The 142,007-nt window shown below is 37.7% G+C and overlaps 15 protein-coding genes across 20 annotated transcripts in view; 6 read left to right on the top strand and 9 right to left on the bottom strand.

The window, feature by feature from the left end:
* Positions 1–8,527, top strand: part of LOC108043682 (integral membrane protein GPR155) — a 10,565-nt gene extending 2,038 nt beyond the window's left edge. Inside the window, exons 2-13 of one of the 2 annotated variants that reach the window (XM_017122486.2) lie at positions 3,610–3,899; positions 4,506–4,645; positions 4,708–5,039; positions 5,100–5,265; positions 5,327–5,566; positions 5,625–5,816; positions 5,879–6,032; positions 6,298–6,366; positions 6,447–6,822; positions 6,880–7,254; positions 7,311–7,436; positions 7,764–8,527. In XM_017122486.2, coding sequence (XP_016977975.1) covers positions 3,610–3,899; positions 4,506–4,645; positions 4,708–5,039; positions 5,100–5,265; positions 5,327–5,566; positions 5,625–5,816; positions 5,879–6,032; positions 6,298–6,366; positions 6,447–6,822; positions 6,880–7,254; positions 7,311–7,436; positions 7,764–7,965 — 2,662 coding nt within the window. In that variant the 3' untranslated portion in view covers positions 7,966–8,527. Of the gene's footprint in view, positions 1–3,609; positions 3,900–4,505; positions 4,646–4,707; positions 5,040–5,099; positions 5,266–5,326; positions 5,567–5,624; positions 5,817–5,878; positions 6,033–6,297; positions 6,391–6,446; positions 6,823–6,879; positions 7,255–7,310; positions 7,437–7,763 lie in introns of both variants that reach the window. The other variant, XM_017122485.2, reaches the window with a different exon arrangement.
* Positions 8,528–11,922: 3,395 nt separating this feature from the next.
* LOC108038555 (prostaglandin D2 receptor) lies at positions 11,923–19,079 on the top strand. Its single transcript, XM_044456667.1, has 5 exons — positions 11,923–12,437; positions 15,837–16,053; positions 16,361–16,553; positions 16,615–16,967; positions 18,570–19,079. The coding sequence occupies exons 1-5, from the start codon at positions 12,232–12,234 to the stop codon at positions 18,834–18,836; spliced, it is 1,236 nt and encodes a 411-aa protein (XP_044312602.1). The 5' UTR covers positions 11,923–12,231; the 3' UTR covers positions 18,837–19,079.
* A 420-nt stretch (positions 19,080–19,499) lies between these two features.
* Positions 19,500–26,979, bottom strand: LOC108038554 (zinc finger protein on ecdysone puffs). Of its 2 annotated transcripts, XM_017115379.2 has the most exons (5): positions 26,816–26,979; positions 25,815–25,911; positions 25,031–25,394; positions 22,516–22,745; positions 19,500–21,445 (listed from the first exon to the last, which is right to left on the bottom strand). In XM_017115379.2, the coding sequence occupies exons 2-5, from the start codon at positions 25,820–25,822 to the stop codon at positions 19,906–19,908; spliced, it is 2,142 nt and encodes a 713-aa protein (XP_016970868.1). In that variant the 5' UTR covers positions 25,823–25,911; positions 26,816–26,979; the 3' UTR covers positions 19,500–19,905. The 2 variants fall into 2 exon arrangements, with proteins under 2 accessions (XP_016970868.1, XP_016970869.1); XM_017115380.2 differs by lacking the exon at positions 25,815–25,911.
* A 582-nt stretch (positions 26,980–27,561) lies between these two features.
* LOC108038556 (NEDD4 family-interacting protein 1-like) lies at positions 27,562–34,867 on the bottom strand. Its single transcript, XM_017115382.2, has 2 exons — positions 34,760–34,867; positions 27,562–29,543 (listed from the first exon to the last, which is right to left on the bottom strand). The coding sequence occupies exon 2, from the start codon at positions 29,539–29,541 to the stop codon at positions 28,726–28,728; it is 816 nt and encodes a 271-aa protein (XP_016970871.1). The 5' UTR covers positions 29,542–29,543; positions 34,760–34,867; the 3' UTR covers positions 27,562–28,725.
* LOC108038557 (protein spitz) lies at positions 30,521–34,873 on the bottom strand. The gene is made up of 2 exons (XM_017115383.1): positions 34,760–34,873; positions 30,521–31,565 (listed from the first exon to the last, which is right to left on the bottom strand). Exon 2 carries the CDS (start codon positions 31,470–31,472, stop codon positions 30,834–30,836), a length of 639 nt encoding a protein of 212 aa, XP_016970872.1. The 5' UTR covers positions 31,473–31,565; positions 34,760–34,873; the 3' UTR covers positions 30,521–30,833.
* Positions 34,874–35,280: 407 nt separating this feature from the next.
* LOC108038559 (selenoprotein F) lies at positions 35,281–36,439 on the top strand. The gene is made up of 3 exons (XM_017115384.2): positions 35,281–35,410; positions 35,465–35,583; positions 35,952–36,439. The coding sequence occupies exons 1-3, from the start codon at positions 35,372–35,374 to the stop codon at positions 36,328–36,330; spliced, it is 537 nt and encodes a 178-aa protein (XP_016970873.1). The 5' UTR covers positions 35,281–35,371; the 3' UTR covers positions 36,331–36,439.
* A 4,947-nt stretch (positions 36,440–41,386) lies between these two features.
* On the bottom strand, positions 41,387–51,114 carry LOC108040871 (hormone receptor 4). The gene is made up of 2 exons (XM_017118529.2): positions 49,993–51,114; positions 41,387–46,226 (listed from the first exon to the last, which is right to left on the bottom strand). The coding sequence occupies exon 2, from the start codon at positions 46,196–46,198 to the stop codon at positions 43,799–43,801; it is 2,400 nt and encodes a 799-aa protein (XP_016974018.1). The 5' UTR covers positions 46,199–46,226; positions 49,993–51,114; the 3' UTR covers positions 41,387–43,798.
* Positions 51,115–53,993: 2,879 nt separating this feature from the next.
* LOC108040855 lies at positions 53,994–68,542 on the top strand. Of its 2 annotated transcripts, none has more exons than XM_017118509.1 (4): positions 53,994–54,134; positions 56,817–57,003; positions 61,701–61,870; positions 68,254–68,542. In XM_017118509.1, the coding sequence occupies exons 2-4, from the start codon at positions 56,823–56,825 to the stop codon at positions 68,455–68,457; spliced, it is 555 nt and encodes a 184-aa protein (XP_016973998.1). In that variant the 5' UTR covers positions 53,994–54,134; positions 56,817–56,822; the 3' UTR covers positions 68,458–68,542. The 2 variants fall into 2 exon arrangements, with proteins under 2 accessions (XP_016973998.1, XP_016974006.1); XM_017118517.1 differs by having other exon boundaries at positions 53,994–54,167.
* A 7,848-nt stretch (positions 68,543–76,390) lies between these two features.
* On the top strand, positions 76,391–137,507 carry LOC108046714 (basic-leucine zipper transcription factor A). Its single transcript, XM_044456671.1, has 10 exons — positions 76,391–76,829; positions 100,167–100,261; positions 105,826–105,921; positions 106,023–106,044; positions 115,867–115,946; positions 117,265–117,409; positions 124,527–124,825; positions 125,600–125,752; positions 126,865–127,146; positions 136,317–137,507. The coding sequence occupies exons 3-10, from the start codon at positions 105,829–105,831 to the stop codon at positions 136,725–136,727; spliced, it is 1,485 nt and encodes a 494-aa protein (XP_044312606.1). The 5' UTR covers positions 76,391–76,829; positions 100,167–100,261; positions 105,826–105,828; the 3' UTR covers positions 136,728–137,507.
* On the bottom strand, positions 112,033–112,742 carry LOC108038532. The gene is made up of 3 exons (XM_017115360.1): positions 112,485–112,742; positions 112,258–112,434; positions 112,033–112,206 (listed from the first exon to the last, which is right to left on the bottom strand). Exons 1-3 carry the CDS (start codon positions 112,740–112,742, stop codon positions 112,033–112,035), a joined length of 609 nt encoding a protein of 202 aa, XP_016970849.1.
* LOC108046712 (phospholipid-transporting ATPase ABCA3) lies at positions 118,682–124,007 on the bottom strand. Its single transcript, XM_017126568.2, has 2 exons — positions 118,830–124,007; positions 118,682–118,764 (listed from the first exon to the last, which is right to left on the bottom strand). The coding sequence occupies exons 1-2, from the start codon at positions 123,986–123,988 to the stop codon at positions 118,746–118,748; spliced, it is 5,178 nt and encodes a 1,725-aa protein (XP_016982057.2). The 5' UTR covers positions 123,989–124,007; the 3' UTR covers positions 118,682–118,745.
* LOC108046715 (spermine oxidase) lies at positions 128,953–130,814 on the top strand. Its single transcript, XM_017126572.1, has one exon. It carries the CDS (start codon positions 129,171–129,173, stop codon positions 130,629–130,631), a length of 1,461 nt encoding a protein of 486 aa, XP_016982061.1. The 5' UTR covers positions 128,953–129,170; the 3' UTR covers positions 130,632–130,814.
* LOC108046717 (spermine oxidase) lies at positions 133,810–135,454 on the bottom strand. The gene has a single exon (XM_017126573.1). It carries the CDS (start codon positions 135,432–135,434, stop codon positions 133,992–133,994), a length of 1,443 nt encoding a protein of 480 aa, XP_016982062.1. The 5' UTR covers positions 135,435–135,454; the 3' UTR covers positions 133,810–133,991.
* Positions 137,503–139,575, bottom strand: LOC108046713 (adenosine deaminase 2). Its single transcript, XM_017126569.1, has 2 exons — positions 138,519–139,575; positions 137,503–138,160 (listed from the first exon to the last, which is right to left on the bottom strand). The coding sequence occupies exons 1-2, from the start codon at positions 139,467–139,469 to the stop codon at positions 137,558–137,560; spliced, it is 1,554 nt and encodes a 517-aa protein (XP_016982058.1). The 5' UTR covers positions 139,470–139,575; the 3' UTR covers positions 137,503–137,557.
* A 1,461-nt stretch (positions 139,576–141,036) lies between these two features.
* LOC108046720 (adenosine deaminase 2-A) overlaps positions 141,037–142,007 on the bottom strand; it is a 14,528-nt gene continuing 13,557 nt past the window's right edge. For all 3 annotated transcript variants that reach the window (XM_017126577.2, XM_017126579.2, XM_017126578.2), the window contains exon 4: positions 141,037–142,007. This exon is cut by the window's right edge and continues 20 nt beyond it. In XM_017126577.2, coding sequence (XP_016982066.1) covers positions 141,401–142,007 — 607 coding nt within the window. In that variant the 3' untranslated portion in view covers positions 141,037–141,400.

Here is a 142,007-nt window from a genome sequence, read left to right as displayed (position 1 = left end):
AATCCGAACTTTTTAAACCTTTTGTTCCGACTATTTAATGGGGAATTTCTTTGTTTCCGTTAGCTACATTGTTTCCCAATGTTTACCCACCACTTTAATAGCAATTATAATTCAAAACGATTTTCTAAATTTGAACTAATTCATTCCCGCCGCTCGTGGCACTTTTCCTGGGAAATTGCCGTGAAGCCTCTATTAAATTTGACATACAAAAAATTGCTCAATAACAATAGGGAGCGGCATATGTAAATTGTGTACGTCCCATATCAATCTTTATATATGCATCTGAGCCGAAACTTAATTGCCAGTGGGCAATAATCGAAAGTAAAACGTTTAGAGAGTGCGAGAAAAACGTAAAAAGTGAGTAAGACAATTACAAAAATGACCTTGCAATACAGTGTTTAGCACTAAAGCTGTAAACAATATCAAGCCACTTCACCTGTGGCAATATTTGCACAGCACTATTATGGATTATGTAACCGCAATTACCGATTTGTCTACCGATCACTGCCAATTACTGGCGATATGCATGCCCAGACAAAGACCAACTGGCAGATGCACCTCCTCCAACTGTTCAATCAAACAATTACAGATATCGCCTATACAAACTCGATTACGGGTTCGCTTATACATTACTTAACAGTTCTCTCGCCGCGTTCGTTGGCATCTGACTTTAGAATTTACTAGTAGAATCGGACTCTCAGCTGTGAAAATACCCTATATTCAGTCCATTTCTTGTCTGTTGATAAATGTAATTCCTATCAATTTATTTTCCATTCCATTTATTTATTTAATTTTATTTAAATTCATCATGAAATAGTTTTTAAAAAATAGTCAAATAGTTATAACGTTATCTATCTTCCACCGATTAACAATTTAATTGACAAGTCTTTTCAGCTAGAAAATAAATTTTATATTAATATTTCTTTTTTATCCATAATAAATCGATTGCTAATAGAACTGGTTCAAGTTTAAAAATATTATGTTATTTGAGTTCAATTAAGTCAATATTAATTAGCTCACAATTTTACTTTAACTCTAAATTTTGCAGTAATTAAAAATCAATAAATCTTCCTATCAACCTTTTAATTGGTGCCTTTACAAATATCTCCCGTAAAGTGGTATACAACCTTTTGCACTCTATAATTATAGGGTAACCGAATAATACACATCATTTTCAGTTTTAAATGGTGCTCGTAATGCAATTAATTTTTGTTTTACGACTGTTATCAGATTGAAATTATATTTAATCATTTATTTGATGAATCTCTCTTGTTTGCGTTGACTGTGAGAATTTGATCGACTTGCTATAGAACATTTGCCTGTTGTATAGTGTGGGAATAACCTGATAAGCGCTACCAGTAATTACGGGGGTATAAACAGCACCGTTTGTTATGATTTGAGTTATAGCTGCAGTTCGAGTATAATAGATGCCTTGATCTCATGAATAGTATATGTAAACCGTTCTAATCTAGACACTTTAGACAGCTTTTTCTTGCGATTCTGAGCGAGAGTTACTTTGCAATGTAATTTAATGCACTTATACTTTGTTTGGACACGTAAGGTGAATATTTCCGTGCCGATCCTAACAGTTTCCAATTTGAGGTTTTACTTCTTTTCTTGCTAGAGTGACTAATTTCGGTTTTGTTCCTCTTGACTGACTTTCTAGAACACTTGTTTTGCTCAACGGATAATTGGGTATGGTAAATAAGGAAAAAATGGTTGACGTTATTCTGTTTAAGTTAGCATTTTGTTTTTAAATTTTCTTAAAGCACCTGTTAAAACATGTGTTTTTGAGATCCAAAGACATATTGAAATAAAAGTTTGTAATTACATTATCAAACATAAGTTGAATTACTAATTTTTATAATCATTAGGGTATTCATATGTCTATCTTCTGACTTTTCAGCATTCGAATAGTCACACTTTCTTATCAGACATATCGTGTAACTTCTTCAAGACTACACTCGCACTAAACAAACATAGATATTGTTTAAAAGTGTTTCGAATTCCTGGGAAAAATCATTCTCGCCAACATCTATGAGACACGGGGTTCACAAAACCAGAAGCTAAGCTGTGCCAATATGTGTCTCGCACATCTTCCGGAGATAAGAAATTTACTAGGTACTTCCCAAGTAAAATCCACAACATCTGTATAAATCCAGCGGAATTGCATTTAACCGTACTGAGTCATAAGGAAAGGTCGCTTAACTAGTACGAATAAAGCTGGGGGAAATACTCCCTACTCCGAATTACCAGATTAATTTGTCTCAACGAGTGTGACAGAAATACAAATACTCGCACAAAAATAAAAACGTTTACAAATCTTTGTTAGCCAAGAGACAGACCGAAATAAAACTGGTTTACGAGGGGATCACGTGTGGCTCTGGTGATTGTTTTTATACCCTTGCAGAGGGTATTATAATTTTGGTCAAAAGTGTGCAACGCAGTGAAGGAGACATCTCCGACCCTATAAAGTATATATATTCTTGATCAGGATCACCTCCTGAGTTGATATAGCCATGTCCGTCTGTCCGTCTGTCCGTCTGTCCGTCTGTCTGTTTCTACGCAAACTAGTCTCTCAGTTTTAAAGCTATCGGATTGAAACTTTGCACACACCCTTCTTTCCTTTGCACGCAGTATATAAGTCGGAACGGCCGGGATCGGCCGACTATATCCTATAGCTGCCATATAACTGATTGATCGGAAATGCCATAACTTTCGTGTTTGTAAAGTTAGGAAGTTGGGATTTTCTATGGGTTTTATATTTGGCCAATCAATCCGACCTACCAAATTTCATAAGGATCGGCCGACTATATCCTATAGCTGCCATATAACTGATTGATCGGAAATGCCATAACTTTGGTGTTTGTAAAGTTAGAAAGTTGGGATTTTCTATGGGTTTTATATTTGGCCAATCAATCCGACCTACCAAATTTCATAAGGATCGGCCGACTATATCCTAGAGCTGCCATATAACTGATTGATCGGAAATGCCATAACTTTGGTGTTTGTAAAGTTAGAAAGTTGGGATTTTCTATGGGTTTTATATTTGGCCAATCAATCCGACCCACCAAATTTCATAAGGATCGGCCGACTATATCCTATAGCTGCCATATAACTGATTGATCGGAAATGCCATAACTTTGGTGTTTGTTAAGTTAGGAAGTTGGGATTTTCTATGGATTTTATTTTTGGCCAATCAATCCGACCTATCAAATTTCATAAGGATCGGCCGACTATATCCTATAGCTGCCATATAACTGAACGATTGGAAATGCCATAACTTTGTTGTTGTTAAAGTTAGGAAGTTCGGATTTTTTATGAGTATTAAGAATGCATCATATGAATAATTTTGGAGAATATAATTTACAGAGTATTCTGCAAGGGTATATCAACTTCGGCTCCGCCCGAAGTTAGCTTTCCTTTCTTGTTTATATGCATGTAGTACACTTGAACATATTGATTAAGAGTTTCCGCCTTTCCGGCTGGCTGGGTTATTAGCATTAAAAATAAGCACCTTCTGGTCAGAGGGGGCGTGGCCAGACACGCCTTTACAACCTGATTACTGGTGTAATGTAATGTTCTCCTTTTACTCACTCCCTGTTGCAGTTACATTGCCGGACGCTTCAAGATCATCAGCAATGCGGAAACCAAGGGTCTGGGCACCTTCGTGGGCACCTTCGCCCTGCCATCCCTGATCTTCCTCTCTTTGGTGGAGCTCAACTGGAACGCCGTGAACTGGAGCTTCCTGCTGGCCATGCTCGTCTCAAAGGCGGTGGTCTTCTTCGCCGTGCTGATCATCTCGCTGCTGGTCGCCAGGCCCCTGAATTACGCCCGCGGCGGATTGATGGCCATTTTCTGCACCCAGAGCAATGACTTTGCCATCGGCTATCCCATAGGTGAGTTACAGTCGGTACAAAGAGTCCACATCGGTGAAATCATTTGTAGATTACGAGATAATTGTGGTCCTTTTCAGTACTTCAAACTGTGTAAACACTTTGTTAAGCTTCCCAAATGCAAATTACTATTAAAAAAATAAAAATTAAATCAAATTATTAGCTAGCCCTTAGCGAATACGATTTGTTACGAGTCATTTGTAGAAATTCATGATAATTATAGCGTTTGCATTCTACGCAACGTTTAAAATTTTTAATTTAAAACTCAAAAGTACATCGATTAGACATACAAATACTAAAAAACAATTGCTTTTGAAATAAAAGAAAAATTAATACTTGACACGAACAGGCGATAGGCCGTTTAGTTTTGTAGTTTGTAATATAATTGGCCGAACACGTTCAAATTACCGATAAATAACACATCTTGGTTCCATTTTACTGTATATTAATACATTATATAATTATATATAGTGTGATCTCTTCGTTGATTGATTTTTCGTCATAGGTTTGTTAATTTGGTTTGATTAATTAATTCCTTCAAAATCAGATCTTTATTTTAAACTATATACGTTTTATGGCAATCTATTAAACATATTAATTTCGCTGCAGTTATGGCTCTTTACAAGGATGTGCACCCGGAATATGCTTCGTATCTTTATCTGATGGCTCCCATCTCATTGGCTATACTGAATCCCGTTGGTCTTGTGCTCATGGAGATCTCTAAGATAATCAAGAATAAAGAGGATGTGGTTAGTATTTGAGTGTAAATTCCGTCATCCCGCCCAACATACTCACTTCTAATCCCTTTCAGACCCGTAATCCACCACTCTGCCCAGAAACTTGTCCCGCGGAGCAGATGGCCAAAAGGAATCGTTGTCTGGGTGAACGATCTATACTGGTTTTTAACACCCTTATTGCGCTGTTCTTCAACCCTTTGCTCCTAATGACCTTGCTGGGAGTTGCAGGCGGTTTCCTGTTTCCACATGGCCTGCCTGAAATGGTGTCCAGTACTTTGCGTGTTCTTGGTCAGAGCTTTTCGGCCACAGCCTTGTTCCTACTTGGTCTGAAGATTGTAGGTGGCACAGGGTCTGAACGAAAGAGTACAGGATTCCTGTTGCCTGGTATTCTTATATTGGTTAAAATGTAAGTTTTCCTGCAAACATGTTTTAGTCATCACTTAACATATGTATTCTTTATTCACAGATTGGTGCTACCATTGGTCATTCGGCAAACTGTTAACATTATGCAGTCTGGCCAGAACTTTAACGACACCACCGAACTGAGCACTTTCGGCTTTCTCTACGGCACATTTCCAGCTGCCCCCGGGGCTTTCGTCATTGCGACGCAGTACAACATGGAGGTTGAATTGGTAATTGGATTGAAAGTCCCTCAATTCCGCTTCTCATTGATTATGTATTCCCTTTGTTCAGGTCGCTCGTAGCATGGTTTTCTGCACATTCATCTCAGCGCCGCTGATGTTTATATCAGCGAAAATGATATCGCTGACGAATCTAAAGCCACTTGATTATCTGCATGAGCTGGATGCCTTTTCGTTTGACATCAGTGTGGCCGGTGCGGCTGCCTGTTGTATTGTGCTGGTACTGTTGATCGTGACGAAGCGCTTCAAGCGAATGCCCCAGCGAATCACCTTCTGTCTGGTGCTGTCGCAGGTATGAAATCAATGATGAATATCTCCTGGATTTGTTTTATAACCCGCATACTTTACAGCTTATGTGCTGCATTGGAGTAATCCTCTGGTCTAAGATGGAGCACGTGCACCGTTGGCCCTTGTACCTGCAGTTTTTCCTCTTCAATATTGGCACCTACAGCACTCGTCTGTGGACAGGTTTTTTGGCCATTTCCTTGCTCTTCCTCCAGTGTCGGAGCTTATGTTTTGTGCTAAAACTATGGCCCTATATGGTAACTATTAATGTTAATTATAATAGTAATTCGTGCTTTAACTTTTAATTTCTCTGCTTAAGTTGGTGTTTGCCTGGGGTGTACCGGCCGTTATATCGGGGCTCTTGGTTGCCTTCGACTCGAATGTGATGTCGGGAGAGAAACATAATCCCAGCTTCCAGTACGGCAATGCTCAGGCAGCCATCTCAGTATTCATGCTCGTAATGTGCTTCATAGGTATGCCAGAAATAATTATAAACTACATTTATTAACAAATAATGATGAAATTTCTATATGCATTTGAAGAGTTAATAATGACCTGTTAGACCTTTGATTCAGGTTCGGTTAAATTTATTATACCCTGAATCACAGATAAATTTCTTACAGGTTATACAATGATGCGTGAAAAGTTTTCAATCTGATATAATCTTTGACAAGGATTTTATTAACGTGTTTCATAAAGATTAAGACTTATATCCTATTTTTTCAATTTAATTTTCAGTCACTGTTGGATGCTTAGTCCTGCATCAGCGTTATAAGAAACGCTTCGAAAAGTACATGACCTATTCACGTGAGTTATCCAATCCGGAGTCGGGTAGGTGCCTGAAATCCCAATGAATTGAATAACTTTTAATGTTTACCTTGTTACAGAATCATCTGATCTGCACTCTACAATATCCACCACCAATTTGCTGAGTCAAACGGATCGTTCGTCCATCCGGCAGAGTGTTCGCACGGCATCCTATTCGTCCTCTTCCGACGATGATGAAATGATACCAACGGCTGTGGGTCTGCCGGCAAGCAGGAGGAGTGGTAATGTCAGTGGTAGACCAGGGTCAGCTGGAGGAGGAGGTTGTGGCTCTGGCAGTGGAACTTGCTGCTCGGAAGGAGCGCCAGTAACCACTCCCTCAACAACCAGCACTGTGGTTGTGGACATCGAGGATCTGTTGAATCGCACACGTCAACGCGCCAGTGGTGTTAACAATAAAGATGTGGACAAGATCGAGAGTGCACCTGCTACAGAAGAGTAAGTTTTAAGTGGTACTTTTTGGTAGACTAATAATGAGAATATATGTTTATCCAGAATACGGAATCAAATGTGCAGCAGCTCCTTCAACTGCGGACCGAGTACCTCGCGCCAAAGTTGTCAGACAATTATCGAGCGCTATGAGGATCAAAATAGGCGGGGACTCGAGCCCCTGGAACACCCAAGCGACACTGATGAACACCAAACATTGAAGCACACCGTCCTCTTGATCACCCTGCTGTGCTCCATGTTTGTTGGTCTGGCGGTGTCCATTTGGACCCTGGTGATGGAGGGAATGTCGGGCATATATCTGGAACTAAGTTTCCTCGACGCTTTTCTCAACTTTGGTCAAGGTTTGATTGTGTTGGCCGTGTTCATAACCGACATGGGCGATCTTCTAATGCCGGTTGTAAAACTTTGGCGCAAATTATGGTGAGTTGGAAGTTATTATACATATTTTGTTTATTTAATGTATATTTACTTTAAAGGTATGGAGCCAATGTGGTTAGTCTACCCCACTGGTCAAACGTACGACCCGAAACCAAACATATTTGTGAACAGTTCCGCAATCATCACTTGGAAAATTGCAAAAAGGATATTGCCAAGGACAGAAGGTAGGCAAAATCAAGACTTAAATTGAATATATAGGGAATCTTGTAGAAAGTTGTTTTGTTCAGTTCCCTTTATAAATACTGTTTATTTTTTAAGCCTATTCTAATTTAAACCCTGCCTTAGAATATTAAGCAGCAATAGGAATAGTTTTTTGGATGACAATAATTTTTAATTTCAACCAAACTATGTAAGTACTTTGAGTTAATTTATTTATGAATTATTCAGCAGCTTTACTTTGTCTCTGTATATATTTGTAATACTCATAATTAGACCAGTATAACTAGCTGATTTTGTTATTATTTACTAAAGAACTTACTTAATTTTTACAGGTGGCGCATTCGAGTGTATCGCAAGGTGTTCTACGGCACCGAGTTCGTCAGCTGGCTTATCGAGGTGGGTCTGTCGAAGGACCGCATGGAGGCTGTGCATTACGCTCGGCATCTGGTCGATGGCAGGGTTTTGCGACACATCAACAACGTTTATCACTTCGAGGATAAACTGCTGCTCTATAATTTCTGCAGTCGCATCTAAGGGCAGCTACAACCAAGATGAAGCAACTACGCCAAATTTAGTTTGATTTCCTGTTTAGTTTATCATATCTTTTGTATGTAATTTCGACTGCTGTGATTGTACGCCAAACAAATACGCACATACAATGCAGCCAATTGTGTGTGGGTAATGGTGATGGCGAGTGGGAGGATGAGCTAGTGAATTGTTTATAATGTCCAAGTAATTTACTTGGCACACGAAAGTTTATTTTTTAAATGTTTATTACTAAGTAGTTGACTCAGCTGGCAGTGGCAAAGGGGCTATCAGCTTGAGCTTTAAATAGTGCAATATAGAATACTGAATGTAACAGAAGACGAAAGTTTCCTAAATATTATAAATAACTTTGTACTCTAAAACTAATCCTGTGTCACAACTAAAGAGAAAACTGTGCATAAAACGCTATAAACGAATATATCTTGATATACATAGTATAGTAAACACACATGAATAAATATATATATACATGCATATATACCTCAAGCCGCGAGGCCCAAAGAACAAAACATTTACCATGCATTTGTGTCGCATTCGATTTAAGTCTTAATTTGCATTGTTTTCTTTCAACACAGCCTTTTGATATCTGTTGTTTTGTTGTCTGCCATCCGAATCTTCGGCTTTAGACATTTTCGATCGGCTTTTGGACTTGCACGCGTCGCCCAATCTGCGTTTTGCGTGTTTGAAATATCAATTCCCCTTAATTCCGGACACCGGCAACTCTATTAATTGTTCGCCAGCCATCTTCGATTTAATATTCTGCTGGCGATGCGGAGAGCTATTTTTTGGTATGCGCCTGTCTCCCATAAACATTCCCGGAGAGAAGTCTCGATTCTCCTCCGATCAAGTATCATCAATCCATTGAATGCTGGTTTGTTTGTTATGCTAAATGCAAGTAATTGTAAATTTCGCTGGCACACTGACAGCCAATAATCTTCGATCTTAGCAGTTCAGCGGCCATTTAATATAATATTTAGTATACAGAATTGACTCACTGGTGGTTCAAGTCAAGAAGTACATTCATTCAATTGTGTTTTAATAGTTAGAACCATTATATTCAATATCCAGCAGTTATGTTAACATTTGCTTTAACCTTCAAGAAATGCGGGAGATATCAGGGACAGCCTATCCAATTTATAGGAACCTAATGCAGTTTCAAGGTCTTTCAATTTCATGTCGTTAAATTGCAATTCGGCCATGAGTTCAGTAATGGCACTGAAAGAGTGAGTCATAAACGGAAGTTCACGCGCTAAGGGAGTGCAATTTCCAAGGGACTTACTACTTGAATCGAAAATACTCTTATGATTGTTAGAGTTCTTATTTTGAAATCTTTTCCAGAACTTAAAAGAAACCAAAAAAACAGAAATATTCCCACATTCGTATAGATTTCAGGAATTTGTAATTTCATTTATTTTATTATTACATTTTGCAGGTTAGTATTGTAAATTATTTTCACACAAAAGATAATTTAACGACCATTCTTATAAAAAAATCACAATAAACTTTAAAAGACTAGGCACATAATAATAATATAGAGCAATTAAAATTCTATAATAAATCTTCGTCAGGTTATATGTGCTGTTTATTTTGATGTGTTGTTTACGTTATAAGTACACAAACATATAAGTTTACCAAAGTATGCCAGAGGCTCTTTTACAACCTTAGGTGTACTGAAAGATTAAACACAATTTCCGAGGCTTACAAGAACCCCGTGGTAGACAGTTCGAAGCAAATTTATCAAAACAAAACTGCAAAATACCATTTAATCGGAGTCATGAGACGAGCACCCTGTCATGACCTCATACCTCAGTGTCCAGAATCCTGCCCCATTAATCAGCCGCTTTATGACTGAGGAGCGCTTACTGAATAAGTGCAAATAGTGCGTTATTATTTATTCATTTAATTTTGCAAAAACGCGCAAAAGAGGGTCAGAGGTCAGTCAACCCTTGAGCCACCAAAAAGCAATTTTTATTTGTCCCAGCCATCCAATCCACCCCACGCAGAGGAGGACAAAATATATGGGCCGCTGTCGACGTTGCTTTGGGCATCCAATTTCGAGGCGTACAATTAATAGACACCAAACCAATTCTGGTGACGCTTAACGAGGATATCAAGGGACACCCAATTCTAGGGCAGCATTCACATTTTGTGTTTTGTTGCCTTTCGGGGGAATTAACTAAAAATAGTACAACCGCATGACGTCTGCAGAAGGCAGTGGGATGATACTTGAACCGCAATTTCGCACCACAAGGACGACAGCAGCCTCCCGGAGCCGCAGGCTCGTTAATTTCATCCAGCTGTAGAAGTATCATTTTATTTCCAGCTCCTCATACGCCCCGTTGTCGCCATTACAAAGACCACCCACCCATTTCCTACCATTCAAACAACCCAAAATGGATCATCACATTCCGATTGGCGGCTTCCGCTTTGTATCGCCGAATGCCTAATTTCCCACTTAAAATGCAAGTATGCGAGGCTTTTAATTTAAATATTGACTTTTACAAAAAAAAAATATTTAATGAAATTTTAATCGAATTCTTCTTATAGATTTGTTTCTTAAATTTCTTTGAAGAATTTTCTTTTGCAATTTCTATTGCAACTACTAGTCAAAACCAAAAAAAAATTAAATTTCCAAAATCTTAATTGTTAAGTTTCATTAGAACGCCTGGCAAGCCAACTCTGAAAACTCAATTCATAGTACTCTTACTTAATTGCTCTTTCTTTTATTACTTTAAAACTAACTAATTGTTTAAAACCAGTTTAAGTATCAGACGAAATTTTCAATTTTATTTTATTTGTCCTTGACAAAATTATAAAAGTGTTTATTTTTATATTAAACGATTACAACATATGAATGAAACAAATACAGACAATTTTCACGTTAAAACCACAAAAAATTAAACAAATTACATTTTAAATTTCTATATAGCTAAAGTATCTTGCGATTTTATTTATACGAACTAAGGTTTAATAAACCAATAAACACTTTTATTAGAAAAGCCAACTTCCGGCAAACTGGAACAAACAACTTATATTGACAAGATAAGAATAAAATAAAGACTGCATTAGTCAACTTATTGTGAATGACATTAATTTGCTTAAATATAAACCAAATTTGTGAGTATAGTTAAACGAGTCATAAGAATCTCAGAAAAAAACCTTTTAAATTATGATGTCAATATTAAATATTTTTTATTATTATTTCAACATTCATATCCATTACATTATGGATATATGAGTCATAAGAATCATGAATAAAAACCATTTAAAATTATAATGTAAATATTAAATATTTGCTATCATTATTTCACCATTCATATCCATAATAAAATATGATTTAATATTTTTTTTCAACAAAATGTATATATTTGTTTATGTCAGAGTTGAGACTTGAAGTGTGTATTTCTTCACAGCCAGAATTATTATATAAATATGTTCGTATATCCAAAAATTAAATTCCAAAATAATTTCATATTTTTCCAGTTTTAAAAATAAAAACAATAAAGTAAGAGAAATTAATTTTTTTAAATCACATTAATAATGTAATGATACAACGAATTGATATTGATATTCTATGGGAACGGAAATTTGATAGGGTATAAAACAATAAAATTTGTCGTGCTATTTTGACGTTCGCACACGTCCAAAGGCGCTGGCACGAGCTGTGCATTTTCGATAGGGTAGTTTGCCAGTGGGTGTTTTGGGGGTGGGGTCGGGTGGTGTACTTTGGGGTGTCTATATGCCATATGATGTATCCGATATGACCACCAACAGAGCCAGCCGAAGCGCCAACACGAGCCGCCTACCGATCCAGAGCCGAGGCCGAATGTTTGCCAACTGTTGAGCAAGGAACCAATGCCCCTAAAAAAAAACCCCACTCCGATCCGATCTGCCCAACCTCCCACTTATATAGCTTGGAGCCAAAGGCAGCAGCCGACGAATGCGCCGCTCGGCGCTCTAGTCATTCTAAATCGACGCCTGGCTGACTGCAGACGCGCTCCTCGGATCGAATCGCCATCGTATCGGTTCATTCGGTTTAGTCGGTTTGGTTTAATCAAGTGTCGACCGCTCTAATCATTAATTAAGTGTCTTAAGAAAATAATTCCAATTTGGCTATCGAAACGGGTTTCCATCTACTGCATGTGCCAGTGACTATGTTTTTGCGGTCGGCTCATTTGTGAAAAAGAAAAATCGTTTGCAGTCAGTTAGATTTTCACCTGAATTGAAATCAAGTGTAATTATCACACCGGCAACATGGAATCCACGACACCAGCATTAAGCCTGTTGATGCTGGGAAATGCAACTTCTGCGACCATTCCAAAGGCCCTCTATGCAAATCGGAATCGTTTGATCTTTGGGGCCATTGTCATGGTTTTGGGCGTTTTAGGCAATTCCCTGGCCCTCTTTATTTTGGCGCGCAAAAAGCACAACAAAAACAGCAAATACACGCTCATGTTGCGGTAAGTGCAATTCTCCATTGAGAAACGACTTTAAAATAAATATTTAATATCACATACAGTCATGGAAAAAATAATAGAAACGACAATTTTTTTTCGTATTTTTCAAACTTTTCTTCAGTCAATTTTTTTTTTTTTTAAGTTTAATAATTTTGATTTATAGTCGATTCAATTATGTGTCAAAATATACCAAAACAATAATTTTCAAAAAACGTTATGAACTAAAAAATAATTTTTAAAATTATTAGGCCTGGAAAAAATAATAGAAACGACTGAGTTAATTCTATGAAAAACAGTTTTGTAGCTTCAAAGCCTATTAGTTTAGATGGTAACTTTAATATATAGTTGTGCCACCGCTATTTTTAATGACTTTGGTTCAGCGGTGTCCCATTGAATCCACCAAATTGGCACAAATTGATGGTTCAATGGAGTACCACTCAGAATTTACTTTCTTCCACAAATCTTCCCTAGTTTTGGACTTAAACCCACCAAGCCTCTTCTTTATTATCCCCCAAAGGTGCTCTATAGGATTTAAGTCTGGGACTGCGAAGGCTATTCCATCAAGGGAACTTCGTTGTCTACAAACCATTTCTTGGCCAGCTGTGAAGAATGGTTCGGGTCATTATCCTTCTGAAACTTCCATTCAATTGGCATTTCCTCTTCAGCATAACGTAGCATTATGCTGTCGAGTAAGTCTACGTAGTGAATGGCACACATTTTTTCCTCTATCCAATTATTGTTTTGGTATATTTTGACACATAATTGAATCGACTATCAATCAAAATTATTAAACTTAAAAAAAAAAAAATTGACTGAAGAAAAGTTTGAAAAATACGAAAAAAAATTGTCGTTTCTATTATTTTTTCCATGACTGTATACAAAAATAAAAGTCTGAAAAATATATAACAACATAAATATTTGTAAATTTAATTATTATGCCGTTAGTAAGGCCATTCAAATTTTAAAATTTGCCATAAAAAAAAATGTGTTTGAAATATGCGCTTTTTAAATGTTTTAAATAATAATATAAAGAGGCCTAGAGTAATTAAAATATTTGTAAGAACCTTTATATAAAAATGTAAATGAAATCATAATTTTAATTCAGTGACTTCAATGACTTATTTGTTATCTCGAAAAATTACAGTGAATGTTTTTTAAATAATGAGCATTTCAATATTCAAATATTGCAAATAGGCTTAACACATGGCAATAAACATACATCTAAAATACATTAATGTATTTTCAAAATATTTAATGTGGTAAAAATATCTGCCAAAAATTAAAATGCACAAAATCTTGAAGTCAAAAACCAGTAGAATATTTTCTTTGCGTGTAGCTACTCATTTTATGCACTTAATGTTTGTGACTGTTTGTGGCCAGTTCATGGCTATGTAAGTTTATTCAACCTGCTCTCAACCGCGGCCACTATAGTGTTCGATAATATGCCTATGCGGGCCTGATTTGCATAGTTTGAATTGTTGTGTTTAGCTCGGGCTTTGTTTTTGGTTTCTTGCATATCTTATCAAATTGCGGAATTGGTTCATTGGCCATGTGTTTTGGGAGTGAGATTTAACCATATTCCAGTCTGCTTTTGACAATCTTATCAGCAACGTGGGAATGCACCAATTGCGAATGCATTAAAAGCTTTACGGTGTAAACTGAAGACAGACATTAGAGCTTAAGTAGTAAAGATTTAACATTTTTTTATTACCTCTTTTCAATCTTTTAATACTTAAATTATTAACTAACTAAAAACACAGAATAAACAAACGTCAGTTTCTCATTCATTCAAAACCGTTTTTTACTTAGTGCCTTGTTTCAATAGAAATAAAATAAGTAAAACCCTATTATTAAAAACATTTAAAATTTCCCATTAATGGTTCCCACAACCTATGACTTACTTTCTTAAAATAAGCTATGTTCTGTACAAGTCATTTTTGTCATTATATGATAAAATTAAAAATAGAAATGAACGTAAACATTTGGAAAGAATGTGTACTTACATATATTACGTTAAACCTTATCATGTAAGAAGAGCTTTTTTATGACACACAACAAAATTATCTTAGCTCATATGCCAAAAATTTGTCACAATTTATATTTCATTTATCAGTGTTGGGCCCCTGGCAAATTCAGTGACCTTTATTTCCTGTCCCTTTATTTTGTGCTGAGACGACAGTGCGTATGCGTAATATGCGCAAATTGCTGTCGGCAGCAATTTGAGCCATCGAGGGAGCAAAAATTAAGGCGAATTCCCCTCCAAACATGAGCCCTCCTTTTGGCAGAGCCTTTGATCTGTAATTTGATTGATTGAACGAGCCCGGTGATTGGCACTCGAGGAGTGTCGATAAATCAGAGTAACCCAATGACATCACAGGCACCCTTATTGTTTTTTCGCTTCAGTAAGAGAACCGGAATGGCTATGGAAATATGTATTTCCCCATTGCAAAAATAAACAAACAATGAGTTTGCTATTGCAAGTCAACAACACAATTTTGCAATTTTCATTCCGAATCGAAAATTTAGTCATTTTTAGCCTTTAATGAACTATTTCGGAGCTTTTGCTTTCAGTGAAACTTTTACAATGCACCATAAATTGAATTTTTAATAGTTTTTGTGCTAAAAACAGGTATAAGGTATACATGCAAATAATAAAAATAAATAAAGTCATAGCCATACATAACGATTAGCCGAGCCTTTCGCCCCACCCTTGAGCTCAAGGGAATTGTCATCCCATTTTACATTCTATTTCAAGCAATCGTTTTCATTCATTTCCATTGAGAAGGCCCTACTTCTATATATTTTTTTCTCACCCGGAGACAAATGAGTTTCCTGTGACAACTGCGCTCCAAATAAAAACACAAATCCAATATTTTATGATTCAAACAAAAAGGAAATACTTAATCAAACTCACTATTGACAGCCACGTATTTTACAGAGTGGATACTACGTAATGGGTAGATTAGTTCAGATTATTAATGAATTACAAAAGAACATTTATAAGCATATTTTACGGCATCGAAACTTCCCTTATGGCCAAACCATTTATATTCTTGTATTTATTATTATTTAATACAAAAAAAATTATACAATTATATTTGGCGGTGTTCGCTTAAAAGTGATTAAAGTTCGAGTCACGTCGTGTGCAACCATATGGGGCAGCTTTAAGGTATTGTTTGAAAGTTTCGCCTTATCAAAGTGTCAATTAATTAAAAACACTTCGTTATTATAGTTTATTGTTCCTTTTTATCAAATAATAGATGGTTTGTGTACGCTAGAACTCAATGGTTTGGAGTAAATTAGCGCTAATGGCCTGAATAACTTTTATTATCCCATTTACGAGTCTAGAAATATCATAAAGCTAAGGCATCTTTAATTTATGGGAACGTTCAACAATTTCAGATGCCTTGCCACTAACAATCTAGTAGCTTTGCTGGGAATGCTGACCACAACGCTGCTGAAAATCTACCTTTCGCAGGAGGTCCTGCAGTCCTTCGTTCGACTGGACTGTGTGGGTCATGTGGTGTGGAGGTTCTTTGGCCTGAGTTCCGGGTGCATTGCAGCGGTCATGGCAGCGGAGAGGTGGATGGCCCTGGCAAGACCCTTCATTTATCACAAGGTACTATTTTTACTTTCCAAGTATTATTATAAAAATAGAAAACACATTTTAAAAGCACTACAGAAAGAAATTTCGGTCAGTAATTTTTGTAGAATTTTCGTTTAATGGGACAAAAGTATTCGATGTTATTACATGGATTTTTTGACATATTTTTGACAATTGCACTACAATTAAGTTCAAAAACCTGTTCCTAATACAATTTTTCTACGTAGTAAAGTGCAATTCTTTATTTGAATAAAACAAAGTGAACAGGAAATGCCAAGCCTTACAAATCATTCATCTAATGGTTATAAATCTCGCCCAAAAGCACATCACCTACGAGCTGATTCGCAAGAGCATTAATAGCATACTGATTGTGGCCGTGATCATCACGTTCCTGCCATTTGTTGGGTTTGGCGCCTACATCGATGAATCGGATCCGGATAAGCTAAAGTGCATACGATATCGCGATGCGGAGGGAGTGTGGAACAAGTCGTATGCGGTGCTCTTTATGGTCTTTGGTAATGTCCTACAAGTTGACAGTCATATAGCCAAACTAATTTGGTAATCGATTTAATTTAGGTACCTTGTTATGCATCGTGATAGTGGCGTGCAACCTGTTTGTGGCCCACACGTTGCTCTGTGTGATTGGTAGGAGTCGAACGGCCAAGCGGCACATGCACTACGACCTGGTCAGAGATAAGGCCAGTACGATAAGTATCGATCCGGAGAGTAGCAGTGGCACCACCCTCTACCAGACACAGCTCAGTTCCGGAAGCGGAGGTAGCCATCGCAGTGCCCAGCCCGCGAGGCAGTTCCGGCACAGCGTCAGTGTCACAATGGCGGCCACGGACTCCTCCCCGGTGGAGATCAAGTTCGCCAAGTTGATGGCCTTCCTTAGCATCTCTTTTGTCATCTGCTGGATGCCACAGATGGTAAGTCCTGGGAAAAAATACTCACTTTTCTACTTCCAAATAAGAAATATCTAAACATATCTTAATAAAATTAACTCTGTTTCATTATACCCGTTACTCGTAGAGTAAAAGGGTATATTGTATTCGTGCAAAAGTATGTAACAGGTAGAAGGAAGCGTTTCCGACCCTATAAAGTATATATATTCTTGTTCAGGATCACTAGCCGAGTCGATCTAGCCATGTCCGTCTGTCCGTCTGTCTGTCCGTCTGTCTGTCCGTCCGTATGAACGCTGAGATCTCGGAAACTATAAAAGCTAGAAGATTGGCATTTTGCATGTAGATTTTAGGAGTTCCTACGCAGCGCAAGTTTGTTTCAAAATGGTGCCACGCCCCCTCTGACGCCCACAAGCCACAAGCTGTGGCCACAGTTTTGATGCTATTATGAAAATTTTAATTGATATGTATTTGTTTCGTCAATACCTATCGATTGGGCTAATAAAAGTTTGCCACGCCCACTCTAACGCCCAAAAACCCATTAAACGCTTAAGCCTGGCTAGCGCCTACATTTCCGCCTTTCATGGCGCCATCTAACGGATGACTTTGGAACAGCTGGCAAGGTGCTCAACAGAGTCAACGTTAATTCTCGATAAGGATTTATATTTATAAATCATTTGTCAATACCGAACTATATCCCAAGAACTATGCAAATCAAATCTAGGTAGCCAAATTGGAGGTCTGAGTCAAACAATGGCGTATGTGTGTATGTATGTAAGCATATACATATGTATGTATTGTACATTGTACATTGTTGCCCGGCAACAATAACTCCTTTCAAAGAAAGCTATTCGCTATTACCGTTACTCGTGTTGTGCAAACATTTAGACTTTAATATACATAATACTATTTAATACTTAATCTTATATTAAGTTGTTTAGCTGAGTAACGGGTATCTAATAGTCGAGGCACTCGACTATAGCGTTCTCTCTTGTTTTAGTTTTTATTCAAAATAAATAATAAATTCCTACTTTAAAAAAATAGAACTGCTTACAATTGAACAATTTCAAACTGCTTAACTTTTATTCTTTTAAGATATGTATTTTTATTTTGGGCTATTCTTTTGTTATTATTTTCTTGATTATAACCAATTCCTATTTTCAAAAAATTGAACTGCCCACCATCGAACATTTAAAATCGAGATCACTTTTATTAATTGTTTTCTTATGTTATTATTTTCTTGATTATGATGTAGACTAAAAATTTTCGTATATGTAATATTCAAAAACGTTATTTTTAAATTTTTGTTATATTCATAAAGCTAAAAATGTGTAGTTATATGATCTCAGATTATAAAAATAATATGGCCTCGATTTCCTTTTATGCCAAAGTGTAAAACAGGGACAAGAAAGCATTTCCGGTCCAATTAATTTTACACAATCATGATCAGCTTGAAAGACAAAGAATTTTTCATTTTACGTTGCACCCATATACCAAATTTGATATCAATCGCACATTTTTACGGAATGTGATCATTTTGTATGAATTGAAAGGCGAATGTATAGTGTTGTAGCACTCGAGTATATCATTCTTTTTCCTTTTAAAATTGTTTTCAAATTTCTTTTGAAGATCGCAATCCCGTTGGCCATTGCCCCAGACCGGGTGCCCGCCTCGAATAAATTCTTCATCATCGCCGACGTGCTCACGGCTCTGCACTTTACCTCAGATCCGTACGTCTACGTGCTGAGTCGCTCCAAGTCGATCAACTGGTCGTTGCTGGGCTGCATCAAGCGCTGGAGGAGCGGATGGCGCCCGGGCGGACTCCGTCGATCCCAAAGCGATCAGAGCCGCATGCGCACCACGATGACGGAGGCGAATACTCTGGACTTCAACTGATACCGCTGGATCCTCAACAGGCACCCAAGTACTTAACCCCTGCTCTGCGGGGTCCCACTCATCTATCCGCTCTGCCTCCCTCCAGACAGTCGAACAGTAGCATCCTAGTCTCGTAAGCTGTATATAATATACCCTATTTGTATCACACCATATCAAGGCGTTCCTTATATGCTCAACTCACATAATCTCAGAATCGTTACGCGATTGGTAGCATCAAATATACCGCATCTGTGTGAAAGTGAATCAAAGAGTCTATGGAAATTTATTTGGAGTTTTGGTGTTCGGGATATCAATAATTCAATAGTTAAAACTTTTGATCAAATCACATACTTTAACATAAATAAATATATATCATAGGAACGATTAGCATCTGATTCTACGCAAACTAAATGTTTTAATAGTCAATAGAGGTAAAACAAAACTATCGCAATGGTTGGAACTCTTAAAAAGGTAGGTTTTAATTTTTAGGATAGACAGACTTTTAGCGAAGAGATTAAATCAAATGGTAGGTCACTAGAATCCATTAAGCAGTGGATAGTTCCATTTCCTAGCTGATCTATATACTTAAATCCCGCAACCTCCAGGAAGTTGCTGCTGCATCTCATTGCCCACAGCTTTAAGGCAAATTTCCATTTCCCTCGATCAATACAAACAGGAATCGTATTTGTTTTACAACTACTTTTGTTTCTTTGTTTATTTTAAAATTTTTATGATTACATAAGCTGAATGATTGGTTGGCTGGTATGGTATGCAGGGCTGGGAAGGGGAATTTGGGTATAGTTCATATGGAAATCGATTCAATCAAGTTGTTTGTATTCTCCCTCGTCACAGTATCATCAGTTTTCTCGACAGTTACAATGTTTTCAACTGTTTCAACGTAATGTTGCTCGTCTTCTCGGTTTCCATTCATTCAGTGTATATGCAAATTGGGATGCAAATGTCAAATTGCGGGAAGAGATCGATTTGATCTGTTCTTCATCCTCCTCCTGGGCGTGAATGTATATTTTATTATTCTTGTATAGAGTTAAAGTGTACGTTATGTTAAACTACGAACTCCTCCGACGTCTACTTAGTAGCGGTTGTAGCGGCCGCGGGCGCGTTGGCGCTGCGGCGTGGCCTTCGGTCCGGCGGCGGCCCGAGCGGGCGTTGCCTTCTTGGCCGGGGATGGCGAAGCATCTGGCGTCGATGGGGCGGCAGCGGGCGTGGCAGCAGCGGCTGGCTTGGCGGCGGCCTTCACTGGCGTCTTGGCCACGGGAGCTGGTTCGGCCTTGGCCGGTGCTGGCTCCGGTTCGGGCTCTGGCTCGGCCTCCTGCTCCTCGTCCTGGGCCTCCATCTCCTCCTCGCCATTGTCCTGGCCAGTGCCATCATCCTCGCCCTCACCCTCGATCTCCTCGTCGCCTTCGCCTTCTCCCTCGACCTCGCCTTCGCCCTCGGCATTGTCCTCTACCATCTCCACATCGTCGTCGTCGCCGGTGGCCTCCGAAGGATCGTACAGCTCACCCTCGGCTCCCTCAGCCACTTCCTCAGCGCCGGCATTCTCAGCGACCGGGGTCTCCGTCTCCTCCACCTTGCGCTTCTTGCGCTCGTTCTCCTCCAGAGCGGCGGCAGCACGCTTCTGGGCGATCTTGGTGTCGCTCGACTTCTCGTTGATGAACTTCAGGAAGTTGCGGTGATGGGTGGCCGTGCGCGAGTGAATCTCGGCGGTCACCTCGGTGTCGAAGAACTTGCTGCACACCGAGCACTCGTAGCACTCCAGCTTGGAGATCAGGCCGGGGCCGACAGCCCGCTGCCAGTTGTACTTGGGCAGGCGGGTGTCCACCTCGCTGGGGATCTCGTCACCGTCGGTGAAGTCGAGGATGCAGTCCTCGGGATCCACAGGCAGGGCCACCTCCTCCTCCTCCTGGCTCTCGTTGAGCTCCTCGCCCTCCTTGGTCTCGTCGGCGGCCTCTTCACCCTCCTTAGCCTCATCGCCCTCGGCTTCCTCGCCCTCAGCAGCCTCACCGTCGCCGGCACCCTCCTTCTTGGCCTCGCCATCGGCGGCCTCGCCCTCCTTCTTCACCGGCTTCTTCTTGCGCTTCTGGGGCAGGCGGAGATCACGGGTCTCCTCCTCTTCAGTGCTGATGGGCAAGGTCTGGCGCTTGCGCTCACCCACCTTGGTGTTGCTCTCGGCGGCCTTCTTCAGATGCTCGGCGGACAGAAGATGAGTGTCGTAGTCGATGCGAGTGGCGAACTCCTTGTTGCACTCAATGCACTTGGGATGCAGGAACTTCTTCAGCTGCAAATGGCCCTCCGACTTGCGATGGGTCGAGATGTGGCCATGGAAGTTAAGGTCACACATGGTGCAGTAGTCCAACTGGCGTTGCTTGCTCTTGCCCATGCGCTTCAGGCGGTCGAACTCGATCGACTTGAGCTGCTCGGCAATCTTGGCCTCCTGGCGGATCATGTTGGCCTTGAGGCGATAGCTCTCCTCAATGCCCTCGCGCATCATAAGATGAGTGCGGCCCTTGATGTGGTTCTCGAACGAGTTGGCGTCCCACATGTGCTTCTTGCACAGATGACAGTAGAACATGTCGTTCGGCACACTAGCGTACGGCGACTCCTTGGTGGGGCTATAGAATTCGATCAGAGATCATTTGATATGGGGAAAGGAATAAAGAAAGGAAGAACCATTAGTTGTGAAATATTGAATGCGAAGACGGGGTGGCGTCTGGTCTTGCTCTAAGGAAGAGAATACAATATTAGAGGGGTAGAGAGTGGTTCTCGCTGCAATTTATACTTATGATACGTACAGTACAGATGGCGATAGGTGAGTGAATGTCTTAGCTATGATTTTGATGCGTTATGAATGTAAGTATGAATGCTTTACAAGATAGAAATATGCCATAAATTTTTACTAGTGACAAAGGTAGTCTCGAATTGAAGCCTATTCTTAATTATTAAAGCAATATATTTACGTCCTTTTATGATACTTACAGCATATTTCTTTCTATTATGAAATCTTAATTTTATGGTCAAAGATTCATCCATATAAAACATGAATGGATAAATATTTATGCTTTTCGAAATCAAAAAGGAGAGAACCAATAACTTGTAAAACAATTAACAAATTACAGACTTCAGGAAACTATTAAAAATAATTATGGAAAAGTTATAAGGAAAAAAGATTATTGCTTATTAATTCTCTCCTTTTTAACTTCCAACAATAAGATACAAATGTACACAAAACGCAAAAAATGGTAAGCCCAAACTTACATTTTAAAAACATTTTGATATCTAATTGTTTTAAAATTAAATGAAATTTATGAAAATATTATAGGTTTGCGTAAATGTAGTTTTAATACATTGAACTATAGATTCACATTACCCTACCCAAATAGGCGTGGTCCCACCCACATACACACAGTAACATTAACAGCATCAAAAAAGGCACTATCCCTAATGAACATCTAATTCTAATTAAATATATTTTTTAGAGATGTATGAGGAAACGCAATTAGAGAATTGGAATGCCTATGTACTTAAGTAAAACGTTTTAAATTATATATTTGCGCTGCAGAGTTCGATTCTTATTTTTTTTTAGTGAAAGAAATAGAATCCTTTCGTTTTGGTGGGCAGCAAAAAAATGTATTCTTTTTTGTTGTGGTTTTGGTTTGTTTGGAAAAGTTGTAGTAAGTCTTACCTCTCGATTTTCTTTTCGCCAGGAGTGGGTTCCTTCTTTTTATTTTGGTTGGCATTTTTAGCCAAAAGTTTCTTGGCACGATCAAAAGCATTTTGCTTGCGAATACCGCCGCCGCCCTGCTTTTGCGGGGGCTTGGGTCCACTACCAGTGGCGCCACGATTTTGGAAGCCACCTCCCTGGCCACGACGGTTATTGAGACGATTGCCGGCACCGCCGCCGCGACTGACCATCTATATTGTTTAGTTTATCATTTAGGATTAACAATAACATTTTTGCACAATTCCGAATGCACACATGGGGCATATGTGAATTGATTTTGTTTTGATTTACAAACAGAGGCAGATATTTGTAGAGCATTTTCGAAAGATCAGAGACAATATGGCGGTTCGGCCATTTACAATGTTTTGTGAGGGGCGAAGCGATCAAATTGAACAGATAATTGATAATTGCAGGGGAAAATTCGTTACAGAGATGTATGGCAAACGTTGATATATAGTTAAATATATATAAATATATTGTGACACATGGAGCACATTGTATATTGATTTTGGTCAGATCGACGGGGCGATTGCGGCGGCCAATCAGTCGACGGGGATAGTTGGATATATATTGCATTTATATATATATATTCGTTGGCGTGTGGCGGCGAGTGGCATTTGAAAATGGAAATCGGATTTTGAGTTTCAGAGGCAGGAACGTCGAAGAAGAATTGGCGATGAATTTGCATTAGACATTAGATATTAATAGGTATTACATATTGTGGTTTGGATGTAATTATGTTGCACCATCAAGCAGTACCAGTACCAGATCGGATCAGTTTCGGTTTCAGAGCAGAGCAGATTAGAAGATTGCATTGCGATCAATATCAATCGATCGAGCAATCAGTCAATCAATCAATCAATCGATCAGTGGCGTCGCACGGGAAGCATCATATAGTATATAGTATCGCATCGTTGGTGGAGATTCGCATATTGGCCACATTGAGTGTGCATCGCATGTGTGTGTGTGTGTGTGTTGAGTGTGTGTGCGTTGCATTTTATATTATTCAATTTTTATTTTGATTTTCGAAAATATTGTTTGTTGGCCGTTAATGGAATTTATTTTAGGGTGGGGGTTTGATTTTCGTTAATTGCAATCAAGTATTGCAAATGGGAAGGGGCAGCATCAACGGCAACAACAACACGCAACAGCAACAACGACAACAACAACAACAACAACGACAGCAGCAACAACAACAGCAGCAATTACATATGCCGGAGCAGCAACAACAATATGGAATGCATCATTCGAAATATGCAAGACGATGCGGTTGCGATATTCGATATTTAAGGTGTATTGAAAAGCATCGAATATTTGAGTTTGGCATTTTTGTTTTGGAAGAGAGAATAAAAATAGATAATGGATAAATTAGAAAAGCGTTGTGGCAAATAGAGTCCAGCCAAGAAAAGTTTGGTTGACTTGGCACTGGATTTTCGGATAATATTCGAATTATAATTATGGTAAAAAGGTAATTAAATGCTTAAGTACATCTAGTAAGAAAATTATTGCATATAAATTACTTATGATTCAATCTTGACATATAGAGATCATCATCATACTCTTTTCATCGTTAAGTGGAACAAGTGTTGGCGGTACATGGTTTTATAGGTACATTTCGTTATCAATGCGTGTGTATTATATAAATTTATCGTTTCTTTTTTCAGTATAATAATCGGTTTTTTTTCGTTTGTGCAGTTTCTACAGAACTAAAAAAGTATTGCATTTTAAATGGAATAAATGCGTTTTTTACTGAAAACCTTCGTCTACCACATCCATCCTCCTTTACATCCTTACATCCTTACTACACTGCACAAAGCTCTCATTACTTTTTTTTACAATATTCTTTTGGCTAATTTCGTTATGTTTTCGTTTTTCTGTTGTTGGTTTAGTAAACTAAAAGCTACGATTAGATTCTGGATTTGGATCATTATTGTTTATCTCTTAAAGGAAAAGCATTAGCTACTTTGGCAATATAACAATCTAACTAAAGGGAAAATAAACACAAAATATTAGGCTCTGTTGTGGAGTGCAAGTTAAGAGTGTTTAAAAGAATTCTAATGTATTTTTTAAAACCATTTTTATTTAAATCATCCGGTAAATAATTAGGAAGTATTTGCAAACTTTTATTTTTTTTTAAAAAATGTTCAAACGGAAAGTTGTAGTTAAAGTTCTACAAATATTATCATGGGATACCGCTTTCATATCCCGAATTATTTTCTTAAATACCATATTCAAACAGACATCTTTTTAAAATTATAAATTCATTCAAAGATTACAAATTTAGATTAGGATTCTATACATTTTTTATTAAAAGGAACCTTCATTGCTTTCTATTGCATCTCCACCACAGAAATCCGATTCGCAATACAGACGAATACCCAATAACAATAATAATAATTATAACATAGGATATAGAACAATTCATTTCGGTTGGCATTGTCAACTAGTTGGGGAAAAATTGAACTTTTGTACATACCGGGCCGCCGCGTTGATTGCGATTTCCCATGCCGCCGCCGCCGCGGGGCAAATCCAGGAGCGATGGTGGGTTCTGGTTCCTGAACAGGTTGTTCAGCAGATTGCTGGCCAGGTTGATGGCCTGGGCGTTCATCTGACCGCCGCCCTGACGCATGTTGTTGCCAAATTGTCCACCGCCGGGATTCTGGGACTCCCAGGGAGACATATTCATACCGCCCATGCGGTTGGCGTTCATGGGTCCGCCATAGTTGTTGTTGCCGCCTCCGAAATTGCGATTACGGTTCTGGTTACCACGGAATGCCATGTTGCCGTTGACCTTTTGGTTATTTGATAAACGATTCTGTGGATTTCCGTTGACCTTTACGCTGCAAATAGAAATTATGAATAGTTTAGCAAATCTGTAAATACGCTTTCGATGTTTAATTATATTTGGAACGATCCATTAATAAAATTATACTTTTCCCGACCCTACAATTTTAGATGAAGATTAAGATTTTTTTTAAATTTCTTGTTTTTTGTTTTATAATTTATAATTTCATAGTTTGTGTTAACAAACCCAAATGTTTTGTATAAGATACAAAACTTGGTAATGAATTATCTTTAAAACTTTTTTTACACAGTATTTCGAAATAGAATATGAAATTTGAATTACAGTAAAAATACATTACATTTATTAATAATGCATAATTTAATAATTTGATTCTTTGGGAAAATATATTTTTATAAATGGAGAACAGGAGATACATAAATAACAAGCAATTTTTTGGGGTGGATGTGCAGCATACCTGACCATAATTTTGATGGGTTTTTGGTTTTGTGGGAGAGTTTATGGGATGTGTTATGTAGGATTTGTATTTAAGCGAGCAATTAACTTAAAACAAGCTGAAAAAAAACGACACAAACAAAGAAACAAAACAAATGTTAAAATGCAAGCGGGGATGTATTATTTTTTTTGGTTAGTAAGCTCCTGATCGTCTTTTTCAACGGGTAGTTATTGAACCCCATAAAAACCCGTAATTCAACCCAGCGTGCGTATACACACAACACCACTGCACATACACACAAGGAAAGAAAAGGAAAATGGAAGAGAAATGAGAACAATTTTGGCGCTACAGACAGCAGTTTACATTAATAACTATTAAAACTGGTTTTGCGACACTAACACATCAATGCCTTTTGCTTCTGGGCTATAATACGAGGTAAAAAACCCTAAAATATATTTTCACGTAGCGCGGAAAAAAGATGGCGGCCCTAGACAGTGCGTGTGTATATGTAATTGATTGAGTCAGAAAGCCGGCCGGCCATGTGGGTGCAAAAGAGAGAGGGATAGCGGAAAAAGATAAATATAAAGGAAAACCATTTCCCAACGATAAATAAACATGTTTTCGCACTACCAAATTATACTAATGATTTAGTTTAGCCCCGAAAAATATGTAAATAAACATGTTTTCGCACTACCAAATTATACTAATGATTTAGTTTAGCCCCGAAAAATATGTACAGCCCTAACGAATATTACACCCTCCTAATCAAAGCCCATCACGATAACAAGCAATCAAGGCCTCGTAAATAAGCAATTACCCCATTATCTGATTACTTTATGCACAAATACACGAACAAGCCCGCAAAAAATCAATAATTACTATTTTCAGATGCCCAGGGAACGCGAGAAAAAAAAAAGTTTGCCAACAGATACACACACAATAAATTTTCGTAGCCCCCCACCAATACACAGGCACAAAGCACAAAGGAAGTACGGAAATAGTAAATTAATAGGGAAACTTACGTGTTGCAACGGAGATTAGTCAGTTACCGGATTATTGCACTATAGTTTGGATCACTTTAGCAAGTCTTGCTGCCTTAAAATATCCGTCTGCGGGAAAATACCTCAGTACCTCACAACTCCACACAGATGCGAGCGACGAAAAAAAATCGAATGACGTAGAGGTAGAGATGGAAGGCCGTCGATGCCGATGTCGGTGTCTTCGATGTTTTCAAAATATCGGTGATATCGATGTTTGACCGATTTGTAATGTACTCGCATGTGCGGAATACTTCTGTGCTATCTGAGGAGTGTGTCTCCACTACATGCGGAGCAAGTGGCCGCTAACTGTCAAGAGCTAACTGCTACATAACTGAATGCCGCGATATTTGAATTAAAGAGCAAAACCTCAAAGAAATTTAGTAGGTTGGTTCTAGTAAAGTTAAGATAATATGAGCAAAAGTAATGCGTCCACTCTTTATTGTGGTTAAAACGAAGAATTGGTTTAAACAAACCTAAGCATGTTAAATGTTGAATTGTTTTAAGCTGCAGTTACTTCCTAAGACTCGAAAAACTTAAAAAAAAATCTATACATTAGTTTTTCAAAAGTAAACATATAAATACATCCAAAAGTTAGTATTTTTTTAAAAAGCTTTAAAAAACACTAAACTGTTTTTATAAGGATAGACTTTCTTCCATTTTTTCCCCAATAAACGCTCAAGTTTTTATTTATAAATGAACCCTGTTATTAAAATTATAAACAAATCGCGTTGTTTGAATGACATCATTCGATTTTATTGAATTTGCATAAAACTGGCGCAGATCTTTTGACTCCGCGCCCTCTGCAATGCATATGCATCGTTTGATTTACATACAAAGGGATTAAACATATTAATTGTAAACGTTATAATAGGCAATAATCATATGTACTAGCAATAGTTGTTTTGTGTGTGTTTGCATTCGTATTACTGCTGGCTTTTGTGTAGTTAATTAATTAAGTACCACAGCGTAAAGTAGGCTCAACAAAATAATATGGGTGGCATATTTCCTCTTTGACCTTTCATATTCAACTTTTCTTTTCCTTTTTTTTTTGGTTTGCTTTGTGTCTTTGTTTCAAGTGCATGGGCGCCACTAAATGGCCTAAAGGGATTTGGTAGAGGTGTGGAGGGGATCCATTAAGGGGTGATATATATATCCATACACATTTCACATACATTTACAATTATAATCGATTGGAGGTGCAGGCGAAGAAGCATCCGCCTCTCACCTTTCAACACACATAGTTAACGTCATTATGCTACAGTTGCCGGTTTCGTGGACTAAGTTGCGCTTTTTAACACAGTAACTAGAGAAAACACTGACCTACAATTCAGGGTGCTTACGAAATCGCTAGAGGTTTTAAAAAAAAGCCTAAAGCTGGTTGTTAACGTTGCAGCGGCTTTTCTTTACAATTGCCATGCTATACATCTAAATGGTTTTGATATAGATATGGACAATCCGGCCGCTGCACCGTTTACAACCAGGATTGGGTGTCTAAAATTATACAATACATTATTTGTTTCTCCGAAAAACATAAACTTTTCTAGAAACCTAATACAGTTTTGGGCTTGCCAGTAATCCAATTAATGTCTCTGAATTGAAAGCATAACTATTTAAAACAAAAATGGTTCAAAAAAGTGTAAGTTTGTACATTCTCATTACTCCAATTTAAATCGAAATAAAACTGGACTAATACATTTAGTGGCATACTTTCAAGCTTCTTTATATTGTCTCTAGAGATTTCGAGAACTCTCTGAAATAAGTTCGCATTGATTTTGTTTGGATTTTGTATGCCGGTTCTGGGGAATTGGGGGTGTTGGGATCGGGTAAGATTCGAGCTTCCTAGCCACCCACAACGTATTTACATGGCAGCCACTCAAAGCCACCCGACGCACCTAGTAGAAAAATAGCAGCCTTTCCTGGGCGGAGGCGGAGAGCAGGCGCCACGATCGCTTGATGCTCACGTACTGGATCAAAGCGCGTATGCTGATTAGGAAGCCGAAGGCGCAGATAAGCCACCAAAGCCAGGAGTTCTCGTGCGAGGCCAGGTCCGTCGAGTGCTTCACGATCAGCGTCCATTTGGCCAGCGACAGACCGAATCCGGACAGTGCTCCATATCGGGCGGCGATTGTGTGACAGAAACAGGTCAGCATCAGGAAGCCGATCCAGTTGAATAGAAACGCCACAATGAAGGCCGTAATGAACATTATGTCTGTGCCGAGCAAGTTGTCCGTGGTCGACAGACTGTTTTCCGGATCGCTGGCATCGATGGCGATGAACGTGAGTGCCGGCTGAGCGGATCGCACGGCAGCGGCACCGTCGCGCAGTGGATTTGGCGGCAGCAACGGATTTGGTGGCGGCGGAAGCTGCTGCGAGGAGGGAAGGGTCAAAAAGGCGGGCGGCAGTTCTCCGTTCAGCGACTTTTCCATCTGCACCTCCTCGTAAGTGGGCAGCTTCCCGTGTATCTCCAGCGGCAGTTGTGCAGTCATCAAATCCGCCTGGCCCGGCAGTTGCACCTGCATCTGGATCGGGATCTGCATCTGCATCTGACCGGGATCGGGTGTGGCTAGGGCCAGCGTTGGCATCTGGGCCGGCAGTGCCACCTGCTGGCCATGGCCCACGTTCGCCTCGTACGGCGGCGGGGCACTGAAGTCAGCCTTCGGCGGTCCCAATTGATCGTCCCCGGGCGATGGCTGGTTGTTGTGCGGCATGACTGGAAATTGAGAAACAAAAACACGGCAATTAATTAGTTTATGGTGCGCTTAAAAGGGTTCAAAATTACTAAGTTCTATTTTTGACAGCTAAATGTGAACTCTAAAGAAAAACATGATTAAAAGATTTAAGCGCCGAAATTTGTACAATTTTTATACCCGTTACTCGTAGAGTAAAGTATATATATTCTTGATCAGGGTCACTAGCCGAGTCGATATAGCCATGTCCGTCTGTCCGTCTGTCTGTCCGTATGAACGCTGAGATCTCGGAAACTATAAAAGCTAGAAGATTGGCATTTTGCATGCAGATTCTAGGAGTTCCTACGCAGCGCAAGTTTGTTTCAAAAAGGTGCCACGCCCCCTATAAAGCCCACAATCGCTTATATACGATTTAAAAAATTTAAATATTTCGGAAAAGTAAAAATGCAGTTTTATTGTGTTTATCAATACCTATCGAAATGGAGAAGAAATTTTTCAAATCGGACCATTTGTTAAAAAGTTATGCGTGATTAAAGTTTCTATCTCCATCTCCCTCGCACTCCCTTTACCTGAGTAACGGGTATCTGATAGTCGGGGCACCCGACTATAGCGTTCTCTCTTGTTTTTTATTTAACTTATTTATTTTTTATTTGATCATATAAGTTATATTGATTTCCCATTTTGTTCACCTTAATCATGTTATTTAGTGTTTTTAGGCAGCTATCCAGATCAGCTTGCTTTTCATGCAACTCTGAAATTTGTATTAAAAATAGGTAATAATAAAAGAAATTCATGCTGAATTTTTGTACGAATTCATACCAAATAAATTGTAAAGGAATTTGACATTACCGAAAAACATGCAATCTAAATTGCTCGACCTTTTTCGCAACTGAAAAACTGAATAGATTTCCAATAAAAATTAATTTTAATGTTGAATTCAGTCATATTGAATTTGAATTTGAATTTCTTAAACATTTTTATAACCAAATAGAAAGTAAGCTTGTTTTTAGTTCTCGCTTTTATTAACGTTAATAGTTTACGCGTCGTTTAATAAAGTTAGGTGTATAATAAATAAATGGGTGGCTAACTGCCGAAATTGCATTGCATTATCTCTAGTTTTCTTTTTTCTCTCTCTGAGCAAACAGTTTTCGTTCGTTAATACTTGTCTAAACGTCAGTTGGAACTTATAGCTAAGGCATTCGTCATATCAAGGCAATAGTTAAAATAATAGTTTCGTTAAGCAGTTAAAAATTTAAGATGTTAGACATTCAAAAAAACCAATTTGCGGCTCGGCTTATTAGTTAGCGTGGGTTTTAGTTGCAGTGCCTGGGGCGGTTGGAGGCCGCTGCTTGTAGGTGGGCCTCCTCCAGGGATAGGATGCGGCAGGGGCCAAAAGGACGCCTCACTGGGCGCAGGGGTCGCAAGCCATCAACCTCGTCCATTCCCTCGTTCTGGCAACCACCATCCGTGGTGGTCGTCGTGTTGCTGTCGTGTAGCTTCTGCTTCTGCAGCTTCTCGTGTCGCAGGTACAAGATCACACAGCACATGGCCATAAAGAGAAGGGCCAGCGTGGCTCCGCTCACAATGCTGGCCTTTTCCAGCATCACCCGATTCCTGGTGGGCAGATAGGAGCCATCTAGTTCCTTGAACTCGCACCTGGGGCCCATAAAACCCATGGCACACTCGCAATTGTACAGATGTTCGTTGTGGATCACCACCGTGAAGCAGGTGCCATCGTTCAGGCAATACCACGCATCGAACGACGGTGGACAGACGAAGGTCGGAAAGGTGACATTTGGCCTGGGCGTCGTGGATATCTCTACATTATCCGGCGGCAGGATCGGAGCAGCTGTTGGCCGCGGCTTGGCGATGGCACGCGAGGAGCAGGCGGCGGTTAGCGGCATACAAGCGCCGATTAAAGCGATGGCAAGCGGCAGATCCTGGACTCGCATCTTGATCTTAACTCATGGCAGCTTTACTTGGGAATGTGGCAGTGCAGTGTGTGTTGTGTAAATGTGGAATTCTTGGCTTTGGCTGGCAGGCGGCTGCAAAACAAAAACGAAGTGCAATTAAAATCAACTCAAAAATGTAAACTCGTGTTCGGGTTTGTGTGGGTTAATTTGCCTGCCTAGCACCGCCAGCCGCCTTCTTCTCACAATTACAACCTATGCTTCTTGACCTAAGTGAGAACGAGAAACGAGAATCAGAAAATCGAATTTCATAAATTTTTAACAAAAAATGTCATGGTTTATTTACCTGGCTGAATTCACGAGCGGAGCCCAAGCGGCTGTTGTATTTGCACAGTTTGCATAAATTATCGAGTTTTTTTTCTGGTTACACTCTCACTTAACATATCGTTCACTTTAGACACTTTAATAAATAAAAACTTTTCATGACACATATGTATTTAAATTTAGAAAAATTATTTACTTAACATTAAGGTGATAACAAGAAAAATGTTTGCTTTATTTAGGTATCTACGAGTTTTCAAATGGCTTTGTAGATCTTGAAGAATATAATATAGATTTATTTTGCTTTGGAATCAAATCTTTCCTTTTGTTTAGCCAAATAGGTTTTATCGGTAACCAATCCCCTATTCCATAATTTGAAATCACGACTCTGATTACGTTCCTTTTATATCAAAAATGATGTTCAGTCGTTCTGGTGAAACAAACGTTTATGAACCTAAAAGGCTGCCATTTGATTTGAGTGGGTTTGCAAATAAACAAATTAGTTTCCGACTTTTTGGTGATTCAGCTTAGGTTATCAGCAAGTCTATATTATTACTACATAAAAAAAAAACGCTATACTTATCGGAAATTAAAAAATATTTCAATTTTAGTATTAGTTTTCGTGAACAGATCAATATATTTTTTTATAAATAAAAAAAAATAAGTATAACAATTAACAAAACATTATAATAATTAACTTATCAACTTCTTGTAAACTGTGCTAATCAATCAAACGAAGTGAAACAAAATAAGTTAGTCGATGTTAACTATGCTAACGATACGATACTGTCTAACTTTATATTATGAAAATCAAATCAACGGAATACATATAACCATTTTTTATAAAAGTTTTGTATTTTTGGTCGTTTAACTAACTAATAATAGTTTTCGCATTACTCGTAAATAAAATAATTGCAGTTACTTTATCATGTACCTAAAGATGACGAATATTTTAAGAAATATGAAACAGGATGTAGTGATCATACATACTAAAATATGTTATGAATTGTAAAAGGTCAATCCTGATGGTTTAGTAACTATTAAAATAATAAATATTATGTTACAAAAGAATAAATTAGAGCTTTCCAATCATTGAACTAACTTTATTACCGATATACATATATATGGTTGCTTGTGCTTTTGTCAGTAGTGTTAGGACTTCAAACCACAGCGGAGTCCTTCAACTGATTCGCTATATAACATCTTTCGGTATTCAAAACCTTTTCCTTACAACACATATACACCCTGCGTCTAAAAATAAAAACAACACTGCGTACGAGTGAAAGTTGACGAGTGAAATATCAGAAGAAGAGTGAGAGTGCGAATGAGACAGTCCGACAGACGCAAAACACAAATGCAATTATCTTGACCTTTCGGTCAATTGAAATGGAAACTCAGCTGAACAGGCACAAAAAATAGTTCAAGCCAATCAAGAGTGAGTGGGCCTAAGTTAAGGCTACTTTCTGCGAGTGTATGTGTTATTTTTCTTTTAGTTTTTAGTAGTGTGTGTGGGTGCGCCGGACGTAAGCTTGAATAATGAGCTAATAGACGCCAACAAGCTAAATGAGCACCTGAGGACTTATCAAACAAAAGAGTACACTGCAATAAATTTTTGATAACCTTATAATACAAACCATATGTATATCAAAATTTTTATTTGCCATCCACAAGATATTATAACAAAAAACATTGGAGAATTCATTGTGTAGCTGTGGGATTTAAAATTGGGCTTTAGATCATTAGTGCCGAAAAATCAAGAGCACCAAAAACAAAAAAATCGCTGTTGATAAGGTGACGAATGCTTTCCACAAGTGCGGAGCACATATGGATGGTAACTGGTAATTACAGTTACCTGCGGATGAGTCAGATGTGCGGGCATTTGAAATATTGCAAAATTGCTCAGCACCGAGAGATATTGTATATATATATATATATATATATTGTATATTGTACCCTTATTTTATTTTATATTTTATTATTTGAAACTAAAGAATAAATCAAAGGATTTAAATATAAATTTACAGACCACAAATGTATACTGAGTATTATTTACATATCATCTAAATAGATAAATACTCAGTTTTATCCAATATTTGATTAGCAAAACTGCCAGCGATACCTTAGTTTAATTGTAGAAATACAAAATTCAACTTAGCTAAGTTGAACTGTATCTTAGCGTGTGTGTAAAAATAAAAAGTAGAGGGAGTAGGCAGATGTTGAGAGGGAGAAAGCAACAGGGCCGTGACAAAAGGCGTTGAAAATTAGCGAATTGCTGTGGAAAAGTAACAACGCAGTTTGGGCCAGGTTTTGGATTGGATTTCAGCCGGAGTTTGTTTGTTGATAAGAAATTTGAGCGCGTGGACAGCTGCCAAGCAGCAGGTGTGCAAGAGGGAGGGAGAGCACTGAAATAGTGTAAGAAGTAAACCTGTTAAACGGGACCGGGAGCACAAAAGAGAGACTGAAGATGCAAGCGGAAGGAGAAGAAGATGGAAGCTGTCTGAATGGAAGGTCTCTCAAGGGGCAATTTCCTGGATTGAATGAAAACACAAACACTTACAAAGGCATTGGTATTGCAATGGAATAGAGAAAGAATATGAGGGGCGAAGAGAGAGGAGCGCAGAATAAATGCGAGAACGAGTTTCCAAGCAAGCTTGTTGTTATTGTACAAGGGCAAATGAATTAATTTACTTGTGTAAATATGAATTAAATAAACAAGTACACCGACACACGGCCAAACTTATCAGAGTGTGCACTTTTTTTAGCACCTGAGTGGCGAAATCCCCGCAGAATAAAGATTATTAATTTGCTAAACAAAACATAAACACATGTACACACACACACGCACGGAGGCGGAGAGAAAGAGAGGGGGAAAGCCTTGGCTCTCCTGGAGCGCTCCTTTGACCGTTATTTGTTTCCCTATCTTCGCTTCGAATTTTCTATTTCTGTGCTCGATTTTAATTCGATTTGATTCTATTTGGCTTTTTCTGTGCCATGTTCTATTTATTCACCTTGTTTTCTTCTATGCGTTGGTCGATGGCGATTGCGTTCGCTTTTCTTTTCTCTTTTGCGCAGCGCTCTCTCACGTTTCCGTTTTATTGATTTGTTCGAATTTTTGTTGTTGCCAAACACGCACACAGCTAATACTGTTGGTTTTTTGGCTGCACAGCGACAGTCGACGGGTTCTTTTCGAGTGCTTCACTGTATGCAATTAAACTAATTTAAAACTGGGCTCACTTCGCGAGTGAAGCGAAAAAAACAAATGCACCACCAGGAATAAATTATCGATTTCTGAGCTAGTGGTGGCCGGCTGCTGCCTAATGTGTATCGATAGTAGGAATGGAAGCGTGAGGAATTCGCAAAAGCACGAAAAAAGATGGTCGAAAAGAAAATGCTAACTGTGCATGTTTTTTAAACAAATTGCTCTATTTTATAATTGTTGTCAATATTAGTTGAAAAAATGTCATACATTTTGAATCGTATTAAGGCAACCAAATCGAAACGATAGCAATCGATAAGGCGCATGCACATATCTCCAACCCCTATCTCCCACCACTAAGGCTTGAAAATTTTGTAAACAACGACGTGGACGTAGTAAATTTAATTAGAATTTAGCCGTAAAGATGCTGCGATTTGTGGTGATTCTTCTGTTGGCATTAAGCGTGAGTTAAAGACCTACCTAAAACATGTGTTATATTTATATTTTATCATTTTAGTGTCAGCAAATCCTTGCTGAATTAACAGCCGCCGACTGCCGGGAGTTGGGCTTCATTAAAGCCCAGTTAATGTGTTCCAGTTGCGACAAACTAGATGATTATGGCCTGGATACCATCAAGTAATTTTAATAATATACATCCTTTGCTCGGGAAAACTTAACTTAAATATTCAGGAATGACCTTCTAACCGAATCATAATGCTCAATTTTTTCTATAGCACACTTGGATACCAAATATTCTTTATCTAAAACATTGTACAAAATCCACTCTCTTCCTTTTTAATGTTATATTAATATATTTATTGACAAATTTTCAAGTCCGACAATTATCATTAAGTTCTACAAGCTTGAGGGACCATAGTTTTTACGTTTTAAAGACACTGGTATTTCTAACCAGTTCCAAATACGATTATAATTATTGTATATCAAGCTTTGGCTTCCAAAGTTTACGCTCTTTACTTATTTAAAATATTTTGTTTATACTCTAGACCCCATTGCAAGCAATGCTGCACTTTGGACCAACAGCCTGCGGCCCAGAGAACTTATGCCAAGGCCATTCTAGAGGTGTGCACATGCAAATTTCGGGCCTACCCACAGATTCAGGCCTTCATTCAGAGCGGCCGGCCCGCCAAGTTCCCTAACCTGCAGATCAAATACGTCAGGGGCTTGGATCCCGTCGTCAAGCTCCTGGATGCCGGTGGTAAAGTTCAGGAGACGCTGTCCATCACAAAGTGGAACACGGATACCGTGGAGGAATTCTTCGAGACGCATCTGGCCAAAGAAGGTGCTGGCAAGAGTTCTTACAGCGTGGTAGAGGATGTCGACGGAGACGACGAGGAGGATTATCTCCGCACCAATCGGATCTGAGATTATCATTCCCCAAGCAATAGATTAATAAATTCTGTAGAAATTCCCTAACTCGAACCTCATCTCCCACATAAAAAATTCGAGTTAATGAATGTTGAGGATAAACGAATTGAAGTCTTTTATTTGTTTGATTATTTACATTAATGAATGATAGAAATTTAATTTAAGTTTTCGGATAGATTGTAACCTTTGGTATTTCTTTTTGAAACTTATATTGAGTAAACTTTGAAAACTTTTAATAAGACATTATTTTAAGTACTAAAGAATTAAGAATTTTTAGTTTAAATTGTAATATGTGAAAACAGGGGGTATCGCATAAATACCTAAAAAAAATTATTTCTTAATAGGAATATTCTCTATTTAAAAAAAAACATTGATTTAGTATGAAAGGGTTTTCGGAATATTTACATTATAAATTGAGTTTGAAATATGAACGTTTTTGAGGAATGTAAACAGTTTGACTCTAGAATGTGTTAATTGGAATCTTGTATTTTACAGGTTCGTCTATTCCGGCAGTTTTAAAGGCACTGGCGAGTAGCGAGAATGAACATATGTTTTTAAGCTTTTTTCCGCGCCACTGGGAAAGCTGTCAAAACAGTTTGAAAGCCAGTTTCGGTTACTACCGCAATGCGACGCTTTGCTGTGGGAGTTCTTGATTCATAAATTTAAATTAAATCAATTTACTTGTTATCTTGTTATCGATGGGAAAGGAAAGTTCCCGGCTGAGGCAACAATGTCTGGTCATTGTGGATGGAATTCCAATCGCAATCGCGAAGACTTCGTGGAGGTTCTTCCCCCGGCAACAACCCAAACACCACCCCTTTGGGGCCGTCAGCAGTGACGTAGTGGGCTCACATGGGGTCCTCAAGTCGATCAATATTTGATCAGCCTGTTGGAGTAATTGTAGTAACTGAAACAGCAAATATGTAGCTTATTTATGCCCACCAAAATCGTAGCTGATGTCTATTTCCGATGTGTGACGCAGCCTTGACATCGCTCTCGTTCCACTCTCTTAGCCTTTTCTTTATCCGGATATTGCGCATGAGCAAACATTAAGATCAGTTTTCTGTTTTTATTAGTTTTTCATTTCAAATCTTTTTAATATTTGTTTCTTCATAGGTTAAGAGAAGAGTCAGTTAAGTATTTTTAACGTTGCACTTATTATTATTTTTGGAAAATATTTACAATAGAAGCGATCATTAATCTTAGTTATAGAAGTTTAAAATTTAATTAAAACTTTGGTGTTTGTTATTTCTACCAAAAACTATTGTAAGGCATTAGATAATAAACAAAAGTTTAAGCACAAGCCTTTAAGACCAAATTAAAAAGTATATTTTGCATAACAAAATGTAAAATAGAAATATTATATAGGCATATTAAATATTTTATCACATCGTTTTGGTTCTATCTAATTATTTAAAAATAAATCAAGCTATATTTGTGCCGTTTACTTGCAGAAAGAAATGCTATTCTCATATAATTTATAATCAAGTTTTAAAAATATGATTTTGCTGCAACTGATTACAGCATTGAAAAATGCAGGAAAGCGAGAGGCAGAGAGAAAATAGCAAATGAATTTGTTTATAAAACTCTTTGCACTATCGCCTGTTTACGTTTCATTACAATGCATATTTATATTAGTATTTCTTATTTGCTGTCCTTGCTGTTTACTGGTGTAATCAAAGTCGGCTTTCGACAGTGGTATAAACGCACCTATTTTTTCCAATTATATTAATTTGGGTCATATTTCGGGGGCTATAGACCACTGTGATGAAGCCTTTATCGACATTGCCCTTCAAGGCAATGCAACCAACCATACATGTGCCAATCCAACCCAATCCAATCCAATCTCTAACGTCAATGCTGGGACCCTCTGATGCGTATGGATTATTTTTAGCCGCTGCTATCACACGCAGACCCCATCGTACAGATATATGTATGTATGTACAATATAAATATATATACATAAATACAGGGACAATGTAATAAATGTACGCACATGAGACACGTGCTCCGCCCCATTAGACTAAGAAACAAATAAGCTATTATATTCTAATGATAAAGGGATTATTTATCAGGGGTAATCAAATACTGATATTAAAAAAATTTTAAAATATGCAGTGAAGGAAATGGAAATCTTATCATAACTTTAGTTAATGTGAAATAATTCTCCCAAAAAGAGACTGTTTCAAAACGAATTAATTTGCATAGTGTTATCAATCAATGGCGAAGCGCTGTAATCAATACTAATTATTTGCTATTATGATTACTCCTGCGCACGCACACACACCAAGGTATGCAATACAATTGGAATCCGAGAATCTCTTGCGTTCTTATCAATTGTGTGCCATATAAGCAACTGGGGTGCATTCAACTGGCCTGTGTTGCAAAAACTACGATATATACGTACATAGTTTATACAGATGCCAGCAGAAAACTAGAAAAAGTGTACTTGTAAAACAACAGTCTAATTTTAAAAATTTTATAAATAGCTGAATCTTGAAAACAAAAAACTCTTAAACAACTTTTGCAGAAGTCCAAACTGATTTCAATTAGCCCCTCATACATATACGAATTTCAAGAATGAATTTAAAAAATGTAATTATGCAGTAGTGGTGTTAATACTTAGACTTTCTAATCTTACAGGAAATGTGATTGATTTTAATATAATAGCAAGAAAAGATTTAGTTTATAATATTACATATTAGTAAATAAAATTGATGAAAATAACAGTTTCTTGAATTTAACGTAAAGTCGGCAGGTTTGACTATTTGCCGAGAAATCGGACCTATAAATGTTCAATGGGTCTGATAAGTTTATAGATTCCAAAATATAGTGTTTGTTTTTGATTTGTTCTGTACTTTTTATTACTACTCTAATGGCTATTTAAATACTATCTGTTTGACCGCCACTGTAGGTAGGAATGTCCGTCGAATAGAGCCAGCTGGCTGTAGCAATACATTAGCAATATCGCAATAGCAGTGGCAATGTCCCCAATGGCCCCCCGAGGAGTGGAGAGATTGAAGCATGGGCGGATGCCGTGTGCCTGAGCTGAAGTCCCAAGCTAAAGCTGAATAATGTCGGCCGATTCTGGGTATGGATTGGGGACTGGAATCTGTTGTTGTTGCTCTCTTGCGAATGCGAATGCTGATAACATTTGCGCCTTTCAAGTGGCTTGGGGGTGATAACGATAATGACGTTATCGTCACAGCGTCATCAATTCCATCTAACTCACACTCGCAGATTTAATTTCATGCCATTTTAACACTTAATTAAGGTCTAACATGAACACACAAATAAAAATAAACAACTGGCTATCTCGCCTTAACGTTTTCCGTTCGATTTTCGCGCTTTTAGTTAGTACAGTCGTACCCCCGAAAGATGTTTGGGGCCGCTCATCTTCTGGTAACATTATAATTAAACATACGAGTGTGAAAAGTAAACATAAACAGCAATAAAATCCAGCCGAAAACATTTCAATTAAAATACATTGATTTTAGCTATAACATTGATTCTGGGCAAAGAGGCTTGACTGTATTGGCGGTTTGTTTTTGGTTTACTACATGTGGGGCTTGCCCTTTACCGTTATGCCGCTGAAATCAGCTCTCCCACAAGTTCTGTCTTTGTAATCTTTCTCTTTTCGATCTACACTCTTTCTAAACAGAGAAAAATATACTATTTTAAAAATTATATTGAGATATTTTCTTTTTTTTCTTTCTATTTAATAAAGTAAAGTAAACTTACCGTGTTTATCTAATTTTACAAATTCACAGGAAACAGAATTTAATTTATATAATATATATATTAACAAAAACCCTAATAATAGTGAAGTCAACAAAATTTTATGATCGACTTACGATTTTTTATGACAAATGCTTTTATATAGAAAATGTAATTTCTGCTTGGACTTCCGATTCTGAAAGTGCTTAACCGAACTAGCTAAAAAGCATTTTGGTTTATCTGGCCTAGTTTACGTTTGGATTTTGCAGCAACTTAATGCTTTTGATTTTTTCTAAAAAAAAGATAGTACAATTTAACATGCTGTCAATAATAATCTTAAAAAAAGTATTAGTACATGTTAACAGGCTTATTTATTTTGTAATGACCACTTTAATTTCAAAAATTGCATACAATTTTTCATATCAAAATTTAAAGTTATGGTAAATGTAGTAAATTGAATAATGATATAGAGATTAAATTCAAAGTTTTTAAATTAATGTAACACACTCACCAATAGATATCCAGTGAAAAATAAAATACGATATTTCTTTCTGTGTGCCTTATTAGTTTCTAGCTTTGGCTCTCTTTCTTGTTTATAAGTTTCTGGCTGTAAAGATCGAAAACTTGATTTTTGAATTACGAGCAGCTTGCTTTATTTTCCTGCTTGTTTTATTTATTAAACCAAGCTGACGTCTTACGCATTTGTGAATTCTTTATTTGTTGTTTGCTTCTCGGCTCTCGCGATCCGTCGCTCTCTATTGCGGCACATGTGCAAATATGTACCAAGTTGTCTGGAAAAGTAGTATAATTCGAAAGAGGAGTATTTAAGCCCTTGTGCTTCCTCCAGTTATTCAATATTCCGCATTGAACTTTGACTACTAAATTTAGCACACACAAAACACAAACTGCGTCGCGCTTATTAACAAAGACACAAACTACTTACTCACACATATGTACCTTTGAGAGAGCGGGTGTGCAATTAATAAATGTGCTTGATTACTATTTTCTTATAAATTTACATAATTTTACGTGCTATTATTTGAACACCTAGAAATTCAGTCAATCACGTAAATGGAATTTTGGATCTACAGGTGGTTGGTCAGCTCAATGCACAGAAAAAATAAAGAAAAGGAATTTTGCACAATTTTTTTTTATATCTTGAAATTATTAAACTTTAAAATAAAATAAAAACTTAAAAATAGCTATTTTATAATACGGATGGATAAATAAGAAATACCAGATGTGGGTTTAAGATGAAAATTCTACATTATATAACCAAAATTATTTTAATTTTCCTTGTAGCCCTTCGATATTTCAAAACAAAACTCAATTATTCTTTTCTGGACTTTAAAATCAAAATTAAGATTTATTTGAAACAAATAACTGTGTTATTACATTGAATATAATCTTATGGCTTATTCTCCTCGATTTTGCGGTTTTTGTTGCTGTTCTTGATGTACCGTTATTTTTATAAATGTAATTATATATTACATACACAATTACTTAGTACATATCGTATATTAATAATAGTATAATTTATAATTAGCATTTCTCTCTCACTTATCTAGTATTATTATATTTCTTCAAGATTTTATTTTTATTTACGTGTATATTTTAACACAAAACAGCAAAGACAAATGTTATCATTCTATATATATATATATGTATACATATATATTTGCGCGTTTCCCACATAAATTACATTTTTAAATTACATTTATATATGTATTTTTCTTTTTTCTTCGCTTTTTTTTGTGTCGCTTGTAAAGTTTTTCGCGTTTCCTCGTCTCATTTAAATTTAGTTTATACCTAGAGTTTTACATCGATAATTAGAAAAAGAAAATATTTTTGTTGGGACTTTATTATGAAAAACATGTTACTAATAATAACCATTCTTTTGTATATTTATCTATATGTTTAAGAAGTTCTGGTACTCGAATGAAATAACAATTTTTTTCTTTGCACTTTGAAGCTGTTTAGTTTTGTTTATTTTTTTGTCTCCCATTTTTAAGTTTTTGTTACATTTATTAAGTATTTTAGACTCAATGAATTATGTGTGTGTTTTAAAGGGGTTTTATTATTTATAAACAGTATATATTATGCAGGGTTTAGAATCGCCCTATCCTAGCTATTCCATTCTCCTTATTGTTGGTTGCAGGCTATAAAGCTTTCTTTGATTTGATTCTTTAATATTTTTTTACTTTCGTAATAAAAATGACTTGAAAAAACAACGAATTTATTTTGGTTTGGGTATTATGGTAGTAGTCGTAGTTCAATGCTCGATAATTTAAAGTTTGGAAAACGTTTTATGGAAAAACCTATCTACTATTTTGTTAAAGACTTGTAAAAATTCCTTTAAGTTTTCTTTAGTTGTTTTGAGTTCGCTTTTGATTCTTGTTGGTTTCCTAAAATTTGTCGGAGCAGGACACTGGAACAGGATTCCTATTGTGACCTACACTTGTGCCTGGACTATCAACTATATATCAGTAGATATATTCAGATATATATATGCGTATGTCTGTATTGTTATATACTCCTTTAGTTTGTGATACTGCGTTTATGAAGAAGGATCTCGAATATACATCTATCTATCGTTTTGTATTCGAAAAGGGTTCGCGGGGGGAGGGGGGACTCTGAAGACTTTACAGCACTGAGGGGATCGGTTTCGATATCGACATCTTAAAATCTAATAATTGCTTCGACGGCACATTGGGATTATAATATAGGTAGGGCTTTACAGATGCACACATATGCGTATTTAGCTAGCTATTTTTCTGGATCAAACAAACGAACGGAAACGGGATAGATGTTATATCCAAAAGGATAGTTTTGAGGAAATATTTAGCTTAGCGGGGCTCTTCTAAATCCGTCCTCTTCCCATCATTTTCGTATAGAGAATATAATTTGGTCGTTGGTCTAAGACACTTTTTGGTTTCAATCCTTTTCGCTTTCTTCCCTTTAGGTTTTGTATTATATACAGAAATTAGAGCTTAAGTGTGTAAATTGTATAGTGACTTATGTGCGTAATTAAGTAAAATCTGAGACTCGCTGTAAAATATGTTTCGCTTTTTCAGGGGTGCTAGGGATTTTTGAGGAAAGAGGGTGTAAAAAGACACTCAAGTACACTTAGGGGTTAACGATTCAATAATTTTTTTTTTTACTTTTTTTGTAAGAGCTAGCTACGAAAGCACGGACGATAACGAGATAACAATATTGAGGCCTTTTGAAAAAACTTTTAGTTTCATCATGAATTTGCGGAAGTGAATTTATATCAATTTTATAAACTTTACGATCGCCCTCGACAGCATTTCCGAATTTTATTTACTTCACATTAAGATTGTGAATCATGGCATTTAATCAGGAAAATCTAAGTGGAAGTGTTTAAAAAACTTAATTCACTTCCTCATATTTGTGTTGAAAATGAAAGTCTCAACCGTTGTGATAACGACAAAATCGCGGAAAGTCTTGCAGTCTAGAAGAAGAAGTTGCGCACCTCCTCGTCCAGGTCACTGGAGTCCACCAGGTCATCCATCACGCCAGACACCAGAAGCTCCACCACTTCTAGTTCCTTTTTGTCTTTGTCGCTGATTATGGCTGCCTCTTCAACTGTTTCTACTGCTGCTGCTGCTGCGGCAGCCTCCATTGTGGCCACCTGGTCATCCGCCAACGCCTCCGATTCCAGCAGCGTCTGGTAGTCCTCCTCCAGCAGCACTCCGCTCTCGATGGCCGCAACAGCCTCCTCATAGTATCAGTTGAGGTCGCGCCGAAAACTATCCTCGATGTTGGCATCGGCGATCATAATGGAATTCTGGTCGGACAGCATCTGCAACCCGGCCACGTCCATCTGACCCAGATCCAGGTCGAGCGTGTCGAAAATCTCCCTGGAGAAATCCGCATTGGAGGAGTAATCACTGAAAATGATCGAGGGTATATTCGTTGTTGTCGGCGTGTGACTTTGCGAGGATCCCTGAAGGTGCTGTTGCTGGTGGTGATGTTGTTGCTGCTGCTGGTGGTGGTTCATCACCACATTGGAGTTGGAGCAGGCATTGTGACTCACTGGCGAGCTGCTCGAAAGCGGGGAATTCCCATGGTGAGGCGAGTGCAACGGCGAATGATGCGGCGAGTGGTGCAGAGATAGCGATAATTGCTGCTGTTGATGGTGTTGCTGCTGATGATGCTGTTGCTGCTGCTGCTGTTGATGTTGATGGTGGTGTTGCTGCTGTGGCGAAGTCTGTGCCGACATGGGTATCGGCAGTGGTGAACTGGGACAGCCCAAGGGCGACGGAACAGGAGAAGCAGTTATGCCCAAAGGATCCTGTGTTGAACCACCTCCACTACTGCTATTGTTGTTCCCCGCTCCATTTAGATTTGTGCTGCCATTGTGCGTGGATCCCACACCATTGCTCAACCCGTTGTTGTTCAGGTTGCTCACTCCTCGCCGCATATGGTTGTTGTTCCCACTCGCCTCCGGACTGCCGCTCAGCTCACTAAAGTCCAACATCTCCTGCTTATTGTATCCGTTTGTTAAGCCTCCTCCATTGCTACCTCCGCCCGAACCACCTCCTCCGCCTCCACTCAATTCGTCAAAGTCCAAGGCCACAAAGTTATTGGCGAAACCCTGCTGCTCCGGTGAGGAATTGCTGTCGCCCAGCGAGAAGATCTCAAACTGATTGTGAAACGAGGTATTCAGACTGTTGTAGGAGTTATCAAACTGTTGCTGTTGCTGGTGCGCCTGCTGTTGCTGCTGCTGCTGTTGTTGTTGCTGCTGCTGGACCTGTTGCTGCTGTCGTATCGGACTGGCCGGAGCACTCGAGTGCAGATCCGTGGCCGAAACACTGCTTAAAAGGCCGGGAGAAGAGCGTGGACTAGGCGGATTCGGTGGCTGGCGGTAGTCGGTGGCATTGTGGGGTCCCAGCGTTGGCAGCGGGTTAAACGTGGAGACGGTTGCCTGCGTGGTGGCCAGATTGGTGAAGGACAGGTGCGGTGAGCTGCTGGGTTGTTGCTGCTGCTGTTGCTGCTGTTGCTGCTGTTGTTGCGTGTTGCCGGTGGGCGAGTGCTGCTGCTGCTGATAGGGTGAACCGGGACCTGCTCCACCTCCTCCACCCGCCGGACTAAACGGACTGGGCGACTGATCCCGATCCCGTCTGTGATTGTGCGGTGACATGACGGGCGACAGAGTTTGCTGCAACTGTTGTTGCTGGGATTGCTGTTGCTGCTGGGGTGTGTAGTTCTGCAGGGCCGTGAGATCGGGCAGGGAGCCGGTGTTGGCAAAGTTGGCCTGCTCCTGAAGCGGCCGGAACACGGGGTTCGCGAATTTGGCGTTGTTGTATGGCGTGGTCTGTTGTTGCTGCTGCTGCTGGTGTTGCTGCTGATGCAGCTGCTGCATTTGAAGTTGCTGGTGCATCTGGTGCTGCTGTTGCATCTGTTGGTGCTGCTGCTGAAGCTGCTGCAGTTGCAGCTGAGGGGGCTGCAGACCCGGCGACTTCCTACGCTGCGCCTGCGGACTCATGGTCCTGTTTATCCCATGGTGCGGCGAGTGAGATCTTGGCTGGCCTGGCTGTTGTTGCTGCTGCTGCTGATGTTGCTGCGGCTGGTAGTTGGGGTGCATCATATTTACGTTGGTATCAAAGCCCGCTCCTAACGCGGTCTGGTGGAGCGCGGAATCGGAACTGGAGCGTCGCCACAAACTGTCCGCCGTGGGTGGACCAAGTAGATGCGGATTTAGTTGGCCATTGTCAAGGGTTTGTTGCGTGCCGCCGCTACTGCCGTAGGGCGAGCGATCCTGCTTGCGCTCCGATGGTCTCCGCATCGGTCCCACGCCCACGCTGCGTCCACGCGATTCACGATACGTCGTCGGGGAACCACCTCCGCCTCCGCCAGCCAAGCCATCTGGCGAGGCTCCACCGCCGCTGGCTCCACTGCCGGAACCACTGCCGCCACCGCCTCCTGTCCCATTACCAGATCCTGGAGAGGATTGGCTCACCTCATGCCCGCCGCCCAGGCACTCCAGTATCTTCTGATTGGCCGGCGGATCGTCCCTCTTCGTGGCATACACCTCCTTCATGATTCGCTCAAACTCCGCCGTTCCCTCCGCCTGCTTTTGCTTCTGCAGCGCGATCTTTTCGCTGAACTTTCGCGGATTGGCCATTGTGGAGGTTTAGTCTGGATAAAGGAATCTGTTTGAAAAAAGGTAATAATTATATATTTAATAACTTGACTGGAAAGATCTAAAGGCATAGGTTTTGCGTTCGTTTTGCTTTTGAAAAGGAAAATATTTGAGATTGATAAATCCATGTCTAGAGTATCTTATTTAATTAGCATGTGATTTGTTTTGAATTTCCATTATAAGTTGTTATGTAGGAATGCAGTTGTTAGTTGGGTGATCACAAGTTAGTTTCTAGAAATTAAAGTGAATATTATTTACTTATTATTTAGATGAGATAAAAAAAACTTGAGAAACAGCTAATATAATTATTTTACTTGTTCTGTTACAAAAAAAAAACCATTATACAAATAGTTATGATTTGAAATGAATGAAATCCCTAGATGACCATAACTGTTTTTTTTACTTTGTTTTTTTTTTTAATCAATCTGTTGCATTTTGTTTATGTTTAATTTCTTGAAAGCACAAATAAATTCTGCTCATTTGATTGGTTGAATTGAAAGATATTTATTTATTTATTTACGATGCAATGAATTATATACGCACTACCAATAGGTATGGGCCATGTGAGGTCAACAAACAATGTGAAAATGTTTAAATTATTTGACATAAAATAAAAATATTTACCGAACAATTATGATTTATTAAAAAGAGAAGTAAAACATTTAAATCGCCACATCTTTATCTGGCTCTATTCTGCAATCGTGAAAAGGTGGAGCTTTCAATCTGTTTCCATAAGCTAGCTCATCCATCTCAAGGAATTTCCGCTCCCTGAGCGCACACCTTTATCCCCCTTTTATCTGCCGGCGAAGGGCATGGAAATGTTTTACCAGCGGGGCGGCATCCACCCGTAAAACCCCCTCCCCATTCTGGTTTTATCAATTTGTCAGTAGAGCGAGCGGCTTGCTGATAAGCCAGATACAGATACAAAACAGTCGACATTTTGTCCGAGTCCCAGTCAGAATTCGCATTCGCATACGCTTTCGGATTCCGATGCCGATTCGGGTTCGGATTCAGGTCCACGCCATGCGTAGTAATGTTTGCCCGGTTGTCCCGGTCTTGGTTTGTCCCTCTCTCTTCACTCAATTTCAATGCCATTGCATAACGAGTGTCATATGTACGAACATGTGTACATATGCGATTTATATCTGCCGAGTGTTCAAAAAGGGCGGGAAAAAGCGACGAGCAGGGCAAACAACAAGTTTTTGTAGTTCTTTGAAAGCGACTGTTTGGTTTGGGTATAGTCTTGGAAGGGGGGGTTTTATCGGGGGGCGGCTTTTCGTCGCCACCTGCAGCTGCATTATGCAAATGTCGCGAATTGCGTAGCAAACGAAATAATCTTTTTTTTTTCTTTGCATTAATTTATTCCGGTTCCGCGGCAGTGCAAAGTTGAAGCATTCTGCTCGTTGCTTTGATTCGATGTTTTTTTCGGTCACACATGAAGGGCATTTTAAAAACAACTTTTAGCCACGTTTTCCCAAAAAAAAAAATAAAATCGAACCTCAGATTATGCTCCCAATATGTGTAGCTTCCTTAAGACAAAAACTATAAACCAGTTCCACAGCTTTTGACAACTTTTAGATGAGTTTCGATCGATGATGATGATCATACTCGTCTGATGCGTTGACAAAAGCCTGAAGTGGTGAACAATAACCGCTCAAAAAAAAATATAAGCAAGCCAAAATCAAAAGTTGCTCTTTATCTTTCGCGAGACATGAAAATATGGGTTCTCGGATGGGTTCAGTTCTTATCAAATTGGTAAACTCTGTATCTACTCATGGGTAGCGGAAAAAATATAAGTTCCCGAACGTGATTGTACAAAATGAAAAATGTAAATATTGGTGAGACTCTATCAAATCAATTAAAAGTTTATGTACCTTTGCAGCTTTTATATATATTAACTAACTCGAAAGAATAAATAATAAATTTGTATGTTATGTAATATCATAAGACAGATTATAAAACGTGAAAACAAAAACCAAATGCGATTTAAAGGATTTCCTAAGAAGAAACATAAAAGAAATATAAATTAATAACCTTGTTTTTAAAATTATTTCAAGAAATTTATTACCCAATTTTACTATGATAAAATGCAAATATTACTCATTTTTTATATTGCTGGTTATATTTTAAACATTTCTATGCATTTTTTTGTATGTATGACGCTGTGTCTATTTACGATAGAAATTACTCATTTAGATATTTATACTGCAACGGAAGTTTATAAAAATATATATTAAAGCAATGACGAATTTGAACTCTGCGAGTTTTTAAAGCTGGGAAATTCATTCTCTTTATACCATATTTTCCCCAAGAAATTCCTAACCGCTGAACGAACCTCTCAAGTTCCCGAACACTTAAAAAACCCAACCCTTAATTCAGGCTCATTAATTTCAACCATTAGCTAATTTAACCTTATCGATTTCTTGTTCAGGTGACAAAAAGAGCAGCTCAATTAAATCGATTGATGTTATTTCTTTTGAGGGAAGCATAATTTTCTCCAACCTTGATTTCTGTTTAATTCTAACTTATCATTTTGATTTATTTGCTTGTGAAATTCTTGGAATTGCCGTAAGACTTAAGATGCTTGGTATTAAATATTACTAGAGAGTTGTTGCTAGATTTTGTGAACGTGTTAATTCTAGCTAAATGTTGACTCATTTTAGCTATGTACATATGTTAAACATCGCTTAGTGATATATTCAGAAAATGTTAGTACCAATTTTAATGATTGTTGTTTACTAAATAGTTAGGGTAACTCTACATAGTTTTGCTTATTAATACCCGAAGGAGGTTTTTCATTCATATTCAAATGAGATTTACTTTAATACTATCTTTATTTTTCTTTAGAACCCTATACTATGACTAATCCCAGTAGATATCGGAAGTGTAAGGCCCATTATGGATAAAACGCGATGCAGGAGCAAAGAGATTTTGAATGCGGCTCACACTTTTGGCCGAGGCGGCAATTGTGGCCATAAAAAGGCCGAGCACGCCTCTAAACAAACAAAGGTAGGAATTACTTTTTGGGAGGGAGTGGGGTTTTTTTTGGAGGGTAGGTATTTAAGGGGAGGGGTTTTGTTGGGCAAAAGCGGAAATATTCCCACGAATCGATAATGACATTCAATAATTATTTAATAAACTGCGACCGATAAAAATGCTTTATTGAGCAAACTCTCCACGGAAACAAACAAATGGATTTCAAATCAAAATGACATTTACATTTTTAATTATGTCGATATGTGATTAGATGTTAGACAGATTGTCTTCCTCGAGAAACAAAAAATAAGAGTTCAAATCCTACAGGTGAATAAATGTCTATATTGTAAATTACATTTCATTTCAATTGGTTCACTGATATAATATTAACATGTCTTCCTAACAATTAAAACGGGATTTTTTTTATATTAAAAAATATAAATGTTGTTGGCTTTTTGGTAAGAGGTGCAAAATGAAACCAAAAATCAAACATTTTTCTTTCTCTGTATGTGTGAATGGCCCATTTTATTTCCCTCTCTCTCCCTATTTATCCATTTCTCTCTCTTTTCCTATTTCTCACATTTGTCTCCTGGGAATCGCTTATCAGCCGATTTTTTTTTACAGCCACGCGCGTTCCCTGGAATTTTTGAATAATTTCCGATGTTTGTTTATTTATCGCGCGGCGCAACCGCAACAGTTGAAAGAAAATAAAAGGGAAAAAGGGGGGAAAACATTTGCAGAAAAGTGTGCAAAGCGAATAGGCGGCAAAAACAAAACGAACGGGCAGAGGCGTTACTTACATTCTCTCTCTTTCACCGCCAACTCCAATTGGATCTCTTGCTTTCTCTGTCGCTCTTGTGCTATGCAAATTGGATTCTTGCTTGATTAAAATCTCATAAGAAGAATTTAATTTTTGGCGCTTTTTTTGTTGTTATTGTTATGGGCTTTTGCCTTTTTGTTTTGCGTCGTCTGATAAAACCAGATTTGATTTTGAGTTGTTTGCGAGCCGAGAGTTGTTAAATCCGAAAATCGGTTTGTTGAGGGATTATTTAAACAACTGATTGTTTTTTTTTTTTGCCTTTTTCGCCTCGCTCTTACACACACACACAGCCGCACGCGCACGCACACTTGGACAGGTTTATTGTTTTAACGCAAAACTGCGACGTTGTTTTTTTTTGTATTTTGCGCTCTCAGCTGGTTGGCACTTTTTTTTGCGCTATTTTTTTTTGGTTACCGCATGAAAAGTGAAAAACTTTTGTTGCGCCTTTGACCTCTTTTCACATAGACACACGCACACACACAGAGGCGGACGAGTGTGCCTCCAATTGGGAGTCCAATTGGGATTACAGCACGCAGCAACGGCGGCGGCGGCCGATTCTATATTGCATTTCCTTGATTTCAATATATTCTTTGCTCCGATTTTTTGGCTTTTGTTTTTCGCACACTAATGGGAAATCTCACCAACACGCAAGAACGCACAGCGACACCGATACACCGACACACACAGGCACGCGGGGCGGTAGATTTTTGCGGGCAACGGGACTTTTACCGTTGTGCACACTCACTTCGCAGCAATCTCGTATTTTTATTTTCGTTTATTTTGTGTTTTTTATGCCCCTATTTTGCTCTGCTGCACTCTCTCACTCGCATAGAGAACAACTTATTATTGCTGCTGCTGCTGCCTAGCTTCTTCTTCTTCGCTCATCTTCGTCGCTGTGATGATGGCTCTTCACTTTTTTCGTTTTGTTCCGAGCTTTTTCCGCTTTTCGGCGCACGCCGTTTTAATCAACCGTTTGTCGTGCACTCGTTCTGCAATTGCGCGTCGCGTTTTTCACCGTTTTTTGCACGTTTGTTTTGTTATTTTTCCACTTTTTCTCAAATCTGCTGCTGAGAACATTGCACAGCAGTGTGACCAGGTCGAATGTGGACTTTCCCACCAAGTATTCGCCCGCCAGGGTTGCCAACTAGAATGCGGGGTGTATCGATAGGTTGGGTAAAGGAAGTACAATGCCGATAGTTTTGCAACGGAAATATATTTATAAAAATTTTCTATAAGTTATAAAGGCTGTTTAATAAACAACAATAAATATTAGATTATATTGCATTAAATAACTTTTATAAAACCGACTTAATTGTAATAACTGAATGGTTTGTTGAATTTTCTGCAACATGGATTTTAATAATTGCTCTACAATTTTATGTCCAGACCTAATTATTTGATTTGCTTAATTAATATTTTCTTAAGTGTAAGACTATTTGATTAGTTGTAACCAAATAAATAAGTATATAAACAACATGTCCATATTTATGTATATATTTTATACTTTGGATTTTATTGAGCACCAAAACATTTCCGAAGCTTTTAAAAAACAAGAGTTAGAATCGAAGTTGTTATTTGTTTTTCCAAGGGTTTAATTCGTTTTTGATTGTCAAACCCGTTTCCAAAATATAAGCGCTTAAATTCAAATTCAAAATTGTACCGAGTTTGGGGTTCATATATTTTTTCTCGATATTTTTCCAATAGGCTCCGTGAATTATCGGTTTTTGTCTTTGCTTTTGGCCTCTGATTGGGATGGTGTTCCAACTAACGGTCCCCTGCTCAGGATGGTGACTCCGTTAAGAAATTTGGTGTATTTATTTTGAAAACCAATAAAACATTTCCCTATTCTAAAAAACTTATTTGTGAAATGACCCGAAAATTCGGAAATTAAGAAATTTTAAAGCAGCTTATTAGGAAATCAAATCAAAAGTCTCTTTATAATCGGCTTACAATTTGGTAAAGGTATTAACTTTAGGTGTCCAATAGTGGGTCACATTTTACAATTCTTAGGAAACTTAAAAATAACATGAAAATGGATCAAAAAATTGATCAACGTTAAAATTAAAACTTTGCAAAAGCAAACTTTGGGAAGCCGAAGTTTATGCAACTGTTACTGACATTTAAAAATACCGTATTTCAATTTCAATGACTAAAAACAACCAGGGTAATGGATTTTCCGGTACATTTTCGAAACTATAATGCCCGCAAGGATTAAAATACAATGTTTAATTTGCAACCTTATACACGTATATGGAATGTATTCAAGGATTTTTTTAATTTGAAATAAAATGTAGCATTTCTAGTCTTTTCTTGTTGAAAGGATTAATTAATTAAGTGTTTACTTTGCCATATTTAATATACGAAAATTGAGAGACAGTCAACTGAAATTCTATGCCATATTATATGCACATCAGAAGCTAAAATAAATCATCAAAACCAATTTGGATTACCCGCTTTACCATTTAAATTGCATCAACTAACACATTCAAACGACCTTCGTGTACGTGTGCGCCTGTCTGTGTGTGTGAGTGTGTAAACGTCTGTTTCCCTTTCCGTTAACATTTTGTGTCTGGTTTCCGGCATTTTGTGTGCGCCATTTAAAATTGTTTTCCACGATACGAATCTGCCTAACGCTTTCTCTTTTTCCCGAATAAGGAAAATTTTCGTTTTTCGCAGACACTTGAAGCAGGAATTGGAAGCAAATTGGCGGCCTCGGGGTTACGAAGACATTTAGGGGCCGACAAGGAAATAGGGAAATAAGAGGGCCAAGAAGAAGGCCAAGCAGTTGGAAAAAAACTAGGTAAATTGTGTGCAAGCGATAGAAATCTCTCCTTTTTTCTCCGATTGCCATTCACAATATTTGCCCCTTTCTTTTCTGTTTCCTCGTTCCTCAGACTTCTCTATTACCACACTTTCTTCGCTCCTTTTCCTGCATTTATTCCCATTTCTTTCATAAATATTTGCGCCCTTTGTGTGCTTAATTCATTCATCAAACTGTCAAATGAATGTCAAAACTAATAGAGCCCCTTTCCCATCACCTCAGTGGCATATTTCCACCATGGAAAAGGGCCATGAAAGGCAGTCGAAAAGGTGCTCAATTATTGAAATGAATTAGTGGGCGCAAGTGGGTGGGCTTAAGCGTTTTTTTCCTTTACTCTGTTTCTGCCTTTTGTAAAAATATTTTTCCACAGTAAGTTGCATGACAATCAATGGTCGGAAAGCTGTCTAAATAAATTTTAGGAACTTAATTATAATTAATTTTATTAGGGACTTATACAGGTTACTCGGTCCGAAACAAACACTTTTTCAACATGTTCTTATAAAAACTTAAATTTTAATATTTTTTAAGAACAACTTGAGGCAGTGTTAATGTAACTTAAAATTTATTTAATAAACCCAAACTAATTTTTGTATTCATTTTGATTTGAAAAAATTTCGCTTAAAACTTTTTAACCGATTTTGAAAAATTAAAGTTTTTGAAGGAATTGATCCGATTCAAAATGAAGTGCTATTTTTACAACACAATATAAATAATAAAGTTTTTTTTTCCATTTGTCTTCACTTACCCGCCAATTAAAAATGGTGAAAATTTGAAATCGAGGATGGGGGCCATAATATAGTTCAATTATTTCAGAATCAAATTACGCGCTACCAATTTGTTGATGGTGATTTCATTTGAACATGGTCTATTACCAATTTTGGGCCATGCCCATTTATCAGTTTTATTTTTGCTTTCTGAGCAATCGCTATCTCGCCGATTGGAGCTGTTTAATTAGACAAACAGCTCTCCACATTTAACGCATATTAATTTCCAACTACGCAACCTCGTCGTTTCACTTTCCTGACCTTTGAACTCTGCGGTGAAGTCGAAATTATCAGCGTTTTGCTGGCTTGTTATCGTCTGATACCATTTCATCGCCCCCGCATTGAGGTACTTGTCATTATATGGCAATATTCGAGCATTGATTTCTCACATTTCAATCAGTGTTCTTCTTTTTTTGTCTTCAATTTTTTGTTCGACTACCTTCTACGTTTTGAATTTTGTGCGGTTCAGTCGAGCGTTTACATTTTTCGGCAGCAGTAACAATTAAAAGCAACGACCAATTGGAACGGCGTTTAACGGTACATATATATACCAGATCCTGAGCCGAAAGTGTAATAAAAAGATAGCCAGCTGTGAAATTAAATTTTATTTCAAACGTTCACTAAAACAAATAAAGCCGGCAAACAAATACTAATGGACGAAATTGGAAACAGGAAAATCTGCAACTGACAACGGAGTCAAATAAAATGGGTTTTTTGTGCAATGGCAATTTAATTGCTTAAAATATTTACCTTTCAATTTAAATGAGCAAAAATTTATTGTTCTTATTTGTATTTTTTGGCTTTAAATTATGCAAGGTTCACTTTTTTGTGGATTTATATTTATTTACCTTGTTTTTTTATAGTGTCCTGATAGACAAGCTGTTCACATATTAATTTAAGTTTTTCACTGAATTGCGACTTACTAAACCATTGTCAAGTGATTTATTTAGGAAAAAACTGCAATTTAAAAAATACCTTAATATTCTCACTTTTTAAATTTCATTTTTACTAGCAATATTCAGTAATTGCAGTTAATTCTTATAAAAACTCTAGATTGTGCTGGTCAAGATCAAAGTTCATCTCTTTGAATTATTTATTGAAATATAACCATAAGTGAGTACTTTAAGAAAAAAAAAAGATAAGAACGTTTAAAAAATATGTAAACTGTTATTTATTATTTAAGTATTAAATGGAAAATGCAAATTTTCTGTGATATTTAAAATTCGTAAATTAATTTCAAGATATTGCGTTAAGCTCTGTTCCTTTAGAACCATGTCCACCCATTCGAGCTCATTATCTCGTCCTGTTTCCTAATGCTCCTGTTTTCCTCTCGAAAGTTGTTCTTCTTCCCTTTCTTTTCTTTTCTGTTTGTTTTTGCAAGCCACAAAGACAAAATAGCAGTTGCAGATAGACAATCGAGTGTGGGTTCAAACATAGCAAGTGAACGAGTAAAACGAGCAAGGTTTTCCTTTTGCAATGTGTTTCTTGTTTTGTGTGTGCATTTACGCTAGTTTTCCCTGCCACACATCCTTTTCACAGTCGTTCCTTTTCATTCAGTCCTTTCCCCCCTCATTAAATGGCGCGTTAAACGAGAAAAGAGCAAAAGTGAATGGTGGTAATGCACTCTTTAAGCAGCTTAATTGTTGCCAAATACTTGAATGGTTTACTGCACTTACAGGAAAAAAGCATGGTATAAATTCCAGAATTAAATTCCACATTTAAGAACGCTTTGCGTTTTATAACAGATAAATTACAAATATTCAAACTAGTTTTTAATTAATGTGATCATGGGTTGGTGATTCCAATTTTGTATACTAATTATAATTTTGTAAAAGGCATATATCATATATTTTCTTATTGGTATACATGTTTATTTTTTTTAAATACAAAAAAAATCCTCAAAACTTTCTGTGAATATTTATAGTCCGTAGTTTAAAGTGTGTATTGAAAGTGGTCTTTATTCATATATATTTAATTTATTCTTGTCACTTGTTTTTCTCAATAAAAACCAATTCTATGAAGTTTGCTTCTATATGCTTCTATTTAACTCTTGATCCAAAAACTTGAGGCATCTTGAAGCTTGTGCGGTTCATAAATCTTTAGCCGCCGCCATTCAAATTGCTCAATTGATGGCGCCCAACAATGGCTGTCGATGCGATGCCGCTTCTGAAGCCCCAGGCCAAAGGATTTTCCCCATTTTTCCATTGTGCTTGACTGTCTGTTTAGCGGGGGAAATGGAGCGGGATTCGTAGGCGAAGAGTTGGGCCCGCTGGAGCGTTAATAAGCCCGGCAATAACAGGACGAGGAGCACCCATGGCATGCAATCTATGCTGGTTGTCAGTATCGTCTCAGAAAAATTGCCAAGTGAGGGTCAGAGATACCAGATTGGAGTGACGTTACCAGTTTGTTATTTAAAATATGGTATAAACCTTAAGTCGGGCAGCTTGAATTATATATATATTATATAAAATATTTCTTTAATTGAAGGCAGTGGTTTTAATTCTAAAAGCAACAAAAAAATTAAAATATGAATACAAATCATAGTACCAACTAAAATTGAGTCAACGAATATACAATTTGTATATTCATAAAAATTAAATAACAATCTGAAATAATTTATAATTTACACTTTTTTATATGTGAACAATATATATAGATGTTATACTCGTATATCATAAATATTTATTCAGAAAAAGGTGGTATATTTGGAAAATTTATAAATCTTTAGGTTTAATGACGCATACTAAAAAGAGATAATAAAATAGATATTGTAAAACATTAATCAAGTGGAATCAATTAATATTTGCACCTGATAATTTATTAAGCCAATAAATAAATAATTATAAAACCATTATAACCTAATGAATAAGCAAAAAATGTTTCCGAAAAAAATTTAATTTATTATTTGACCATAACTTTTTGTTTTAATAACATAAATACTAGAGTAACCAGAGAGCATTAAAAGCTCTCCCAGAAAATCTCTCCTTCTGCTTGTCTTTCAAATAAATTGACAGAATAAAGGCCAGCCGACGGCCAAGTCATGGAAACCGTTGCCCCCCTCGATCCTTTTGTTTTGTAGTTTATGCGCCAGACAATTGCATTTTACTCTGGCCGAGATCGTGCCCCTTCACACAATGGCCTCTCCAAGAAGCCCCTTCATTGTATTAATAACTTGATGCCTTCTGAATTGAAAGCAAATTTTCTAATCCTTCGTTGCAGCGCAGGATGGCGGAAATCAGGAAGAGTTCTCAGCCGCGGCTGCAATTGTGTATATTCTTGGGCCTGCTGGGAACGGTGTTTGCTTCATTACCAGGAGAACTAAGAGGAGCAGCAGGAGGTGAATCAAGGATGAATGTTCTAGGACTAACGCCGGGCCAGAGAGTCCTGGCTGCAGTGCCCGCATCAGGTAAGCGTCGTTAGTCATCAGTGTTGCCAACTTGAATACTTCTTCCACGAATATTGTTTAGTAGTAAGATCTATTACAGATTTGGCTAAGTCTCTTATCAATGTAGCTTATAACAGATTAAAATTAAAGAATATAAGCTCTAAAAAAGAAAAATTAAATACCAGTAGACAAATCTATTGATATTTGAATGTATTATGTAAAAAAGGGAAAGGAATATCGATTAGAAAACTAATTTTAATTTTCTAAGTCCGAGTTTTTTTCTAATTTAAGCCGCCTATAAAATAAAAATGTCTTTACAAATTTTCCTTCATTAAATTATTTTTTTCTTATTATTCATTTCTTTTATTATTTATTTTTTTAGTTGAAACACGAGCTTAAAAATGTTTTTTGTACATCACTTTGAACTGCAATGCATTTCTTCGAGATATTTTTCATTTTGCCTTACTTAAAGTTTTGGCAACACTGTCTGCTGTCTGTGACTCTATTCCTCTCTTGTTTTTCCAATTAGCTTTGTTTATCACGCATACGCACTGTGGTCTCCGCTGGAGTGCCAGGTGGAGTGGGAATTCAAGGGTGGCGCGGAGTATGCCGAGTGGGAATGTCAACGCATTCTTAATTGGTATTTCGTTTTCCACCTTCACTTAGTTGCGCCAGTTCGCAATCTGCGCTTTTTCCCATTCCAATTCCTATTCCGTCGAGAACCCGAAAATAACTCAAGTGTCACTGGCTCTAAGCTCACCATGGCGCTTCAAGAAGCTGAGAACTAAGCGAAGGGGAGCTAAAAAGGGGCAACAGGGGGCTAAGGAGGCGTCGGGGGTGACATAACAGTCAAGAGCAGCTGCAGCGAAACGTAGGCACTCAACCGAGCATGAATGCCACTGAAATGTGCACCCTGGCTAAGTAGGAAATTTAACATTTATGTAAAATCAATCTTTTCAAGATACGTTAAGAAATCCAAGTACCTTTTTTTATCAGATGGCTTGACAATTCTTTCATTAATTCCTTCTAAAGTGGCATAGCACATGTCATACATCTGCGCCCATAAATTTATTTTCTACGTTTTAATTGTGATGAAAACAGAAATTAATTCAATGTAAAAATACTAAATAGTTTAAGATTATCCATGATTACATTTTCTGATATTATTGCTTCCAATAAAAATGACTAAATAATTTTTTTCGGCAAGTCGAAGTTTAACTATACGTACTGTTATAGCCAAAACTAAATAGTAAAGTTGACTATCGTTTCCATTCTATAGCTGTCATATAATTTAGGGTTCTAATTTTTGTAAAATTAAGAAATTATTACCGTATATGTTATGAACAACTAAAGTTATGTTGATTTACTTATTTCTACTATTCTTTAAGTCTAGACTATTATTACCTTTGTTGCATTTTCCTTTGTCACTTTTAACCAGTTACTACTGTCCTGATATCACTTGCTGAGCGTTTTGTGTGACACTATTATCCCACTTCTTCTTCAACATTTTGTCGTCATTCTTCTATTTTCCCTTGTTTTTTCCGCTGCTGCTAGTCGACAATCGCTATATCCGCTTGTTGCTTGTTCCAGTTCCCTTTAGACCTCCCATATCCCCTATTCCTTGGCCGCATCCTCTTTAACTTGCCACACAACCCATTCTGCCCCCAGCGAATCCTTACCGCCGGCAACGTTTCCGTTGCAGCGAGCGTTGCAAGCGGAATTTGATGTCGCTGGTGTCATTTGTCACGCGTTGTCGCTGCCGTCGTTTGTTTGTTTACCGATGCGATGCTCTTTGTTGTAGCTGCTGTTGTTGCACGCCTTGTGTTGTCAACACTACTATATGGGAATACACTAAAAAAAATATTTTAAAATTATTCATTAATTCGTTTATTTTTCAAGCTAAAACAGCTCTTGTCATTGGCAATTTCAATTGTCCTTAACGAAATTAGATGGCGTAGTTAAAATGTTCTGAAACTTACTTAAATTTAATTTAATTAGTTTGTGCCTAAATTGGGACTTACTTAGTATTGCATGGTCACACTGTACCTATATTATGGAAGACCTCATAACTAAATGATTTAAAAAAGTAGACGAACAATTTAATAAAAAATTTAATTTATATCGCATAAATTAAACAAAATAATGTTCGCCTTTTTTTGCAAAGAATTAAGAAGCAATCAATTTTCAATTATAACTTAACGATAAAAAATCTATAAAATAGTTTCTTTAAATTTGGAATCATTTTGTTCAAATCTTATATATTAATAAGTTAATTTGTTTATAAATATGTTTGCATCGTTAATAGTAGTATTCACTGATTTTAAACTGATGTTATGTTTCTTTTGTTTTATGACTGTGTACTTTTTTGTTTTTTTTACTTCCTGAGCGTGTGTGTGTGTGGGGCAAGTTTATTCTTGGCATCATTAAGCGCCGACGACAACACTTAACACATATTGTTGCCATCCAATGGCCGTGCTCCTCCTTGACACCGTCTGCTCGACCTCTTCCTTTTTCCGCTGCCACTCCACACAATTGAGGATAAGTAGTGCCAAATGCCGGGGAAGCCATTAAAATGCAAATTTCTAGTGGTCACGTGATGATGCTGCATTTCAACTTGGCCCACATAAACACACAGCGAAAACAAACAGGCCGCGAACAACCGAGAACAACCAACTGACATTAACTCAACAGCAGCCACTGCATCATCGGCGACTTTCGCTTTTATAAAAAAAGAACGTTGCCCTCACTTTGTTTTGGCCTTTCCTCTTTCGTTTTCCCATTTTGGCGCTTTCCATTTGGCCATCTGACATTTTGGGTCAGTCGTCGCATTTGTTTTCCGTCCGCTGTTGTGTTTTTTTCCTCTGCTTTTCGGCCAACTTTCAACTTTAAAATGTGTGATTTATTGCCAAGATGCAGAGGCGAACTTTTTTTGCGGTGCGTTTAACATGGCGTATGATTAACGTCATGCGTAACGCGAAATTCTGGGGGAAACGGCAGCAGCACTTAGCGACAGCTCAAAGCTGCAGAAAAAACGCAAACGAAACGAAAAGTTCTTCGCCAAAGCGATTCTGAACTGCAGTTGGAAATTAGTTTCAAGTGACAAGCGCATAATTTGTACACAAGTTAATTAAATAAGTTTGCAATCTCAAAGCGAACGGAGGTAGAAGACGATTTCAAATTAAACATCAATAGAAAAAAGGCGATAAAACTTTATGAAGGAGCGAATCTCTTGGAATAATTGCTGGTTTTTACGGACTAAAGTTTATTAATCTATAGTTGTTTGAAAGTTTCGTGAGATTTATTTTCACCTTGATTTTTGTTTATTATAATTATTTAATAACAATACCATTGGAAATATGTTATCAACATTTTAGCACATTCTCATCCCTGAATGAAGAGTCTAACTTTAAAATTAGAAAATATTTACTCATTACTTATTCTTCAAAACCCTGAGAGCATAAAAAAATAAACTTGATGCTTAAATCAAATAAAAATTAAACATTACAAGGCACTTACTAAGATAAACCATAAATCTAACTCCTTTACCTTCTTAAATTATTTCTAAAGCTGCATTATTTGTATTAACCCATTGAAACGGAAATTAGAGAGTCATTCGAAGCTGAATGGGATTACCTTAATAAAAAAGGACCCTTTTCAAGAGCTTTTAGGAATCATCGTCGGCCTTTTTTCCGCAGTTCCCAAGTGATTGCCAAACAATTTGATTTTGTTCGTTTGGCTTGATGATTGGACAAATGTTCAGTTGATTGCCAGCTGCCATCGACATAAAGCCGCTCGATTCCCAGAAATTGTCTAATGACTGCAATTCGAGACGCTTATCAAAGATTCATGTGCGCATTTGCCAATCACCTGCAGAGCGGATCGCATTTCCCCGGCCACTTTTCCCCATTTCCTTTGTCCCACTCTGGTTTTCTGAGGGATTGCACTTAACTGACAGTAAGTAGCTAGTTGAACTCAAACAAAATACTTAGCGCAGAGTCTGAGAACAAAACAGTGCTCGAGGAGGCTTCACTAATCGAGTACTTTTGGGGTTTCGGGTGGAGGCTGGGCGCTTTGGAGTTTTTTAAAATTAAATTTCTTGTTTAGCCAGACACTTGAAAAAACAGCAGCTTTAGCACTGAGAAAATAGATTAACAAAGGTTATCCCTAAAAATGTTTAAAAAATCTCAGCAGATAGCCATCGATTTTAAATAAGTTTTTTCTATCTAACCTATAATGTACCTGTTCATTATCTTTTGTAGCATTCTAAAATTCAAAAATATCAAATAATTAATTTTATTGATTTGGTAAAAACTAGGTATGATATAAACTGAAATAATCTGAATCTGTATCTATTAAAATAAAAAATAAGCCACGTATATTTTTAAGCAAACTTTTAGATAGTTAAATATTTACTAATTTCCAGAAAGGTAAAAAAAATGCAAATCTATTTTAAATGAAATGTATTATTGTTAATTCTATAAAAAGCATAGTAAAAACAAAATATCACAAATATCTGCGAAAGATTTTGTTCTTTAGTCAATATTAAATGATTTTAAAATGTGTACTCTCACTGGATTACATATTCAATAACTTTTATATTTTTCTTTGGTTTGATTTACAGTTTCAAATATTCCTTTGCTTTTAAATTAGAGAATTTTTAAATTCAATTAGTTCGTTTTTTTTGGTACCATTTCAAAGCATTTTTTTTTGGATTACAGGACGCACGAATTTTTTGCTGTACCAATTAGCCTTGGCCATAAATTCAGCCGCCGGCTTGGAACCGCCGACGTTGCAGGAAGTGGAAGTGGTCGATGTGGTGGAGAACCAGGAGCAGTTCCTGCTGAACCCGGATCCCAACTGGCTGGCCGCCATGGCCAATGAGTTTCAGGTGAGCAGCCTCTTAGCCTGGGCCCCGAAATCGGTAAGCCAGATAACTCCTGCCAACATAAATCACGCTGTTGTTGCTGCTTAACTTTTTCGATGGTGTACTTTTTTTTTAACTTTGCCCCGGATATCTGTCAGAGCCTGTCTTGCATTTTGGCGGAATGGGGTTTTTTTTTTGGAGTAGCATCTTCAGAAACGTGACCGCATGGTGGTCACGCTCCACTGCCTCCGGATTTCATTTACAGCCAGCAGGCACGCCACGTCGCTTCCCTGGATTGAAAACAATCAGGCAGCAGCTAGCGATTTATCAGTGCCTTCAACTGCCATCGAACCGAAGGGCAATAACCGATTAAGCCCCGAACCAAGTTTATCATTCAGCTTAGGATTACACCCACTCCACATAATTACTGGAGATTAAACATCTTCACGGGCATACAAATTTCCATTTTGTAAATGATTTTAAGTTCACAGTATCCAAGTTAAGGTGGAAGGAAATGTTAGTCGTCAGGGTTAATGGTTAATAAAACGAATCTAATAAAATTAAAATGCAGATAATCCCAAAATCTAAGAATATAAAATTTTGATATTTTAATTTAATAAGAAATTATGATTTGTATTATAAAATAATATATATTATTGTTATTGATATATATTATTTGTTGAAAGCAAATCTTTTGACAAAATAAACCATATAAAAAGTTATTAAAATATTTTTAATTTTAATTTACCATATTTTATATACCTTATTCAGTAAAAAAGCTTAAAATTAATCTTCTTTACTTTGTAATAGACGCATACTGCGGTCATAAAAATAGATTTTAAGACTGTGGGAACCATTTCCAATTTAGAGCCTTTAAAATTACTTCTCTTGTGATTTTTCGAAAATATTCCGTTCCTAAAATGATTTTCTATTGGACTCCTTTGCAACAGCTTGATTAAAAATTCATATTTTCCCCTAATAATCACATCATCAACTTCCCAGAAATTGCCTCAAAGCAAAACCAATTTCACTGGCAGAGATTGCAGTTGAGGCCGAAAAAAAGCCAGGATTATGGCATGCATCGAAAGTTTCTTATTAGCACTTGCATAAAGAGATGGTATCTCTTGCAAAGGATGGCCACAATCTATACCCTGTTTAGCTATGGTATATGAACTCCCCAACATGTTTTTTTGAGGGTTGGTCCTAAATTTAAATAGCTTCCTTTTCGCCCTCAAGGAACTTGGACTTGGGAGTCGATTTTGGTTACCCAATCTCCGAATTTTTCCTTATTGCATTTTGCAATGTTGCTGCTGCTGTGGCTTCTGTTGTGGCTGGCTGGTTCGCTTTGAGACATCTGCTTTCAATTTTGCAGATTGTCTCGCACAAATAAATGCAAATTTTATGCAAAACAAACGACACTGATAGTGGTAGATATATGGTGTGGTGAAAGAGAGTAGGAGAATCTGTTTTTGGTTTTTTAGTAGTTGTTACTGATAAGAGCCTCTGGCTTTGTATAATATTAAAACATTTCATATTGTTAAGGAAAAACCTTGTGTTGGCGCCTCAGTTTCAGTTTCTTATGTTTATTTAACTTTACAAGTTATGTTGCTCTGTATTTACTTCTTTTTCCTTAAGGAACTTACTTGCTTTAACTTTGATGGTGCTAAATAAATTGTACTAAAATTGTATTGTCAAGCATTGTTTTTCATCTATTTAGGTATTTGTTTCAAAATCGTTTAACTGTCAGTAAAATACCTATAATTTGCTTCTGATCTATCTTTATGGCCCTTAAAATTTGAAAATAATTAATATATTATTATTTTTTTGCAAAGTTTAAATATTTAATGTTTATTTAATTTTAAATATATTGATTGGTAATGATGCATTATAACTTTATACTGTGCTGGATCAATAATTTCATATACATATTCCTTTTCATGTTTTCATAAAAGATTGAATACCTAAATGCGATTCCTGTAATTCCTTCATCTGTTTTGTAATTGGAATTTAGGAATACCAGATTTTTTTAATTCTGGCCAAACCAGGATTCACTTGTATACTTTTGTGGAGCTAAGACCGCTGTTCATTAGGCTGTTGGAAGGCCATCCAATACAACTGCAACCACCGTCGTCTGCTTTCTCTTGAAGATGAGAAAAAAAACTGGAAAATGTCCACTGGGGATTACTTTGCCTAATTCAACTGCAAATGAAAATTGTTTGTTCTGTAAATTCAATCTCTTGGTGTCTTGTTGACGTTGTCATTAAGCCGCTGTCTGGCTCAGCTGTTCGTCGGAGGCCCTGGGCTTTCACTTGGCACCTCCCCGACCTCCAAAACCCCTCCAAAACCCCTCCAACCTATCCTTACCATTGCCATTGAGTTCATCAAAGCGTAATCTGCACAAAATGGCGTCACTTCCTTAGCCGTGGCGCTCTAAGGAAAAAACAACAAGGAAATGGCCGGGAACTTTAAGGCTAACTATGCTGGGGACTCTCTAAGCATCCGAGGAACCCCCAAACCCTCAAAATCCTCTAACTCCCCCCTGCTCATCTAATGGAGTCATAATTCTTCAGCTCGTTAGCAATACATGCAACGTAAATATGCTTGCGCCGAAAAGTATGCCAGGCATTTCTTTTCGTCCTTTCTACGCTTTTAAGGGGCCATACCCTGCAGACATCCTGATGGGTTGTACTAGGATTGTGCAATCGGCATGAGATAGCCAGGGGGTCACAGTTTGGAAATCAATTGATTTTAGGAAAGGAAGGATTAAGCGTGTATACTGATGGAGAAATAACATCATTATTAATACCTGCGAACTCACAATTTCCTTAAAATATTGTTTGTTTTATGATTTTCATTTATAGTTTCATTTTTGAATTGTATATGAAGAATTTAATTGAATGATTATTATTTTTTATATTTTTGATAGTAGAGTAAGTAGGTAATAGTTTAATGTTTGCTTTTGAATAGTTCGTTATCATATATATACCTGATTAAGTATTATAATTTTTAGTTAATATGAAAGTCTAGACTGAAGGTTAAATACCTACTGTCATTATATTTTTTCCGACTAATCACAGCATTTTTCTCGTTCTTTATATAAATAAATATACAAAATTTTAAGCCAAAGGCTTGGGTTTATTTTAAGGGTTCTTTATTTTTCATAAGAAAAACTATAATATACATTTATTTTCCTTATTCTATTAAAAAATTATACTTTTTGTTTATTTTTTTATATTAAGCATTTTTTAATCCTCTAGAATGCGTATCGCATATTTATTTATTCTTAAAGGGTATCCTCTTGCTTGAAATTCGTACAAGCTACCTCCATCAATTTGTTTTCCATATTCCTTTAGGGGACTTCCCTTTGGCTTCTGTATCTGCAGCGGTGTGTGTGCCTGTGTGTCCTTCCTGGTGTGTGTGTTTGTCGGCGTTAAACCTTTTCGCCTTTCGGGAAGCCGTGGGCGGTGGGCGAACAGAGCCGCCTTGGCAGTGCCCGCTCAGCCTGACAAGTTGCTTAATTGAAAAGTGTTTTGTTTGGCATGCCTAAGGCAATGCCTTACTTCTGCACGGACAAAAAATAACTGTCTAATATATATACATCTTTTATGATTGATTAATCATTGAATTTTTGGAAAAAATAATAAAACAAGGATTAAAAGTATTTAAATTAAATTAAATTATACCTTTAATCTTAAATTAAATCCTAATAAAATAGCAAACTATTTTTCAGAACCGAATTTCGACGATTAACTCTGAAGCTTTTGGGCTTCCTTGGTGATTAAAATCACAAAATACTCAAATAACATATTTATTGCTTTTAATTAATTTTAGTGCATTGCAAACTACTTAAAAAGTTTCATTACGGTTACATTATTTTTTCACCAGCAACTTATGTTCTTTCGTAGCTTTTAGAGTAAGCCCTTTAACACATTGTCTTTCAGATGGTTTTAAAGAAAGTTTTCTAGATCGTTTCCTTCTCATCTTGAATAAAGGAAGGGTATTTTTTCAAGTGTTTGCTAGCTTTTAGGACCTTTGCCCCATCTGCTGATTTGGCAACTTTTACGTTCAATAATTTGCTGCTTATTTATGCGATGGCTTTAAAGCCGGCCAAAAAAGCAACAAAGGACTTCCGCTTTTTTCTCCCCAAGATCCTTCATGGCTTCTGTGATTACGCATGGGGTGGAGAAAAACTGGCGCATATTTATCACTTTTCCTACATTTTATTGCTTCCTTTTTCGGATGTCGCCTCCCTCTTCGTCATAAATAATTATGTTATTTTAGGTTCTCTTTTTTTTTTTTTGGTCTCCTCGCGTTGAGTAGAGATAAATTGTGGCAATAATTATCGCACATTTTTCACAAGACATTTTTCAACGACTCTCAGCGCGAATTCGGTGACAGTTTTCGTAATTAAGTCGACATGGTGACTTAATGACGCTGCCACGCCCCTCGCATGATAACTCGGCACTTATGTTTATGGGTTTTATGTATTTTTAATTAACTTTGATGTTGATTCGGCAAATGCTTACTGGGCCTTGCAGCCAGCCAAATTAACCTAATCAAAAGCAACGCTTAACTTTGTCTGGAGCACCCCGAAGGACTCTCTGTTTTTAGTCTGTGTTTCTGGCCAGTTCGGTGTCTTTTGTGTCTCAAGTGTTTGTCTGTCTAATTGGTAAATTTAATTAGCCAGCCACCGGTCACCTGTGTTTGTGTTTGTCTCTCTCCGCTGCAGTGTGAAATTCCATTTTCTCTTCAAATTTAATAAGCACGCTACCAGATTTCGGCTAGCTGGATACAATTTATAGACTGCTTCTCCTGCGCCAACTTCGCCTTTCGGCCCTTCCTCCGCAAACGGAACTTTAGTTTACCTTTCGCTTTAACTCTGACGTTAACGGAAATGCAACACTCTCGGCCGTGCCAGTCAACTGAGCCACTCGAAGGGGTTAGCTAGTAAAGTTTATGTTTTCAATGTAAAGTTTTTAATTGGGAATTACAAAAGTAAGTAGCCGTGCTTAAAATTAATTTAATCTTTATAAATTAACAAATCTTTTGTGTAATATATGCATACTAATATTAAACATATTGAAAAGGTATTTGTTTATTACAAATTGGGATAACAGAAATATATCAGTCTCACAAACTATATATGAGCAAAATATCTTTAAATACAATTTTGATATAATTAATAGCAAATATTAAACATTAAAAATGTTCCAAAAAAATATCATATTAGACAATTATATAGAAATACTTTGAAAATACTAAATGTAAATTTTTTTATGTAATAATAATGTTTTCCTTTTGGAGAAAAATTTAATTAGATTAAATATATAAACACTAACATTTCTAACGGCCCTCTCTCACCATAAAATATATAGCATGGCTAAACTGCTTTGGCGCTGTTTACTGCAGTTTTCAATTAAGTTGCCAATGTCCCTCTGCCGGCAATTTCCCTGTTCCTCAAACTGCAACTCACCCAGGTTGCTGCTTCCCTTTTTAATTAGTTGACAAACTTGCACATTTTTATCGCCGCTTGTTTGTTGTACCTTTGCTAACTCGTCCCTGTTTGCAGCTCCCCCTTTCGGCCGTCACCCTCTTATTAATTTCATTTTGCACTTGTAATTGCCAGTATATATCGCATCGCATCGCTCATACGCAGCGTTGCACCGGAAATTAATTTCCGTGCGCTTTCGCAGGAAGAGAAAGAACAAGAAAAAACGAATGTCGGGCAGATTCCTTAACAATGTCATGACCAGCAGGGTCATAACGTTTGAGATAGGATAACTATACAGGAAAAAATTATCAATAATTCGAATCGATTTGGTATTTTAAGAGTGATTGGAGGTCTTTTTAATTCGCAACACATATTTTATATATTCAAATGAAGTACTAATTTTAGAAAAGAATCTTTTTCGGCCTAAATCATTTTATATTTTATATTAATCTGAATTAATTAATTCATAATAAGTGTATATGCAATTTACCAATTAGATCAGTGTTGAGAGCTAAAAAAAGAGTATAAATAAGCGAAACAAATATTTTTAACATAATTTTTAATTGATTTTCTTTCTCAAATCAAGTAATAATAATAAGTCAATGAATTATAACTTATTATTCATTAAACATATACGTATCCATCTTACATTTTTTACAAATAATAAAAACTTTGTTAAGCTGTTTTTGGAAAAAAACGATTTTTACTAATTTTAATAAAGTGTTGTCTGTTGCTAATAAAAAAATTGCTATTGCTATTTTTAATTAGACGATAGTGATTATTAGATAATTGTTTTTGAAAAATCAATAGATACGTAGTTTTTCCGTGTACTTGTTTATGGCATTATCCAATTTTTCCACTACTTGCACTCGTGAACGGAAATCTCTAATAATAATCTCGACGTTTTTGATTGCAGAGTGTGCCGGTGTATGAGACTTTTCCGGCTGATTTGCAGAACTGGCTGATGGATGGCTATGGAATCAGTGCCACGGATGTCTACCATAGCTGGAGCAGATCCCAATTTGGCGGAAGGAGCAGTCCCCGCATCCAACTGGTCTGCACCGCCGATGGACAGTGCTACGAGGTCAACAAAATCGTCACCGCCTGCTGTCCATTTTGAGCACCCAATAAATGCATTGAAAACAATCGAAAGGAAATCATAAATTTGCCGCACACACACAGGACACAATCGAATCGGTTGGCAGAGAGTTCCGGCATTGTCCGCAATGCGACCATTAAATACCGACGCTCCTGTGGCCAACCACGTGGTCAATGGTCGATGGTAGGTGGACGGTGCATCTGTTGGCCAGATTGGGGGAATGGGGACCGTAATCGAAAACGGAAGCTGCCAACTGCATTGACTTCTTTTTGTAGGGGCGAGTAGTTCAGTTAACTAACAGGGATTTTCCGACATGCGAGAGGGTTCATTATTCAGGATTAACAATATCTGATATCCGTGGGTAGCCGAAAATAAATATATTAGTTGATAACTTGATAAGCTAGAAATGCATAAAAATTAAATCTTTAATAATATTTCCTCTCTTATCTTATAAAGAAAAAATTTTTTTCTTAAACAGTAGTCTTTAAATAAAACATCTTTAATTAAAAAGACTGATTCATAAATATAACTTTGAAGTAATTAATATTTCACAATATTTGAAGATTGAAAAGTATCAACTATTAACTAATGTAAATTAAAAACGTTACGTTACTATTCACAGTCGAAGTAAGTAAAAAGGTTTAGTTTAGGTTTATTAATTTAATATTTCTTATATTTAACAACTAAGACCTTAAGTCATTTATTTAATTCTCGAAACACTTTTATATAAATTTTTACAAAAATTTTCATCAAATCTTATATTTACTAGATGTTTTCGAAGGTTTTAAAAGAATTACGTATAAAATCATTCTAACCGTTTAAAATTTTTTGTAATTTAAATCTCTAAAAACGGACATAGGGAAATAATGGATTTTATCTTAACACGCATTTGAGCATCACTAAATTTTTAAAGGCCAGGGTATTTATAAGTTGACTATAGCCCAAACCGAACCACTCCCTTGGGCATTTGAGCTCTTTATGCGTGTCTGCAATCAGCGACAACGAATGTTTCCATGCACAGAACGCGTGCCAAAACAAAAGGAAGTGAAAAACGCAACAACAAAAGCCGGAAAAGCGGCGACAACAAGAACAACGAGGGCTGCATCAGGAGGGAAAATCAACATGCAACAGCGAAAACGAGCAGCAGCAACAAATGTCAGTTATTTTCTTGTTGCTTTTTCCTTTGCCACCCTTTTTTTCTACTTTACTTTTTTGCATTTGCAATGCAAGAGTTCTTTTTCGCAATTGTTTCGCTGGTAAACAATGTGATTTTCAGCGTGAAATTTCATTCAATCGGCACGGGTTCAGGCTATGATGGCTATGACCCCCTGTTAGCCACACCACACTTACCAACTCATTGGATGGCCTTTGGTGGGCAATTTGTGTGTGCGAACCAGTGTGTGGAGCGAAAAAATATGTCGAGGGGTGTTTTGTTTTAATATATTCTTTAGTATTGCATTTTTTAGCGAGAGAAATGTTTTTTTACATTGTCCGAGGATTTGCTGCCTTTTTGGTGAAAATTGCTTTTAATTGATCAAATTGTTTAAATATACGGCATTCATTTATGCATGTATTTGCTTTTTAGAGTTTTTCTCGTTTCGGTTGGATGTTTTGTCTTGTTTATATTTTCAATTAAAAATGTATTATTCTTGTTTAGTTGTTTATGCCACTGACATCAAAACACAAAAATAAACCTTGTTTATTGCAGCATAAGCATTTGACATTTTTATTAATTTTATATTGACAATAACTGTTGATTTAATTTTGTTTACATTGTTCCAATTTAATTTCATAATATTGGCTCTTTAATATCTATATTGATTTACTTTTTAAACGCTTTATGACAAACAAAAGGTATAAGCTTAAACCATTTATTAAAATAATACAAAATAACACTAATTGTAATTTCAGTTTTATAATCACTTACAATTTTATTTATTTTTATATATACCACTTGTTTATTTTAAGTTGTCCATCATTGCCATGTGCTTGATGCATACAATTTCCCAATAAAAGCACAAACAAAATATAAAAATCCATACTGCGGGTTTAAAAATAAAAAAATGAAATTTGTGAACTTAAATTTCGATATAGCAAAAATCGAATGCATAAAAAATCGATCAACTTCCCAATAACAGCAGTGATTATAAAGAAGTTATTAATTGATGCACAAGAGAAAATAATGAATGATAAACTAATGAATGAATGATAAACTAAGAAGATAAACTGATATGCTTTATAAAATTAACGATGTTAATTTTTTTTAAATATGCATTTAAATTTGGTTGTTAATATAAATGTTGCAATAAATAACAAGATCAATAAATCAAACATGGTATTTAATAACTTTGTGTGCTACAAAAGCCAATATTATTACACATTATTAGTATTTCACTTATTGAAAAAAAGAATTGTAAAATATTTTGTTAAAAAGCTCATTCTTTATGGCCAGTGCATGCAGCTCTTTTAATTATAGGTCATACGAATAAAAATACCAACTCAGATGCTTTCGCGGCTCTTTATTTTAACCCTGTTGCAATTTAATTAAAGACCCCACACCGATTCCAATAAAATATATAAATAAGTGAACAGGCAGACATTGCCGAAAATATTCGCAAGCATAAATGCCAGCGATTTTCTGGCATTCATTCGCAGCCCTCCCATCCCGAATTTCTCTGGTTTTAAAACTTAGCAACGGGCGCCAGCAGGAAAATGTTGGCTTAAAAGCGATTTTAGTCCTCGCATCCCGTACCACCATTATGGCAATCTGTCTGAGTGCCCCTACCACCTCATGTAGCTGCTCCCACACATAGCTGCTCTATGCATATAGGTAATGCATGTAAACGATATTGCTTCACTCAACTGTCGGAGGGCATTAAATAATATTTTACGCTGGAGAGGCTGAGGGCGTCATCATCATGGCCTGTGACATTTCTGACTGCAGCCTGCCAGGGAATCCCAAAAAAGCCCCACCATGGCAACTTCACTGAATGGCAGACCGATAGACAAGCAGACATAGATGTCATGTGCAGAATTATGCAACACGAGCGGTATTTAATTTTTTAAGCAAACTAAAATTCCCTGCCAGCTTTTGGCAACCTCTACATTGAGCATTAAGCATGTGCATAAATAGTTGCATACTTTGTGGCGCGTTGGCTGCTACGTTTGATTACATCTGTAAGCCTGTAGCTTTGAGGTCTCTTGGGAAAGCAGGGTCTCAAATGAGTTTTTTACAACATATTTTTGTTTTTATAGTCTTGGCATTGACACAGTTTTTGCTCACAGGTTTTTAAGAAATAAGGGTTTGAATTGAGTTCATCACTTTATTTTTTTTGTGCAATATGCACGCTTTTAGAGGGTAAAAATAATGTTCATGACATAGGTATATTTTCAATGCTTTTATTTGCGGGAATTAATCGTACCTAAAAACTATGGTACCAGCGTTAAAAGAAAACTAAATCATGTCTTGCTTTAAGTAATTTTTAATAGCAATTTCTAAGATTTTTACAACCATTTTTATAAAATAAATAAAAATAACATATGGAGCACGCTTGTTTTTTCATTCCCATTAGATTTGGTTAATATTCTCTACATTCATTTGAGAATAGAGTAACTTATACATTTCCATTTGTCTTTACAATTATCTGTAACTTGATAGCTGACTAAATTTATAAGAAATGGATTGGGAAAGCACTTAGAAATGGAATTTGAGAAGTTTGCATGAACTTTTTTGACCAAGTCCCTTTCTGTTTTGGGCAAACAAAAGCCCCGGAGTCCTGGCAATGTCCCTTTGGGTGAATTTTACCTGCTGACGACACGAACGTGTCCAAAATGCGGGCTTCAATAATTTCAGGTGAGTTTATTATGTAGATAAACAAAATGGGCGCCATCCGATTTTTGCTGACTCAGCGTTAAGTTTTGCCCTCACACACATGGATATTGCCTAGAGCCTTTGGGTCATGGTCAACAATTGCCGGCAATCATCTAGGCAGTTACCTTATTACAACAACAATGATAGGAAATGGAGTGGCAGGGGCAACTTGGCCAGAACAGGAGTTATCTGACTGTAAATACATAATCTGCTGGCTGGCCCAAAGAGAACCCGTCGACGCTGCAGCTTTCTTGTTCCCAAAAGATTTTAGTCGGCTTGTGCACCTTGAATACGGATTTACTTTTATTGCCACAGCTTCCTGTTGCCCACTTTTGGGCACTGAGAAAAACATCTTGAAATTATAAAATCATTAGCTATTGTAAAATAATCTTTAACTCTACCGAAATTTCATAAGATTTAATTGTATTATTAACTTTAATTTTTAAAAGCTAATGACCTTAATTAATTTCATGTAGAATGCTATTATTGGCCAATGACCAATGCATATTGTTTTATTCGATAATGGCATATAATATACATATGTAGATCGAACATGTTGATGATATAATCAAAACTAAGTATTTATAATAATTGTTTCTTACTTATTGTTATGTTAGAATATTTATAGTCATATATAATCTATATTCATATATAATCTTGCATATATATATATTTTGATTATTTTTTATCAAGTCTAAAATAAATAACTTGCTCCTGAATTTTGATCAGTGTCTTTTCAGTCTTCCTTATTTTTTGTTGTGGGTTCCGCTTTTAGGGTTAAGCAGGTGCTTTATAAACCAAGCATCCAGGTGGGCGGCCTCTAACGGTAAATAAGGACAAATACCACGTAATGGGCAACCTGTGCGTGGCTGAAGCCCCATCGAGAAAAACTAGAGGGACAGAATCCCTTTACTCCCGTTTTGGGAAGCTGAAGGTGAAAGACGTTGGGAGGCTGTAAAATTTTCACCTTTAAATGTGTCCCCCAAGCGCAATCAAAACATCCTTGTCCATCACATTTATTTGGTTTTCCAGGCGAAGATGGGAGCATGTCGCGTTGATATTGTTTCCATATTCATAATTACTTAAGCGGCACAGCGATGTCATGTCTGCCGACATCTTTAGTGGGTCGTGAAATATTTATTAAGTGCCCGGAGTGGAGTGGAGTTGTGAAATACTTTTACCATAAATCTGATGCTATTGCGTTGCCTTAGATTTCGAATTCCGAACAAAGTTATTATGGCTTATTAAAGTCTAAAGTTTTTGATAGTTTCGGCTATGTGAAAGCTTGTATTAAGAGGCGCTTAGCTTGTGTGTTGAACTTTATAAATTAAATGAAGCTTTAAAGTTTTTAATAACACAAATGTAATTAGTTTGCTTTTTCAGTTTTAGAGCGTTTAAAGTTTAAATCTGTATGGATCGTCAATCTGCAGCAATATGTGGGTAATAACTATTTATTAATTGTAAGCTTTATATAAGGATGTGAGTTTATATAAAATAATATGACTGAAAAAATAAAATATTTACAGCAATATTAATTGAGATATGTAGCTTTTTGGAGTGTTATCAAAACATTTTTCATAATTAAAAAAATTATAATACCCTCTGCAAGGGTATAAAGAAACTGTGAATTAAAATATTTATTTTTAGGCTTTAAAATATTTTAGTCCCCATAAATTCAGGGAGGACCCAATACAACTAATCAAATACCAACTGTTATTCACCACAAAGTAAATATGAGTTACCTAACATAATCTAAGCCAGCACAACGGCACCGACAACTAAGGCCACCAAAATCACATAATTCATACATATCACACATGAAAGACAAACAGAAAACATGGAGAAACTAGAGGGAAAATCACGGCCGACATATTGAAATTCATAACTACATACAGAAACCAATTACAATATCAATTTAAAAGGGATTAAAATGGCCCGACCCGAGGCTTAAGCGGCTCCTGGCTCCACTCCTGTCGGCCATGGTCCGAATGCGGCACACTTTGCGGCGTATTTAAGATTTGTTCCCTTGTGAAATTTGTGAAATTGCAAATTGTATTTGCCTGAGCCGTGGAGAACCCAAGCCATGGGCCCAAAACTTTTAAATGAAATTCTGAGCTAGCAGATTTTCATAATAAATAACGGGTCTTACACGAGCATAATCAGGCATAATGCCATTGTGTAATGTCAAATATATTGTATTGACTCAAGCCGGGTCGAAATCCTCAACAAGTGGCAATCTCTCTGCCAACTCTGTGTGTATTTTTGCATAATTTATCTTGTTTGCTTGTTAAATCAAAAATGTTGTACACAAAAGACCGCAATTTATGCGCCAGTAGTATTGACGGCATCGGACCGGGCAAAGATGCAATTTGGCTAAGTAAAGAAGCAGATAGAGTGCATTCTGATGGTGTGCAAACAGACTGAAAACGTTAACTGCAGAAGAGGCTAAGCTGCTTGAATACATTAAATTTAAACGCTCGACTAAGCGATTTAATTTAGAAAGTGGCAAAAAATTGGGCCAATCTTTCATCGTCCAAGGATCGCTTCCTGCTCGTCCTTGTCTTCATTCATTCATCGATTCGGCCATCCATCATGTCCATCAATGCCTGGGTCTTAGCCATTGGACAGATAAATCAGTTAAGCATCGTCATGTCAAGTTAACAGGCGATTACAAGGGCTTTACCTGACCAGATACGTGGCTAAAGACCATTGCAAAAGGTCAGACGGGTTTAATGGGAAGTTTCAGTAAAGCCCAATCACTGAAACATCTCCTGTTTTGCTCTTCATTACTTTATTTAATATTTATCAATTAAGAAAGATTGATATATTTTTAAAAAATTAGAAATTATATCTCACACTAATACAAATATATATTAGTAAATTAAGTGACATTAGAATTACTTTAAAATCAAACCATTTGATCAAAATTAAATGTATTTATGTAATTATAAAAATATTAAACTTACTTACTTGATTAACTTGCTTTTTGGAATAGAACCTATATTCAGTATTTTTTCTAAATATCTTGTGTTTATTCATTATCTTCTTATAAAATTTAAATTTTTTACTAAAAGTTCATTTAATAAATAGAAATTATTTAAATAACCCATAACTTAGCTTTAAATTAAATTATTAAAATAGACGTGTATTTAGTAGCTAAATTCGATTGAATACTCTTATTCAAATTTCTAATTAAATATAAATATCCAATGATTTTAATACCATAAGTTTTCCTAGCCACTTGATAGTAGTCAAATAATGATTAATTTTCTCATTTAACTACTTATGTACCCTTGTGAAAAAAGTCCATAAAGATAGCCCAATTAACTTAACCAGATTTCGGTAACCAGAAGCGAGACCAATGCATCAAATTAACTAGCGATTACAAAAGTCTTTCGACGCGTATACAATCGACATGTGTATGTATGTACTCGGATATAAGATAACCAATCGAGTGTAGGCGACGCAACAAGCAAATGACAATTGAAAGGATAACAAGAAGGACAAGCAGGACAGAGGCCCGCAGACCTCAGCATGTTGATAAAAGAAATTAAACACACTACGTAGAAAAAGAGAGGAAAGACAGAAATAAAGGAAAGTTAAGCCCGCAAGACAATTGACAATGGGTGGGCTTTTGTGGGGCTGGAAATGGTTAAGAAGGGGGTCTTTTCGGCTGGGGATCTGCGGCATTTGTCTCGACTGTCTTGTTGACATGACGTTGCGCGAATTGTGCGCCAGGATTGTTGTGCGTTTTTGTACACTGTGTTTTTGGCTTGCCTGTCGTCTGCCTACAAAGTGAGCAACACGCGCCGATGATTATGTTGCCACTGACAACGACAACAGCAACACCAGCAACAGCAACACCAACAGCAGCAACAGCGACGCGAGCAACATCAGCAACAGCAACAGACTTCTCCGAAAACGAAGTCATTTTCGGACTTCGGTTGGCGGCAAATGTTTTGTGACACGAAGCTTTTCATTGACTAAAAGCGACGCATGCGCTGTTTGTGATAAACCAACTTAGACTCCGATTTCATTTCAGTCCTCCGTCCTCAGATTCAGTTCGTTTTTGTCACTCGTGCGTGCTAGATGGGCACACGCGGCGTATGAGTAATATTACTTGGTCTCCCAAGACTGTTTTATTGAATTTTGGCGCAAGAAGGTAAAAAAGCCGGCTAAAGTGTCCCTCGTGGGTGTGTGTACGTGTGTTACCGGAAATACTTTGAGCAATCGAAAGGCACAAAAAAAAAGAAACTGAAACAAAAGCCTAAGCAAATTAACTTGGCCCATTCGTTATATTGCCAGTATTGTTCTAGTGGTTATTATGTTTGGTTTTTGCCCAGCCCCCCTGCCAGCGCAAAAGTAGGTTAATTGACGTGTGTTGTGGGCGTATCTACAAGGAAAATAATAAAAATATACAAGTACAAAAAACAAATACAAGAGCGGCAGGCAAAGTGGTCAATTGCCACAGCCAGAGGCCTCTGAACCCTCTCGACAAAATAAGAGTGTGCGATAATTTAAGGTATGTAAAATATTATATTTTCCCTTGCATATTTTATAGTATGCAAATATTTTTTATGTTTAATTAATCCGAAAAATGTTAGTTTAATGCAGTTTGGCCATCAGTGCTAATGGTCTTCAAAAAAAACTTTTCAATTTAATGCTTATTGCATTGGCTCGAAATAAATTTCCATAATTTTCCTATGAAAGAGGTTGAATGCATTAGCAAATATCTATTGTTTTTAGTTGAATGAATTTTATGCTGATAATTTGTTTTGCTGTTGGTCGATTTTAATTAGTTTCTGATATGGGCGAGCAAAATGCAAAATGTGAATCAATGAACTGCCAGATAATTGCATCGATTAATAGGTTAGATGGTTTTAAAAACGGAGTGAAGAGTGACTTTGGAAATGATTTTAAAAGTAGATGAATTTCTCTTTAAAAACAACCTAGTTAAAACAATGAATTTGCTATTATAAGTGAATAGACTTTACATAATTATATATATAACAAGATATATATTAATTTAGCAAACCAAATTTACAAAGTTAAAATATTATGAAAGCTTATTCCAATTACTGTTATGAATATATTTTTTAGCTAAGTTTATTTTTAATTCGCCAAGTTTGTAATTGTTAATCTAATATAAATACAATTATAAAATTATTTCTTAACTATTATTATGCGTTATTTAACATATTTAACTTTATATCAATGCAGAAAGACTTTCTAATTACCCTTTTACACAAAATAAAATGTTCATATATTGTCGCAATGACACTGCAGCAAACATCATAAAAAAAGAATAACAGTATACAACGGGGAATTCCATTGCATAACCAGAAATAAAACATATGCAAATTAAACTTCAAACAAATGTTGACGCACAGAGTTTTGGGCCATCAAAACAAATTCAAAAAAAGGATAAAAACAGTGGAAAAAATTAAAATAAACAAAGTGAACAACGTGGGGCGGTGCTTCATGGGTCGGTTGCGTTTCGGTGCCTTAAAGGCAACTTTGTTGCACAAATTTATTAATTTTTTTTCACCAAGTGTGTGTGGGTTGTGTGTCAAATTTAAAAGCATTCTTGCCAGTTGCCTTTGGACGGGCGATGTCCTGGCAGCTGCCTCTTTGTTTTATTATTTTACGGAAGCTGCGAACCAACATTTATAAAAAGGTTTTCCTTGCTCGTCCTTCTACGTGAGCTACACACACACATAGCCACACACACCAACCCACAGACGCACATTGCTCTGCATTACCGTTATTTTATGACGGAAGTACATTTAAGCAGATTTTTTTCCACAGGACTCCCGCTCCCTTCAACCGAACTGGAAAAAAGGGCTGCCAAAAAAAAAAAATGGCAGACCGAGGAAATTTAAATATTTTCTTTTACGTTGTGCTTTTCATTTGTCTGCGCCGCTAAAATTTATGACCAACAAAATTGGAATATACCCCAAAACAACAGCAGCAACAATAAAGCCAAAAGTTCACTTCGATTGCCATAAAAAATAAAAGAAATTCTTAGTGGGTTTTACTACCGACTCTTTTTAGGAAATCATGTTATTCCACATAAGTAAGTTCAGAAATGTAACTAAAAAACGTATTTCATGAAATACTAGAGAGTTAAATATTTTAAGGTTTTTGCATAGATTAGCTTGCAATAATTCAGAAACGGTCTATCCATTTTTCGAGCTGGTTCATATTTATTTGCTTTAACAAATTAAAACTTAGACAAAAAGTTTTAAAATTTTGTAATATGTAAAGAAAAGTTAATTTAAATTTGATCGATTATTTCACACGATAAAGAGAGGCTTGCTAATATATTTTATTGTAATAGCTACGGTAAGCTTAAATGACGCGTTGTATATTAAAGCGATATATTGTTATATTTCGCCACCCAAATCAAACATATATCAGATCCTTTTTAAATTTTTTCCCACATCCCAACCACATATTTCATTAATTGAAATTTAATACAATTACCAGGCGAATGTGTGGAAAGCCAAGTAAAAGTCGGCAGCCAAAACACACATAAATTCAAGCCCTACACACATTCACTGCTGTGAGGGCGAGAAAGATTCCTTGCCAAGTAAGTGACTCAATAAATAAATTTACTTGCCAACTTTTTGCCTTGTTGTTGTGGCCTGGGGGGACTGATTGTTGCTTTCTCAAGGTAGATTTGTGTCGGCAAGCTCTCTCCGTCGAAAGATCTGAGAAATACTTGCCCCGTAATAAACAACACTTGATCGAGGGCGGGGGCATTAAGTTAAGCGTGCTTTACTGGGGCAAAAGGAATAAATTCCAAGAATTTAACTAGATAAATGAGAATAAGCTGAGACATTTTTTAAGACCTCTTAGAGGAATATCCTAATTTTTTCTGGAATATGTGGGCTATATCAGCAGACCCCATGAGCTGTTAATTCTGAAAGTCCGTATATTTAACTAACTTAAACTTAGATTAAGAAACTTTAATTGCTCTAAATCACATTCAAGTTTTATTGAACTGCAGTGAATCATATTTAAGTTTACAAAAACGAAAACTTACGAAAATGAATTTCATGATGACCACTAATGCAAATTCAAAATGTATCATAGTTTCAAATGTTTCGATTTAAAATTCTTTTTTAGAGTATTCTTATTTCATCTACCAAAAGTGAGCTTCAATTTAATTCCCAGACCTCTCACTTATTTTTCATGAGCAACTTTTACCATTGAATTATACCAAGCTATGCATTATGATCTAATCTAAGCGAGGGTCGTAAAACAGAATCCTCAAGAATACGAACTTAAATTTGCACAGCATTAGCACAGACTGAGGGGGACAAACAAAACAAAAAAAAAGAAGCGTAGCTTGAGCATTTATTAAGTAAGTGAGCTATTCAAAATCAAAGCAGCGGAAAAATCCGCGTCGCCGAGGGGCGATGGTGTGGCTGAATGTGTCGCCCGATTGTCAGGCGAATGTCAAGCTCAAGCTGCAGGCTACTTTCAGCTTGTCTCACGTCTCGTTTCAGCCCTTTTTTCGCCTTTCCCGGCTTTCCCGCATTTGCCACAGATTTTCCCAGCACCAGGCACTTTCACCTGCACCTGCAACATCGTGCAGACATTTATGGCACCAGATGCCGCCGGCAGCAGGCAAATGCCTTGCCATTCTTGAGTGGCATTGCGATGGCATTTCCATAGCATTTCCGTGGTACGTTTGCCGTGGCGTTGAAAGCGCATTAGCTTTGTCATTTATCGTTGCATTACTATCCGCCATCTTTGTTGCCAATTCTAAGGAACGGAGAACAACGAGGGCTTAAAGCGCACACAGTCAGAGTTCAAAGTCTAGAAGTTTTAACTTAAAGCTAACTTTGGCTTGATTTGATTTGCCAGTAGCTCTTTGTCTGAGTTGCATTTTACTTTGAAACGGATAGATATATACACGTTTTTTGGTGTACGATGAGTTTTATGAAAAATGCTGTATAAAAATATTCAAAAGCTCAATTTTATATTGGCCATTTTTAAAAAGGTTATTTTAAAACTATATTTTTATAAATTTCCTCATTAGATATTTATTTTCCCTATAGATCTTAAAGTCTTAAACGCCTTTCTGATTTTTATATACAAATTTAAAGCAAATGTTTGGCTTAAATAGTTTTTGTAATTGGCTTAGTTATATATATTTTAATGATTTTTCTAGTATTCATTTTTAGTACATTGTAATGTATTTATTTTTTTGGAGTTTTGTATGTAATCTTGATTTTAGGAACATTTTAATTTTCTTTAACAATATTATTCAGTTTCCTTCATTGGTTTACCGATACGCCCCTGTTCATAATATACACGTTTGCCCATATTTTCAATATGCATTCGAGGGCGTTCCTTTGTGTCGTTGCTGTTGATGATGTGTGCTGGCATATTTTGCTTATCAAAGTGCCACTGACAGACAGGCGACCGAACAGAATGTTGGTTTTCGTCTCCGCAAAATGTCAAGGTTCCACACGCTTCGTTAGCTGCATTTTCATTATTTATTAAGGCAATTGGCCTGTAGCCTAGCCCAGCTTTAATTAAAGGCTTGAATTCTCAATTTTCAGGCATTCTAATATATTTTATATGGACAAAAGCCATTCCCTTCGGCATTTCACCTGTCGCCCCTTTGTGAATAAAAAGTGTGAACAATTTTATTGTGTGGAAAATTTGTTTGCTTACATGAGACACGGTGGGTGGATAGAAAAAAAAAGCTCGTGCATAATTTAAAAATGCCCGCATCACTCATACGCAGCGTTGCACGCTCCTTGTGGCCAGGATATTCCGTGCCAGGCGGCCAAGGTAACAAAGGAAAGGTCGCATTTTTGTCGTAGTCGGAGTTTGTCTGCCCCTTTGTTAGCTCTTGGTTTTCCATTTTTAGTTAGTCTTTGTTTGCATTCAACTTTTTACTCTTTTTCGTACGCCTGCTTAGCTCTTCATATTGGTGTGGGAATTTATAGAAATGTAGCAATTTCGGGTTTTCACAAAGTTTTTGATATGACTATGAATCGTTTTAACGTGATGGAGTGGGTGATTGGCTTAGGTGCGACTTGGAAAATATTAAAGTCAACTATAGATTTGTTTTATGATCTATTTGCTATGAATTATTTTTTCGAAGCCACTTTTATTTAAGAGCACACACCATAGTTTGGCCAACTAATCCTGCTGAAAAATCTTAAATCCTCTTTTTGGACAAGTTCCAAATCCTTTTCAATTGCCAACGAATCCCCGAGTACTGCCTGACAATTAAAACGCCCCGAAAAAGGGGCAATATGAGTGGTGAATGCAGCTAACCATGAAAGCGCGTTAAAAAAGCATTGCATGCACATGACCGTTTTGTAGCCCCCAAAACCCCGCTGCCTCATCAAATATGCATGTAAAACACCGCACAGCAGGCAGCATGGAGCGAGAGCAGGAGCAGGAGCAGGAGCAGCTCAACAATTTCGCCTGCGGACAAGGTCCGGTAAAAAATCGAGAAAAAATATAAATCTTAAATGCCTTGACATGTGTTCACCGAAAAAAGCTGAAGCTTATAAAAAAATCAAGAGGCAAAGGTAAACAGAAACTTTAAATACTCTTGCAGATAATAGGGCAGCTTAGCTTGACAAAACCAAAATCAGTTATGAGTTTTAAGATGCTTATAATTTTTCCGTTCTAAGGGTTTTATAAAGCTGTTAAAAAGGAAAACCCATCCTGCATGATAACTTCATGCACCAAAAGTTATTAAACAAAAAACCTAACAAGTTATTCGTTGCATTTTACTATAATAATTGACAAATTCTGCAATTTTTTATTTTAAGAATATTTGTCTTAAATATGTTAATTAAACGTTTTTCATAAATGTATTTATAATATCCTATTATTCTAGTTATCTGGGTATACATACATAACATCTGAAATAATAAATATGTCTACATGATATGTTCAAAATTTATGATTATTCAGCGCTTAATATTCTTAAAGCTAATAGTTCCACAAAGTTAATTTTTTTATTAGATTTTATTACTTACATTTATATTTAGTTATTGAGGGAGAAAAAGTGGAATACTTCAAACTGGAATTTGTACACCTATTGAAAAGTTAAAAAATAGTAAAATAAAAGCAAAGAGCTCCTTTTCGCTTTGTGAATTCTGTGAAAATCCCGACTCAACTTGTGGGAAAGGGGGTGGATTGGCGGTCGTTGAAGTTTTCCGCCTTTTGTATTTCGATGTGTTGCTTAGCAGCAAATTACTTGCCATGTCAATTGATGTTGATGACGCGTTGACAAATTTCCTATGAACGAATAGTTTTCGTGCTGCTTTCCTTTTTCCCCCATCGCAGCAGGTAGCATTTTATTTAATAAACCGTTTTTCGTGCTGCAAGTATGGGCGTACATATTTATATTTATGTGTTTATTTGGGGGCATGTGTATAATATGTAGATTTCGAAGGCAAAAAACCGAAGCGGTAAATCAAAATACATGCATTGCGTATGAGTGTTGAGGCAAAAGGAGGAAGGCGGAGTTGCCTATGATTTATAAGCCATTTCCCATGTTGCATGAAATTGTGTGTGCTGCAAGTTGTTTTCGGAAGGAATCAGTGATGGGTTCAGGATTAAGTTGGATAAAAATAAGATTATTTTGGATTTGTCTACAAAGACTTTATACTTAACAAATTTCTTTTTATTTTAAATCATAATCATTTTATTTTTTTTTTTACTTAAAATGTTAGATGACAAAATCTTACTAATCTAAGGAAGTATTTTGTATTAGTTGCAGTGACCGCACTATTGTTTGGATTAAAACAAAATTTGTTAGGTTAATAAATAAATAATACCAAATGTTTTTAAGTCAGGATACTATTTTTTTGCGTTTTGCGAAAGGTTTATGTGTTATGATATTTAAAAAAGCTTGAGTTTTTTATTTCACTGAGAGCAAATGTACCTTATGTTTATTAGTTATATTAAAAATTACTTACGTTTGTATGAAAATAGTTAAAATCTTAAATATATCATTTAAATTAAATTTTTGATTAATTAATTAGACACTCGTTTCTTTATGAACATAAAGAACCTACTTGCCGAAATGTTAAATCGTGGTCATCTCTAGCGTTAGCTTTAGTTGAATTGGCAAATTCCTAGACTTTTGCAGACACACACACACACTTACACTTATACTCGCTCGTCAAGCCACCAACACATTTGCATCAAGGCAGCCAAGGCAAAAATGCTTAGATATTTTTTATGCGCAAAATAAATTGAACTTGAGGCGAAGTAGATGGATGGGAGGAATTCGGGTCGGGACTTGGGCAAAGGCAATGGCAAAGGCAAATCATTTGGAGTAGACGGAAAGCGACGAAGCGCATAAATTGTTGGCACACACAGGGATACACCATCGGCCATACTTATAGAGGGAACGAAGTTTGAAAGAGGCGTCCAAAGTGCTTGAGTTGTGTTTCTGCTTGGAGGGATTATACCTGCCGCCGGAAAATCGGGGGAAGAACCCACATCCCTCAGCGAAGCAGACGCCGAAAGCTCATCTCTAGAGATTGCTGCCTTAAAATTATGATTTATACCTACATTATAATTTTCTTTCTCTTTCGCTGGCTCGTGCCCCCCTCTCTTTTCCTCGTTTTCCTGTAGTTACTTGAACTGAATTTCAGATTTAAGTTGGAATTTCGTGCTTTGTCGAGGCCCCCAAGGCAGTATTTTCTCCGTTTAATCGTCGTTGCTATTTCTCTATATACGAGTCCCGTTTGTGTGCTTGATATCGCCATAATGTGACGCAAAGTGGAACCAGAGGTGTTTCCTGTCCCACGGAGCACATCCATTCTGCTCGGCTGTCATGCGAAAAGGTTCGATCCGTAAACACGAACATGGCAAATCGATAAAAACACCTCAAACTTTATTGCGGCCGCCTGGAAAATATGTGTAATCAATTTTTTTTATTGCAAAACGAAACAGTGCATTTTTTTTAGGGTAACTATTTCGGCACTCAAAACTGTTTTTTGTCGAGTGAAAGTTTTAACTTTTTGTCGCAGCCAAATGTCGATATGATGATGATGGTGATTGCGATGATGTTAAGAGGATGTCAATGGATTTTGCGTTGCTGAGTGTAGTTCACAAGAATTTGTGGGTATTACTTGGACATAAAATCCAACGTTCTTTAACGATGATGATAGCGAACAGGTAACGATGGCTACACAGTAAGAAACGGTAAGGAATCATAGTCAACTGGTTATTTATTAAAATGGCCTAATAGCTAAAAAAGGGTTTAAATTAAGTAAAAACTATTATATATATTTTGTGGTATGCTGAAGTGATATGATGGTCCAAAGGGTTTAGGGTCCGAAATCCAGAAGATAGAAATACATCTTCAATAAACAAAATTTAGCTTTATCCTGGGACTTGTATAAAAATCTATACTTTTTAAAGGCGAGCATTTTTAGTTATTGCTTGCTGTATCTAACATTTCAATATTTTACTTTTACCAGGATTTAAATATTATTTTTAAACTTAAGTAATATCTAAGCAATCGAAATATAAAGAAAAAAATCAATGATTTGTTTGTGTGTAGATAAGATGCTAGCCGATATGGGTCAATCAGTTAGTGTACCTTAAAGCAGGATGACAGGCTGCATTATTGACCAGCTAAGCTGGGGTAATGGAATAGGAAATTTGCCATCAATTGCGTCAGCTTAAAGACACCTACCTGATTTTCCCTCCGGGTGGTGACCAACTAAATCGATTTGCGCACTTATTGCGAAACTGGGTAACTGCACGCTGATGCAAGTTTAATATGACAACTGCAATATTCCGTAATCTCTTTGGCCAAGAACTTTAAGGCCAAACAACGCTCTCTGTGTGTGCGGAACCACTTTCATTTTGTTTGTAATGTGTCCAATAATAGTGGCATTACGCTCATTTAACATGCACGAACACAGCCAAACGCAGATGGCCAACACACAAACACGCACACAAACATGTGTGCAGACGATAGGCGATGGCCGATGTGCGTGGGCACACATACATAAAAATGTCCTTAACCCACTAATACTAGTGGGGGGTAATATTAGCATAATGTCCGTGAGCCTCTTTCGCTGGATTTGTGTGTGCGTGTGTGTGTGTGTGTGCGGCGGATAACAAACCCAAAACCGCTTTGGTCCCACAGATGCCAACAACTTCGGCACTGTTACCATAAACAGACAAGCCACATCAACCGTAAATTCCTTTGTATACTCTTTGCTGCTGAGCCTATAGGACTAATTGGGGAAAATGGTTGTGGGGTGGATAAAACTACTAAGAGTTAAAGAAATCCGAAGTGATTGGTCAGTACTACACTATGAAATCAAGGATTTTATTTTGAAAACAATACAAAAATGTGTTTAATTTAATGAGCGATGATAGAAATATCTATCATATTTCTAGAGATCTCCGCTAGTGATTTTAAATCATTATGTGTCCGTGCCTTTATTTTTACCATTAAGGTAAGAAAAATGGTTATAGTTTTTAAAATAAAATAGTCACACCAAACAATCAGCTAAGTAAATTATTTGTTTTCCTGTGTGGAATACATGTTTTTAAGAAAACATTCTAATTTTAAGGGCATTTCTGCAAACTGTGTTTCCTGTTTGCTATTCAGTTGCTTGATGATGAATTCGCCACCACGCTTTGGCCATATTCTGTCCATTATGCTGAATGAAACTCTCTCTTTGACATTTTTTGTCTCATTAGTGCGTTAACTGGAGGACTTCTTGCTTTCTACCATTTCGCATGTAGACATATGCACTTTGAGTCCTTTTTTATGCCCACCCATGTGACGTGAAATTGCGAAACAAGTTTGCTGCATCCGTTTCCGTTCGCCATTTGTTCCATACCGCTGCCCACCATTTCGTCCTTTCTCTATCAATGTTATTGCCAAATTTGGTGATGTTGTGGTTATGTGTGTGTGGGAAGGATATAGCATTCCGGCCTGGTCGGTCAAAGATTAAACACATAATGGGCGCGTGCTTCGGCGATTCTATGGCCGCGTTTTTAATAACATTTTATGCTGGGATGAAGCTCCAACTGAGGCTATGCTTTGCAATAAATGAGCCGTTAAACGCTTTAAGTTGGCCCGGCCCACAAGCGCACACATATGTGTGGGTGTGTATGTGCTAGCCATTTTATTGCCGCTTTATTGTGGGCCAGTGGCGGGGTTTTCGGCCAAGTTAAGCGTCATAAACGGGTTAATGACTTGGAAGTTGCTTTTAATACGAACAAAAAATGTTCACCATTGTCGTTCCGGCCACTCAAGTGTTCTCCTCGGTTCTTGAGCCTCTGGAAGCGTCTTTATTGCTGATCCGGGCCTCACATGCAGCGTTCTTTATTGGCGACCTTGCCCCTTTTGGCCATGGCTTTTATCAATTTAATGTCGCTTGTTTGTTTTGGCTCAGGCCGCAATATGATTATTTTTTTATGGCCAATTTTTAATTTGTTTACACACATTTCGGGGGCGGCAGAAGTTCAACCGCTTTCTTTTATCGCCGCTTGTCAGTGCTCGCATTTATTAAACCTTTATCCAAGTTTTTTTTTTTTTTTTAAATTGACAACCAGTTGCCTATTTTTTTCTCCCCTACCACTCGCTTCTCAATTGTTAAACATTTCCGGTTTCCGTTGCCCACAAATGGGCCCTCATTATACCCTTGCAGAGGGTATTATAATTTTGGTCAAAAGTGTGCAACGCAGTGAAGGAGGCATCTCCGACCCTATAAAGTATATATATTCTTGATCAGGATCACCTCCTGAGTTGATATAGCCATGTCCGTCTGTCCGTCTGTCCGTCTGTCCGTCTGTCCGTCTGTCCGTCTGTCCGTCTGTCTGTTTCTACGCAAACTAGTCTCTCAGTTTTAAAGCTATCGAGTTGAAACTTTGCACACACCCTTCTTTCCTTTGCACGCAGTATATAAGTCGGAACGGCCGGGATCGGCCGACTATATCCTATAGCTGCCATATAACTGAACGATCGGAAATGCCATAACTCTGCTGTTTGTAAAGTTAGGAAGCTGGGATTTTCGGAAATGCAATAACTTTGGTGTTTGTAAAGTTAGGAAGTTTGGATTTTCTATGGGTTTTATATTTGGCCAATCAATCCGACCTACCAAATTTCATAAGGATCGGCCGACTATATCTTATAGCTGCCATATAACTGATTGATCGGAAATGCCATAACTTTGGTGTTTGTAAAGTTAGGAAGTTGGGATTTTCTATGGGTTTTATTTTTGCCCAATCAATTCGACATATTAAATTTCATAAGGATCGGCCGACTATATCCTATAGCTGCCATATAACTGATTGATCGGAAATGAAATAACTTTGGTGTTTTTAAAGTTAGGAAGGTGGGATTTTTTATGAGTATTAAAAATGCATCATATGAATAATTTTGGAGAATATAATTTGCAGAATATTCTGCAAGGGTATTTCAACTTCGGCTCCGCCCGAAGTTAGCTTTCCTTTCTTGTTTTTATTTAACACTATGTATTGTTGGCCTGTATGTTGTTGGCTGTGGTGGGCGGGCATAAATATTTTATGAAGCCGGTTTTGATTTATGCCTGCATGTGGCGGGCGTTTAGGTGCTAATAGTTGTGTGTTATTTGGGTAATGTTTCAGCTATACCCGCTCATTTCGAATGTAAACAACTTTTCTGGCTGTGGTCTGTAATTAAAAATAAATAAACTTAATAGTTGGGGAAAAACAACAGTAACTGCTATTTAATTGCTACCCATAGAAAGTGCAGATTGCGTACATTTTGGGTAAATTATATGGATATTGTGAAAGTTAATTTCACTATAATTTGATTTTAATTTCAGTTTCAACAATTTGCTAAAACAACTGTGAAATCAATTTACTAGGTCAATCAATCATTTAACAAATAAAACCGAATTATTGAAATAAAACAGACTTGTAAATTAGATACATTTTTATTAGAAAATTTCTAATAGAAATATACATTTTAGTGTTGCCAAGTTCTTAGTTTGAAAGCTCCAAGATTTAACAGCTAGCCATTGCTTAGTTACTTGTTTTAGTCTTTAAGTAAGTATATGTGCTTTAGACCTACTTAATTATAAAGCCCACAGCTCATCAAGCAGGTTATGTACCATTGCAGGTCATTAAAAGATACCAACCAATTCAAACCATATTTGAGTACCGCTTTCGGCGGGGAAACGCGACAACGGTAAAAGACAAATTCATTTGACGTCTGTTTCCATTCCCTTTTTATGACTCCCTTTTTATTTGGCTTTCTTTCCGTGTCTCACGTGCACTTCATTTTGTAATTACCTCGGCCCGAAATGCGGCAACGTTCTAAAAATTTGTCGACTTAATGACAAAATGTTTGAAATTGCCCCTTATAAAAGACATCAGTGAATAAATTTACACATGCACATCCACACCGACACACACACACACACATACACATTTGAACAGGACTTCCGGTTGCCATTTGCATTGGTGGATGGAAAGTCACGTCTCACCATTTTGGCTCGGTCTTTTTCTTTGCTTTCCCTTTGCGCGCCTAAAAGTATGCACAAGTTAATTTGATTTCGCTGTAAGTCAGACAGACAAAACTAAATTCGTTGGGAACCAGACCCAGACCCACGACGCCTTTGCCAACTCGGGCGAAAAATCAAAATTTCCGCACATTGCCTATTTTTCAAAGCAACACTCAGACGGTACGAGTGTGGAGGCAAATTTATTTGGAGTTTCGCACACGTATGGGTCCTGGTTGTCTCTGTGCCAGAGTGTTGTCCCGAGTCGTTCCTCCTCCGTCGCCTTATAACCTGCGAATATCACATTCACGTTGGAATATTTGTATCAGCATGTGTGTTCATATTACACAGAGAACGAACCTATATAAAGTGATTTGAAAGTTTTTTTTTCTTATTTGTAAAGTAAAAATGAAACAAAATTTAGTTTACATTTAGCTTCCCATTTATAATTAAATATATACAAATGGACTCCAACATTTTTTGTTATGTTCCCAAAATTGAATCGTTGGTTTCGATACTAAGTCTAACGTAATAATTTGTTCTGGGGTTCTTTTTACAGAACGTGTTTAAAAACTTATTCCAGTATAATTTTTAAAATTTTTGCCAGCCTAAAATAATGTTTTACAAATATTTTGTTTGACGACTTCAATCTTTTGAAAACAGATCTAGTAAAATGGAATAGTATTCGATTTAATTTTTAGTCCGAATTCTTTGAACGCAATCTTATTAATTTTGAGTGCAATCATAATATTTTGCAAAACAGACCAACCAAATGGAAGTTTTATCAATACTTTCTTAATATTTTTTTGAAGTGTACAGGCTTCTGTCACGTGCTGCATGCCACTGGCATCATTCAATGTTGTCAAAAATGTATACCAAGCAGCCGACGAAATAAAAAAATAAAATCTGATGAGGAAAAACCAGATCGAGGGACGAACTGGGCCTGAACATCTAAAGAAATGAATAAAAATAAGGCATAAAAGCATGCAAATAAAATTAACAAAAACGAAATACGAGCAGCATTTCCTGCAGCCGCCAATCTTTTCCCTCCGTTCATTTCATTTTATTCGTTATTTTTTCGTTCGACAAGTTGTTCAAACTTTCGCAGAGGTGTTCTGGAAATCTCTTTGAGCACAAGTTAACGAAACATATCGAAAATGAAAGTTTTTCGTATTGTGTTCACACTAAGCGTGAAGTGAAGAAAAGTTTTTAGAAATGAGGGTAATAACTTTAGCTGAAGATATTTGTTTTAAATGATATACAGAGAAAATCGATTACAAAATCCTCATAAGAGAATTGCCATTCTGAATCACCAATGTATTTTTTTTTGTTTGTTTCACTCTAACTGAGACTTTGTGAAAATATTTTTCTTTGAAATTGAAATTAAAGTGAAATCGAGTTTAAGAACGGGTTTGAACATGTGTGTACGATTGCTTCAATATGTGGCTGCCTTGATGTGGCAATTGCTGGAATATTTTCCGTCACTGCCGCCACTTTTTCTCCCCCCTTCATTTGTTCCTTTTAATTTTCATTTGGCACCTGCATCCGCTGGCACGAATATTCACGTATTTTCTTTGTTAGCATTCAAGATAAAAATCGGTTGAATTTTTTATGCAGGCGGCGCTCCATAAAAATCAATTTGGTACAGAGTTAAATTTTATTTATGTATTTATCTGCTTATTTTCTAAGTTTCGTTGAAAATAAATTTAAGGAAAGGAATTGAATTATGTCATAAATGCGCGCAGACAGGAAGGCGCTTTCAGGGTCCTCCCCGACTGACAATAATCCCATTTAGCTCCATCAAATGGTTATTCATTTATTATTTTGGTAATGCAATTTACCGAACCAGCCGGGCTCTGAATTATGAGCCGCAAATGGCGTTCAGACCGCGGATCCTGAAACGCCGAGCTCCAAAGAGCAAACGTGACAAGAAGGGCAGTTGTTGGGTCACTCAATGAAATGTCTGCGGTTTTTGGATTCGATTTGGTTTCGTTTTGGTTTGCTTTCGGTTACAGCTTTGACAGCAATCATATTGATCAGAGCGAGAGGAGGCTGGGGGAAAAAGCTATTGAGGTTGCAATCAGTTACGTCGGGCTTACATGTCGCATGCGTTACAAACACATAATTATTAATTATTAAAAATTACATACGTGCTTTTTAAAAGCAAAACTTAAAAGTAAAATTTACAATTTAATACAAATATGTCAAAATGGGCTTTAAATAAAATATATAATAAAATATACATACATATATTAGATAAATATACAATATACAGGCAGTGTTCTAATTAAAGAATGTGCTAAGTACTTAAGTAAATAATAAAGTTACAATTTTGATTTTTAAATATAAATAATTCAGCGCTGTTTTTATTTCATGAAATTATTTTTTTTGCTTCACAAAAGTTTATGAGCACATTATTAAATGAAATATTTATAAATGGCTTTGTTTGCATTCAATTTAATCTTTATCTTAAAATATTATCTTTTAAATTTCAACTATATCCCAAAAGGGTATTTTTTCATATTTGTAAGCTGTTTTCTTGTCTGTTAGCCCTTTTCCAATCCATCTCATTAGCATAAATATTTAAGAGCTTGGCAGCCCTTGTAGTCGACCACTAATACCTTGACCGAAATGTAAGTAACTGAACAAAAATTAAATCGTGCATAAAAATAACTAAACGCAACCAACTCGAACCGTTTACACTCGGAGAAAACCGCAAAAAAACAAGTTTCGGTCAGCCGCAAATCCCCATAAAGGACCCCTCAACTTCATAACCCTGACCAGAGACCAGAGATGGACTGTGTCTAGCGGCTGGGAAAACTGTCATTTCGGGACTCGAGTTCTCAATGGGCCGTGCAGGGAAATGGGATGATGGAAGGGCCGGGCAAGGACTTTCACCTATCTGCCAGGCTTTTCCCTCTGGTTAAATGATGTGTGCATTAATCCTTTCAACATGCTTTTCACATTTTTCTTTCTTGTTGCTCTTTTCGGCCGCTCGTGAGCTGTGAGCTTCATCACTCAGGACCTCGGCACCTGTGACAAATGTTCCGGGCAGGTGGGCCAAATGGAAAGGGTATGGGTTTATGGGGTGTGGGGTAACAAAGGCAGTCACAAAAACTACTTGTACAAGGTCATATATTTTCGTGTCGCTTTGTTGCTTTGCATGCTAATGAAAAATTAAAATTTCCACTACAAAAACTGTGATTCATTAGGCTGGAGCAGGCAGGGCCAGGTCGGCAGTCAGGCATTGCCAGTGAATAATAAATAGGCCCGCTGGCTAATTAAGTGAGGAGGGACTGCCTCCTCCATTTAGCCTCCCTCCCACTTCCCCCACTCCACTTGCATTATACTTTTGTAATTTACATAGCACACGTGTCCCAGAGTGTGTGTGTTTCGGGGGATGTGTGTGTGTGTGTGTGTCCTGTGAGAACATTGCCTCATTGCAGGGCCCATTCAACTGAAATTGAAATCGATACACGAAGGAAAATAAGAAATGATGATGTTGAAAACATATATATTATTCAATAGGCAGGAAAAGAGGCTTACTCTTAAAATACCATTAAAATGCCATCGAATTAAATTATAAAGGGTACTTACAAAAGAAGAAATTAAGAGGAATTAGATAGAAGTTAGGAAGCTAAGAATAATAATAATAATAATATTTCTTTAAGGTTGAGATGTTGTTGAGATTTTGAAGTTTTTCGGGTTTTTGTAATATTCGATAGGCAGACTTCCCTGACTACCTTTAATAACATAATAACAACTCAATTTAAATTATTACAAAGGGGAATTTGGACATTTTAAATGAACCTTGTGTAAAGTAAACAGTTTTTTGCACTCTGTATGAATAGCAGCAGTAAGAGGGTGGGGCAGGGGAAACTTATCCTGTGAATTAACCATGACCAGCGGCTGGGTGCCAGATGTTTCATAGTTACTGCTACGTGGCGTCAGCTGCTGGTAAGTTATGAATTATAAATTGTAATTCAACTTAATTAAATTCACACATTCGCCCATGAAAATGCAGATATTTTGCTGCATAGCCGGTGCTTAATTTATGTTAGTGCATTATTCCCTACGAAATCAGAACCGCAGAATTGCAGTTAATTTGCCAGGCAACTTTATTTGCTTCGGCCATCATTTGCTTTCCATTTTGGCCGGAACAGCATAACGCAAAACAGCATCAATTAGCCATAAATTTTCGTTAGCCAACAGGCAAAGTACTTCCATAAATAAAGGGCCCGGAGGTGGAAATGGTGGATGAAAAGCCATCGCTCAGGCCGGGGCGGCAAACCGAAAATAATATCAGACACCCGACAATCCCAAAACTGAATAACAATGCTTATTAAGGATAACAGAGGGGTGTTTTTGGGAGGCCAAAGAGGGTCCCACCATTCACAATTACAATGGTTTTTGCTAGTTTCCAACCCAACTGCCCTACATCGGCGGCTGAGACGCATAAAAATCGCAGCTGTCAGTTCAAAAAGCCAAAAACTTCAGCAACAGCATCAATTTTCCACACGCCAGCGAATTTTTCGCCACCAATCCGGCAAAAACATACTTGCACACAGGCACAAACAATTGCGGAAGACATGTGAACGCAATTTTCACGTGCAAACTTTGCTCTTCCAAAAGGCAACAAACAAACGAAGCAAATAAACCATGTGAAATGTGTTTGTGGCAATTGATTTATACGAAGTAAGGATACACTCTCCTGGGAGAAAAATAGGCGATAGTTGTGTGTAGGAAATAGGTGATTCGCTTATAAATTGATTGATGGGATATACTTCGAATCTGAGAAGTATTCACTTAAAATGATTCATATAATTAATGTCTGGACTAAAATCCTTTAATTGTGGGGGCCTCTGAACATCTTTATAATTAAAAACCAAAATTGTTTTTATATATTTTGTTGTCTAATAAGATCTAAAGTCTGGAATTGTGCTCGTAACTTAATTTACAAATATTTTCGGTATATGAATATTTTACGGTTTGTAAATATACATTGGAAGTCGATTTTCTTTATATATTTATGTGAAAGTTATTTTTTGTCTTCATAACTAATCAAAATATTTGATCACTAGAAATAAATAAAAAGAGATAATACCTAAAAAATGCTATTAGTTAATTTTGTATTATTTAATATTAAACAGCTTGAAAGTAATATATCGCAGTTTTGTAAATTAATTTCATTGTTAATTAAATATATTTATTAGAAAAGCTAGTTTTCCAAATGTTCTAACATTATGTTAGAAATTCCGGAGACTACATTGTCCCGAATAAATCCCAATAAGGAGTCTGTGTGTTTGAATGACAAACTTATGGGACTCCCCCACAGACTTAATTGCAGGGCATCCATAAAACAAGTGTAGCGCTGCGGCGTGGCATAAGTTGGCGCAAATAAAGTAAAGTAAGCTGCACAATTTTATTTCGTGCGTTGCGGAAAGCTCAGTTGGGGGCTGTCAGCAGGGGGATTGGGGGGTGGGAGGGGTCTGAAGGGCCAACTGGGCGAAGGATGATGGAACTGGGAGTCGGGTGCTGCCAGCTAATCTCAACAAACAAAGCGTGAAACTAACAATTCTGCAAATACAGACAAAACCGCACACCCGCGCACAAAGAGCGAGACAGAAGGTCGGGGGCGGTGACACGCCCACTGTGGGGGCGTGGGAGTGGGTGGTTGGGTAAAAGTTTGTCTTGCTCATTCGCGGGCCAAGATGAAACTTTATTTCAGCTTGGCAGAGAGCTACAGCCATCGAATTTATTTTCATGTCAGAGAAGAAAAGTACTCCTCCCACTTCCTTTTAAGCTAGTCGCATTTAGGATTGGCGTTAAATTGGCAAAAGGCGATGGCTAAGCAAATAATGAACTTGCTAATTTGGCTTGGCGGCGTGGCTAGCTAGGCGCCTGCAACAACGCGGCGTATGAGTGATGTTCGTGCATAAATTACGCATACGCTGCGTTGCACATCTTAAGCGCATTAAAGCCTCTTGAACGCGCTGCCCAAGTGGCCGCATAATAAGGCTAGAAATCTAAAGGGCGAAAGGACGTGGCGAGCAACAAGCGGCTGAGGCTCCAAGAGGCTAAGCTCTAATTTTCTCACGTACTTGTAAATTTTGCGGAAAACCGCAACAAATTCACTTATAAAAGTAATCTAGAAAGCGCGTACACAACCGGAAGCACGAAAAGGCGCGGGAAGCACGGCAAAAATCCGAGTCAAAAGGGAGGCAAGCTGAAACCTAAAAACGAAGCGGAAAAAAAGGAAACAAAACAGCGCACAAAACTCGTCGTCGTGTAAAGAATTGCGTTTGTCGCGACACGGTGAAAACTTTTGCTTTTGCAGGATGGTAGGGGCAATGGCACTCAGGACGAAGGACCAAGCTTAAAGCGACCCCCACTTTATCACAGATTTAAAACGAAATGAATGTAAGCACATTAAATGGCTTGGACTTGGGACTCCTATTAAAGGTTCATAGTCAAGGACTAGGAACGATTTTACCCGCGGCGTGGCTTGTTTGTCTTCCAGGGCGAATAAAAAAGTTTCAAATGCAAAGTTAGCTTGCGGAGAAAACAAGAAAGGATTTAATTGGAGAGCGATTTGTAGGGCGGTTAAGAACAAGACAAGTTGCTCTTATCATTTTGCTTAATTCGGAACCCTCGGGGAAAAGAGATTGAGTTAAGCTTTATGAAATTGCTTGAATCCAGAAGTTCTGAATATTTAGTTTCCATAATTATCAAAGATAGATTTAATTTAGAGAATAATTAATTTTGTAAATAGCAAAGCTCATTAGTAAATGAGTAATAATGAGGTTAATAATAATTTCGAAACAAAAAGAAACCAAAACCAATTTTAGTTATGGCATTCTGAAAAAGTTTAAAGATAAATAATAATAATTAAAATGTAAAAAAACTTTGAAATGGAAATGGAAACTATCCGAATTTTAGAACACCTTAAGATATCTAAAATATTAGTTAGCCTATGCCAATCAAATCTAGTTTGTTATAAAGTCCAACAGATATTTATGCTTCATTAATTAAATGAAAAGATTTAAATAAGCAGTAGTAAAAGTTATCTTACGTACTGTGTTCCAAAGACCAACAGTAATTAAAAAAAACTAACTTAATTAATTAATTGATTTGCCTAAGTAATCTGAAATAAAATGGGCTTATATAGAAAAATTCACTTTGAATTATTCTCAAATCAGATGGAATTCCAGCTTATTTCTGTTCAGAAGTTTCTGCGTTTAGAAAAGTTTTAGCCGCTTATCTAGGCTATTAGCTGAAAAGCTTTTTGAAGTCACACAATTCCAATTGTTGTGGCCTCTTTTTGTGGATTATTTAGTAGGTATGTTTTCTTTGTTAATTTCTTTGGTATCTTCGCACAGGCTGAGAGCCACACGAAATCTTCAACAAATGAATATTAAATAACCTGATAAAGTTGTTCCAAATTATTGCCCCCGGCACGAAACATCTGCCCAACCACGAAAATTTTCCCCAACCCCAAAGGCTATGTCTGCAATTAGAAAAACAACTTTTTCTGCTGTTCAACATTCGTTACAAGCGCTGAAAGTCTGAAAGTCGGTCGCAACAAATCCAATTTCCAGCTGCAAAGAAAAAAGTTAAATTATCAGAAGAAGAAAATAAATTGTAGCTTGGCGAAAAGTTGGGTCTTCTCCAAGGACAATGCCGGGATAGGCCAACCCATCCTATAGTTCGGTTTATTTCAGTACGAACCCCGCAGCTATGTGTCACAATTTTCCGGGACGGGTCCTTCATCGTTAATATCAGCTGATGGCGGAAAACCGGAAAACTTTTGGCTATGCTTTTAATAAACTTTTACTTGGCATTTGCCATTTGGCATTTATGCAAATTGCCATCACACAAATATTGAGTGGAATGGCCCCGACCAATAACAACAAATTTCAATTATGCCATCAAATCTATTTAGGTGTATAAATATTTGGGAGTTTCCTGCCGCAGCCCCACTCTTCATGCTGTAATTGTGGCGTGTAATTTACAGATTTTCTTGTTAAGATTGTGGCCAAAGTTTGCCTCCACTTCATCGACATTGTCCGTAGTTTTTTGGCCCTCGAGCAGGCCTTAATTGGCATGCCAGCCTGAAGAGTCAATATGCGGTATGTATAGAACACAAGTTGCACATAAATTTCCCGTTGAATATTTTACAACTCATTGTTGGGGTGTTTGCATTGTGGCTGCGTTAAAATTTGCCTGATTTGATTTCGTTTCAATTATACTCGAGCCGAAAATAAGCCCTTCCCCTCAAGAGACTTTTTGAAGTTCATTAACAAAATGAAGAAGGACTCGACCGAAGGGCAAAATAAATGTTGCCTACTTACCGGATGGCCAAATTAATCAATTATGCGTGTGTGTGGGCTTTGGTATGTATTTGTACTTAGGTCCCATTTGGTTAATTAATAAAAATGTTAACAATGAATGCGCTCTCGTCAATATTGTTTGCTAAGAATACAGAAATAAATAATTAAGTATGACTTACCTTAAATATTTAAAGAAATTTATCGACTATAATAAAATAGCAACAAGATGATAATTATTTTAAAAGCATTTTAATCCTGACGATGTTTTTACTTCTACCGATGTTGTCTTCCGTATAGCTTACTGTTGTATTATTGACACACAATCCAAGTTGATTAACTAAATATCTGTCCGAATTTCTCATGTTACCATAAGTACCATATCTCGTCTGCACACTCAGAATCGCTTTTTCCACTCAAAGAAATCAATCATAGCAACACTTGGTCCATTCACCACCACTGCCCTCTATTTGGCCGGATATGTTCTCTGGTCGTCCTGAAGTGCCTGGGTCATTTACTTTATTGATTACAACTTTCTCTTGTTTTCCGCAAGAAATACAAAAAAAAGCAACAGCAATTTGAGTTAAGCGTGGTAGTCTCCGTAGGTATATCCACAATAACTGGCAGGATTTTTCCCATAGATGACCGCAGAGGTGGAGAGCAAATGTATTCCCCACTCACACAAAAAAAGTTGCCACAAAAGTAGTATTGATTAAAGCTGCTTCATTTCAGGAAAATCGACCTGTCTTGGCTTTGTTTTTTTGTATGCTGTAATCGGATGAAATTGCATAAATACATTTTCAATTCGCTTGCAATCACTACAAATAAATAAAGCGTAAACCGAGCACCGAGGGGAGCATAAAACTGTCATAATTTATGAAGTTTATCATTTGGTTCCTGGCTTGTCTTTTTTATTTGTCGGGGCACCCAAAACGCATTTGTGTCAATTTAAATTTATGTAAACATAAAATGGCCAACCAAAAATAAAAAAATATAAACATCCCGTGTGAGAGATGTTGTCCTTTTTACTGGGATATCACATTTTTCATTCGCTTTCGGTGCTCTTTTTTGGAAATGCGGGGTATTTTGTCGGATTGATGTGGTTGGTATTTGATAAATAAATTATATTCGAATTTTATTCTCTACTTAATCACTGTGAAATGTAACGTATGTTGAGATATTTTGTACACTCTGTGCGAAACTTTATCTTAATGGTTCAATGTAATAGTTTATTTCTAAAATATTTAAAAAATTAAAAAAATGCAAAAATCGTATAAAAATTATTTTCTACATATTTAAATTGTGGCTTAAATTAAATAGTCAGCTTAAAAAATTAAACTTGGGATGTTAATATAAATCTTAAAAAGAGTACCCAAAAACCTTAAGCCCAAAAAGTGAAAAAATCTGCCTTCTTGGTTATCCTTCGAAGCTGCTCCTTCTTTTTTCCTCTTTATGATTTAATGCGCGCGGCACGCCGTGACGTTCACTTAGGCATGGACAACACAATAAAACTCCACAACAGCCAGAGGAATATCAATATGGGACGGGACTGGAGGGGCAGAAGTGGTGGGGCCGAAGGACAGGCCAGCAGGATACGCTTTCCTCTGCCGCCTGCGCACTTTTGACATTTCATTATCCTGTTAAGTATTCAAAAGTCAAGCAAGCAGGCACAGACACAGACACAGAAACAAGGACGAGGACCTGGTCTTGGCCATGGCCAGGACCCTGCCCTTCCAGAGGGGAATGTCCTGCTGCGTTACCAGCTTATCATTTATGCCAAACGCGTACTTTTTGGCTTTTAGTCGCAGCTCGCTCCTTGGCTCCCTTCTTCGCCATTTGTTTTGTCTGCCCGTAATGCCATGCGGAATTGCCTTTGTGTCCTTGCCGTTTATGACATTGTATTCGAATCTCCGTCTGTATGGCTGTGTATAAATTACATTACATAACAAGCAATATAACAAACGATAACAAACACCTTGCCACACACACATACGCACGTAGAGCAACAAGGAAACGGCAATGAGCAAATATGAAAAAAGGTGGCAGGAAGAAAAAAACAATTTAATAAAAATGTTTCAACGACTTCGATTCGGTAGAATCTGCTTTATGGCCTGGCATTTGTTTATGCCAAATGTTAATGATAGCTCGATATCTCATTTCCTTGTGTGGCTAACATAAACTGAATCGAATTGTGCTTGTCTCTGGTGAATTTAATTTTCTCACGTTACCCAATCGAATTTTATAATTTCTTGATTGATAATGAATGGATTTAACTGGTAATAGTTGATTATTGAAATTTGCATTTAAGAATTCATACAATTTAATTATTATCAGACTTGACATATTCAAGTCTTTCTTAATTTAATTTTGCCCAAGAAACAATTTGTTTATTTCATTTCATTTTATTTTACTTTGGTGTATTTAATATGACGAAGCCACACACAGAAATATTTGATTGTCTATTGATTGACCAAGCCGACAAAACCGACAATTAAATGAACGACAAAAAGTCATTTTAAAACCTTACAAAACCGATCAATAAGTTGTTTATGCACTAGTAGCCTTAAACCTTAATGTTTTAAGAATGTCTCGCCCGATTGCATTTTATTTACTTTTAATAGTTTTAAACCGAATTTAAAATGTTTCATTGTGAGTGAGTATATGTCAAAAACGCTGGTTTGAAACTCTTGCCAAGCAAATACAAATAATCTAATTGTGTGATATATATTAAAGAGGATATTTTTTAAAAGCTTCTTCTTATTTGTGATTAATATCTTCTTTTGGGTTACTGTATGGCTACGTTTTCAAAACTTTAATTGTTTGTCAATTAAAATAGACAATCGATTTAACCGCAAAAAGTTAATTAAATTCTTTGCTGAAACTCCAACAGGATAGTGCTCCCGGTCCACTTACTGACACACCCTCTAATCCTTGATGAACCCAGTAGATCTCTATCCGAGCATCTCAATAAAGCAATCAGTGTGTACCAACTCGCAGTATAAATTTCATTTTCCCTTGCAGGTCACCCGAGGAGGAGAAGGAGGTGGATCCTTGGAGCGGGAGGAGCAGCCAATGCAACCTGCACAGACATCATTAGACGTGAATAGCAACCACACGTGAGTAACTCGGGGCCTTTGCGCCCGCAGACAAACACAGACTATATCGACACTATATATCTCGGACATGTGTCGGCCATCAACTTATGCAATCAACGATTTGGCTTTGACCGGGCAAACTGACTGCCGGCCGTTGGGTGCTATGTAAACGGAGCAAAGGCGATGGGCCCAAGGAGCAGGACGAGAGGCCAGGACGAATGTTTATTTAAGCATAAAGCCACGTACGACCTAACACACACACATGCCCATTCGTACACTAAGAAAACATTTATTAAAATAAATACTAGTGATTTTACTTGAAATCAGATATTTTTTAATGAACTATAATTCTAGGATGTATATTTTAAATTTTATAACTGAGATACCCAAATATGCTTGGTGATTTTTTGCGATTTTTAAACAGTTGAGTTATTTTGAGAGGTTACACATATTCTTTCCCTATTCGATTTTTAAAAGATATATCTTTAAAATAATTATTAAAAAATTAGTAGAATAGCGTTTTTTTTATAAATTAAAAGCGTTTAGGTAATTGAACAAAAACTGATTAATTAAATATTTACAATTTTATAATTGTACATATATTCTTTCCCTACTAGATTTTTAAAGGATATATATTTAAAATAATTAACATAAAATTAGTAGAATAACGTTTTTTTTTTAATTAAAAGAGTAAAAGTAATTGAACAAAAACTAATTAATTAAATATTTACAATTTTATAATTGTACATAAACTGATTAACTTACAATTTAATAAAATTTAACTGATCCTATTTTATCAATAATACAAATTTTTTATCAGAATCAAGTAATATATATTGAAGGCAATAATCGAGCATGTATTCTGTGATTTGTGTTATGTGTACTCCTACTCTCCTTTAGTGTGTGTGTGTTGGGAGCTATGTACTTAGGCACAGCTGTACTTGCAGTCCTTGCCTGGTAATTACATACAGACTACGGGAAGGACTCCGCCCACTTCGTCTCCCTTCAAGCCATTCCCCCTTCTCCTAGGGCGGCTGGATAAATATTTGGTTTAACCTTTTTCCTTTTGTGTGGCTTTGTATTTGCCTTTGGTTTTATGGCAGCAGCGCCTGTGTCACTATTTCATTTCGATTTGAGCCAAGTTTGCCGCAGTCCTTAGCCAGATTTGTATCCTTAATTTATTTGTTTGCGATTTTCTGATATTTTGTAATTGAGTTTTTCCTCTTTTTATGCTGATGAGGGTTTAGGCGCACGGCCATAAAGGATGTCAAAAAATAGGGAAGCCAAAGCAAACTGTTGATATTCATTGGACATGACACGTTCACAGGCAGGATATTTATATTAGGACGTGAATGTGAAAGAAAATATGTCCCCTGGGATGCTGGGGGGAAGTACTCAGAGTCCTTAGTAGTCTTAATTTATCGCTATGAATGAATCACTTTGCGACAGACTTTGTTTCTTGGAAGGACACGTACCTCTGGCGACAGGATCTACTTTTGACTTAATTTGATTTCACCCGAATGAATTTCAATTAGCTGCAAATGAAATTTACGCTACGTTAAGTGATTCGCAGAAAGATAAAAGGGTTTTCCGTCCAACTAGCTGAAACGGATGAAGAATTAAATTGCAGGAAAATTTCCTTTTCTTCTTTGGTCTCAGATTGATTATGATTTGTATCTCAGAACTTTTCCCCACCCACAATTCATGTTCCTGCCGTAAAGCCTTTGTTAAGCACCAACACTTAACCGTGTCAAGCTCGGATTTATAGCTCCATGAGCACTTCACATCCTTCAGATACCTTCTCCGCAATCTCCGCAACCACCAGATTGTTACTCAGCACTCTCCTCGTTGTTAGTTTTCCCATTTCGGAAGGGAGTTGATTGATTTCTGTTCTAGTCGGGTCAAAGAGCAGTCTGAGCCTGCACTCCCCTACATCCGACCCAATACTTCCAGTCTGACGGTATATTGACGCGCAGTCATAAATAAAAACACTCAGATATTCATGCCAATGATTCCTTCTATTTTTGGTTTGGGCTATACTCGTCCCCCGACTGTTGTTGTTCATTGAGAAGAGCCTGCGGCAAAAACACTCCTACCACTCCTAGACTCCAGCTACATTCATCTACACAGGGAACAATAAGATACAAGAAAATAAAATAATAACAATATACAAAATCGTGATAAAATTATGTTTTGGTAAATGACTTTTGTTTTTTAAAATATGGGTTCATTGATTTAAATGCAGATTTAGAAAGCAAATCAAAGTATAATTTAATTAGGTACAGGTCGACAAAAAAATCAAAAATCTAAAAATATTTATATCTTAAAATGTGAGACGTAAATTTACATCCTTATACCAATTGATTACAAGTAAATAATGAATTTAAATTCGTTTTTTGGAATTCAATGTTAGAAAATAAAGTTTTTTATTATTATTCATTAAGTGTTGTTATTCATGTAATGTCTATTTATCTAATATTTGTTCTTTATTTACTTTGTACTTCTTTATTTATGTATTATTATTAAATACATTTTTTTTTGTGTACTCATGTTGCATGTTGGCGTTGCCTGGTTTTGATCCATTTGCAGCTTGAGGTTAGAGATTGGGGGTCTGACTCCTTGAATGCTGAGCGTTTTGTTGATGATTTGCGTGTTGTTGAATAATTGATGGAATGACAATCTTTCGATGTGTCAGCATTGTTGTCACGCGTTGTTATCATCCCGAAAAGCGGCATCAACATGATTGCGATGATTGTGTTCATCATCATTATGACGCGAATGCCAGTGTTGTCACCGCTGACAGCAGTCGTTGGCATCGTGTGTGTTCTGAATAATAAGATGCTAACGTTGCAATACACCCGCCAACACACCCAGATACCACGGCTTATGAATGATGAGCAGTCAAACAATCGGCTTTGCCCTCCAGCCATCGGGATTTATACTGATTTTCATGGGAGTGAGACATAAAAATGCGGCATCAGTTGCTAATGCCTGGCTCATTATGCTCAACTTCAAAAATTAAACAAGATTAATTTGTTGGCTCGTTTAAAATGGCTTAACAATATCATTAATTTCATTGGCCCGTCCAAACCAAAGTAAACATATTCCGGCGGACAAACGTGGCTTAAATCCGCTTTAAAGCGTCGAATTATGAGATGGTCGGGCGTATCATTAATCAATTTACGGGTAAATGGCCATTTAAAGAGGTCATCAAATCCTGTCAGCGAAGCCCCAATTTGAGTTCAGATTTTTGCAACTCGTATTTTTTGTGGGTCAAACTTTTTGCTGCATAATTTTTTTGGGCCCTCCAGGGCTAGTTCCGTCTTTTTGTTATCTATTCATTAAATTTAATGATATAGCTCCCCAGTGTTGTCCCATCCGGTTCTGTTTTGAAGTCATCAGGACGCTGTGGCAAACATTTTTAAACGGACCTGCTCATTTCCGAAGTGACACACACATTTTCGCCCCGGATCGCCTCGAGCTGAATGGGTTGCTCTTGGGGTTGGCCCAGCTCCTCCTTCCTTTCATCATAATTATAAACACAAAACAGACGGCAGGATGGATGGATGGCTGGATGGCTGGGTAAATGGATGGGTTTTTCACTTGCTTTGCTCCTTTTTCCTTGCACTTTTCCATTCAAGGCGAGCAACATGTGGCAATATGGTTGGCCCACATTCGCCTCGCAATTAACAGATCAGAGAGATGTAGTCTCGGAGCTGTACATTAAAGGGTTCTTCTAGGACCTGTGATTCCGGGCCTCCTTTGTTAACTGTTCTCATGCGCCTCGTTGGCATTTATTATTGTTGACTGTTCTGGCCCGGTCCACAGTCTCCATGTCCATGTCCATTTCCATTTCCATTCCATTCGCATTTACATTTCCCCCGTCATCGTTCATTGTAATTGTGATAATTACGAGAAGGATAGCTCCTTGGGAGCGGCACCTTAATGAAGCAGCATTCAATGCAGTCCATTGATGCAGTCCTTCTGCATCCGAATGGGCATTTCACACAAGTTGAGTATGAGTGATGGCCACTCATCCGTCACCAGGCCGATGTCCTCGTTCTGTTTATCCACTTAGCAGCTCACGAGGTCCGTGTCGTTAATTGAAATCTTTCGCATTAAACCACCCGCCATTCGTACCGCCTCTTTGCTTTTCCACTTTGTAGCCAGCCTGCCGCTCATTGTTTTTGTTATTAAAGTTTAATTAAATACCTTTTTGAAAATGCTCACGCATGAGTGGAAAATATTTTTTAATGAGCTTTTTGCGCCTTTTGTGCGCAAAATGAAATACACGCCGCTGCGACGTTGGCAACATGGCGTATGCGTGTTCTTAGCGCGTAAATTGATTGCAAACAAAAAGGCGCACACAGACACACACACACACATCATGCGAAATAATTACCACTCCCAGACGTAAAAGATCCACCATAAATATATCGGCTTTCATATTTTTCATTTATCGCGAAAGTGTGAAAATGCGGGTGATTTTGGGGCGGCTTAAACCCTTGGGAACAAGAGGAAATTATTAAATGTGCTCATCCGCATCAATTGCAGTTTCCTATGAAAAATTTTAACTTCCGTTATAAATACGCTTCTGAATCAAAATCAATTAGCAAGATTATTGAGCTGAATATTGATCAAACAATTTACTGCAATTATTTGCCTTTAGGAGAAAAGCTCTCAGGGGAAAACAATTAGTCTTTACAATTCAATTCATTTTGTTCTCTATGAAATTTGATACTCTCAATCAGAAATGATAGGTTATTGTTTCACTATAACAGCTTTTTGACAAGCATATTTTCTTGACTGTGAAATAAATACCTAAATTAAAGATATCCATTAGCATTGCAACTAAATAACTAATTTGAAATGCTTTAAAGCTCAGTGTTACCTATTAACATTTAATGTTTTATTTCATTTTCATATTATCTTATTTTTTCTCTACAATTTTCCTTTAAATTTAAAACACAAATTGTACAAACTTCTGCTTAATTATGCATAGCTTATATAAAATCTTTTCGCACATTTCTGCCTTTGGCAAGGTTATCCTTTGTTACTCAGCTGTATTTCTTTCCGACATTTTGGTTTATTTTACTGTGAATCCACTTTAAAAAGTAAATAAAAACCAACAAGATATAAACAGTAACCTTGTCCTAAAACCGGATGTATAGAAACCAATGAAAATGATAACTATCGCAGAACTTTTGTAAGAACCTGTTCATTGAGCTTTTAATCCTAGTAACCAGATTAATTACGCCTAGCAGAGGTGCAAAAAAGGCTAACATAAAAACTTCGTCTTCTGTGAATAAAAAATAAATTTGGTGAAAATGTTAAAGGTTGGTGCAGGTGTGAAAAACTTTGGAAAATGTAAAAAGAGGCTAAGGAAAAGCAAACTGAAATGCAAAACAAAAACTTGGGGAGAGGGCGTGAACAGCCGTAACCATGGCCGTAGTCGTAACCATTAGCCGTAACCAAAAACCGAGCCAGACATTGAATTGACCTTAATAAAGTCGACTGCGACTGCTTCGAACTTTTTACCTTACTTTTCTTTCCACCGCCAAATAATCCCATTTCTTCGCTTACAGAAAATGCTGATACTGCTGCCGCTGCTTGGTATTTTTGGTAATGGTCTCGTTGCTGAAGTCGAGGCGAATCTGAGTCTGGGCTTTAAGGCCATCAAAGTGAGTTTTTGAACAAAAACGAAGCAGCCATGAAAATCTTTATGAATACCATTAATGCTCTCTCCTTAATTATGCAATCCCATCCGCCGTCCCTGGATCAGTTGCCAAGGCATCCCAATCCGGGTAAGTTCCTTAGGATTTCCCTTGATTTCAATTGAATTGCACAAAGTCGATGCGTATTTGCAATCGTTTTGGGGAAAAGCAGACTTACGAATTTCATTTGCTGTGTGCTTCATTAATCAAAGGCATGTCCTGTCATCATCATCACCATTAAGTGGGGCCCTCAAAAATGATTTTCTTAATTCATAGCTTAAACCAAAAAAAAGCTAGGAAAACACATTTATTTTTATTTACCTTGCCAAGCTATCAATTTGAATCTGGGTTTTCTTGTTGGACTTTGGTAAATAAATATTCATGCCGCAGTTTTGTGGTAAGGAAAGACAGAAAGTTATCAAATTTCTTTTGGAATTGGGTTAAACCAATGCAAATTGTGGTTGCGGTGAAATTAGTTATAGTGATTGATATTTTAAAATAGATTAAGAAATAAGCTAAACCGAAATACAGTAAAACTATTAAATTAAGAAATGACTATTATTATAACTTAAAAAGTTGTTCTAATCCTTAAAATGTGTTTAGAATAACAAAAAATTAGGAACATATTTTTAGTTTATAAGATTTTGAAGTCAAAAACATTTTTATAAAAATGCTTTAAAACTAAAAATAGACTAATAAAGTTAAATAAATTAAGAAAAATATCTGAATTAATATTGAATTGTATTTTTGGTCGGCAAAAGTAAAATTTACAAACAGTCTTTAAAATCAGTTTTTACTGCATTTCACTTTTTAAAGCAAACGGCGTTAGACGAGAAAATGTAATCTTTTTACCTTAATACATGTCAATTTTTTGTATTGCCTAAGACTTCGCCTAAATTACACCAATTTTAGAGCTTATTTTTCAGTAAAAAGAATAAAGGGAATACCAAAAAGCCTGACACAATCGCAGAACGAAAAAAATTTCATTAAAACTTGCAGACAGGGAATGTTTTCTTTTTTGTTTCACTGCCTTCGTCGTTTTGGGGAAAGTTGTGAACCAGTTTCCTAACATTTATTGTGCACCTATATCCAACAGATCCCGGATTAGTAGATCCCATCTCCTGGGAAACACTCACACGCACACGGGCTCAAACGCCTAACTAACGAGTAAAGTGATTTTAATGGTTTTATGTTCGATTCGTTTTCTTCATTTTCCATTTTCCCCCACTTTTTCGTGGGCATGTGTATGTGTTCAATTCGCTTCGACATGTGCCATTTTCCATGCTCTTTCTCTGTTTTCTATGCTTTCCATGCAGTCCCCCACATGATGTCGTAGAAAGCTGTTCAAAATTAAACAGCAGCAGTCCGAACTGTGCCAGAAACTTTTCGATTCGAGGGCGTTACAACAAATCCAACCCATATCGTGCTGCCAGAATAGCTGCATATACACTTGTATATATAATATTGGCCCTTATTCCCCGTACTCCGTGCGAGTCAAAAGTTTTGAGTCAAATGCCAATACAGTTTGTGTATGGGCAGGACCAAAATAAAAGTTAGCTGGCCACGCTGAGCTGAGTTCCTGGCATGGCACGTAGTCCACCGACTGGTTCTGCCCCGGGCTCATATCAATGCCCCAGCACGATTGTTTGCCACTCACACAGGCAAAAAATTATAAATTCTCTAAATCCTTATCAACATCTCTAAATAATCGTATCAAAATATTTATACTTATATTAGGCTGCTCCTGAAAATGGGGTATTTAAATATTGATTTGTTATTAAAATCATTGAGAAATTAATTGTTTGCAAAACTGTATATATTTAGATAAAGCTCTAACCGTGTTAGAAAATGTAAGTTCCCTTTAATTCTTTATTTAAAAAATTAATACATTTGAGTTCTTTAGAGATAAAAAGTTTTCTTATTTTCGACTTTTCATTGAAATTGTTATTTAAATATTAGAAACTGTCCCTTGATGTTGCAAATAAATTTCAAATACATACAATTTATTCAAAGTTGATAAATAAAAATATATTTAAATTAATGTAATATATTAAAAATTTCTTTTGCTGGGCTTATGCCTATGATTATGATTATCACATACGAGCTAAAAGTATTCATAACAAGAAAGGAAAGCTAACTTCGGGCGGAGCCGAAGTTGATATACCCTTGCAGAATACTCTGTAAATTATATTCTCCAAAATTATTCATATGATGCATTCTTAATACTCATAAAAAATCCCAACTTCCTAACTTTAAAAACACCAAAGTTATGACATTTCCAATCGTTCAGTTATATATCAGCTATAGGATATAATCGGCCGATCCTTATGAAATTTGGTAGGTCGGATTGGCTGGCCAAATATACCACCCATAGAAAATGCCGACTTCCTAACTTTACAAACACCAAAGTTATGGCATTTCCGATCAATCAGTTATATGGCAGCTATAGGATATAGTCGGCCGATCCTTATGAAATTCGGCATGTCGGATTGATTAGCCAAATATAAAACCCATAGAAAATCCCAACATTCTAACTTTACAAACACCAAAGTTATGGCATTTCCGATCAATCAGTTATATGGAAGCTATAGGATATAGTCGGCCGATCCTTATGAAATTCGGCATGTCGGATTGATTAGCCAAATACAAAACCCATAGAAAATCCCAACTTCCTAACTTTACAAACACCAAAGTTATGGCATTTCCGATCGTTCAGTTATATGGCAGCTATAGGATATAGTCGGCCGATCCCGGCCGTTCCGACTTATATACTGCGTGCAAAGGAAAGAAGGGTGTGTGCAAAGCTTCAATTCGATATCTTTAAAACTGAGAGACTAGTTCGCGTAGAAACAGACAGACGGACAGACAGACGGACAGACAGACGGACAGACGGACAGACGGACAGACGGACATGGCTATATCAACTCAGGAGGTGATCCTGATCAAGAATATATATACTTTATAGGGTCGGAGATGTCTCCTTCACTGCGTTGCACACTTTTGACCAAAATTATAATACCCTCTGCAAGGGTATAAAAACATTAGGTGATTACATTACTCATTTACAAATTTCTTTGGCTTAATGCCAAAGTTACTATATTGATGGAATTTGTTCTCTGTGCATACCCCAATCGCTCAAGCCGAGGGCACATTGTCCAGGCAGCGTGGAACAAGTTTATTTAAACTGTAGAACTTGCTCTACTCTACGCTCTTCGCCGCTCTTCACTAAAAGCCGAAAGTTATCGGAACACCAAAAACGGCTGAGACGCCGTGAACTTGGCCAAACATTTTTGCAAATACGTGAAGCAACGAAGAGTTTTCACAAAACACGCCAGGAACAAGAAAGTTCACTCCGAATGAGCTGCGAAGATTAGTCAGAACATATCATTTGCAGACGACGCCATAGAAGGGCCAAGTCATATAAAGGAAAAGTTTTTCAAAGTTAACTTGCAGGGGGAAGCCACTTTTCAAAAGTTCCCTGCAATCATAAAAATTGAGATTTATGTCTGCTTCCTTTGAGTGTATTGCACTTTCAGTATTATTATTCATTCAGTTGGTAATTTAAATTTTGATTCGAAAACTTCGTCACTTACATTGAGACTAAAAAAAAAGTATTTTATATCTAACGATTTAATTTAAAAATGCTTTCCTAAACTTTTACTTCAAATGGTGTAAAATTGTTAAGAAGAAATTAAATTTATTGAATTATTTTATTTAGTTGGAGAAATAATAATCACTGATTTTGGCTAAGAGTCATTAAAACAAGAGTCTAATAGAAATTTTTAAGTTTTTTAATAATCTTTTAAAATTTAGAACTTTAACTTACTTATTTTTATACACTTGCAGAGGGTATTATAATTTCAGTCAAAAGTTTGCAACGCAGTGAAGGAGACATTTCCGACCCTATAAGGTATATATATTCTTGATCAGCATCACCAGGAGAGTCGATCAAGCCATGTCCGTCTGTCCGTCCGTCTGTCCGTCCGTCTGTCCGTCCGTCTGTCCGTCCGTCTGTCCGTCCGTCTGTCCGTCTGTCCGTCCGTTTCTACGCAAACTAGTCCCTCAGTTTTAAAGCTATCTGCTTGAAACTTTCCCAAAAGTTGTCTTTCTATTGCAGGTAGTATATAAGTCGGAACGAGCCGGATCGGGCGACTATATCATATAGCTGCCATATAACTGAACGATCGGAAAAGCCATAACGTTGGTGTTTTTAAAGTTAGGAAGTTGGGATTTTCTATGTGTTTTATTTTTGGCCAATTAATCCGACCTACCGAATTTCATAAGGATCGGACGACTATATCCTATAGCCGCCATATAACTGATTGGTCGGAAATGCCATAACGTTGGTGTTTGTAAAGTTAGGAAGTTGGGATTTTCTATGGGTTTCATTTTTGGCAAATCAATCCGACCTACCAAATTTCATAAGGATCGGCCGACTATATCCTATAGCTGCCATATAACTGAACGATTGGAAATGCCATAACTTTGGTGTTTTTAAAGTTAGGAAGTTGGGACTTTTTATGAGTATTAAGAATACATCATATGAATAATTTTGAAGAATATAATTTACAGAATATTCTGCAAGGGTATGTCAACTTCGGCTCCGTCCGAAGTTAGCTTTCCTTTCTTGTTTATTTTCTCTTTGAGACTTGAATTTAATTTTCTCTGTAGGAGCCCAAATTTCTTGTTAGCTAATAGTGTTTTGGCCAAGCTCTTTTGAGCTCGTTGAACTTGTTAATACTTGTACGTATAGTACCTTGAAATTCCAGCAATCCTTGCCAAGTGTGTTCAAACATGTCCTAGGGCCATTGGCAATCTGTAGTGCAGATTTAAGTTTGTGAAGTAGAATTGGGCACAGTTTTTACGCCTCAATCACATGATGTCCCATGCAAACACTCGAGAAGCAAAAATTGCGCATACGCAGCATGGGCTGCAGCTCGAACCGTTTTTTTTTGCTCAACTTTGTGGTCTTTTCCGAAGCCTTTTCTATGATCCGCTGCGGGGCCAACGGCGGAGGGCACTCAAAACTTGTCGCACACGCTCAAGTGTTGTAAATCTTTGCACAAAATGAAACTTTATTTGGTCATGGTCATCAACGACTTAAGTAAATCTAAAACTCTAAGTAAAACAAACACTACATAGAGCCAAAGGAGGTCCGAGTCCAAAGCCAGAGCCTCACTGAGGCCACATAAAACAAATAAACTGCGCACACGTGACCCCAAACAGGGCGTATGTCGGGGGGCGGGGCTGGTGATGATGACCCCAACAAAGGGACACGGGGTCACAAAAAATGTGCCACACCAACAGAAAGGGTAGACAACGAACCACAGTTCATTTCGAAAGGCAAGACATCGAGTTGGGGCGACAAATGTATGTCCTATTCACAGAAAAAATTAGGTATTATTAGATAATTATTCACAGAAATTCAAAATTTGTATTTTAAAGTCACAAGAGAATATACTTAAGAATATTTTTCAAATGCTGTTTTGGGAGTTAAAAAACGCCAAATTTGTATGCATACTTTAACAATTTATTATATGATTAGATAAAATCTGTGATAAAAGAGCCTCTTAATTAAAGCAATATTTGCTTAAATTGAAAGAAGAAATAATATAAACAACTTGATTTTAATATTTATCATTCATCAAAATTTAAATTTTCGACCCATTTTAATGTTTGTTGTTTTTTAAGTTTTTGATGACTTATAGAAAGATGACCCAGATGTTCAGAATTACTGCGGTCCGGCTAAAGTCAGTTTCCGTTTTTAGCGCTTAAAATCAGGTATAGGGAATATAAGAAAAAACTTTATTTTTAGTAGGTTAATACAAATTGGAAAACTGTACTTGCCATAGTAACGACCGGAAAACTAATTGAGAGCCTAATTTAATTGACACGACTTTGTTGTTTTCGGATAAAAGTTCCGAATGTTCAAAAATAAATATCATATAATTACAAATTTCATTACTGGTAGATATTTGTGTAGCAAATGGCATAAAGTTCATAAAATGTACTATAAAAGCAATGCACATTTAGATCATTAAGTTATTTTTAATAGATAACCAATGTGTATGTAAAATATTATTTAACTTTAACAAATTCACCCATTATCTCAGTACAAATTCCATTTGGTCGTTTGACATTATTCTCATCAACCGCCACCAGGGTAAGTATCATACGATTTCGTCCAGAAGGCATCGTCATGCCAGTGCCAGCATATGCCTTCATGATATATGGCTCCAAGTAATATACCGTCTGGAAAACATACATTAATAATAGAGAAAATGTATTAAAAAAGATGCTTACTCCTTTGTTGTTAAAACATTTTGTGAGAGCATCTTCATTATTGATAATATATTTTGCAAAACTAGTGTACCAAAATTGTTTCGGGTCGTAAAATATTTTGCAGAAATCGCGGACTTTAAGATTAAGAATAGTCGGCTGCCAAGTTCCACGGTCCAAATGTAAAATGTTAAGTGAGCCCTAAAAGTGGGTAACATTAATAGATAATTTGAACTGTAATTTAAAATTACCTCAATGCGATCCGTTGGCTCTACATCCCACCAAGTAGTTAAATTTCCCGTTATGTGAAGGCCATCTGGATGCATCTCAAAGTGCATAAGCGACAAATCGAACAATTTATCCACATCTAAAAATCCTGGTGGCTTATCTTGACACTTACTAAACACATCTTCATCCTCAAAAACATATTCGTAGTTAATTTCAAACGAAGGGTTCACAATTTTCAGCAGGATTAATGCCTGCCATAGCAAGAAATATATGAGATCCATTTCACAAATTTTTCCCGAATGAGAGCTTAAGTTTTTTGATGGCCCTTTTATATATTTTTGTATATAATAAACATTTCCTGTGTAGATTGATTATCGTAATTGTGTAACGTATGAGATCTTAATCAATTTAAATGATGTTAAAGGTAGCAAAGATTGTCGTGTTAATTAAATAAACGTGTTAATGTACATTGGTCATATAATCAATACGCTTTTTGGATGACTATTCAAAATAAATGATTTTTAAACCACGCAAATCTTTAAAAACATTTTGATTAATTTATTTTTATTAAAATAGTCTTTCAACTTTCCACCAATTTGCATTATCCGCGCTGTCTACATTACATCACGGTTAAAATGTAATACCTTCTGATGATCGAGGTTTTTTTGAAGAAGGGTCACAGTACTTCCTGTACGTTCATATCGCCAAAGTCGGAAGCTGCTACTCACCCTCACGTTGCAAGTTCAAAAACGTCACAGTCTGGGGTGCAAGGTTTTTGAACCCACCCAAGTGTGTGTGTGGGTGCCCAATGCACTATGGGGTTTTTGACCTGTTTTTGTGGCATTAATTAATAACTCGGTCAGTTTTGGAGATGTCGACATGAAACTTTACCAATCGTCATTATTTGTCCCTAGGCACATATAGTGTGAAAATCGTTTGGATCAGGAAACAATATCCTATAGCTCCCATAGGAACGATCGGTTAAAACTAAAAAAAAATTAATGAAATTTAAAGAGCTGAAATTTGTTGGTCCATGCCTATAAAAGATGATGATAATAAGTGCAACAAAAGCAAAAAGAAAAAAATTCGTCAAACTCAAAACTCATCGGCAGCCACGGATACATATCGACTAACAATTCGCCAGTTTGTCGGCAAAATGATTCGAATTTGTCCAAATTAACGGGCAACTGACAGGACAAACATTTAAAAATGATCCTCATATTATAAATAATTTGTTCATCAAACATTGTATAGCCTTTTCTTGCTCAAGCCGGCCCTTTCCGCTATTCCAAACAGCAACCAAGTCGGCGTTGGAGAAAGTGAGGTTATCTAAGAAAAATTCAAATTGCACCAATAGTGCGGAAAAGTGCACAATAAGACTAACATATTTTTGCTCAGAATTGACAAGGCTACAACATACACTTGGACGCATTGAAAACTAATGCAAACTTCTATTTTAAAACTCTTCCCAAAGTTGAAATTTGTTCCTCAAAATTCAGCTTAAGGTGCATTTATAAAGTGACAAAATATTAGTATAAACACGCATAATTTAAACAATTAATACATTTAACATATAGTACAAGCCTGTGAGATCAGTTTACATTTGTTTTTTTCTTTTCAAATGGTGTTTTACACGAATAAATTAATTTCAAAGAACGCCTTGAAAAAATTGCAAACTTAGCGCTGGTACTTTCGCATGCAACAGCTGACTTTACAGCTGTTATGCTAACATATGCTGTTAAGTATTAACATTTTGAGTATGAGGCATAACAGTTTGATGTTCTGTTAATGCATTCCCATTTTTTTTTTTTTAATTAGAGCACTTTTAAAAAATGACTAAATGCCACATAAAGTGGTCAAAAACCCCATAGTGCAATGTAGACGACTTCTTGTGAGAGCGGAAAAAAAACACATTAAGAAGATTGCACTTTGGAAAATGACACGATATCGCAGGAGTGATGGGCGCGGTGCACGTAGATACTTCCGGCATTGTCCGTTGCTCGCTGGGAACTTTTCAATAATAAACCTAAATTGCTAATGTCATAAAGATGCGACAACGTGCCCATATTCATTACAATCAGCTCGCAATGCCAATTTTCGCATTAACCATTGATGCCAAATGAATGATGGTGGGCGGGGCACACGTCTCGTCCTTCCGTAAAAGTCACGTAGTCAGTGAAATCAATTCAAAGTGGAAAAGTACAGGGCACGTACCCGATCCCCTTGAACACAAAACACAAGTGGGTGGGCTCCTGTTTCGGTCGGTGCCCCACGACCTGTGTCTATCCGCCAAATTCAGCTCCACATTGCGATTGCAAGTGTCCCGCCACAAGCCCAAGTAATTGTGATTGGCGGCTACACATACGAGTTTTTGGCCAGGCCAAAACAAGAGCCAGCACACAAGCAGACAGCCAAAGGACACAGAAAAATATATTTCTGAAGTCCTTCAAATAATTGTATTTTAATCATTTTTAAAAAGCATCGAAACATAGTTAAAGAAATGCTTGGAAATAATAATACTCAGAAAACATACCCTATTTAGGTTAATTAAAATGAAAGCTTAGAGTATCAAAATAAATCCTAAGTAGGTATAAATATTTAATTATCTAACGGACAAATTTAAGCCAACGCAAAATTTATGGCACAAAATAATTTTACAAATAACAATTATTGTTTTATGTGGCTTAATAATAAATAGGCAACTAAATATTTTAAATGATAAGTATCCTGATATTAACAATTTTGTAAATAATTAGGTATTCTAATTAAAATTTTTATTCTAAGAATATCTATTTACAAAATATAAACTGAAAAATTTGATCTCAGCTAAATATTAATTAATTTATTTTTCAATATAATTTTATCTTGATCTAAAATATATTTTTTCTCTCTGTTTAACAAAGAACGAGGCAAAAACAAACTTTTGCGGGCTAATGGCATGCCATAAAGCAGCGGCATTTGTCAATATCAATTTTGATGAGACACGGAGGCAAACGATGGCCTGGCAGCAGGTCTATTGTTTGCGCTGTAAATATGCGATTCCAGCGAAATTTATAACAAACAGCACTGACATTAATTGGGTTCCCATTCATTGGAATTGCACATACGACATGTATTACGCATTTGATGATATAAATTAGCAGTGAAATGAAGGCAAAGACAAATTAAATGTATAATAAACCAGTCAAACCACTGATTCCCTACGATACGTTTGAAGTTCGTATCGCCCTTAAAGAGTTTATGTGCAATTCAATTCGAATTCCTTTGCTTTGGAAAATTTTACTATTCTTATGCTCATATACCTCGTCTATTTTCTATTTCCCGAACTATTTTTGTGGTGACAACAACGGAAACCAACGCAACATCTGGATTGGGATATGGTCTTGACTTTGGATTCGCCTGCAGCCAATTGCAGCGTTGGCAACACAACATTCGCACATGGAGTCACATTTAAATTGGATTGTAAAACTCAATGCGTTTGCGAGGTGAGTCGCGGGTCCCAGGTCCCAGTTCGCAGCCTTTGGCCAAATGCTTTGGGCCATCCGCACAAGAGTTGGCCACAAACCACAGACATTCCGAGATATATATAAACACAGATACAGAAATTGGGACACAGAAAGCATTTCGGGCCAAAAGCCAACTGCAGTTTTGTTAACCGATTCTCGTTGCCTCGCTGTTGTTTAACCTGTGCTTTTCTGGCTTTTAGTTTCAGCCTTCCTTGTGTCCTTGTAAATTTTTGGTGGAATTAGCGCCAACTTCTGCACCATTTAGATGTGAACTGCTTTTGCTGGGTAGCGATTTTAATTAAATTTTAAATATAAAGTGTGAAATGCTCGGAGCTAAAATTGCAGAGTAGTTTTTAATAGCGGTTGTAATGGAGGGAAATTCTGTTTCGTTAATGAGTTGAAAACAGTAATTAACGGACATTCTTTAATCTAAAAGTTGCTCAGAAATAGTTTTTGATTGTAGTAAAAACTAAAAATAATCTAACAAAAGTTTACATATTGCTTATCATACTTTAACTATTATAAACCATATATAAATACGGGATTAGTTTTCATATTGTCTTGATTATGCTTTATGTAGTTTTAACATTGAGTTCATAATATTTTCTTTCCTAACTTTTTGGCCAAGATTTTTTACACTTTAACTAATTTGCTTAGGTAGAAATATTTTGAAAAGAAATTTACATAAACTTTGTGTACTAGGTAAAGTTGAATATTTAAGAGGCTTTTTAGTTTTTCTGAATCCAGGCAAAAGAGACTACGATTAAAGTTCACTCATAAGCAAAGTCCAAACAAAAGAAAAACTAAATCCTTGACATTGCTTTATGACCAGACTCCACCTATATAATCGCTCCTAGTTTTTCCATGTCTGGTTTGGTTTTTGCACCTTATTTCCAGCTGCGCTGGTAGTTTATCATGTGGCATAATACAAGCACAAGCACTCGGAATTTATGCAATGCAATTTCGTGACGATGGCAAAGACAGGGAATGGGAGAAAAAGTATCATCGGGCTCTGACCGCTTAGAGGCGAAAAGTGGATTACAAACAAAGCAGTGAGGGTCCGCACGAAATGTTAATTTTCCCATATACAAGGGCACACATAAAGACACGAACGCCAAGCAAAAAAGTTCGTGGCCAAGTCGAGGACCCTGCCAAGTTTTTGGCCATTCTCGTGCGATTGGGCCAATATTTTCATTACATTATGACTTTATTTTCGGCTGCCCGGCCAAAGCTAAATAAACAACCCAACACCAGCGACAACGGGCCACATTTAATGTATTTTAATGTGGCATTGCAGAATGGCCGCCACGCCTGCTCGACGCTCTGCCCCAACGAGCAGCTCCCGGCGCCGGAGGACACGATTTCCTGCCGATCGCCGCGCCTCGTCGAAGTTCCCGGCCACTGTTGCAAGATGTGGCTCTGTGAGAATCCAACAGCTGATGGTAAGTTGTTCATTTGCACTTGGAGAAAAATATGTATTCCACTCATCCAAAAGTTTAACCATTTGTCCAAGTTATTTGATTGAAAAAAATTATAAAATCCAAGATCTCTAGAATTTTTAGATGCCTGATAATGAAGCTTTTCAGACGATAATTAAATGCAATATATTTTCCATAAATTACCGATTACCCATTGTCATGTTAAGGTTCTAGTTTGTAAACTGGCAAAGATAGTTAACATAAATTTTACTTATTTGAGAACACAAAAATTATTTTCTTAATGTGATGATTATTTTTGTCATTTTTGCCTTTCCGAACAACATTTTTTTTTCAGTAAAATTATCATTGGGAAATCGAAGAGTCAAAAGTTAAAAAAAAAACTCATCAATCCTTTTTAATTTTCACATCATTATCCTTTAAAAATATAATTGAAAATATTGTTGCTTTTTGTTTGAACTTTCTAGAAGAAATTTATACAAGATTAGTAAAAAAATTTAATTTTAAAGCACCCAAAATATTTCATAAGCGTCCTCATGCCTATTTCTACAAACCTAGAACAGATCTAAATGTTTTTGATTTATAAAAGATAATTGAATGAAGTTCACAGGAGAGTAATTCGAAAACTGACCAAATGGATGACCAATTTAGATGATATTTCTCCCAGCGCAGTCCCATTTCCACTGCCATGGCCTTGTTATTGTTTTATAAGTGTGTTTATGGCTGTGGCCATCCCATTGTGTTCACATCCTGCCCCTCCCCCCGCCCACTGGTCTGAGTTAATGGCGCTCAGGGGCGTGTCGTGCTGTGTCCGATGCGCAACTTAATGCTTTTTAAGCGCCCCGAAAACCCACATCCTACCCCGAAAACCGTGTAGTGAGTGCAGCGCATATTTATGAAGATGAATTATTCCATCACGAGACTGGAGGCCACGAGCAGGAGCAAATGCTGGAGCAGCATCGTAATTACTTACACAAGGATTAAGTGTTAATTAAACGCGCAGAATGCAATAAATAAACAAGATATTAAGCGTTCCTGCCAGCAGCTACAGGGTATAGCCTTTGGCGACTTAAATGGAAAGCCGAGCAGTTGCGATATTAAACGAGGGGCTCACGGGTTCCGAGGAGTTGAACACATTTCCAATTCTGGCCAGCAATTAGTGCAAAGGGAGTCCAATACGAAAGGTCATCGAAAATCAATAATTAAATTCCGTAGTTATTCCGTTTTAATAATCAACAAAGTTGTATGTATCGTAAAACATTTAATAGGTAACAAATTAATGTATTGAAAATAACATAATTATTATACAGCTATAAAAAGTAAGAAACACAAAACCATTTAACTAGCAACACCAACATTTTCTGAAAAAGTATAAAAAATGACTTTTAAAAGATTAATACTTCTCTATAAAAAGTTCAGCACATACCTTTTAGTAATCACTAAAGAACCTTCCCGCTGTGCAGCAAAGTCTAAGAATATTTCCTCCAACCGTGTTTGCATAATTAAATAATCTTCAATATTCAATTTGTTCATGTTACTTTCAAGAAGCTGAAAAATTTTAGCCAAATTTGTTGTTTGTGGCATATAGTATGTTATTAGTCCATTGTATTCCTCCTTGAATTCAGCACCAGGAACTTCTCTCAATATAAATCTATTTACCTTTAAAACTCGATCTGGTAGTGCATTTTCCAGGCCTAACAAAGAATTTTTTTTCTCATTTGTTGGATGAACTTCTGCAAAATAATTATTTTGGCTTGAGGAAGAAGAATTTTCCACTACTCTCTGAAAATGTTTCTTTTTATGCTTGACTTTTATTTTGAGTATGAGACCCTTTGAGTACTGGATTTTTAAGCCTTGAACTGATCCTATGCATTTAAATAGGCCATCCACCATTATGGCTAATCGGGTGCACAATGCCTCGCATTCGTCCATACTGTGTGAGGTCAGCACGATTGACTTTCCGGCAATTCGAATGGCACCTATTACCTGCCAAAGTTGTCGTCTCGCCGCAGGATCCATGCCACTGGTGGGCTCGTCTAGATATAAAACCGAAGGATTTCCGAGTACCGCTATGGCTGTGCTTAGCTTTCGCTTATTACCACCACTATAATGTTTCGTTCGCTTATCCAAGTGCTTTTCAAATCCAAAAGATGTTGCCAGCGTCCAACTTATTGTCCTAATGTGACGACGTTGCACTCCTTTTAATAAACAATAAATTTGTAATGTCTGCCGACCAGTCAAATCATCGAACAATGCATCAAACTGTGGACAATACCCAATTTTTCCATAAATCTTATGAGTGGATATGTTTTCGCCATCCAAGTATGCTTCTCCGGAGGTGATCTTGTGATCTCCAGTCAGCATCTTAAAGGTTGAGGTTTTACCAGCGCCATTGACTCCCAGGAGTCCAAAACATTCGGCATGTGAGACATGAAAGGAAACTCCCCTCACAGCCAGCTTATCTTTATAGTGTTTGGTAATGTTATTTACCAAGAGAGGTATGTCTTTCCTTTCGGAATTTATCATTTCTCTAACAATCAATCTCTCCGCCACTACATCCTCATTTTCGAGTGAAGATCCTCCTCTGGAACGTTTTCTTCTGGAGCACAATTTGACTAAAGCTTCGCCAATCCATCCGAATATCTTAGCGTCAATCAGAATTGGTAGCAAAAGTAATATTAATCCCACCGTCACTAGATATAGGATTTCTGGTAAAACACCAGGGCTTTTCCAACCGAAATATTCTGGAATTTTACAGCATATTGCAACAGTTCGGCAGCGTTCTTCTTCAGATAATTTCGTAATGCTGGGCAAACTGCAGCCCTTTCGAATATTATATCCTATGTGGATGTGAAGAGCGGCACTGGCCAAACTGAAGTGTGGAAATATTCGAAAGTACCAGGCAAGTTCGGCTGCCACATGTTTCAGCTGAAAAGCCTCAAAATCAAGAGCTACGACTAGCATAAACATGCCAGTTCCTGCAAAGGTATTGAAAATGGCAATGCGGGTAAAACCTGTTGCAGCATTGGAAAAAAATCCAGATAGAGCATAACTTAGGGTAATGGCAGGAAATCCAAATATCAATAGAATGTAAAAGTAACGACTTAGATCTAATGGTGTTGAATAGCCATATTCTTGATAAGCAGCAATCGTGAATATAGACGTTAAGGCCGATATGATAAATATGAGATAGTCCCAAATCAACTGACTTGTCCAGTAAGCAACCACATCTACTCCACTCAAAAATTGCAATAGTTTGGCCCGAGTCTCTCGCTCCTTTATGACGGGTATCGCATAGAAGGACGTAATGAATGCCATGCATAAGCTTAAATTAATGGCTATTTCGGCGCCCAAACGCTGTGCTTTGTTTAGACGCAATGACCTGGTATCGTCGCTGTACGGCAAAGGATCATTAGTTACGTATGTGGAGGCCTCCTTTCCCAGGTATTTCATGGCCAAGGCATTATGCAATAGGTTAAGCGTCAATGGAGCGGTATGCAAAGGTTTATTATTCAGCCACACAGTGATGTTATCCCTTCCAATGGTGATCCCCGCCAAATAATCAAAATCAATTCGGTGATTTTCACTCATGCCACGACTTAGAATGTAATCCTCAAAGCTCATCTCGCCTGTTTTTATTAACCTGGCTCTATCACCGTAACGCTCCAAATGCCTCTCGTAAGTCTCACCTATCGGCGAGGCTTGATCAGTGGCATTATCATCCAATATTACATAAACATATTTGTACTGAAAAATGGATATGGGCATGGCGGGTAGTTCGAAGTAGATCCTTCCACCCCGCGAATTCAGTACGGTCAAGGTCATAATTATTATGGGTAGACAAATCTGTATTACCATAAGCCAGTAATATCCTATGGTGATGTAAAATTTCTTCAAAAAGAGAGCCTGCCAATACATAGATAAACGGTTAAAAGTTCCTTTTTCCTTTGTTTTTTGATCAAATATCAAGTCCCCGAACGCCGTACTTTTATCAGCCTGCGGCACATCCTCTCCCCCCTGAACTCTCTTCTCGCAGTTGACTTCAATGAAAACATCTTCTAAAGTGGCTCCACTCAAACCATACCCCTCCAATTTCAAATTGGCACAATTCTCATCCAAATCCATTAATAACGCCGCAAAGTTCTTGGAGTAATCGTTGGGCAGGCGATAAGTTAGTTCAGTGCCCAACTCCCTTTCCAGTTTCAAGTGAGGCACATGCTTATTTATTAACTGCGTTACTGCGGCCACATTGCAGCCACTCATCATCATGCAAATTAATTGATAGCCAGTGCCAAATTTCTTCTTCAAATAAAAGGAGGTACCCTGACATTGCAGCAGACCATTAGCTATGATGGCTATACGATCGCCCAGGACATCAGCTTCATCCATATAGTGAGTGGTTAACAAAATAGTCCTTCCGTCCCGCTCGCTTTGGAGTAGATCCCACAGACTTCTGCGACCGGCTGCATCGATCCCGGAACTTGGTTCATCACAAAGTACAACCCGCGCATTTCCACACAGGGCACAACAAAGGGCCAACTTGCGCTTCATCCCACCAGATAGTTTTTCGGCGGCCACAAAAGACTTGTCCTGCAATTCCAACATGGTTACATACTTATTTACCTCATTTTCAACAGCCTTGACACCCCGTATTCCCTTCAGCTTACTAAAGAACTTAATATGATCCCGAACACTCATGTTGTTGAAGAGTATATTAACTTGCGGACAAATTCCCAATGATTGCCGTGCTTTTTCCAATTCAGTTCGAATATCATAGCCGTTTACTATGGCCGTTCCATTTGTGGGCTTAATTATTCCCGTAATCATATTGATGGTTGTGGTCTTGCCAGCTCCATTATGTCCAAGTAATACTGTAATTTCATTGCGATACATCTTTAAATTGATGCCCTTGACTGCTCTATGTTTGCCAAAAGTTTTTTGAAGGTTGCACAATTGAACACCCATATCCCTTTTTTTTCTACAACTGTGTTTTTGTTTTTTCGGAGATCCGCTTGTGGAGCTTTCGTATTTTTCTGTTTTTGAAACAAATTTAATAGGCACAAAATCCATCCAAAATGATCTGCGAAAAATAAAGTCCCATCTACGAGGTATACCGTAATCACCTGGAAATATCTGTTCCACATAAAGGCAAATGGTGAAGTATATAAATCCCCCGAATGTCATGGCCATGATCACATAAAACAGGGTCAGATCATCATCATCTGAGACCGGCTGAAACATATTGTTCCAAGTAACTCCCTCTCCAGTTCCTTCCCACTTTATTATGACATGGATGCCAAAGCCCAGGGCTGAGTTCGAAAACACCATGCTGATGAGCAGTTTTTCAAAGAGGTTCAGACGTTCGTAATAATAGTAGGCAAATGAATAGGGTATAAAGGTAATGAACCAGAGTATAGAGGCCACTGCAGCAGCCGTGCTGGCTTTCGTAAACATTACCGCCAGTAAAAAGCAAAAACATATGCTGGCCACAACATAGGTGTGCAAAAATACTAGTACAGGAATCAAATTTGAATTTGATAGTACGGCCACGGAATAGTAGAGCTTAATCATCATCAGAAACATGATAAGAACCACCACCACCATAAGCAATACATAACTCTTTACGAACCACGCCATCCAATGGAGCCAGTTGTGGACGCCGATCAATTTCATTATTTCCTTGAGCTGCAGCTCCTTTTCGGTGGTCACATACTTTGTCACAGTCGAGCAGGGATAGATAAAGCTGAGCAGGATTACGAAGGGCAGTAGCTGCCGTAGGCCACTCAACAATTGGTCATAGCTAAATGCTCTATAGGGAAATCTCTGAACATTGATAGGCGGCAGATCATTATCCTGGATACCCGAGGCCAAAGTAAGCCAGGACATGGTTAGGGCATGCTGGATGGGCAGGAAGCCCTCTCTTATATAACCAACCGGCACGCCGCCATCATTTTCCTCTCTATTACGGGGTCCAGTCGAGTCGTATCCCAAATGCAAATTAGCTGTCCTCCAGGTTTCTATTACTAGGCCTTCCATGGTGCGCAGTTCACTGGGAAAACGAATCGAATAATTTAAATTAATCGGATATCCGTTATCATTCATTGCCACTGGTTTATCTTCAAATTGCACTCCGGCCAAAAAGTTATGCATTACCATATCCTTTTCCATGTGCGATGCAGTGTCATAGGGTCGAGTCCCTAGGAGTTTGAGCCGCAATACCGTAGCATTCATAACAGCACTATTGAAAGGTGTATCCGGAGTGAAACAAAGGAAATTTCTTGGTATATTAAGTGATCCATTCTCGTGCATTATTCGATTTCCGAGCGTAAGCTTCTTCATATAAAGCATGAGGTCCGATGTTGATTCAGGGACGTAATGAATTTCTGGCTTATATTCCGGCCTTACTATTAATCGCAAAATTACTATAAGACAGAGAAAAAGCGTTGGGAGGAGCAGAACGCAAAATATTTGAATTTTTTCATTCCACTGAAGAATCCAATTTTTCCAAAGGAGTAGCTTTAACTTCTGCCAATCTCCCACGGAGTATACTTCAGTTTCGGAGAATGATTCCCTTTCTAGCTTCATTTTTGTAAATATTTTTTAATTTGCCAACGATCTGATTTGAAATTCAGTGACAGTGGAATAATTATATTGGGTAAAGAAAATATTTTTCAACTTTTGATGCACAAAAATAAATTGAGGAATAAATCTTCGGAGCTGTTTTTGCATTTCTTTGAAATATTTTTTTTTTTTGAAGTTAGTACATACTTATGTAGAAAATCATAGTCCAATGATTTATTTTTTTTATAGCTTGAAAATAAATAAATTTTTTTAGTGAGTTCTTGAACAAAGATCGTTGTTTATCTAAAGGTCCTGTTGTGTTTGTGCCTTAAGTGCAATTTCTTTCCAGCTCCTGACATTAATTTTTAAGGTATTAATTGTAATCTAGATTATTACAAGATTATCTGGTAGAAAAGTACTAAAAGTCTTAAACCGGTTCTTGAACGAAGATAGATGTTCGTCCTAAGAATCATATTTCGTGCCTGCCATTTGGCGGTGATTAACGAGCCCCCCGATCATAAGCATGCTCATTAGCAATCCTTTGCAACTCCACTCGTTGCAGTTTACGCCACCTGCCACAACAGCACCACCAGCGGCAATTGGACCGCCTGCAGCCGGAGCTGCGGCCTTGGCACCGCCACGCGGCACACCACCACCCACGCGGGTTGCCATCAACTGAGCAATTTGCGGCTCTGCGAGAATCGCAGGTGCGACAAGGACGACCACGAGGACAATAAGCGGGGCAGGAGTCACCCCCTAACCCACAAGCGAAAGCTGCATCACGCCCACAGCCACGCCCATCAGCATTATCATCACCACAAGGAGCACGAGAAGCACGATGAGCCTGCCCACAGGATACGAGTGAGTGTCCTTTTAATGACGAAACACTTTTGCCACTTTGGGAATATACTGCTAAACTGGTAGAAATGAGTCTTAATTGTTTTAATTTATTTTGTAAATGTTTTTGATTTGTTAAAGTAATTGTTAAACCTCTACAGCCATTTAACAAGCACAATAGACATTAATGCATTACTTAGATGTATGTATAGTAAAAGTGCAAAAAGGATATAAATTAAAATTGTAATAAGTCCTGAATGATTTCTCATATGAGCTATCATTCAAATTTTGGAGTAAAAACCAGTCAATTCAAAAAGGATTAAATTAAAATAATAATGAGTCCTGAATGATTTCTCATATGAGCTGTCATTCAAATTTTGCAGTAAAAACCATTCAATAAAAACATAAGTTTAAAATTGAAATAATCACATATATCTGAGCATTTATTTTTAATCGTTTTTTTTAAGTTATTAAGTTATTAAATATAAAAACTTTGCTGATAAATCAGACTATCTAAAATTATTCGTTTTCTTGTTTTTTTAGTTCCGAAGTAAATTTAATTGTAATTCAAATAATTATTGAATGTTATTAATTTTTTTAATTTAATAAAAACCTTTTGTTTCCTAAAACTTGAATGATTAGTAAAATATCTTTAACAAAGGTAACAATACATTTATTTAAGTTAAAGGTTGGTTTATTAACGAGATCTCTAGCTATCTTTGTATATGATTGTTTTTTAAAGGTGAATCACTAATATTCCTCCGTATTGCCCATTTTTCTTTCGATTTTCCGCCGTAGAAGGGCCACGAGTGCCGGAGCATCCAGCGCCTGGGTCCTGCCAGGATTCGCCTTGGAGAGTGCGTCTCGCGAAAGCTGTATCGACCGAAACTGTGTGGCCGCTGCCACCGCGGGGTCAAGTGCTGTGCCCCGGCGGTGTCCACCACGATACAGGTAAGTGGAAAATGCGATTCCCGGGATATATTCCGCACCTGCACAGTGGCAACTGCAGTAAGACGGGCTGAGCTTAAAGCCCCACCACCTGGCGCCTAAGGAGGAGATGAAAATCCACGCGGATTGAGTTTCCTACTTTTCTTTCTTCTTCATTCTTGCTCCCCTTTTTGCAGTTTGCAGAAATTTGCATTCCCAGCATCCTTGCTTGTTGCTAGTTATTTGTCGTTTTCAATTAAATTACCGTTCGTTTAAAAGCAATCCCATCAACAACCATTAAAATACACTTCTATTGTGTTAGTGAGAGCCTTAAAATCCAATGATACCCTGGATTTTAGATACTGCAAGAATTTTAATAACAAGTCTTCATAAAGCTGGCTTTAATTTTGTTGTGCTTAAAACAAATGTAGTACATCCTAAATAATGCATTTCATCCAAAATATCAATAAAATAATAGAAATAGGTAAAGGTTTGCAGCATAGAGTTAATTTATTTATAACGAAAAAATAGGTAATACAAATTTCTTTTGTATCCAACTAAATAAAATGGAAACTCCTTTTTCATACTAAAAGCCATCCATGCAATAAAATATTATTCGTCAATTTAATTTGTTTGCATAATTATACCTATGATATATTATTCATTCTTCATTATTTATTTATTTTGGGATTTATGTTGCGGTTCACCGCGATTAACCTGTTCAAAATTTATTTATGCGCATTCCAAAACAGACACACACATTTGTTCGATAGCTCAATATTTAATTGCCAGGATAGCCCCTGCCGGTTATAACCAGAAGTCAAGTTTACAATGACGTTGTTTTTTAGTTTATTGGCTCCTGCCTTTTGCTGCCTTTTACTTTTAATTAAAAGCAAATTGCATTAAAACGTCAATTTGCAAGTGTCAATGGAAAATGGCAGTAAAATTAAAAGTCAAGTGCAACCCAGATGTCAAAATCAATTTAACACCCGGTCTCCCGTTCACATTCTACCAATTGAAATTTTTGCAAAAAAAAAAGAGGAAATCCTCACAGCCGAGATTTTAGCTCCTGACATCTTCAATCTTTTTACAATGATTCTCTTTTCCCCTTTTCGTTATTTTTTGTGCTGCTTCAGGTTGAGCTGTTGTGTCCTTTAAATGCTGTCGATCCAATTAACTACATACAGCGACGGAAAATGGGCAGAAAAAGGCAGTTGAAGGAGCCCCAAGATGATGACGATGATGATGATGATGATGACGACGAGGAGGAGGACGACAAGGTGCTAGAGAATGCACAGTTATGGGATACGGTCGCCTTGGAGCCAATCGATCAGGAATTCCTGCAATCACATCAGATACAAATCGAGAATAAATTCATTGCCGTAGAATGGATACTGAAATGCGAATGCAGCACGAATGTGAGTACCAGAGGGGTAGGGTTTTGGGCTTGTCTTCGTAGTTCCTGCGGCAGCAGCAGGCCCATAAACGATGTCATATTACTCTGGCCAACCGTATTCGCATGCCATTCGAGGCAATCATTCGGGTTGTGTCCTTACCTCGACAATCATTTTCTCCCTTTACATCTCTCCTCCCCGCACTTGCCGTACCAGATGCACGAAAATTGCTTTCACTTGTCATTTTAATCGCATCTTTTGTTGTTGCGAACGTTCAGGCTTTAGGCAATACCCTTTAAATAGCGGGGAGTTTAGCTTTTACGGTTGTTGGGCTGCGAAATAAAATCATTTATAATAAGAAATCATTGTCAGTAAACTTTTTTATTAATCTTGTTAGTTTATCAAATTATTGTTAAATTGTTGAATGTTATACCTTCTGCATCTCAGCTCATCAAAATTTAATTTTTTAAAAATTCACATCATTTTATTTTGGATATATTTAAAAATAAGTAGATTTTATTTAAAAAATAACATCTTAAATGAAAACACTTTCCTACTTTTTAAAATATTTTGCGTGACTGAGTATCAACTAGTTCTTTCCTGCCAATAAATTGTATTCAGCTCTGGTTATTTTCCCAGTCTATGCACAAATGTGTTTTTGTTTTCCGAAAAAAATTATTGCTGCAATTTTTTTGTTGACTGCTTGGTTGCGAGGGGGGTTCCCAATCCCCCGGCCCTGCGGACAAATGATGGTGGGGGTGGGAGGTGGGAAAGGGCCGAAGGACGGAAGGACGGAAGTTGGCTGCGCCCAGCTGTCTGTTGTGTTTTCCCATTATTTTGGCGAATTCATCTTGAATGCCTTTGCCTTCGCCGCCCGTATGCGCTGTGCAATTGCAATGATTGGATTTTTATGAATACATTCATCAAAGGAGCTCGCTCACAGCGCCACTGGCAAACCGAACGAAAACATTTTGTTGCATACATTCGGGTGGCAAGCTTAAAACGCTTTGCGGGAGGGGGGGTGCGTGCGATTGTTTGTGCGCCCGAAGCTAGGCTTTTGTTTTGGTTTTCGTTTGTAAGCTATGAATTGTTTTTTTTTAAAGAGATGACTATTAAGATAGTCAATTGTTGAAGAATGATACTATTGTCACGACCAAAAATGGCTTATGCCATAAAAAAAAGAGATTCCATTTATCGACATTTTAAATAGTATATATTAAGAATCTGTTATCAATTTAAAATACAAATCAAAACCAACTTTCTACCACCTCATTTTTGATATCAATGACATTTTTCAATTCAAAGCGAAAAATGTTTTTTTTATTTTGATAAAAAAATAATATAAAATATAAATATTTAAAATTAATTGACTTTAATTTTTTTTATTTTAAATACTTTAAAATATTTAAAGATAAATAAACAATTTATTTCTTAATATAAATTGACATCTGTTTTAATTTAGTGGTCAATATTGTTTATATGTAGTATACAATTAATAATGTTAATATATGGTCAAGATGGATAACATAATTCTTTATAAAGTATTTTATAATAAACTGAACACAAATTTTACAGAAACCACATTAAAATACAATCAAATATGCAAACATTATGTTTTTATGGTAATTTGATAAATGTGAAATGCTGAAAAGCAAATGTTATTTTAGTCTGTGTGCAAAGAGTGAAATTTAAGAGAGCGTTCTCTTGATTAGTAGCGGTGCGTATTTTTTCTACTCTTCCGCTCTCTTAAGAGACTGATTCTATGCCGATTCTGTATTGCAAGCCTGTCAATTGCTTTATTCTCGGTTTAATTGCGTTGACATAACACCAATTTGGTCGGGCAACAATGAAAGCCGCCTTATCATTGGGTTGCCTCTTATCGCAGAGACCCATAAATATTCAGAGATAGGAAAGAAGCGGGCAGAAACTATACAAAATACGAGTAGAGCGGGTGAAAGTGAATAAATCCGATTAGTTTTGTGCCGAACGTCGGAGGTGAAACACGTGCGGTTGTTATAAGAAATATAAATACCCATATTTCCCTCACCATGAGTTCAGCGTCTTTGCGTCTGCTGAGTAAAACCAAACAAACCGCTCGCATTGTGATCGTGGGAGCTGGATCCGCCGGAATAGCTGCAGCCACCCGTCTCCTGGATCTGGGATTCCGGAATGTTCTCCTCCTGGAGGCTGAAGATCGAATTGGCGGACGTGTCCACACGATTCCCTTTGCCGATAATGTCGTCGATCTGGGCGCCCAGTGGTGCCACGGCGAGAAGGGAAATGTGGTCTACGATAAGGTCAAGGATCTGGATCTTCTAGAGGTTACAGATCGCCACTACGAAACCTACAAGTGTGTGCGTTCCAACAGAGAGGTTTTGCCCGATGAGATAGCAGATCAACTTAAGGGCATAGCTGATAGCTCGATACCAGACAGGCAGAAAGAGCTCTTGAATTTCGATGGCTCCCTGGGTGACTACATCAATTTGAAGTACTGGAAAGAACTGGAGAAACTGCCGCCCATTGATCGCACCATTGCCGAGGAGTTCCTGGAGGTTTTCCACAAATTCGAGGCCTCCGTGGAGGCGGCGGATCACCTGTTCGAAGTCTCCGGAAAGGGTCACCTGGAGTACTGGCTATGTGAGGGTGAACTGCTGCTCAATTGGCGGGACAAGGGTTATAAGAGATTCTTGATGCTGCTCATAAAGGCCCAAGAGGATCAACCCGATGATCTTGGCATTCTTAAGGGACATGTGCTGCTCAACAAACGGATTGCTGAGATTAATTGGGAAGGAGCCGATGAGCTAACCGTGCGCTGCTGGAATGGCGAGGTCATCACCGCGGATCATGTGATTTGTACCGTTTCCCTGGGAGTTTTAAAGGAACAGCATCCAAAACTCTTTGTGCCCGCCCTGCCAGCGGCCAAAGTGAGGGCCATCGAGGGTCTCAAACTGGGCACCGTGGACAAGTTCTTTCTGGAATTTGAAAATCCACAATTGCCCCAAGACTGGCCTGGTTTTAACTGCCTCTGGCTGAAGAAGGATCTCGAGGAACTTCGAGCTTCCGAGCTCTTTTGGCTGGAAAGTGTATTCGGATTTTACCCAGTCTCCCAGCAGCCACGTATCCTGCAGGGCTGGATTATTGGACCACATGCCCGACACATGGAAACACTGTCCGAGGAGAAGGTCCTGAAGGGTTTGCAGTGGCTCTTCCGCAAATTCCTGCCCTTTGAGGTGGCACACCCAGTGCGAATGCTGCGCACTCAGTGGCATGCGAATCCCAACTTCCGGGGCAGTTACACCTTCCGATCCACCTACACGGAGGCTTTGCGGACGGGTGCCTGGGATCTGGAGGCACCGCTCCAGGATGTGGGCGGTAGGCCACGCCTACAATTCGCCGGGGAAGCCTCTCACAAGCACTTCTACTCCACGGTCCACGGAGCCGTTGAAACGGGATGGCGTGAGGCGGACCGATTGCATCTCTACTACCGGTCGCGAACAGCTCAGTTGTGAGCTCACACCTAGTGACTCCGGTTGACAGCTTTCAAAAGCGTGGCATCGAGATTGGTCACAGCCCATGGGGCACGAAAACATAATATACTAACTTTATTTAAGTACTCCGTTTATTGCCATTTAAAGTGTGTAGAGATGTAATAGAATCTTAGAAAGAAATAAATATTTAACTCTTCCCAAGACTATTTTGCATTGATAAATATAAGAAATGTGTATAAAACCGTATTCGGACCCAAATAAAACTTGTTTTTATTTATAGTAAGCCAAACTAATTTTGATTTTTGTGCCGTAATTTATTTGATTTACGAAATATTGATTTTAAAGCAAAAGTTCTTGGAACTTTGGTAATGTTCGAAGTAAAATTTATATATTTGGCTAGATAAGATATAATTTGTTTTAAAATTTTACTTGTAGTTTATTAACAGTCAATATAGTTTTATTATTATTATAAGATAAGCTAATATCTAAAAATGTCATGTGCATATATTATTTAAACGAAGTTATTAATTCAGTGCTTTGCATTGAAACTTAATATTCAATGTGATGTAAGCTTCTATTTGTGCTTGAAAATCAATTTACTGCCTTTTCACAGTTTATTTATATTTTACGGCAAATTTTAATGTATGACGCAGACACAAAATAGTTTTTCTTATGGGTTTGCCTATCTGTGGCCTGACCGAGTCACAAAATCTCGATATCTGAGTCTAGTTCTTTAAATTTAAAGACTTGCAATTGCAAACAAAATTCAAACGCATTCGTAAAAAAACTGAAATAAAAGCCAAACATGTTGACCAACTCATTTGCAGCGAGCAGCAAACAACATTGTAATTGCGCCTGTTTTTCGGAACATTTGCAAGCATTTGATCCAAAAAAGGGGAGTGGGTGGTGGCCAGTGGGCGTGGCCACTGAGGTCTCACACATGCAAAAGTTCAGATTACGTGCGGAATAGGGAAAGCTGAAATCAGTTTAGCACATACCCAGTAGTTGGTGCAGCAAAAACACAACCCAAAGGCCATCCAGACCAAACCAGACCAGACCAGCCATGGATGGCCACAAAAACCACAACAGGGCAACAGGAGCCAGGAATCAGGAGCATGGGCGAAATCAGGAGCAGATTCAGAAGCACTGGCCATGTGATTTCCCTGCCGAAATGCCCCAGCAATTGCCGTCCGGCAGAAACTGCAAAAGCACTTTGGCTGCCCATGTTGAAAATTCAAATTTATGCCAAGCCCGGGCCAAAACATTCAAAATATCCTTGCTCCCATGTATCTCTTCTGCTTTATCCTTCTCCTTTTTCCCATTCAATACCTAACAAAAAAAAAAGAGAGAAAAATGTTTTTAAAGCTGGAATTGGATCTAAAAGTAGCAAGCAATCTGTATGTTTAGTACAAATAGAACCAATATTTTTGACAAACATATACTCTTTGTAAAATAACATGATTTCTGTTGATAGGAACGATTTAATATTTAATTTTAAATTTAATTTAATTTATAATTCAACGTAATTGTTTTTATTGAAGTATCGAAGTATTTTTATTACAAAAGACTTTCTCTCTGTGTATACTCCTTCTGCCTTTGTGTGTTTACATTTGTTTGTTTGTTTGCATGTCGCCCTGGTGGTCGTACTCGTATCCTTCTCCTAGTTTATCGCCCATCCCCCAATTTCGCCACCACCCAATTACATATGCGACTTTGTCGCCCTTCGAGTCGAAAGAAGGAAAGCCCGACAACAAGTTGGCCACATCTGTTGTAGCTTTTCCGCTGAACCTGCCCCATTCCGTGTTCCAATCCCAGTGCCGATCCCTCGGTTAATGCGCTGCAGGAGCGGCACTCGTTGGTTCCGTTGCCTTCAGTGTCTAGCCAGCCGGATACGTGGTTTTTTTGTAGCTCTACACTGACAGAAAACTAGTCCCATTAAACACAAGATAAATAAAATGTTCCTTCTCTGAAAGACAAGAAAATAAAAATTTTAGCAACACTTATTAATTTTTTTAGGATTTATTATATTTTATTATATACAAATAGTCTGTATAGGACTACAAAATGTTTGTCAAAGAACCAAATTATTCAAACCAAAAAACTATGCTATTGATTAAAAAATATAGTAAAGTATTTAGACTTAAACATTATTTTACTCCAAATTTTAATTGACTATAAGTTAAAAAGGACTTAAAATAAAAAGTAATTATCTTTCAAGACCTTTGATAGTTGTTCCGAATAAAACAATTTAGGTATATAATGTTATGTATTGATTGATAGATAGTTGTTGAGAATAACAAAATTGAAGTTTATAATGTTATGCATTGAGTCGGACCAGAAACAGTCTTTAAAATTTCTGCAGATATTTGGCACATTACCGAAAAATTAAAAATGGATTATAGCTACTGTTCGTAAATTTTGAGCACGAAACGGTAGTTGCATAAGATGTTTTTTTCTCAGTGTCTGCATGTTCGTCCACGTGCTCGTGACTCCTCGAGTGACAATGTTAAACAAGTCTCTGTTTGACCAAAGGACACACATTTGCCTAGCCGGCAGAGCAGTAGTCCTGTTCCTGTTCTTGGCCGGACTTGTGTTATGGCCCAGGTAATGGTTGTTATGACTGGCAAAGTATTTCTCTGTGTTTGCTGATTGCAATGGCGACGTTGGATGCTCGCCGAGAAGGGGATAGTGAGTGGCTGTCAGTTGGAGCTGGCCACTCTTGACATAGCTGGGAGTGGAACATTGGGCTTAATTGTACAACTAACTCACTTGCGACGGGATTAAATGGGCTTAGTTGGGATTTCACCGTGCAAAAGCATGATGGCACAGCCTTCCATTGACTAGATTAAATTCCTTTAATTTATATTTCTGTCTTCAGTTGTGCTATTTACACAGGAATTTCAATTGGGTGCTGAAATGGCAAGAGATAATGTTACCTAACGAGGAGTCACAGTTTAGTTGCCAAGAAGTATTTCTTATTTTAGAAGAGGTACTTAAGCCAGCTTATAAGCAGCGATTGAAAGAATTGTTAATGAAATATGATTAAACTTACCCAGAAACAACAATAGTTAAGCAAGTGATTTCAAACCAACCAATGCTAAATCCCTTAAGATTTCAGGTAGTAAGTTAAACCCATATTTACACTAGGCGTTTTCAGTAAAGATATTGTGGCTTGGGTTTTAAGGTAATAAAAGATTGGTTTTTGTTGGGTGCTTTTTTGTTTGATAATTTTTATTGATTTTTGAATTGTGAATAAGAAATGAAGAACCAAATATATACAAATATTTTGTTAGTATTATTGATGCGACTTACTAAATTTCGAATAAAATGTTTATACGGAATAAGAAAACTTTACTCCAATTGAGTAGTTTAGATATTATGTTAGTTTTCAGCTCGTCCCTTGTAGAATTCATTGAGACGATCAGCTTCGCGCCATCCCGACTCAGTGGCTCCATGGACCGTGGAGAAGTGGTTCCGGCTGGAAGCCTCTCCGGCGAACTGAATCCTCGGTCTTCCTGAGACATTCATCAATGGTGACCCCAAATCCGTACGTCCCGTTCGAAGTTCATCAGCATAGGTGGCATAGAAACTGTAGCTGCCACGGAAGTTCGGATTCGAATGCCACTGAGTGCGCAAAAAGTGCTTGGGATGGGGCACGGTAAAGTTGAGGAACTTCCTAAAGAGCCACTGCAGAGCCTCGAGGACCTTCTCCTCGCTGAGGGTTTCCATATACCGGGCATGAGCCCCGATGATCCAACCCTCCATCAAAAGGGGTTGACGGTCTACGCGATGGAAGCCGACGATGCTCTCCAGCCAGAAGAACTGCCCATCTCGCAGCTCCTTGAGATCCTCCTCCAGCCAAAGGCAAGCGAAGCTTCTCATTTGCTCCGGCATTGGCTGCTCCTCGAACTCGAAGATGAACTTATTCACGGTGCCTAGTTTCAGACCCTCAATGGACCTGACTTTGTCAGCTGGTAGGGCTGGCACGAAGAGCTTCTGGTGCTTCTCCTTGAGAACTCCCAACGAGACAGTGCAGATCACGTGATCCGCTGAGACTAGTTGACCGTTCCAGCAGCGTAGGGCCAGTTCACCGTCTCTTGCCCAGTTGATCTCAGCAATTCGCTTGTTGAGGTGGACGTGTCCTTTCAGGATCCCCTGATCACCGGGCTGATCCTCCTTGGCATTAAGCAGTAGACTCAAAAACTTCCAGTAGCCTTTTTGCCGCCAGCTGAGATTCTGATCGCCGCCCGCAAGTTCATAATTCAGGTCGTTTCGTAGCGATAGTTCGAACAAGTGATCGCAGGCATCCTCACTGCATTTGTGCCTTTTCAGGCAGTCCAGAGCTTCCTTGGCAATGGTCCTATCCATAGGTACTAACTGCTGGTCCACCTTCTTCCAATAGCTTTGGGTGAGGGCTTCGCCAATGGAACCCTCAGCATCGGGGGCCACTTCAAATTCGTCGAAAAAATTCTTTATAACCTTCGTCTGATCATCGGTGAGAATTTCCTTGTTGGAACGGATAAAAGAAACGGCATAGTCACCGGACCTATCAAGGATATCCAGATCCTTAACCTTCTCGAAGACCACATTTCCCTCTTCCCCATGACACCATTGAGCTCCCAGATCGATAAAGCTACCTCCAAGGGGAATTGTATTGATGCGACCTCCGATGCGATCCTCCGCCTCGAAAAGCTGCACGTTCTTGAATCCCTGCTCCAAAAGCCTAGTGGCAGCCGCAATTCCAGAGACTCCGGCTCCGATGATCACGATCCTGGTGGTCTCCTTGGTTTTTGCGAAAGCAGTTCCTTCTGTACAGGCACTCATGGTTTGATTTATTCTTGTGATTTAAGAAATGCAAATTGCGATCTAATGCACGTAAATGCAGCCTTTTATAGGCACGATTTACACCAAGCGTCCTATCTAATTAGCCGAATTGCGGTTTCTATTATCTGTCTTGACATTGACCCTATTTGTTTTATAAAAAAAGCCCATAGCCTTGCTTGCACTTTGTTCATATGACCCATTTTATGTTCTTTATAAAATGTTTAGTATTAAATTTTTCCCCCAAAGTTTAATGTTTATCTAAACATGTTTACTCTTTAAAGTTGAAAGACCACTTATATCAAATGTTGGTAAATCATTGTTTTCCTTTGTCACTCAATGCCTATATATAATTGCTTTTATTATTTGTTTTCTTTAAAAACAATTGCTTGTGTAATTTTTGCAATAGTTACAGCAGTTCAAGTGCATTTTGCGGTTCTTGTGGTACCTTATCTGCCCCACATGCAGGAACCACTCGAATAAATCGACCAAGACAAATAATCTATAAACAATAGCGATAATATATTATATCAATACAGTAGAAATCGAATAAAAATAATAAAGTATAGGAATACTCAAAAAATATTTAAGTATAAGGCTTGCAAATACTCCAGGTACTGTACTTTTTAAGATTTCTATACAAATGTAGAACAAATTTTAAGACAATTCTTATATTTAAATATTTTCTTTATCTGTGTAAGAAATTAAGTAATGAGAGTTAAATTATTGCAGTGAGTTAACATTTAAAATTTCCAAATATTTTTTAATAAAACAAGTGACAAGAATTTAATTAAGCTTTCGCGAAAACCAAATATATATTTTCGCAAATTAATATTAAAATTTCATATTGGTTTCCCTCGTTCTCTCTTTTTTTCTGACCCCCAGAATTGCAACGCCGACAGTGGCAACATGAGCAGCAACACCAACGACAATTTGTCTAACACAAATAAATATGGTTATTACAATTACAAAAACAATAACCAAGGCCGGAACCACGGAATTAATGGCGAACCAAATGAGCCGACCAACAACAACGTCGGCAACAACAATGACAACGAAGAGGATGTGGCCGACAACAGCAACAACATCGACCACAACGATGTGGACAACATGTCCTCGGAACAACAGCCGGATATTATACCCTATCCACTGAGTGTGGGCGAATCCAGTTGGAAGGCCGAAAAACTTCGCCAGCAACAAGAACAGCAGCAACATCAGCAGAAGCAGCAACATCAACAGCAGCAGCAACATCAACAACAGCAGCAACATCAACAGCACTGGCAGCAACTCACATAGCGTACACAATTCCCACGCATAAAGTAAAACTCGATCGGCCGAGGGCAGAGATATAGAAGAGAGTAGAGTTTAAGATTTGTACAGCATAGCGATACTTAAGGCCCCATGGATGGTTAAGATTGTAAAGGAAAATTGGAAAGGCGATGCAAGTTATACTTAGGATTTGAACATATCGAGGCAGTAAGTTTAGGTATGTGAACGATAGGGTTAGTGCTAAACCAAGGGCAAACAACAAACACAGGCCGAATATTACAAATATTTTTGCAAGCATCTATACACAAAAACGCAAGAAAAAAAAAAAGGTAAAGAAAAATTTTCAGAAAATCATTTGAATGGAATGCTGCTGCCCAATAATAACGTATATGGTAATAATAATTTTTAAAGACATAGAAGTAAAAGGCTTAAGCAATTCAAAACCAAATGAGCAAAATGCTAAATTCGTGTGCATTCAAGTTATAACTGTGCTATATACTCACTTGTATTCAGATCTACACGTATGCCTAAAACTCTGCTTGAACAAAGAATTTAGCTGGATGTAAATGGACAAGGCCAGGGCTATCGCATCTTATATGGCTAACAGATGGCTCCTGGTCGTAGTTTCGTTATGCCCCCTCAACCACACATATCCCCCGAAAATATCCCGAAACGAGTTCTCTGATTTAGGTCATGTGACGAGCGAAGCTTAGCCATCACCCATATCAATTGTATCGATGTAAGTCAACTCTTAGCTAGCGTCAGAGTTATCCGTGTGCAGGCGAAATTCAAATAAATAAAATGCGAGAATATAATACATATTTACTAGTGTGTTATTGATTTGGAAGGTACATGAGCTAACTACTACACTTCTGCTCCACCACGTCCTCGATCCACTTGTCCCACAATTTCTGCCACTTGACGTAGCCCACCCGCTTCTCCTCGCCCGCCAGGGCACTGTACCGGATGGAGTTGATGGCCAGGCTTTTGAGGAACCTCAGGTCCGCCTTCATCGGCGCAATGCCCAGGAAGGCGAAGTAGAAGTCGTGGGACAGCGGTGCGCAGCGCCAGAAGGACGGATCGTCCGAGGAAATCACGACGGGCACATGGGCGGCTAAAAGGAGCGCCGCCGGGTGGTTGCGATAGTCCACGCCCAGCTGGAGCACCTGGTTGGACACGGGGCACACCTCGATGGCAATGTCGAGCAGCTTGGCCAGCCGCATCATCATCGGATGCTTGGTGAGGGCGAATCCATGGCCGATTCGCTTAGTGCCCAACAGTATGGCATCCACCAGATTCTCGTCAATGGGCGATCCAAACCAGTTAGTCTCGCCGGCGTGAAAGTAGAAGTTTATGTGTTCGGGCATCTTGAGCAGGGGCTCCACAAAATCCTTTAGTGGTCGTCCCAGCTCTTCCTGACCAACCAGATCGAAACCCACCATGAAGTTGGGAAATTCTTTCTGTAAAGGTAAAGGAAAACTGTAACTTTAGTGTCCACCATGTTTAAAATAGTAAAAGAAAATTTTGTATTATTTTTTTGTGTTCATTTTTCAAGCATTTTATTAAAATTAGACAGTTTATTTATTTATGGTAATTAAGAATTAATTGAAAATATGAATAGTTAGAAGAAACTTCCCGGGTCGAATATCTGATGTTATTTTGGTTTGGTTTTTTTAAACTGCACTGCAAATAAAAATCTATTAAATAAATGAAATACAGTCAAACGCTATATCTCAAATCAGTATCTTCTGCAAATTAACTTTACAGTCTTACAGATACTTAAAGGTAGTAAAGCTTGTTCTTAATCATCAATCTTACATTAAGTTCCACTGCTGTCTTCACATATTGCTCGACCACACTGGGTTCCACACCACGGAGCGGGGCATAGATCAGCTTGGAGTCAATAAAATTTGGATGGTCGGCCTTGAAGCGTTCCAGTTCTGACTGGTAAATGGCCACCGTGTCCCGGATAGTGAGCATATCGCCATCGATGCAGTAGAGTGGTGGCAGCAGGGATCGCAGTTCCAAATATTGTACCCCGTCTTCGGAAAACTCCTTGAGGGCGTTATAGTAGTAGTCAGCCCAAACGGGGGCGTGGCAGAGCAGGCCGTCTAGGAGAATAAATATGCCCATAAAGTGCGCCCAGGCTTGATTATTCGAAATGAATTTTGAGAAAGGATACATGCTGAAGCGGCGCTTGAAATACCGGGTTACATTATCTTCGCCTCGCCGATCTCGGAACTCTGCCATGGGCTCCCAATTGCATTTCTCCATGGGCTTGTGAGTGGGTTTTTCCTTGGAAAAGCGAAAGGCAATCGCTTTGCAGCCCTCATCCATCGTGCAAATCCAGAGATTCTCGCGGTAGGTCAGACTTATGAGATACTCCGTGCTGCAGAGCGCCGTATCGTGGGCATGGAGCACTCCACCCTTGGGCATCCGCTTGATCAGATTGAAGATCGGCGACTTGCGGATCTCGGTTAGGGTCTTGAAGATGTGCTGACCTGGTGTAAACTTAGTGGGGTCCAGGATGCCCTTGGAGATCTCCTCTTTCTTGACGGCCATTATCATCTTGTTGGCCTCCAGCTCCCGATCGTTCAGCCTAAGCTTCTGACCCATGATGCCCAAGTGCTCCACCTTGGCGACTGCCCGGCGGAGTGTCATGAAGGCCGTCGGAGTGAGCTTCCTCAGGGACCGTATCACCGATGCCGTGGAGTGCCGAATCGTTTCGCATTTGGTCGAGGCTTGGCGAACCCATTTCATGGCTCTCATATTTCCTCTTGTTCCCTTGCTTCACCACTCCTTTTGGGCAAGGGTTTCATGGAGAATTTGGTTGGGATTTCGTTAGCCAAACATGTGATTTACTCAATTTATTTACCCTACGAAATGTGTCACGCCGAATGTGTCAATAGGCCGCACATTTGTTAGCGCCAATCCACCCAAACCCCACGCACAAAATGGCGCCCAACGCATTTCCGCTTTAACACACTAAAGCCGCGACCCCGTCAACTACACACACATGCGGCTTTTATTAGTAATTTATGGGCCTCGTTGGATCGCGGACTTTGGTTTTTTATGCATCCGCGCGCCCTCAACACCACATTAAATGTGCACGACATCAAATTGATGAGGCTGCCAAGGGCGGCAGTAGATATAGCATTAGCGCTGTCGGATAAGCTATTTATTCGCCAAAACTATTACAAGAGGCTAAGAGGTTCAGTATTCCAGAAGAAATTTTTCAAGTCATTTATTCAAATGTTATATCTTTCAAATATTACCTTCACGGAATTCAAATATATAATAAAAGGTATTTTGGAATGTCATTAAAATAAAAATGTAACATATAAAATAAAAAATATTGATTCGAAAATAATGTCATTCCTGGGTTCCTATTTCTGGTATTGAATATAATAAAGACGTATTCTTAATTAATTTTTTTTTTTAATTCCAAAAGAAAATAATTTGTTCTTGTGCTTTTTCCCACTAAACTACATTTGCAGATTAGGAAGAGCTGTCAGCACTGAATGCCTTATCCACACACACTTACACTGGCCCATCAATTTTATGGTCGCATACATGTTTGCAGGACCGAACCCGACTGCATCCGCCGCCGACCCATAAAACTCCGCCAGCTCATTACGGGCGTTAGCCGAATCAAAATCGAATCCTGTGCCGGCAGCCGCAGCACTAAACAGTGGCACGTAAAATTGAAACATTTGCAGCATTCGGATGGCTCGATCCGCAGCTCAAAGGAGGCTGAGTGATGGGTGGTAATGGGTGGTCGTGGCCTCAACGACCATATAGCGCATATTCATTAAAATTCGCATCCACTTTTCTGCGTACTCGACGCAGCCAAAGGCAATGAGAGATTTATGCGGGCGAAGCCTCGAGTGCACTCCTCCGTTGGAGATGGCAACGTGACTACAAATTCTGGATTATGGGTGGTAAAAAGATGCAAAGCTATAAATTGGAGATACAAAGGAGAAAAAGTAGCCTATTTTAATTTAAGAAAGGGTATATTAACCCTTTTGCTTAGTGGCTGAAGAAAGATGAGTTATGAACCGGATGTTTCAACAAAATTGATACTATAAGTTCTTTAGTTGGTGTGTGGTTGTTAAAAATTATCTGTGCCATATTTCGCCTTTTCATTAAATATATGTAAAGTTATATATGTCTTTATACTTTCGGTAGATGGTTTAAAATCATTAAGAATGCTTTTAACATTATTTTCCACCTCACGTTCACATCCTTGAGTGTTTCGAAGCCGCTTGGCTGGCTAACTCATTACGATTACGCTCAGGCTTCTTTGAGCTCTGAACATAAATTGCAGGCACTCTTATTTCGGCTGCGACTAAAACGGGTTCTTTATTGCTTTCGTTTTCTTCGGGTTTTTAGCCTTTGACCGTTTGAGAGCCGTGGCACAGAATCTCATGGGTTTACAGACAAGTATTAGTCTAGGTCTAACTAAGGACTAGTCGATAACAAGTAGCTTAAAACAATTGGTTAGATATTGAGGATGTGGACATGGACATGGTTCTGACTGGATGCGGATGAGGATGCAATGTTGGACCCGCTGCGGCCGGGAGTCGAGTTGGAGTGGAGTGGTAGGTGCAGCAGGCGGAGGGGGTAATTTCCGACTAGCGCCAAAGGTCAGAGGTCAATAGGGAGAACGCGACCAGTAGCGCTGCCACCACCCGTGCTAGTCAATCGATCTTCAGGCTGGGAGCTCCCCGGTTGGAGGCCTCCTCGTTCACGTCGGCGATGAACTGGTCCCACTTCACCTGCCACTTCTCCAGCGCCTCGAACTGGGCGTCTCCCGTCAGTGAACTGTACTGGATGGAGTTCAGGGCCAACTTCTTCAGCAGACGCAAATCGGAGTGCTGCGAGGCGATTCCCAAAAAGGCAATGTAGAAGTCGTGCGTCAGCGGGGTGGCCTTCCAGAAGGACGGATCGTCCGAGGAGATAACCACCGGATACCCATCGGCGAAGAAGTGCGAGCAGGGATGGTTGCGGAAGTCCGTGACCAGCTGGAGCACCTGATTCGAAATCGGGTTCACTTCGATGGCCACATTCAGTTTCTTCAGCATGTCCAGGACCACGGGATGTTTGACCAGTCCAAATCCATGACCAATACGCTTCGTGCCCAGCAAAATAGCATCGATCAGATTCTCATCCACAGTAGACCCAAACCAGTTTGTCTCTCCAGCGTGAAAATAGAAGTCAATATCCTCGGGAATGGACAGTAGCTCATCGATATAGTCCCTCAACGGGCGTCCCATCTCCTCCTGGCCCACCAAATCAAATCCAGCC

Source organism: Drosophila rhopaloa, unplaced genomic scaffold (assembly GCF_018152115.1).
Source record: "Drosophila rhopaloa isolate 14029-0021.01 unplaced genomic scaffold, ASM1815211v1 contig_150, whole genome shotgun sequence".
Lineage (NCBI taxonomy): Eukaryota > Metazoa > Arthropoda > Insecta > Diptera > Drosophilidae > Drosophila > Drosophila rhopaloa.
The sequence above is the reverse complement of the archived record's forward strand: the minus strand, read 5'-3'. Positions and strand labels throughout refer to the sequence as shown.

What these genes read in the sequence shown, in the direction of transcription:
- LOC108046713 (XM_017126569.1), bottom strand. Translation starts at nt 139,469, where the DNA reads ATGAGAGCCATGAAATGGGTTCGCCAAGCCTCGACCAAATGCGAAACG. An exon ending in AGACAGCAGTGGAACTTAAT is followed by an intron (nt 138,161 to 138,518) that starts GTAAGATTGATG and finishes TTACCTTTACAG; the next exon opens with AAAGAATTTCCCAACTTCAT.
- LOC108038554 (XM_017115379.2), bottom strand. An exon ending in GCAATCAACGCGGCGGCCCG is followed by an intron (nt 22,746 to 25,030) that starts GTATGTACAAAA and finishes TAAACAATATAG; the next exon opens with ATGGTCAGTCGCGGCGGCGG. An exon ending in GGCGAAAAGAAAATCGAGAG is followed by an intron (nt 21,446 to 22,515) that starts GTAAGACTTACT and finishes CGAATTCTATAG; the next exon opens with CCCCACCAAGGAGTCGCCGT.
- LOC108038555 (XM_044456667.1), top strand. Translation starts at nt 12,232, where the DNA reads ATGGAATCCACGACACCAGCATTAAGCCTGTTGATGCTGGGAAATGCA. An exon ending in GACCCTTCATTTATCACAAG is followed by an intron (nt 16,054 to 16,360) that starts GTACTATTTTTA and finishes CTCGCCCAAAAG; the next exon opens with CACATCACCTACGAGCTGAT. An exon ending in TCTGCTGGATGCCACAGATG is followed by an intron (nt 16,968 to 18,569) that starts GTAAGTCCTGGG and finishes TTTCTTTTGAAG; the next exon opens with ATCGCAATCCCGTTGGCCAT.
- LOC108040871 (XM_017118529.2), bottom strand. Translation starts at nt 46,198, where the DNA reads ATGGCCAATCCGCGAAAGTTCAGCGAAAAGATCGCGCTGCAGAAGCAA.
- LOC108038556 (XM_017115382.2), bottom strand. Translation starts at nt 29,541, where the DNA reads ATGCCGCACAACAACCAGCCATCGCCCGGGGACGATCAATTGGGACCG.
- LOC108046717 (XM_017126573.1), bottom strand. Translation starts at nt 135,434, where the DNA reads ATGAGTGCCTGTACAGAAGGAACTGCTTTCGCAAAAACCAAGGAGACC.
- LOC108046712 (XM_017126568.2), bottom strand. Translation starts at nt 123,988, where the DNA reads ATGAAGCTAGAAAGGGAATCATTCTCCGAAACTGAAGTATACTCCGTG.
- LOC108046714 (XM_044456671.1), top strand. Translation starts at nt 105,829, where the DNA reads ATGCTGATACTGCTGCCGCTGCTTGGTATTTTTGGTAATGGTCTCGTT. An exon ending in CGGTGTCCACCACGATACAG is followed by an intron (nt 125,753 to 126,864) that starts GTAAGTGGAAAA and finishes GTGCTGCTTCAG; the next exon opens with GTTGAGCTGTTGTGTCCTTT. An exon ending in AATGCGAATGCAGCACGAAT is followed by an intron (nt 127,147 to 136,316) that starts GTGAGTACCAGA and finishes TCTGACCCCCAG; the next exon opens with AATTGCAACGCCGACAGTGG.
- LOC108040855 (XM_017118509.1), top strand. Translation starts at nt 56,823, where the DNA reads ATGGCGGAAATCAGGAAGAGTTCTCAGCCGCGGCTGCAATTGTGTATA. An exon ending in GGCTGCAGTGCCCGCATCAG is followed by an intron (nt 57,004 to 61,700) that starts GTAAGCGTCGTT and finishes TTTGGATTACAG; the next exon opens with GACGCACGAATTTTTTGCTG. An exon ending in CCATGGCCAATGAGTTTCAG is followed by an intron (nt 61,871 to 68,253) that starts GTGAGCAGCCTC and finishes TTTTGATTGCAG; the next exon opens with AGTGTGCCGGTGTATGAGAC.
- LOC108046715 (XM_017126572.1), top strand. Translation starts at nt 129,171, where the DNA reads ATGAGTTCAGCGTCTTTGCGTCTGCTGAGTAAAACCAAACAAACCGCT.
- LOC108038557 (XM_017115383.1), bottom strand. Translation starts at nt 31,472, where the DNA reads ATGCGAGTCCAGGATCTGCCGCTTGCCATCGCTTTAATCGGCGCTTGT.
- LOC108038559 (XM_017115384.2), top strand. Translation starts at nt 35,372, where the DNA reads ATGCTGCGATTTGTGGTGATTCTTCTGTTGGCATTAAGC. An exon ending in TTCTTCTGTTGGCATTAAGC is followed by an intron (nt 35,411 to 35,464) that starts GTGAGTTAAAGA and finishes TTATCATTTTAG; the next exon opens with TGTCAGCAAATCCTTGCTGA. An exon ending in TATGGCCTGGATACCATCAA is followed by an intron (nt 35,584 to 35,951) that starts GTAATTTTAATA and finishes TTTATACTCTAG; the next exon opens with ACCCCATTGCAAGCAATGCT.
- LOC108038532 (XM_017115360.1), bottom strand. Translation starts at nt 112,742, where the DNA reads ATGGATCTCATATATTTCTTGCTATGGCAGGCATTAATCCTGCTGAAA. An exon ending in AGCCAACGGATCGCATTGAG is followed by an intron (nt 112,435 to 112,484) that starts GTAATTTTAAAT and finishes ACCCACTTTTAG; the next exon opens with GGCTCACTTAACATTTTACA. An exon ending in AATGTTTTAACAACAAAGGA is followed by an intron (nt 112,207 to 112,257) that starts GTAAGCATCTTT and finishes TATGTTTTCCAG; the next exon opens with ACGGTATATTACTTGGAGCC.